Here is a 144179-nt window from a genome sequence, read left to right as displayed (position 1 = left end):
GAACCAGCTCCTTGAACTCCCTGCCTTTATCCTGCTCCTGCCAATGTGCAATTTTGTTGGCTGCCTTAGCATGAAATGTCTCTCTCGCCTCTGCTTCTGTCTCCACATCAGCAGGCGTATTCTTTTCACTATCATATGCAACCCCTGGTGCTGAGTGTCTCTCAAGCACTGCCCCCTCAAACTCCTCCCTAAACTTCCACTTGTATGACCTCATTTGCATCCTCCCTTCATGAGGGCAGTTATGGCCTTTACACCTCACCAAGGACCATAGGAAAGATGTGCAAATCATGCAGATTGAAGACCAATCCTTCCAAATCACCAATGACATAACCAGAAATTATTTCCTCAGAAAGTACCTTTTTTCCTTTTTAAAAAGCCACCAAATCCATAGAAAAAAAAAGGCATGGGCCAGCAGTGAGCACATGCAAACAGAAAACAAATGTAGAAACAGAAACAATAAAAAAGTGACAGAGGTATCAAAAAAAAAGTTCCAGCAAATTTCTAGAATCATAATTAACAAAAATATTAAAGAGGGTGAACGAAAAAAACCAGGGGCAAATCCCTCACCCTAGGTTCAAGATTCTTAAAAGTACCTCTGCAACTAACTTGCAGCTAACTTGCAGATTTTGAGGATAACTGAGGTCTGAAAATCCTCATGAACATTCACCCCAAAAGAAATATTCCTCATGAACATTGACACTCTCTAAGTTCAGTTGCTTCCATAAGATTATGATGATGCCTAAAGCCCATGCTTCCTATAACATTGGCTGTCAACCTGGGGGTCATTTGTGTTGCTTAACTATACCTGCAGGGAAGAGGGTTGTAGGGGATGCTACAACTGAGAAAGCCATGAGGCCAGAGGGGTTCTAATTCATATACTACTCTTCCCTTTGTCAAAGCTATAGGTATGTTCAGTTATCACCGTAAAATAAATCACAACATCATCAGGATGTTCTCTGTAACACTTTGAAGATCAACATATATGAATTTCCTGCAAAGGTTAAGAGTAAAATGTACCCCCACCCAATTTTTTTCTGCAGGGAACCAGTCACCCACTTCTGTTTCAAGAACTTCATTCAGTATAGGTGGTAAAATCATGAAAATAATTTTCTCCTTAACAGCCCTTGCATGCATTTAGAAAAATGGAACTCAAGGGTGAAAAGCTTGCAGTTCAAGGGTGAGAACAGAAATCAAGACCACAAATCAGACAAGCCCTAAATCAAATGTAGATTAGAGAAAGGAGACAGAGCTTCAGATAAAAACCCTAGACAAGCCCTAAATCATAAGCCTATCCCTAAATACCACTCATACCGTGACAGCAGCGATTGGAATCTTGTAGCAGGCAAATCTTCAGAGGCTAGAGAACTAGGTTAAGTTTGAGAAATTCAAGAACTCATAAACCTGGCCTCTAACGAGGCTGAAACTAGGATCGAGTGAGGTTCCTAACAACCTCATCAAAACCTGGCCTCTAACGAGGCTGCAACTGAGAGGACCTTGCGCTTGAAGATTAGAAGAAACCACCATCGAAGGGAAGAGATGAGAAGCTTCAGGCGATCCATGATGTGTTTGAAAATTGAGAGGCTTCAGGCATTAGTTTGGGGCCATCTGAGAAGGATCTTCAAGACGCAGCGATGGAGGAGCTCTATGGAAGATGACTTGCCCCTTCCCTAATGCAGACCTTGCGTTGGGCGGGAGATATATAGAGAGTGAGAGATAGTGAAATAGAGAAGGGAAGATACCGGAGCGGCATAGTGTGAGGGAGAAGAGAAGAGAGCGAGAGAGAATAGCTTCTTTCCTCCATGATTTCTGGGTCGATTCTGAAATGACGATTGACGAGTCGTAGTGGGAATGAAGCCAATGTGCAGGGTTTCAAGGGTGTTCAAGCCAGTGAAAAGTGATATAATGTGACATTTACCAATTTGTCCTCGTTATCCAGCCATTGGGAAACTTGTTCATGTACAAATTCGAAGCCACTTGGTCTTTTCAAAACTGCAGGGACATCCTTGGTCGTTTCTTCCAAACCCCAAACCTGCTGGGACCGCTAACGACGGTAGAGGTTCAAATTGAGCCGGGTTAGATCTAGTCCAAATTAATAAATCCGAATTTCTTTAGAGTATCATATTTGAAAGCTAGCTTAAGATTTTGCAATTTAAGATCTCTCTTGGACAAAATACTCCGATAATGGACCCGCATAAGATTTAAAATAGAAACTTTCATGAAATAATAACTAAATTAAATATTTTTTAATCATCTTAAAAATTATGAAAAGATTACTTATTCAGTCTAAAAACCTGGGCTTCACGTATCATGTTCATATTTAAGAAAATATAACGATGATTTCCTAGTGCAGTTGGTGAGCTATGGTGAACAAAAAGCCCACACTCACTAGGGGATCTCCTGGCTAATATTTACTTCCCCTCCCTACCTATCAACAAAAAATGTCTTGAAACTCAAGCCATTTCCTAAATCATTCAACCAACAACAACCATAACAACTAAACCTTTTCCCAAGTAAATCCTAAATCATTAAACTAATTTCATGGATGAGCTTTTTAGCCAAGAGATCATTAATCTCTTCTTTGCAAGTCTCAAGGAGAGTTTGATTCATTTGGGCTGGTCGTGCTATAGTTGGGATTTGAAGGTCTGAAAATCCAGAAGCATAAGGCAGGGAAACCATATGCTGCTTACGGTGCCAAAAGGCATCAGGAAAATCAGAACAAAGATTGGATTCAAATTTTGTCTTGATTTGATTAATTTGATGAATAGTTTTGGGATTTTTAAGATGGTTAGAGATTCTTTCATGGAGAAGCTCTGTTTTGAGAAAGTTTAATTGTTTAATTTTGTTAACGTTTTGGTTGTCAGAATTTTGGGCTTGTAAAAATGGGAAGACAATCTTTTGTCCTTGGAATTTTGTGGAAATCCCATCTTGGGTTATTTTAAAAGGTTTGATTTTTTCTAAAAAGGGCTGACCAAGGATTATGGTTTGGTCAAGGTCTTTTGCGAGGATGAAGGTTTGGGGAGGGCAGAGGCCTTGGTTACAGACATGGGTATTTGAAAGTTTGTATTGGACATTCAACCCAGATCCATTAGCCGTGTTAAGGCGTTGGGTGGTTCTTTCATAGAACTAGGTTGGAATAGCACCTTCGTTGATACAATTGGCATTTGCACCAGAATCAACTAAGGCAATGACCAAAAATTTGAATGAGGCATTAACAACTAAGGTTATACGAACATACCAATTTTGACAAGTTATGGTAGCCACAAAACCAGGGATTGTAGGGTTTGGTTCAATAAGTTCTTGATTTGCAAAAGGATTTATTAATGGTTCATTGTTTGAAGTTGAAGCTTGTTGGTTTTGTTGTCGGTTTAAGAAGGCTATTTGTTGTTTGATTTGTTTTATCTCATATTGTAAAGATGCAGTGGTAGTTTCAAGAGATTTGATTCGGCCAGAGTGGTCGGGAATCAGAGGTTTTGATATGTTGTCAAATTTTCGCATGATTTGTTGGAGATTGTATGATTGGGGAGAATTTTGAGTTGTAACATTATTTTTGAGATGTTCAAGACAGGCCTTCTTATGTTCTGGGTCTGTCAAACTATCAATATAATCAAAAATATTTGAGTTAGGTGATGCACGGAGCATCCGGACAGATTTGGGAACATAGTCTTCACAGCTAAGACCAATAATACAAGAATCACAAGCACAGGCTTGGAAATTCTCATTATTGGATGAACTAGAAGAAGTAAGTCTTTGTTTGAGGATTCCGCCTTATCCTATATCTAAGGCATTAGTCTCAATAATCTTGAAAGCCTCAGGGTTAGGAATAAATAGACAGGGAATCTCTTTGACTAATTTCTTGATAGTTTGGACAGCCGTGGTTTGGGCCATGGACCAGGGAGTCGGTTTCTTTTTAAGCCGAAGGTATAATGGTTCGGCAATTTTACTAATTTGAGGAAGAAAATCACGAACGTAATTTAGACTTCCTAGGAATCTTTGTAGTTGGGTTTTATCGAGAATTTGGTCAGGGAATTTTTCACCAAAAGTAATGGCACGATCAATAGGGGTGAGGGTACCCTTTTCGATCAAGTGGCCAAGAAACCTAACTTTGGTGAGGAAGAATTCCATTTTCCTTTTAGATAAAACAAGACCATTTGATTTTATAATTTGGTAAAACGTTCTTAAGTGTTTGAAGTGTTGTTCAACAGAATTTGAGAAAACCAGGACATCATCAATATAGACAATGGTAAATTGCCCATAGGAGTTAAAAATGTCATTCATGATCTTCTGAAATTCACTAGGGGCATTTTTGAGGCCAAATGGCATGACATTCCATTCATACAGGCTGAAGGGAGTTGTGAAGGCGGTTTTGTAACGATCTTTTTCTTGGATCTAGATCTGCCAGAAACCAGACTTCATATCGAATTTGGAGAAAATTTTTGCTTGATAAATTCTTTGTAGAAGGTCTTTTTGGTTTGGGATTGGATATCTGACCCATTGGAGGGCATCATTTAAGGGTTTGTAATTAACGACTAACCTAGGAGTACCTCTTTCTATTTCGGCAGCCTTATTGACGTAAAAGGCTGTACAACTCCAAGGAGAGGTACTGGGTCGGATGAGCTTTTTAGCCAAGAGATCATTAATCTCTTCTTTGCAAGTCTCAAGGAGAGTTTGATTCATTTGGGCCGGTCGAGCTTTAGTTGGGATTTGAAGGTCTGAAAATCTAGAAGCATAAGGCAGGGAAACCATATGCTGCTTACGGTGCCAAAAGGCATAAGGAAAATCAGAACAAAGATTGGATTCGAATTTTGTCTTGATTTGATTAATTTGATGAATAGTTTTGGGATTTTTAAGATGGTCAGAGATTCTTTCATGGAGAAGCTCTGTTTTGAGAAAGTTTAATTGTTTAATTTTGTTAACGTTTTGGTTGTCAGAATTTTGGGCTTGTAAAAATGGGAAGACAATCTTTTGTCGTTGGATGAACTAGAAGAAGTATGCTCAGAAGCTTGAATTTGATTAAGTTTGTAATTCTCATCTTCAGAAGAGGATGAAGAAGTTCTTTGAAAAAGGGCAAGGATTTGTGTTTTATCTTGCTCGGATATTTGTAAAGAATTAACTTTGTTTGAGACTCTACAAAATTTGGCGATATGGCGAGGTTTGCCACATCGAAAACATCCTTGAGAGGATTTGTCAGGTTTTAGATCTTTGAAATTTTTAGGTGCCTTGAAAGGCTTTCTGTATTTGTTATACTTGGGTTTTGGAGGAGTTTTATGATAAAATTCAGGGGTTGTGAATGGTCTATGTGACACATATTTTTTGGATTTGTGAAAATTTTTATAGTATTTGCGAGAAGACTTATGTTTGTGTTTCGTTGGAGGTCTAAGGGGAGGAAAACCAAACTGTTCGCAGAATCCTCCTAATTCTCGTTTGTAAAATTTGTTTTCCTTATGGATTTGCTTCTTTAATCTAATATCAGTACAAAGGGCAAGGCCTTCTTCATGGATTAGACTAATGATTTGTCCATAGGACATTTGATCATAGGGAATGATCCCATCATTTTCTTTTCTAAGGCGTTGTTTGATTTTTTCAGAAAACAAAGTTGGTAATCCTGTAAGGAATTTTTCTTTCCAACAGGGAAGGTTTGCTTCAGGTCTGGTTAAGACTTTGGTTAAGAAGGTATCTTTGTACCATTTGAAATCATGTAATTTCTCACATCGAAGATTTGACAATTGTTCAGCTGTTCTATCTTTGAGACGAGAAGCATTTCCTAAAAAGAAATTAGCAATGCTGAAAATAAGGGTATTTACAGCATCCTCAATAGGAATACCTTCACCATCAAGAAGGGGGGTTCCTTCGGGTGTTATTTGGATAGCCATTAAAATTTCAGTTTTTTGTACATCGGTCAGGACATAATCCCACCAACCTTTGAGTTGGCCAGAAAAGCCGGAAACAAGTAAGGTAGCTACAGCACTATCAGGTGTATTTTTGATACGATGTGCGTTGCTAACCATAGTCATTTCTTGGAGTTTGTTCATGAGATTATGTTCAGACAGACCATCTCTGTTCCATTCATAGATGATACCACTTTGGTAGGAAGCCTGAGGAGCAGTTCCTCTAGCTTCAATTTGAAGGTCAGGGAAGACTGGGTGTTGGTTTGAATTTTGACCAATTTGATTAATTTGGGGGAAGTCTACTTCTTCAGAACTCGAGGAAGAGTCCGAAGAACATCCTATAATGGTGCGAACACCTCTGTTGTTGGATTCAGCCGAAGGTTCAGCTGAAGGTTGATTTTGAATAGGTGTTTGCGGATCATTTGTTTCTAAATATGCTTCAGCAGCATTTAGAATGGTAAGGCGTTGATTAATTTGGTCTAGGACGAAGGATTTGTTTAGAGTGAGTTGTTGTTTTTGGGGAATATTATAAGGTTTGAATAAAGGAAGAGAAGTTGGAACCGGAGCCGGTGTCATAGATGAAGAGGCTATCGGTTTAGGTTGGACAAGGTTTTCAACTCTGGACAGTTGATTACCTATGGTTTGAAGACTTAAGTTTGCAAAGTTTAATTGTTCAATTTGTCTTCTGTTAGGATCATCTTTTTCTGCAACTTTAAATGGAGAAGCAGTTATTTCATTATTTTTGTAATTGTGTTTGATGCTTTCCACTGGAGGATGGATTGCAGTTGTAGTTGGACCAGCGTAAAGGGTCCAGGATTTGTGAGAAGTTGTTTGAGTACATACCTGGTTATGCCAGGGATAATAGATATTGTTATCCTGGGCATAAATATCAAAATATGTAAAGAAGAAAACATTTGTTTTAAGGTTTGTCATAAAATTGTACCAGTTTGTTCGGATTTGAGCTTGTTGTTCTAAATTAAAGGTTGTTAAAAACCATTCACGTTTTTGTTTGTTTTTGAGTGACTCAAAATCGTTTCGAAGTAATGGTTTGTCTATTTGATAATTTGTTTCTATTTGAATCATGTGAACTCCGGGATTCTTTGGATCACTAAGAGGTGGTTCAACCTCAGATTGAGTGGGAGACCGCTGGTCAGGGGCCTCAGAAGGGGCTGTTTCTGGAACGGTAGAAGTAGTTTCATAGGTTCTATAGATAATATTTTGACTGGATTGGACACCAACAAGATTTGAGACAGGGGGAGGTGTCCTATTTTGGTTAATCCATTTACCTATGTCGGAAGAAGTCTATGCATCAGAGCATGACCTTCTTGAACTTTGGTAAACAGGAGGGGGAGTTTGTCGATTGAATCGGATGGAAACGAGTCCGTCTAAATCTTGGGAAATAGAACGGATACTAGTATTAGAAACTTGAGGGGGAATTGCGGTCGTTTGCAGCTGCCATTCCTCAGGGAAAGTAATATCTTCCCAACGACAAAGTTTTGGATAAACAATTTGACCCTGAATACAATCAGTTTCAAGGTAAAGTGTTTGGCCTTTTGAAGATGTCCGTTTTGCACGGGGTTGGACAGATTTCATAGCTTTGTATTTTATGCGATGGATAATGGAAATAGGGATGGTTCCATGCATAAGTTTGTATCCATGAGTTTTGAGGTTAAGTTTGAGTGAATGTAAAATATTTGGGTCCTCAAGGGCTATGGACATATTTGGGTAGACATTGAAATGGACAGGTCCATAACAAAGGCTAGTTTCAATGGCTCCTAGAAGGGAATCATTGAACTCAAGGAATCTTTGGTCACGAAGGGCTAACAACATGGAAGTGTTGAGTCCTTCCCTGTGAAGAGGTTTGATGGCCACTTGGACTAATCCAATATGGATATAATTATATTTGTGATCTTTGTATAATTCTTGTAAGGTGTTTGGATCAAAAAGTTGAATTTCTTGTGTTTGAGGGGTGAAATTGATGGTTTGTTCTACGGTTTTGACTGTTTCGAGGCCGAACCAGTCTCGATCATAGATGTCATTTCTTGAAATTTTGGGCATATCCCAGCTTTGAAGTCGTCGGTCTATTCTTGTGGTTTGTTCATCATAATTGAGCACATTAGAACTTGTGCTCGCCTCACTTGCCGATCTCATCGACATGGAGCGGGGTAGACGATTCATAATTTGAGATGTCTTAAACTAGGGGTAACCACCTAGATATAAGTTTTAAGATGGTATTTCCAACATAACTTGGGCACAATCGTGGTCTTACACTCTTCTGCCACTCCTCCCAAGAGTCCAAAGGCATATACCGCGTCGAAAAAACTTAAGAAATAAAATGATTACACAAAAGAAAAGAAATTTGCAAAGAAATAAACCGAATCCACCACCACTGTGGCTCTGATACCAGATTATAGGATCGAGATATACCAAAATCCAGGGAAATAGTGATCTCCTGGTTCTGTATTGGTTTGGCCTCGAAACAGTCAAAACCGTAGAACAAACCATCAATTTCACCCCTCAAACACAAGAAATTCAACTTTTTGATCCAAACACTTTACAAGAATTATACAAAGATCACAAATATAATTATGTCCATATTGGATTAGTCCAAGTGGCCATCAAACCTCTTCACAGGGAAGGACTCAACACTTCCATGTTGTTAGCCCTTCGTGACCAAAGATTCCTTGAGTTCAATGATTCCCTTCTAGGAGCCATTGAAACTAGCCTTTGTTATGGACCTGTCCATTTCAATGTCTACCCAAATATGTCCATAGCCCTTGAGGACCCAAATATTTTACATTCACTCAAACTTAACCTCAAAACTCATGGATACAAACTTATGCATGGAACCATCCCTATTTCCATTATCCATCGCATAAAATACAAAGCTATGAAATCTATCCAACCCCGTGCAAAACGGACATCTTCAAAAAGCCAAACACTTTACCTTGAAACTGATTGTATTCAGGGTCAAATTGTTTATCCAAAACTTTGTCGTTGGGAAGATATTACTTTCCTTGAGGAATGGCAGCTACAAACGACTGCAATTTTCCCTCAAGTTTCTAATACTAGTATCCGTTCTATTTCCCAAGATTTAGACGGACTAGTTTCTATCTGATTCAATCGACAAACTCCCCCTCCTGTTTACCAAAGTTTAAGAAGGTCATACTCTGATGCATCGACTTCTTCCAACATAGGTATCAGAGCCACGGTGGTGGTGGTAAACTCCTCTCTTTCATTGGCCGCCTTACATTGATTTACTGGGTTGACTGGATTTACTCTGGTCATCTAAAACACAACCCCATCTGGACGGCCCCTTCCATTCCGGATGCCCCCTGGATCTGGAGGAAGATCTTTGAGCATAGACCAGTTGCCCTCTCTGCCATCGCCCACTCCATTGGCAATGGTCTTTCCACCTCCCTTTGGAAGGATCCCTGGCACCCTCCGGGTATCCTTTCTCACCTCCTTACCCCTAGAGTTATCTACTCCTCTGGTCTCTCTTCTACAACACGGTCTTCTCTATTCTTTCCCCCTCAGGCTGGTCTCCCCCCTCCTCCTCCCACCCCTTGCTGACCTTTGAGCCTCTCTCCCTCCACACGCCCTGGCGATAGAGGTAGAGTTGATGTCTGCATTTGGCTCCCCTCCTCTAATGGGATCTTCTCCTCCACCTCAGCTTGGTCACACATTAGACTACCTTCCCCAGTTGCTCCTTGGCACAAGATAGTCTGGTTTAAGGGTCACATTCCCCGTCACAGCTTCACCCTTTAGAGATGTCTTACCAACTGTCTCCCCACTCAATCCTTCCTTATCCATCGATGTATCTCAGCCAACCCTGCTTATTGTGTCTGTCCCTCGGGGGTTGAAGACATCCCCCATCTCTTCTTCTCCTGCCCCTTCTCTGCCAGGGTTTGGAAATTAGTACTCTCAAAATGCTGGCCGAATTCTAGACCAATCCTTCCCTTCGATAGAGAATGTATCTAGATCGATAGGCCTTTCCCTGGCCCTTCCATTTGTGACACGATAGTTAAACTGGATTTTTGTACTACCATCAACCACCTTTGGATGGAGCGTAACATTCATAGATTGTCGTCCAAATCTAGGACTCCAGACAAGATTTGGAAAGCTATCTACTTTGATGTTACCTCCAAAGTCCAGAGCCTCTTTAGCCCGCTCTCCTGGCCTATTCCCATATCCCCAAAAAATTCCCACATCTCCTCTTAGAACCTGCAGGTTGACCTAATCCATCATGTTTGACTCTCCCCCGCCCTCTTAGCCCCTTTTGTCTCTTTTGAGCTTTTGTGTTTTCGCTCTTTGTTTTGGTTGTTCCCCCTTGGGGCTTGCCTTTCCCTGTTGGCTTAGACTTCTCCTCCCCCCCCTTTTTCCCCCCTGTATATTCTTCTCCTCCTGGTAAAGAACTATTTATTCATCAAAAAAAAAAAAAGTGTAGACAGTTAAGTTACCCTCTTTTAAGTACTTCTTTCCTCGTTTTATTCTTTTTATCCTTTATTTTATTAATTGAGTTCCATTTGTGCCCCCTCCTATATTTTTTTATTCTCATTTGTCCTCAATATCAAAACCCCTTCGAGTCTATCCCCAATAAATAAATCCCAATACCCTATGTGTCCTTTCTCCTTTGATTTACTATGTACCACCTTGAATATTGAGTTTAATTGCAGTTTTTCAATTCCTTCATTATAATTGAGTTTCGCCAGAACCAGCATAAGGCCCCCACACCAATCCCAAAGCCAATCTACAACAGCATGAGGTAATGAAAGTCTAGACACTTTCATTCTAGAGCAAGTTCGTGATCGGTGTGGAAGGCGACCATGGCAAAGGCGGCTATTAGTTCATTTTCCTTAAAAGGAAGAAATCTACTCCCAGATTGCAGACAACATTCTTTCAAATGATCTAGAACCTATCGGATCTGACACAAATGCCACAAGGTAATTTTCGGCCCAAAGAACCCAATTTAGAGTTTTGGTCCCTAGATCACATCAATTTGGGGTTGCATTTTTTTAAAATTCGTACTTCCATAGAGTGATGGTTGTTATTGATGTTATTGGAAAATATTTACCTATATTTGTTTAAATCTTGCCGATCCAGTATTTTCTTTGTTATTAGTTCATTTTCCTTAAAAGGAAGAAATCTACTCCCAGATTGCAGACAACATTCTTTCAAAAGATCTAGAACCTGTTGGATCTGACACAAATGCCATAACCCTTCGGTCATTTTCGGCCCATAGAACCCAATTTAGAGTTTTGGTTCCTAGATCACATCAGTTTGGGTTGCAATTTTTTAAAATTCATACTTCCATAGAGTGATGATAGTTGTTATTGATGTTATTGGAAAATATTTACCTATATTTGTTTAAATCTTGCCGATCCTATATTTTCTTTGTTATCATGCAGTGAATTGAGTCTGGGGGAATGTTACACCCATGCCCTAATCCGGTCTAATTTGAACTATTGTGATAGGCCTTGGATCGGAGATGGAAAGTACGATCGGATTTTGGCTCGCAACTGTGCATTGCCGAAGCGGTAGAGATGACCCCACATGTTTATTCATCGCATGCCTATATAACTGGAGGGGATTCATACCTTCCGATCCCAGGCGGTAAATGACCCGACTCCCCACACTTGAATTCCGACATGCATCGAAATTGCCAAATAGCCTTGAGCATGTCCGAGGGCAACCACCAGTGCGAGATCAGCCTTGGGACAGCAAGCTATCTTGACCACTGGAAACAAGCCATCGGAAGCAGCCTAGGCCTGGATCTGGTGCCTATTTCTAGTGGATTGACAGGTTGCTGTCGGGGTTTCGATGCCCGTGGTTCCCGCCACTCACATCGTAAATGGTTCCGGATGATCCCAAATCATCCTCCACACCTTCCTCATGACGTGACCACTTTATAGATCTAAATGGTTGGGTCCTCGTGCCTCAAAAGTTATTTTAACCCGATTGGTCCAAAAGGGTCCAACCTAAATAGACCCTAAGGTCCACTTAAGTTATAAGTTGGGAAATGAGGAAATGATTCCTCATTTCCCTTGTGCTCAACATAGGAGAGGAGAGAAAGAAGAGAGGAAGGAAGAAGAAGAGGAAGAAGGAGAAGGTTGGAGGCTTACCTTGGTGCTGGCTACCGCCTTGTTGCCGGCATTATTGCCGAAGGTAAGTATAACCTCCCATACCACTCTCTCTTCATTTTGACCCAGACAAAGCTAGGTATGGATGGAATCTTGGTGTACAAACCATGTTAAGGTCGTAGAATGCATGTTCTACCCTCTCAGTGTTATTACAGAGCTCGAACCAAGCCTGGTGAGCTCCGGCAACATGTATTGCCAAAAGACCAACTAGGGTTTCGATCGTTCGATCGACGTATCTCCCAAACGGCTTAGTGGAATTGAATTTTCTTGGCTTAGAATGATGCTAGGAACATCTTATACAAACTCCATGGAACAAATCCCAACAATCGGGCTCGAGCCAAAAAACCCCAAAATGGGTGGACTGCCCTGAACCACCACCAGAAACAACCCACCGGATCCACTGGGTCTGTTTCTGGTGGCATATTCCCGGTGGAGATGTGAGCCTTACATGCTCTCTGTCACCTCCACTAGAAACAGGACTGATATTTTCGATGGAAATGCCTTGTTTCTGGTGGGTGTTTATGATGACAGTACTGTCACTTAGGAACAGTGTCTGTACCCTTTGGGGGTGACCTGTGTGGGTCCCTCCCAGTATCCCCGATGCGTACTGATGTACAATTCCCTTGTGTCTAGGACAATGATGCGCATGTGCCCCGAAGCAGGAATTGATTTGATCGATCCGTGGTCGTACTTGAACCCTAACACACCTGATCGTAAACCAGATGAGAGATGGACTGTATTTATTTTTATAAAATTGCTCACATGCTTAGAATTATATGATTAATTGCAAGTGCTCAAATGCGATGATGATATGTTATATTTGTCATTTACGATTATAATATGAATTGTATGGAGATGTATGATGAGATACGGTGTGGCCGAGGTGGTACCGGTAAGGATTAAAGTATCGGTATCGGCCGTCGTATCTGTCGGCCAAAATTAAGATACGTATTGGAGGGTATCATATCATATCGGAGATACGCTAAGATACGCTAAAGATACACACATAAATGGATAGGAAACATTTTTTTTAAATACTTTTACATAAAGAATTTGTTAAAGAAAGCTATTCATAACATGTATTATGCATAAACACTAAATTGAGGATATCGTACTAAGAATTCAAGGTTTGTAGTTGTCCCATAAATGTAAAATCCTTGTTCCCAACATTGATATCCATTTTAGTTAGAGAGAAATATGACTGGCAGCAACTTTAGAACAAAAACCCCTCAAAAAATCGTGTTTTCTAAAAAATTACCCATCTTGGCCATTATATGACTGTAGCACACTGTATCGGTACATACTGATACTGATACATACCAATCGATACATACCGATACTGATATGTACCGATCGATACATACCGACACATACTGACACTTACTGATATATACCGAACGTACATTTCACCTATATTTTATGTTTTTCATAGATTCGTATCGATGCATATCGTATCTTATCGATGTGTATCGACGGTGTATTAATGCATATTGGTATGTGTCGCAAGATATATATCGATACGAAAGGATTTTAAAAATTTCATGTATCGTATCGGTGTGTATCGTATCGGTATCAGACACTTTAAACTATGCGTACCAGTACCATAATCGTCGTGTGTTTGGTTGTGTAAGATGGAATCCGGCGTGGCCGAGGTGGTATCGGTGCCGTGATTGCCTTATGTATATTGCAATCATGCATTGATTATGTGCATTAGAGTTAATTGTAGTGGTGGGTTACACTTTGTGGCCAAGGTCTTGCGGGCATCGTGTACCCCCCGGGACTACATTTAGAAATGGATAAGCTTCATAGCCGATGATTTGTACCGGTGTCGCATAATCCATACTTAACTGTGATATAAATGCTAGATTAGGTAAACGGTCTCAGGTTACACTTTGGGGCCAAGGTCTCGTTGGTATCATGTATTCGGGACTGCATTTGGAGAAGGATTACAATTTGTGGCCGAGGTCTTGCCGGTATCGTGTAACTGTATCACTATGAAGGCATGTAGAATATATGTGGTTAGGTATCACTCCCTATGCTATGAACTCTTACCGGAATGCAACACCCACGGTACGATGTGGTTGTAACTGGAGGTGAGAACCTGTCCTTCGTGGCCGATGATGTACCGGTGTCGTGACTGCCAGGAGGGGGTTATCAATGATTTGCTGGGTGACTCATGGACGCATACAGGGACCGGCAGGCTTCTATTCATGGCTAAGATTTGTATCCTTGCGTAATCGATGTCGGTTCCAAGACGAAGGATACAACCTAATGCGCTGTAGTAGCATTTACCAGATTTAGTTTGTGTTGTTAGGTGGATAATATATAAATGAACTGCATCATGAGCATCATGGATTATGTGTTTAATTTTCATAATCATACATCATAAATTATTACTGCTATTGTCTTACTTGGAGGTGCTTGACCCCCATCCCTCACTGAGTGAGTTGGAAGGCTCACCCCACGCATACACCCCTTTTTAGATGATGCAAGTACCATGGTGCCAATGGCAGGTGACCCAATATCTTCTAGGTCAGAGTATGGTGTGAACGACTGGTGGATGCCAGAAGCAGAGGAGCACGATCACGACTGTGCTCGCGACCACTGTGCTTACGCCGCACCGTGAGATTGTACATCATATTTTGATACTTTTGGGTATAACTGTGGATTGTGTATATTCTTTCTAAGATTATATTATATGTCATAGATGATTGAAACAGAATAACTAGGTTATTGTTATTATATTATCATTAGACGTTTCCCCATTTTATTTATAATTCCGCTACTATACTCTGATTCCGCTGCTTATTTTGGTTTGTGATGTGAGATTATGAAAATGTCAAAGTACTGTTATCAGAGATCCTAGTAGATTGGTAAGACAGGTACGTGTCTTACTCACACCGTCAGTATTCCTAATGGTAAATTGGGTCTACAGAGAATGGAGTGTGACAGCTATGGTATCAGAGCGCGATGCTCTGCCTTAACTCATAATCTCAGCCAAACCATAACTTGGGAAAATATAATGGTAAATTGGGTCTACAGGGAATGGGGTGTGACAGTTATGGTATCAGAGCACGATGCTTTACCTTAACTCACAATCTTAGTCAAACCATTACTTGGGGAAGTTAGGGTTAAATAAAAATCTCAAGACAACAATTTTAGAAATTGCACAATTAGGAGACAGGCATAGGTGTTAAAGGCGTTCCATTATAATAGATAATTTGAATACACAGCTTACACTTTCATAAGAAAAATAAATTATTGAAAGCAAAAAATCCTAACTAGCCTAAGTCTAAGAAATTAAACAGCAGAAACAAATGACAAAATGTAAAATTTCAACTAAACCTAAAACATCAAACTCAAATAAAACATGGAAAGGGAAATCCAAAAAACTACAATGGCAAACATTCCACTACTCTTGCTGCTCTTGCCATTGCTGCTGTTGGTTCTATCCCTGGCCCTGAGCCTGGTTCGGACCATGTGTTCCTGGTGGAGGCACCATAATACCAAGATGGAAGACTATCGCCTGCATTTGTGTCGCTAGGGAGGCCACTCTATTGTCCATAAGACAATAGGTCCTGTTTATGTTGTTGAGGCCACTCAACTCCTCATCAGAGATGCGGTGGTGTCTAGGCAGGCCATAACATCATTGAGACCGTAAGGCCTCGCACCCCTAGTTCCCCGAGAAGTAGAAGCAGCCATAGAACCCATAGTCTAGGGATCAGGTGGTGGAGCCCCACCAACCCCAGCAGCTTCTCCTCCTGCACCACCCACACCTCCACCAACATCACCGACATCGACAACGACATTATCGGCACCACCACCCTCTACCTCTGTAGGATGCTGACCCTCTCCTGGGATAGGAGTTACCTCCCTTAGATCTATAGTCATCTTCCTCAGAGAATCTTGGTTCAAGTCTGTGACCTCTTCACCCAAGCATGTCTCTCCCTCCAAGTCCACCCCAAAGTGACAGAAGATGTCAGTGAATATTCTTCCATAGCATAGGCTTCCCACTCGACAATCCACTCCTTCGAACCAAAGCACTATGGTCCACATAAGGAGGTAAGGAAGATGTAACTGCGCCCCCATGTACACACAGTAGGTCATGTAGGCTTGCAGTGCGGATACCTCATCATAATGTCCCCAAGTGTGGAGGACATTCAACTGAATCACATGACAAACAACCTTTGGAGTAGCAAAATAGTTGACTGAACGGTTCCAACCCTTGGCTTGCTTAGTCAGCATGTTGTCGATCTCCTGAAAGGTATCGGGACTCTGGAATTCATATGCTAGAGTCCGAAGCGGGCAATACACTAGGTCACCGGCATTGCTAACCATCAGAATATTGGCCAACTGCCCCATGTCAAAGGAGATCTCCACGCCCTTCACATAGGAGGTGATCTGCATCTCTTCGGTACCCCGGTTCACGCATTGCAAGTTGGAGTAGAACAACCTGACCAGTGTGGGGTAGTAGTACTTATTGGGTTTTAAGATACGATACCACCCAACCTCGTCAAACCGTTAATGGAGACGGAATGCATGAAAGTCATTGGTCCTCACATAGACTCCCGGGTCCACATTGCAGCGCTTGAAGAGTTCCCAACGGTCTCACTCAGCCACAGAGCAGAACATGATGGGGTTGAACTGAGCGGCGGCGTCTTGCTCCTCTTGTTCAACAGCACGTTGGGTACGTACACGGCATCCAAACATTGTTGCAATGTGATTCCTAAGTATTTAGGATGAAAAACCAGATTCAATGGCTGAAGGAACATACCTTTGGTGCGAATGTGGGGCCGATTGATCATGAAATAGCTAGAGGAAGGTAGGGAATGGATAGCAAAATCCTTTTTGGCCATTTCCACACCTTTCCCACAAGTGAAAATAGCGTTTTGTACAAAGGAACCAAGACCCGAGCCTATTCATAGCCAATTTGGTGCCACTAGAAACACTGCGCATGCTTCCGGTGCATGTTTCCGGTGAAGGGAAAATTTAGATTTTTGCTCTCTATTTTGCCAGCAGAAATACCACTGAAATTTTTGATGGATAAAACCATATTTCCGATGATATGCCCCATGTTTTCAGATGACTCTTTTAGAAAATAATTCATTTTATTTTTGTTGTATACATGTTGGACCCACTATGCATACATGTGTTCCAATTACATGCAACCTTGTTTATGCATGTTCACTAATCGGATTCCTTCAAAGGAGTTATGTCACATCATAACACCCGATCTTGATCCCAATCACTCCTGTCACCTCCCACTTCCTCTACACGGAATTACGGTAGACCTTGCAATGTGCCTCCGGCTCCGCCTATACTTACAGCCCAGAATGTGGCATCCATCATGAATAACATGATGTGGGAAGTTGAAGAAAGGCAAAACCAATTTATGGCCGGGATCGATAATAGGATCCAAGCGGGAATGGAAGCCTGTAATACACCGCCCTCACCTCCTACTCCACCAGCACCCATTCCAATACCCGCTGGTTCGGCCACCCTTCAAACATCTAGTGGGGCACAAGTGCATGGCAGGTGCAAGACCCGATGCCAGATCAAACTCAAGCCCATGTAGAGGGTTGGACAAACTTGATGAAAATGATGGAGAAGTTTCAACGGCTTAAGCCCCCATGCTTCTCAAAGGTGGGCCAAGACCCGTTGTATCCCTCAAGATTGATTAGTGGAATGGAGAAAGTTTTTAGACGGATGGGTTGCACTGATGACCAGAAAATTGTGCGGGCTATCAGTTACAGAATGAAGCGAATGATTGGTGGAGTGCCACTGAGCCTATTCTGAGAGCTAGTAACCTGAACCCCACTTGGGCAGACTTCAAAGGGCCTTCTTTGAGAATTATTTTTCGGAAAGCTTCTGAGATAGGACAGAGTGAGTTCTCTCAGTTCGTTTAAGGTTCCTGGTCTATGCTCGAGTATCAGCAACGCTTCGCAGAGCTATTCCATTTCGCTCCTGAGCATCTCAAAGGTGATAGAGCTAAAGCAAAGAAGTTTGAGAAAGGGTTGAGGCTAGGTATTGGGTCAACCATTGTGGGGCTAAAACTACAGACCTATGCTGAGGTGGTCCAAGTGGCTAAATCTATTGAAGATCGGCATAGAGACAACTTCATGGCCCAGCAAGGGACTAGAAAGAGGCCAATGGGATCTACTGATTCTAGGGGAGGTAGAAAACCTTTCCAAGTGCCCTACATCAACCCAACTTCAATGCAATTTAGAAGGCCAGATGCTAGTCAGACTTCCCAACCCTCCCGATCTAGTGCTATATCTCAGTATTCAGGATCGAGCCCGAGATGCTTTCATTGTGATCAGCCAGGCCACATGACAAGGACATGCTCCCATCGAAGGCCAAGTGATCCACCCAACATTATACCACCTAGGCCCCAACAGACGTATTCAGCCCCTAGACCAGCGCAACGCTACGGGCCAAAGACCACAGGGCAGAGTATTTGGTATGACTGCAGAAGATGCTGAAGCTGCGCCCAGTGTAGTGACAGGTACATTATTGATATCATTATTACCTACACATGTGTTATTTGACTCAAGAGCCTCGTATTCGTTCGTGTCACCAGCTTTTGTGAAGAAGATGAGCATTCCACCCAAGGGACTGACTCAATGCTTGGCGATGAGCACCCCTACAGGAAGTGTAGTGGGTTTGAACTATGCTTATAAGCCCTGCCCATTGACCATAACTGATCACGAAGTGAATGCTCACTTGATCGAGTTGGATATGATCGACTTCGACGTAATTTTAGGAATGCATTGGTTGTCCGCATACAAAGCCAGTGTGCTATGTGCAGAGAAGGCTATCATTTTCAGACCTCATGATGATAATGAGTTTGTGTTCCAAAGGGATAAGCCCAAGAAACCCAAGAAAGTTATCACATCCGCACTCTAGATGGAGAAGCTACTAGATAAGGGACGTCAAGGCTACTTAGCATCTGTGATGGATACTGAGATAGAGATTAGGCCATTGACCGAGCTAGATGTGGTGAGGGAATTTCCCAATGTATTCCAGATGACTTGACAGGTTTGCCCCTGGACCGAGAGACAGAATTTGCTATAGACTTACTCCTCGATTCGGCACCAGTGTCAAAAGCCCCTTACCACATGGCCCCCACAGAGTTGAAGGAATTGCAGGTGCAACTTCAAGACCTTCTGAAGAAGGGATTCATTAGACCTAGTGTGTTTCCATGGGGAGCACCAGTGTTGTTCGTCAAGAAGAAAGACGGAAGTATAAGATTGTATCGATTACCGGGAGCTTAATAAGCTAACCATCAAGAACCGGTATCCTTTGCCAAGGTGTTCTCCAAGATCGACCTTAGATCGAGCTACCACCAGCTCAGGATCTCGGATAGTGATGTCAGTAAGACAGCCTTTAGATCAAGGTATGGACATTATGAATTCTTGGTAATGTCATTTGGGTTGACTAATGCACCAGCTGCATTTATGGATTTGATGAACCGGGCATTGATGATATTTTGGTCTACTCCAAGAGTGCAGAGGAACACGCCGATCACCTGAGGTTAGTACTGCAACGGCTGAGGGAGAAGCAACACTTTGCCAAATTTAACAAGTGCGAGTTTTAGCTGTCACAGGTGGCATTCCTAGGCCACATTGTTTCAGACAAGGGTATAGAGGTTGACCCAGGCAAGGTGAAGGCAGTTCTAGAATGGGAGACTCCCAAGAGTATAGTAGGCATACATTTTCTGGGATTGGCCGGATACTATAGGAGGTTTATCAAGAACTTCTATCACATTGCTACTCCGATGACCCGACCCAAACGAAAGAATGTAAAATTTGAGTGGTCTGATGCTTGTGAGAGGAGCTTCAAGGAGCTAAGGCAAAGGTTGGAATCAACTCCAGTCTTGACTATTCTGACTGGTACAGGTGGTATAGTTGTGTATAGTGATCCCTCCAAGCTGGGATTAGGTTGTGTATTGATGCAGCACGGGATAGTCATTGCTTATGCATCCTCTTAGTTGAAGGATTATGAGAAGAACTACCCCACCCATGATTTGGAATTGGCATCTGCGATTTTTGCACTGAAAATCTGGAGACACTACCTGTATGGTGAGAAGAGTAAGATCTTCAGTGACTATAAGAGCTTCAAGTACTTCTTCACCAAAAAAGAGCTCAACATGAGACAGAGGCATTGATTAGAGCTAATGAAGGATTATGATTGTACTATCCACTATTACCCAGAAAAGGCCAATGTGGTAACTGTTGCACATAGTCGGAAATCTTAGTCACTGACTCTTGCATCACTGACCACCAATGAGTATCTCCTTGAGAAGGCCAGGAAACTAGACTTGGAACTATTAGTAGAGGGTGTCACTTCGTCACTATTGGCATTGGTGGTGCAACCTAGTCTGGTGGATAGGATCATTGCAGCTCAGGTTGCTGATGCAGAATTACAGAAGCTGATAGCAGAATGCCAGGAAGGAACCCAAAAGGACTTAGATTTCTCTGTTGTTGAAAGTGGAATTCTCAAGTTCAAAGGGAGGTTGTGTGTTCCCAATAATAGTGATTTGAGAGACAATTTTGAGAGAGGCACATAGCTCTCCATACTCCATTCACCCCGGCAACACTAAAATGTACAAGGACCTCAAAGGTTCTTACTGGTGGAGAGGAATGAAGAATGATGTGGCCACGCATGTGTCTAGATGCCTCACATGCCAGCAAGTCAAGGCTGAGAGACAAAGGCCTCATGGGTTATTATAGTCCCTACCTATTCCGGAGTGAAAATGGGAGAATATTACTATGGACTTCGTCACAGGCCTACCCCGTACACAGAAGGGTATGGATGCCATTTGGGTAGTTGTGGACCGCTTGACCAAGGTAGCTCACTTTATCCCAATCAAGATCACATTTTCTATGGACAAGTTGGCCAAGTTGTATGTTGATAACATCATCTGGTTGCATGGTGTAACAGTTAGTATCATCTTTGATCAAGATCCCAAGTTCACTTCCAAGTTTTGGACATGTGTGTAGAAGGCTATGGGCACACAGTTGGCTTTCAGCACTGCCTTTCACCCTCTGACTGATGGTCAATCGGAGAGGACTATTAAGACATTAGAGGATCCACTCTGAGCATGTGCCTTGGATATGAGTTATAGTTGGGATGAGCACATTTTCCTTATCGAGTTCTCCTACAACAACAGTCATCAGGCCACCGTCGGAATGTCCCCATTTGGCACAGTATGGCAGAGAGTGCCAAACTCCACTCTATTGGGATGAGGTTGGTGAGAGGCATATTTTGGGTCCAGACTTGATACAGGCTAGTGAGAAGGTGAATGTGATCAGAGAAAGGACCAAGGCAGCTCAGTCTAGGCAGAAATGCTATTCGGATGTTAGGAGGAAACATCTAGAGTTTGGTGTTGGAGACAAGGTGTTCTTGTGGATCTCCCTAGTTAAAGGGGTGATGTTGCTCGACAAGAAGGGAAAGCTTAGTCCAAGGTTTATGGGACCGTATGACGTACAAGAGAGGATCGGACTGGTAGCATACCGGATAGCTTTACCGCCAGAGTTAGAAGGTACCCATGATGTCTTCCACGTTTCTATGTTAAGGAAGTACATTCCTGACCCCACTCACGTCTTGACTACATACCCCGTGAGTTGGATGAGGATTTTTCCTAGGTGGAGTATCCGGAGAAGATTGTTGATTGGAAGGACTATGTTCTTCGTAACCGCACTGTTTCCTTTGTCAAAGTGAAATGGATGAACCACCCCGAACTGGTGGAGCAGGAGAGGCATATATGGCAAAAGGATCCTGAGGAATGAAGCTTGGAACTGTTACTGGAAGCGGTTGTTGTTGCCTTTGTCGAGATGAGGCAAAAGAAGGAGTCTGTGGTTGCTGGATTTATTGAAGTTGAGCTTCAAGATATCGGAGATGCTTTTCTTTTTGTCCAATAAGGGCAAAAGCTATAGTAGTATCAGCAACACTAGAGGCAATTCCAGTAAGTTCAGTATGGACCTGATCAATTTCTCGGCGGAGAGACTGTAGAAGATCATGATGGGTCAAAGTGCCATAAGTTTGTTGAGTTTGGGCCAATATTCTCTCAAGATATTGGTTCAGAACGATGGTATTTTCTGCCTGCCAATTCAAAGCTGCTTCAGCAGGAGAAATTGCTTCAGATTGACCCGTAGCATGAATTGAAGGTTTGACTTTCCAAATTTGTCGAATGCCATGAACATCTGGACCAGAATCATGGAGTCCTGGAAAAGATTTAAGAGGGGAGGAAGAAGAAGAACCTGGAGTGTACATACAACAGGGAGGAATAATAAGAGGGGGTAAATATGGTTTTGGAGGAGATTTGCAAGTAGAGGGAGGTGTGGATGGAACCTTGGTATCCCCGTACTTGACAAAAAAAAGGTAGTTGGAGTCATCACTGAGGGGACCAACAGAGGAATCACCTGCCTCATATCGTTCTTGTAAATATTGTTGAGAAGACTTTCATCTAGAAGAACGGCGAGGAGGAGGGAAGTCATCTTCAGAGTCTTGTAGACAATCATCATAGTCACAGAGGTCAAAGTATTTATGACCAGTAACGGGATCTTAGAAGAAATAGATTGGGTCTCCCTTGGAATCAAAAGATTTGATAGGAATTTTTTCTTGAATCATACCAAAAGAGGTTGGAAACGGAGAAGGACAAGTTTGACGGGTTGGAGGAGGAAACCGAATTTCTACCTCACCATTAGGATGGGTGACATATTCTAGATCTGTAGACTGGACTGGCTCTAGAGGGGTCTGTGGTTGAGAAGCTGACACTTGTTGTTCATAAGCTGTAACCCAAGAAGAGGGAAGGAGACGAAGGAGTTCGTCTTTGGAAATCTATCGCAGAACATAGGTACAGCAAGGGACTTGGTTAGAGTCTATAGTTATGAACAAAGCATCTTCAGAATGGCCTGTGAGAAGATCAAATGCATGGTTTTGCAAACGATAAGCAAATGACTTGATCGATCGATGGCCCAAGGTGAGGGATGGACTGTGTTTATTTTTATTAAATTTCTCTATATGTTTAATTGCAAGTGCTCATATGCGATGATGATATGTTACATTTGTCATTTACGATTATAATATGAATTGTATGGAGATGTATGATGGGACTCGGTGTGGTCGAGGTGGTACCGGTACCGTGATCGCTATGTGTTTGGTTGTGTAAGACAAAATCCAACGTGGTCGAGGTGGTACCAGTGCCGTGATTGCTGTATGTATGTTGCATTCATGCTTTGATTATGTGCATTAGAGTTAGTTGTAGTCGCGGGTTACACTTTGTGGCCAAGGTCTCACTGGCATCGTGTACCCTGGGACTACATTTGGAAATGGATAAGCTTCATGGCCGATGATTTGTACCGAAGTCACGTAGTCCATACTTAACTGTGATATGCATGCTAGATTAAGTAAACAGTCTCGGGTTACACTTTGTGCCCAAGGTCTCGTTGGTATCATGTACCCGGGACTGTATTTGGAGAAGGATTACACTTTGTGGCCGAGGTCTTGCCGGTATCGTATAATTCATACTAACTGTATCACTATGAAGGCATATAGAATATATGTGGATAGGTATCACTCCCTATGCCACGAACCCTTGCCAATGGGGGTTGAGGTGTTGGATAACCCATTGTGGCACGTTCGATGTGCCTTTACGGAATGCACACCCACGGTACGATGTGACTGTAATCGGAGGCGGGAACCTGTCCGACGTGGCCGATGATGTACCGGTGCCATGACTGCGAGGAGGGGTTTATCAAGGGTTTGCTGGATGACTCATGGACGCATACGAGGACTGGCAGACTTTTATTCATCGCTAGGGTTTGTATCCTTGCGTAGTCGATGCCGGTTCCGAGACGAAGGATACAACCTAATGCGCCGTAATAGCATTTACCAGACATAGTTTGCATTGTTAAGTGGATACTATATAAATGAACTGCATCATGAGCATCATGGACTATGTGTTTTATTTCTGTAATCATGCATCATAAATTATTATTGCTATTGTCTTACTTGGATGTGCTTGACCCCACCCCTCACTGAGCGAGTTGGAAAGCTCACCCCACGCATACACCCTTTTTTAGATGATGATGAAGGTACTGTGGTGCCAATGGCGGGTGACCCAGTATCTTCTGGGTCAGAGTATGGTGTGAGCGACTGGTGGATGCCAGAAGCGGAGGAGCACGATCAGGACTGTGCTTGCGACCACTGTGCTTACGCCGCACCGTGAGATTGTACATCATATTTTGATACTTTTGGGTATAACTGTGGATTGTATATTCTTTTTGAGATTATATTATATGTCATGGATGATTGTAACATAATAACTCGGTTATAGCTATTATATTATCATTAGATGTTTCCCCCATCTTATTTATAATTCCACTACTACACTCTGATTCCGCTGCTTATGTTGGTTTGTGATGTGAGATTGTGAAAATGTTAAGGTGCTGTGATCAGAGATCCGGGTAGATTGGTAAGATAGGTAGGTGTCTTACTCACACCGCCGGTATTCCTAATGATAAATTGGGTCTACAGGGAATGGGGTGTGACAAGAGTAGTCTTTTTATTTTATTCCCTTCATTGCACTAAGACATCTACTCTTAGAACCTTCATTGTAAAGATATCTACTCTTAGAAGTATTCCTACTTAAGAGTACATAACCTGCTAACTAAATATTATTAATAAAAATAGTAGCCTATGATAGAACACAAGGTGAATCTATCGTGGCTCAGAAATTGCTCCCTCTATCTCTCTTCCTCTCTTCTCTCTTCTATTTGCAGCTACTGGTTTCAGATCCTGATTTGTTTCAATAATATTATGAAATGAAAGAGTGAGGACTAATATGATAATATATCCATATAGATTAGCCAAAGAGAACTACATACCATGGTACTTTTCATTATATGACCCATGAGGTCAAAACTGAATCCATCATCCTGTTAAGATAGCATTCATCAAACAAACTCTAGAACATATGTCACATTATGAGTACAAAAAGGGGTGGAATTGCGAGCATCTAACAAAGGCATTAAAAGAAAAACAAACTTGTAGGGAATATGCAACTATCTAATCTAGTGATCCTCTTCTAAGACTTTTTCGATACAAGAAATTAAGAAAAAAATTTTGCTAAACTAGGATTTAACAACTTGTAGGGAATTTGCTAAACAAGTAGATAGATATCATGGACCTAACAGGTTCAAAAATCTAGCACAAGAACTCACACCAGAAAAAGAAAAGACTATCAAACCCGCAAAGTGAATATTGCAAAAAATAAACCAAAACTGACCCACATTCTAGACCACATTATGCAGTAAATTTTAAGATCTGGATGGTAAGATTTTGAATTTATACTAAACCGTGCACAATCCAATATGGCCAACTGAAGCAGTACAGCCAAGGTAGCTTATAAGTACGGAAAATTAGATTTCAGATTTTAGCTTAAGGAAAAGATATTAATGTGGGAATAAGAAGGACTGAAATTTTTGTATGAAACCAAGGGAATTGCATCTATTCATTCTGATTTCAAACAGAATTCAGATTCATGATGAAATCCGAAAATAGCAATAGGTCAGGGCAATTACTATTAAGTATTAAGATCAAATTTTAGATCCGTGATAGGACTAAAGAGGAATGAGTTCTTAATGGAAGAATGTGGTTCGATTGGACACACTAGCACAAGAAATTTTCATGAAATTTTTAGAAGTGGCAATATGCATGGACATGGGAAAAATCACAGAGTAAATGGGCTAATTATGGGAAAATATATTAGGAATAGTTCTAGGAAATTTTCTACCGTCCTAGTGGTTCAAGCTATCAGAAAGAATAGGCAAACAGGTCAAGAAATATAGGGATGAATAATACTAAAGATGAAACAGAATCTTGATATCATTAAAGAAGATATGAAGAGATAAGAGAGGAAAGAAAAATACTAGATAAGCAAGGAGGAGGAGAAAAAATTACCTACGTTTCCATGCAAGATGTTTACTTACATCACCAGATTGATTCAGTTGATTTCTTTCCTCTCCTCTACTGTTGGGAGAATGGTCCCACATCGATTACCCTTGAGGCCTTTTGTCCCCTCATATACCTGTGAGTCCCTCCACCTAATCGCTCAAGTTTTTTAGAAGGATATTTACAAGATGAGAAAATGATTCAATAAACAGAAAATATAACAAGACGGTTTAAAACTTTATGTCAGTTGCTAAGTCAGATAATCCTCAATTGGGATTGGGACCAAGTACACAGTGCTATAAAACCCAATGCTACCATAGAATATTCACAATGTGAATTGAAAGCGATATGTTAATGTCTCGAATTATCTGTGCATCTCCCAAATGTTCTTCTAACCATTCGAACATTTCCATTGTCATAGTTGCTACTACTACCATATGTTCTCAACCCCAAGGGGGTAGCTGAGTTGGCAATGGACCTTCGCCTCAGGAAGCATGTGGTTTTGAGCTTCAACTCTTCTTACCTCCTTGGAACCATTCACACTGGCTGTTTAGTGCTCCTCACTGCTTTCAGTGAAAGTTGAATGGTTCTCAATCAACCCCGGTTTCACCTGGTCCATGCGGTTGTGGGGTCAGTATGGCCCGAAGGCCTTGATAACCGTCCTTAGCAAAAAAATAAATAAAGATACTATCATATGTTCATGTATTCTTTCGCGTCTACTTCAGCCATGGTTGAAAGGATCACTTAAAGGACCATGATACAAATAAGACAAAAGTTGTATTGATGGGCATTATTTCGTACTGAAAAATATCATGTCAAAGCACATCAATTCCTCAGCAAATAGAACCAATAACTCGTGGCTCATGTCAAAGCACATCAGTACCTCGGCAAATAGAACCAATAACTCATGGCTATCTAAGTATCCCATTGCATGATACCATATCAGCTTTTTTACCTACCAGCAAGAAGCAAAAAAAAAAAAAAAAAAAAAGATTTTGTCACACTTACACAAATAAAAAAAGAAACACACTACACAGGCTCTTCCACTCCCCTCCCTCAATTATACCACCTTACAAAACTCTGATTCCTAGTCCAACACAATCAACAAAGAACCAAGATATAAGGTTAATGGTAGAAATCCAGAAGCTTGAAGCCCAACATAACGAATTTGTAACATTTTAAGGGAACAAAATAAAACAAAGACCAACAACAATTAGCAATTACAACCACCAAAATTGGAGGCTACTACAAAAGCACCCACAGCCTAAACAAACAGGTAGCGGCATCCACCACATGAAATTCCAATTGAAACAGAAAAAAGAAACACCTCACCCCCTTAAAACCTCATGAAAGCAGTCATAATTTAATAAAGCAAGAACAATTTGAAAAACCATAATTCAACTTAACAACTCTTTTTTGAAGACGGGTGCCCTCTTTTCTCTCCAAAGTCTGTTGTAGATAGCCAAGAGTAATAAACTTACAAGGTCATCCACAAGAGTTGAATGTAGCAAATGTCCCACCCACTAATAAGATCTATTAGCTTTCTTCGAAATCTCAAGAATCACCACATAAGGCAAGGATGGATGACCATAACCCAAGGATTATAACCAATTCATCAGTACAAGAACATAAAATGGGTAACCACTTTTCAATATTAAAAATGTTTTCAATTTAATCAACCTTCTGTGAATTCAACCAAAATTTGTTTCATAACCCACATGGCACATCAACACATGTGTCAAGCAGAACAGAACAAAAACATTTAATCTACACAAATATGTTAACCTCACAGATACTGAGTCTCAGTCAAATCACATCTAAAAAAAATAATTTTTTCCCATTTTAATTCCCCCTATTTTATGAGTTTGCCGATGGCCACAATTCCATGTAATGTATTCAGATAGGACAGTTAGTAACCTACAAGGTCGTTTCAATGAGGTTAACAGAACCTTAAAGCTACTCCCTGGTATGGTTCTAAAACTCGGATTGGATAGGTCAATATTAGCTTTGATTGGATCGGTTTTTGCCTTGACCAATCCCTAATCCTGAGTCTTGACCAATTGGATCCTGATACATAGGTACTGCCCCACAGTAAAATGTAATAAAATTTATTTCAAATCATGGGTAAATCTGTCCAACACTCCGATCCTAGCCTGATTGGTGTCAATGTTGATTGATCTCGAGACTGATCCGAGATTTAGAAACTTGTACATAGGACAGTTCAACAAACGATTAACCAAAAAAAAAAGAGTGAGATTGTCATGTTAAAGTATAATGATATTATATAATAAATGTAAGACTCCACCACTTTTGGATGTAAGGAAAATGGAACCTATGAAAATGCTACAATACTGGTTGCCAAATTATTTATCCTGCATCTATCCTCCACATAAATTTTCATTGGCGTTTGCATAAATCAATAAGGTTGGATAGAATCTTATTGGCTAGAACTTCATACAAGACAAAGATATAAGTATAGCTAGATATGTTGTTAAAGGTGTTAGAAGGCTGTCGTGAGAAGAGAAGGAGGAGTCTTGTGGATTGTGTAGGCTCATCCCTTGGTGTTTTCCTAGTCTAATTATGAGAGTCCTAGTTCAGCTAGGACTGATTATTCAGTCAGTTGTCTATTATGTTTTGCTGTTTATAGTCTTACTAGGACTGATGTCGTACTTGTAATAGACTGATTGAACTACTAAGTTTTATTATCATGAGCTAACACGTAATTAACCTCGAAAAATCAGAGTCCTATTTTATATTGGAAGAATTATAGGCAGTTAGTGTTTCCATAGTATTTTAAATGAACAATAAACACAAAGATATCCAAATGAGAAACAGACATAAAAAAACAAACTGATGAAATCTGAGGGCAAAGGTGAAATGCAAGCATGCTCAGGCAGACATGTTTACTTCGGTGAACAATCAAATGTCTTAATAAAATGGATAAGCATTTAATGAATTAACTTTGAGTTATAGCATTACTCAGCTAAAACACAACCAACACTCTAATGATACTCATTGTTTCTGTGGGGCATGAAGCATATCCAACAGGTATACGGTTATGCATTAAAACTTCAAATTTCGTCACCTGACAAAAAATAAATATGGGAAATCAGTTTCATGGGAATAGGAAGCTTGTAACAATCATAATGAAACCATGAAAGCTACATCCAAAATAAAAATTGACTGGTTCATGAAACAAATTAAAATAGAAATTTCTCAAATATCCTCTTTATTTTCTTCACCAGGTGAGTAACTTTAAGGACAAGGAAAGGCTAGAACTACCTTTCTTTAGCAAATGAAAACCTTATATTCAGTTTTCTTATAAGACTCCAAGTAAAAAAAAAAAAATTTAAAAAGAGCAACCCAGTGCAGTCGGCTCCCGCTATTGCTGATAAATTTCAAGGACAAAATGATAACAAAAGAGATAATAATAAGAACAAGAAGGAAAAATAACATCATTAATACATGAAACTTCAAGATCAACATTGTCACTATTACAAAGGTTTTCATTCCCATGAGTTTGCATCAGGCAATGATCATGGGCATCAATGCAGTGCCACATGTTCACCACCATGAATTTGTCCGTCCCTATGATTTTCCGGACTTGAATGCACTCCAAAGCTTCACATTATGGATTTTTTTCGTGATGCAGACGACGAGCAATTCACCCCCATTCGTGAGTTTTTATCATTCTATAAAACTCATGGATGAGTTTTCTCAACATTAGGGAAGTTGATGCAGAATCGAGGCTGAACCAGGGTGACACTTTGGGAAATCTCAACCGAGATGAACCAGGCTCAATTGGATTTTTGGATTCATTAGGATCTTCAGGATTTTATTTTATTTGGGGATTATTTGCAATCTTTTAATTTGGTAGTTAATAGTCAATCAGGGAATTAACAATTTGAGTTTTATTCTGTTTCTAATTTCATTAGTTAGAACTTATGAAATAATTAGCAGTTGCTAATTTAATTTATATTTTAATTAGGCAAGTTTGAATTTTCAGTTTCTTATATAAAGGCATGTAACCGATGGGTATTAGTATGGTAAAAAAAAATATATCTTTTGATTTGATTTTCTTTTGTTTTAAAAACAATTTCTTTTGAAATTAGTTAGCTTCCAATTTTAGAGTAGTTTCTTTTTAAGAAGTTTCCATTAATTGTTTTGATTTTTCCTTTAATTAGTCATGTAAGACCATAAGAAATTTCAGTTTTAGTTTTTGAAGATTTTTGAATGAATTGAAAGATTTTTGGGTGTGACCCATGGTACTAATTTCCTCTTTCTCCCCCTATGAAATTCTTTTTCTCTCTTCCCTTTCTTATCTTCTTCCTCTTCCAATCCTATTCCCTATTCCCCTACTATATATTTTCCATACCTGAAATAGCAATAGGTTGTGTATCAAAGGCTTGCAACTACCGCTGGTTTCACTACCAGAAGCAAGTGACTCGACCTGCAGTTAAGTTTGAGATTTGTTGCTGCTGGTTCAGCTCCATAGGTATGGGCGATATTTATTCTTGAATTTTAGAGTCGATTGAGTCTGATTGCAAGAGCTGCCCTTGAGTTCCACTGGTTTCTGGTTCTCACGACAAGGACGAGAAGATGGAAGAGTCGTGGGCTGTTTGGGGCTTTAAATCCCCGGTTTGACTATATTGCCCTTCACTTACTTATTATTCTTTTCTTGTCCTGATTTTATTAGTAATTTCAAAATACCCCTCCCCTTTTATTTTCTATTCCAGTTTGATCCTATTAATTATTTTCCACTCTTTTAAGTGCTTGAGTGTTCTTGAATTTATAAGATTTCCCCCCAACCATTAAATTGAGATATTTTGTCATTCTTGTGGGCCTTAAGCGATCCGATTTCAATCTTTGGAACCCGGATCCACATCAAAAAGGAGAATTACCTGGGTCTAAGGGAACAAGATCAGGCTCGAGAGGAGACAACTGGCATGGTAGGGTAGATGCTAGATATGTAGTGGGTTGAATCTGCTATTTGCGACTATAAACACGTATCTCTGGCCGAGGTGAAATAGGAGTATCACTTCTTCCCCTGAAGAGGTGTCGCACTGTAGTATGACGCAGACTCGTGAAAGGCAACATCCATAGTCATAAACCAACGTCGAGTGAGATGATGAAAACACCGATAGCCTTTCTGAGTAGGAGCATACCTCAGAAAAATTCATCGGAGACCACGAGGATCAAACTTTCCACTAGGATGATGATCACGAGGATAACAAACACTAATGAATATCTTAGGAGGAAAAGGAATTTTAGAGAGACCTTAGAGAAGATCTAGAAAGGAGCAGAAGGAATGGATCTGAGAAGTCATTCGGTTGACAAAGAAAGGCAGCAGTGAGAATCGCTTCAATCTATTATTGAGGAGGAACATACATCTCAAACATAAGAAAGCGTGCTACCTCACAAAGGTGGAAATTCTTCCACTCAGCAACCTCATTTTGAGTCGGAATATCCACACAACTAGTCTGAAGGATCATCCCATAATCAGAAAGGTAAAAGCCTAAAAGACCCTTTGAAGTATTCACGACCATTGTCGCTTCGAAGGATCTTATTGATAGCACCGAATTGAGTCTGAACCATACGGGGAAACTGCTGAAAGTAATAGAAGGTCTCACGCTTAGTTCACATCATATAAACCCAAGTAGTCCGAGAATGACAATCAATAAAAAAGAAAAACCACCGATAACCATTAACAGACACATAGCGGGGTAGACCCCAAATATCAAAATGTATCAATAAAAAAAGAGTGGAACTTTTATTTTTAAAAATAGAATTAGTAATGTGAGTTTGTTTGGCCGATACACATTTCTAAAAAAAAAATTGACTCGAATTACAATTTTTAAAAGAAAAAAAAAACCCTAGCTAAAGTTCCCAAAGGGGGATGTCCCCACCGACGATGCCACTGTAGTTCACTCAAAGATGGGAGATGACGTAGAAGATGTCTGAAGATCCTAACTTGAGACTAATGCCGAGTCATCATCAAGTAGATACAAACCACCACGTACCCTACTAGAGCCAATCATTGCCCCTGTCACCAGATCCTAAAAAACACAATGAGACAAGAAAAATGTGACTTTGCAATTAAGACTACTAATAGACAAAAGGTTAACGGGAAAAGAAGGAACATGCAATACTGCAAAAAGGGATAGAGAAAGGGTACAACTAACAGAGCCTTTTCCCAGAATAGTGGAATAAATCTTGTTAGCCAAGTTGACCTTATCATTACCGGGGCAGGTAGTGTACTGTGAGAAAAGAGGTAAGCGGCCTGTCATACACTCATATGATCAGAAGCCCTAGAGTTTATCATCCAAGTGGTAGAAAGGATAGACATAATATGGCCACAAAGGAGATACCTGACCCAGAAGGTGAGGAATGAGCAGAGCTCGCAGTGGCTGGTACAGGAGATTCTGGACATGTCAAAAGGCACCAGAGGGCCAAAAGCTTATCAGATGATACGAGGCTACTGAGGTGCTAGGACCAGAGTCAAGGCTCTCAGTATAGTTGGCCTACCCAGGAGTACCGGCATGACCATTCCCTCGCCCTTTGCCAGATGTATCAGCAGGACGGCCATGAAGCTTCCAACAATGCTCCTTGGTGTGACGCTCCTTCCCACAGTAATCGCACTTCATTGGAGTCCTGGTAGAGGAGCCACTAAACTGTGGGGCTGCACTAAGGGACTGAGTGCCAAAGATAAGTGCAGATCTCTTAGTAGGAGTGGCAACAAGATGAGGAAGCATAGTGGTACGTTGGTTGTCCTCAAGATGGATCACAACATAGGATTGATTTAAGGTATGAATGGGAACACGGCTCGAAACCTGGGACCACAACTGATTAAACTCCACATTCAGACCTGCCAGAAAGTCATAGACCCGGATCTTGTCCTCTCTTCTAAAAATTGGTGACATTAAAGGGGTGGAAGGAGTATACTCTTCATTGAAGTCCAGCTCAGTCTATAGTGTCTACAACTCATAGTAGTACTGTGACAGAGTGAGCCTTCTCTGCCTCAGATTAAGAACATTCTGGCAAAGCTCAAAGACATGAGCACCATTCCCAGCCTAGGAATAAATATCCTAAATAAACTTCCAGATCTTCGCAGCAGAGTCAAGGAGGAGATAGCCACGTGAAAGTGTGTCAACATAAAGTTGACATGGCCATAACCAAAGAGTTGACACGGCCATAACCAAAGAGTTGACACACTCCCACTTGTCAATCTCAAGACCGTTGGTTGGACGCTTCGAGGTTCAAGTGAGGTACCTGTAATAGCCATTGGACTTGATGGAGATAACAGATCGAGCATGACCACATAAGGTAGTTTGTTCCATCAGTACATAGAGCCGTGGTGTCTTTTCCAGTAGAAACAGACAAGCTGGTAGACATGATTGCCACTCAAAAGGGCTATGCAAATAGAGGAGACGCTAACTGGAGGTAGAGAAAGCACAAAAAAACTAGAATGCTAGAAAACCTAAAAATCGATAGAGGGTAAAAACCCTGAGAAATCGATTTTGGGGATAGCTTTAGACATAGACTTCAAACGGAAAAAGTGGTTGGTACATACCACTATAAGGATAAGGAGCATCAATCGCAACAAACATCAAGACGATCGGAGCATTAAGCATGGAAAAAGCATCATGGCAATGAAAAAAAAAACGATTTCAGGGGGAAAACCCTAAAAATTGATGGAAAAATAGTCTGGGTCTCTCAGATTATTGTAGAAGAGAGTTTGAGAGCCCAAGGGAAGGATAGATGGAGGCTAAAAACTCTCTTAGTGGTTTAAGAAGCTCCCACCACGAGAGAAAAGAAGATGAAGAGAGATGGAGGGAGGTGCTAATGGAAGGAGGCGTTGGCAAAGAGAGAAACAAGAAAGAGAGACAGATGGAGAAGAGGAGAGCCCTTAGAGTTTCAGAACCTCTGGCTCTGATACCATGTTGGATGGGGTAATGACTAGTGTCTAATATGACACCAGCCCTCTTTATTTATAATTACAGAGAGACATTTCTAGAATATTACAAGGAGCATTAAACCAATTAGGGACTAAGGACCCATTTGGAATCTAATGCTTCCCCTAAAACCCATTATTACAACATAGGTGACAGGTCTAATATGAGATAAATAGATGTGTCACCCAACTAGTCTTTGGTATCAACCTCTATCCATTGGTTCAATATCCTTGATTCTCAAGTGACCATTAGCCTCAAAAGGAGTATCTGTTGGCTTGCACCCTAACATTCCAGTCTCAGAGAGGAGATCAAGAGTATACCTTCACTGGGAGAGGAACACACCTCTAGTAGAACAAGCCAGCTCAATTCCAAAGAAATATCTCATCTTACCCGGATCTTTAATTTCAAATTCTTTACCTAGATAAGTCCTTAACCTTGCTATTTCAGCCTCATCACTTCTAGTATTGACTATGTCATCAACATGTACAATAGCAATGGTAATCTAATCACCAACTCTCTTGATAAATAGTGTGTGATCAGCATTACTCTGCTTGTATCCAACTGAGACCATAGCCTTATAAAAGCGACCAAACCATACTCTGGAAGATTGCTTCATCCCATTCAAAGTTTTCCTCAGTTTGCATACCTTCCCCTGTCTTTTTGCTGGAATAACCTAGAGGAATGTCCACATACACTTCTTCCTCAAGTTCCTGTGGAGGAAAGCATTTTTTACATCAAGTTGTTGCAAATCCTACCCCAAATTAACAACACATGAGATGATCACTCTAACGGTGTTCATCTTGGCACTCGTGCAAACATCACTTGGTAGTCAATTCTATAGGTCTAAGCAAAACCTCTGGCTACCAATCTAGCTTTGTACCTGTCCACAGTTCCATCTACCTTTTGTTCGACTGTAAACACCCATTTGCATTCCACTAGTTTCTTATGAGGTGGAAGAGATCTCAACTCCCACATGTTATTCTTTCTATGAGCCCTCATCTCTTCATCCATTAAACTTTTCCACTATGATTTTGCAAAAGATTATTGCCAGTTTTGCGGAATAGAAACAAAGGACAAGGAGGACAAGAAAGCTTGATAGGAGGGATATAGGGAGTAGTCATAACATTGGAAATAGACGTTGAGTACAAGTCCTACTTCCTTTACGGACAACAATAAGGATATTAAGAGAAGGATCAATGACATCAGAAGGAAAGAGATTAACTGATGGTATGTTTAGACTCTGGTGGAGAGGACGATTAGCAAGGTAGAGTGGTGGTGGTTTCTTTCTTCTTTGACGAGAGTACACCCAACCCCTCTGTGTAGATTTCGGCTTCCCTAAACAAAACTCTTTGGAAATCCCTTTTCAACAACAATTTCCTCCTCTGCTGGAGTGAAAGGAATACCAACATCAAATAAGGCAATCAATGTCACATCTTCACCAGCATTGCCAGTAGTACCAAACTCCCCCTGAAGAGGTGCTAGAGTAGGATAGTAGGCCTCCGTCTCGTGGAAGACTACATCCATTGTGACAAACACACACCAAGTGGGAGGTTGATAACACTAGTAACCCTTCTACGTGGGAGGGTAATTAAGAAATCTACACCGGAGACCCAGTGGATCGAGCTTGCCATGTGGGTGGTGATTATGAGCAAAGAAAACACAGCCAAAAACTTTGGGAGGGACCACAAAGGAGGTAGACCCAGTAAGGACCTCAATGGGATAGCGAGAATCCAATACACGGGATGGCATCCTATTGGTAAGGTAGGTAGCAGTAAGGACAACATCACTCCAGTATTATGGTGGGACATGCATCTCAAACATCATAGACCGAGCAACCTCCAATAAGTGTCTTTCTTCCGTTCAACAGCTCCTATTTGAGGTGGGGTATCCGCACAGCTGGTTTGATGAAAAATTCTACTGGCAACCGAGTAATACTGAAAGGAACCTTCCCTATACTCCATGCCAATATCAATACCCAATACCTTTACCTTGGCAGCATACTGAGTATGAACCAATTTGTGAAACACCTGGAAGCAAGTAAAGATCTCATTCTTATGGTGCAATAAATAAATCCACGCAAGGCAGGTATGGCAGTTAATGAAGGTAACAAAACAATGATATCCATAGATAGAAACACGACAAGCAGGGCCCCCAGACATTAGAATATATCAACGAAAAAGGAACAGTGCATCTATTATCGGAAGTAGAATAAACATTTTGAGTTCTCTTGGAAAAAATATAAGCATCACAAAAGAACTGAGTCAGATTACATTTCTTAAACAAAGTAGGGAAAATCCTAGTTAAAGTCCCCAAGGGGGATGTCTTAAACGACAATGCCACCCATATTACTCTAACAAAGCCATAATGGATCCATGTGATGACCCTGTGTAGAGTGAACTGCGGGAGATGCACCATCGAGTAGGTATAGACTACCACTGACTTTACCACTGCTAATCGTTGCCCCCCTCACTAAGTCCTAAAAAAGACAATAAGTAGGGGAAAAAATAACTTTGCAGTTCAAGTCCCTAATGATACTACTAATAGACAATAAGGTAGTAGCAAGATTGGGAACATGAAACACGGAAGAAATCGGCAATGAAAGGGTATAATTCTATCCCTGAAACAAATGAGAGGGAACCATTAGTGGCCCTAACTTTAGTTTTACCTGAAGAGGGACTATATGTGGAAAAATAACTAAGAGAACCTGTTATGTGATCTGTTGCACCAGAGTGAATAATCTAGGGATGAGACACAATAGTTGCACAATAACCACCAAATGAGATAGCTGAGTGGGCAGAGTGGGACTTTGATGTAACCGGCAAGAATGCAACAAGTCAACAACAACAATGGAAGATGAGGGTTCCATCCTAGTCATCATGGGACGTAGACGAGTCATCTCATCTAGAGAAAAAGTACCTAGTCACGCCCTAGTCACGCCTATGGGAATTAACAGGACATCCATGGAGTTTCCAGCAGGTCTACTTGGTGTTTCCTTAACACAATAGTCATAACAGAGTGGTTCCCGCACAGCAAAAGGATGATCAACGGGTTTGGTGGTACCACCATGAGACTGGGTGCCCCAACCCTAAGCAGAGTATAGGGCAAGCACACAGCGGAAGTAGAGGGAAGCATAACACCACGCCTAATGTCCTCAGACTGGACCAATGCATAAGCCTGCTCCAGAGACGGAAATGGATCATAATTAACAATATGTGCCAGAATCTGATCAAACTCCGGATTCAAACCAACCGAGAAATCATGCACCCATCATGTCTTCCCTCCTTTTGAAACAAGGATCATTCGTGGGATAGGTAGGATGATAGGTCTCATAATAATCTATTCTTGCCACAAACCACGCAACTCAATGTAGTACTGGGTAAGGGTGAGCTCCTTCTGGGTGGTACACCGCAGTTTTCGTCGTGTCTTAAAGCACTGAGCATTGTCCCAACATGGGAATATGTCTCCTTCGCAGCCTCCCATATCTTACAGCAATATCCAACAATAAATATCTACGAGCAAGAGAAGGAACCATTATGTCAAGCAAGAACAACATAATTAAATGGTTGGAAGATTCCCATTTGTCATAAGAGGAACCAGCAGTGGTAGGATAGACGGTTTTATTTATGAGAAACCCGGAGAAGCCACAGGAACTGACATCAAGTAGTTACTTCCATTTATCATGATGGAGCTTGCAGGGAAGGTAGGATAGTCACTATGGGAACCACGACTCCCTCCGTCCAAAATAATTGACGTGGTTGAATCTTCCGTAGTGGCCATAGCTTCTGATCTTAAGAGAAAAAAAGAAAAAAGCTTGGGCAAATCAATCTCAAGTAACAAAGAGCATACAAGAGCTTAAAGTTTTAGGGATCTAGAAAAACATCACAAATCAAACATGAAGAGGAAAAAAAAGATCCCTCGATGGGAAAAACTCACCACCGAGGGTAAAGCTAGATGCTGCCCAAAACAAAAGAAAGAGAGGCGAAAAAGAAAGAGGTGAGAAGAAACAGAGGTGAGAGGAAAAAGGGGGAAAAAAGTGAGAGATGCGAGTGAGAGAGGGAAGGAGGTGTGAGAGAAAATCGAGAGGAAAAAGGGAAGGAGATAGGCTTAGGTCATGGGGCGATGGAGAAGATAAGGGAAGCGATAACGGTCGTAGCTGATTTAGGGTTTTGGGAAAATCCCAATGGGGATCTCAAGCTCTAATACCATGATGAAGTTGGGAAGAGTGACTTACATCATACTAGACACTAGCCCTCTTCTATTTATAATAAAATGGATGAGTACAATTATAGTTCTGCCCTTATACCCATAAAACCATATTACAACAGTAACTGTATACTGAACAAAGTGACAATCTACCTCAATATGTTTAGCTGTTTTATGAAAAACAGGATTACTAGCAGGACAAATTACAGATGGCAACTTAATGTCGCAAAACATTTCCATATGTTTACTAATAGGAAAGCCAATTTCACCCATAAATGTCTTCAACCACATAAATTCCATAGATGTGTGAGTTATTGCTAAAAATTGTGTCCGCACTAGATTTAGCAATTGTACTGTACTTAACAGCAACAACTGATGCAGATACGCACCCGTGGACCGATCCATACCCATCTGCATATCCAAACAGAGATGAACCCAATCCTATTTGAGTCTTAGATCTAGTAGGATTTTAGAAGTCCAATTTATTTGGAAGAATAGTATATTTACTTTATTTTATTTTGTGTATTTTAGGAAGTTGAATACGTAGGAGTTAGAGTCAGTTTAGAGCTTGTTTCCTTTTATGAATTGCTTCCTAGTTTAGGTTAGCTTCTATTTTCTAATTTTGTCTTTTATTTTCCCTATATATTGGTTGTAGCCAATGGACAAAATCAGAGATTGAATGATGAATGGAGCTTGAATGTTTGAGAGCCTGAGGGTTGTGTGTTTGATTCTTCTCCCCCCCCCTTCTTGTGTGATTTCTCCCCTCTCCTACAACTCTAAGACCCATCTCAGGGATTTCTTCCCTTCCCCTACCGGCCCTCCATCAACTTGGTATCCGAGTCGAAGGATCCCATCCTTCCTCCTCGCAATTCTCTTCTTCCCTCTGCTCACTTTCGTCCCTCAGTTTGCCCAGTTCTACTGAGGGGGGGGGGAAAGCCCTTCATTGAACCCCTCCCACAGCAACCCTCTTCCCCTTCCATCTCCCACAAAAACCCACCATTGATCCCTTCCTTTTAGGGGGAAAAAAACCTGCAGCCCTTCACTGAAACCACGACCCAACATACCCCACTACCCTCCTTTGTCGGTTGACACCCCCTTTGCTACTGTAGAGCTCCTCCAACGAAGGAAAAAAAAAAAAAGAGAGAAAGGAGAGAGGTTGGATCAGAACAGAATGAAAAGGAGAAGGAGCGAGAGACATATAACAAAAGAAAAGGGAAGAGGAATCATACCTGGTTCGACCCTCTTGCTACATATCACTTCTTCAGCTGAAGTTGCAGCCCGCTATTGGTTCCATTCTCGGTAGAAGGTTGCAAACACCATCGCCTCCTACCTGGTTCACACCCGATCTCTTCCTACAACCATTGGAATCGACCTCCTTGAAGCCGACTACCACCATCGAATCTCCTAGTCTTCTATCGTACCCTTGGAGTCTCGCTTTTACTGGAATCCCATGGTCTCTCCATCGACAAACTCCATGATCTGCTGATTCCAACTACAAGAGGAAGAAAGCCATCTCTTTTTTGTTGGTAGATGAGCCCCAAGCACTCTCCTATTCCTTCTTCCATTAATCTCTTGTGATTTTCCAGCAATACCCCTCCCTTCCCATATTATTCTTCGTTGTCCCATCTTCTTAACTCACTTCCAAGTTTACCCTTACCATATCAATCCCCTTCATGCCTTGTGTTTCTATTTGAATTTCTAATATTACAATTGTGCAATTCACTAAAGAACTTCTATTTATTTACCATTCTGCCACACTCTTCTTGCTATGAATATCCAACCATAGTGATTAAAAAATAAAAAATAAATAAAAAAAGAAGAAGCAAACCTGGCCGATGGATCAAGATCTTTTATTGGATATCTGTCAACAAATGCAACTGGTATGAGAGAAGCTTGAGGAGACTCAACAACATTGCCAAGAGATTCAACATTAATGTAGGGACCTTAAAGACTAAACATTGATCACATCTGATTGTATGCACTCTACCATCAACGACTTGATCTCAACCATTGAGCAACATGTGAAAGAGTAAGAAGATGAGTCACTAATGATGGAAGACGAGATAGAGCCATTGGAAGTTGAAAAATCAACTTGTGGAAGAATTTACATCAGTTAATTCTGTGACCCAATCGATTTTATTTTTCCAAGTCATTGCTTCACCAATGAACTTCATGTCATAGATTTCATAGCATTCGATCGTGGTTTCGATGGTGACTTCATACATATAATGATGGATGTCGATCGATTGGTGTTGATTCCCTCGTTCTACAAAACTCATGGACAAGTTTTTCTCAACACCGAGGGAATTGATGCAGATACAAACCCGTGGTCTGATCCATACCCATCTGGGTATCCAGACAGAGATGAACTGGATCTTATTTAAGTCTTAGATCTAGTAGGATTTTAGAAGTCTAATTTATTTGGGAGAATAGTATATTTACTTTATTTTATTTTGTTTATTTTAGGAAGTTGAGTACGTAGGAGTTAGAGTCGGTTTAGAGCTTGTTTCCTTTTATGAATTGCTTCCTAATTTAGGCTAGCTTCTATTTCAGTTGCTTTCTAATTTTGTCTTTTATTTTCCCTATATATCGGTTATAGCCGATGGACAAAATCATAGATTGAATGATGAATTGAGTTTAAATGTTTAAAAGCCTAAGGGTTGTGTGTGATTCTCCCCCCTTGTGCGATTTCTCCCTCTCCCTGCAACTCTGAGACCCATCTCAGGGATTTCTTCCCTTCCCCCGCGGGCCCTCCATCAGCAACACCAGCTCAATCAGCATTTGAATAACCAACAATCTCAAGAAGATTGTGTCATCTATAACCAGACACTTTCCTAGAGCACTCTTCAAATAACTCAATATAAGACAAACAGCCTCCCAAAGAACCTCCTTCGATGTCTTGATAAACTGCCTAACAAGGCTTTCTGCAATACTATAAAAGAAATATCAGGATGAGTGACAGTTATATAAATCAATGTCCCAACAAGAAACCTATATACCTTTGTTTATTTACAAAACCAGCACTGCTTTCACCATCAAAGTTAGCATTAGCATCCACAGTCGAATCAACTAGTTTTGCACCCAACAGCCTTGCCTCTGGGAGAATATCAGGAACGTATTTCTGTTTGGATAAATAATACCAATTTTTCTGCTTGAACTTCCAATGCTTAGAAAATATCCTAGCTGTCTCAAACCCTTGGCGTGGAAGAGTTCCTCAAATGTGATAATAATCTATTCATCCCATAAACATCATCACATGAAAAACCAATGTCATTCACATATACAATCAGCACAACACCACAATTAGCCCATCATCGAACAAACACTGCATGGCCAGAGTGATAGAGGTAGAATCCACAAATAAGAACCACCAAGCACATGGAGACTACTTCAGTCCATAAATGGCTTCTATTAAACAATACATCTAAACTACTATACTCTCTTTAAGCAACATACTCAAAAGGTTGCTCCATATACACCTCTTCCTTCAAATCAACACACAAAAAGGCATTTTTCACACCTAATGAATACAAATGTCAATCCAAATTAACAAGAACAGATATCAAAACACAAACAGAAGTAAATGGGCCACTGGAAAAAGGTCTCAAAATGCCCACAAGTACGTGTTAGAATGTGTATTAGGGGTACATTAGGAACTGTTTTATCTTAAGTTGTCCTTACATGTAATTTCTTATTTTCCTTATTTCTCTTTCACCTCCCTAAGGGAGGAATATGTAATTCCCTAAACTAATATTTAAATGTCATATGGGTGAAATTAGCAAACAACTCATTCACGATTTTGTCTTCACTGTATATCTCTTTTTCTCTCATCTTCTCTCCTTCTTCCTTCCTCTCTTCCATCTTCTTTCCTCATCTTAAACCCTAACATCCTTTATTTCTAACTTGGTATCAGATCCTACAAAGGTTTGAGAGTCGACTTCTTCTTCTTGCTCCATTCTTTAAGTCTCTCATGGAACCCTAAAAGAAAGAAGGGTCCATTAAAGGCTATAACATGTAAAAGAGTATCCAAGAAAGCTCAATGAAGCTGTGAAAACCAGTTGAAGACATTTGAAGAGAGATTTGAAGGCAGCAAACACGGTTTGGAGCTCACACGGAGAGAAGTCCAAAACTGGATCACCGACCCTCCCTGGTTCTACTCCTGTTTTCTCTCTCATCCCTGCTGAGTTGGGAGATTGGACTGGCTCAAAGGAATCACCCAGGGGTCCCCTTTTTGACCCCCCAAGCCTTGCTTCCGATCATTGGGTGCTGTTGGAGCAGTAAACCATTTTCCACCTGCTGCTAGGTATCGCCAGATTATGTTTTTTTCAGAATATAAGGTCTGAAATGGATAGTAGATTATGTATTGGTTGTGTTTGCTAGAAGTTCCCACTCCTATAATGCTTGTGTGTGGTTGTTGGATGAAGCTCCATGGTTGAAATGGTGTTTTATTGGCTTTACATCAAGTCTATGTGGCTTACTGGCTTCCTTTTTTGTTGAGTTCTGAGAAGAAGTTTTTCTCTCTTTGGGGCTGGTGTTCCCCCTTATCTTGGATTTTTTTTTAAGGGCATTCTTGCATTATGTCTGATCTCACTGAACCTCTGGAAGCTACATCAGGTGGGTCAAGTAGTACCAACCCCAGTTCGATTGTCTTCGACAATCCTAACACCCAAATTTCCCTTGTGAAGTTGGATAGCATCAACTACTTGGATTGGTCACATTCTGTGAAGCTATCCCTGCGGAGTAGAGGGAAGCTAGGATATATTACTGGGGCTATCAAGGCTCCCGTTGTCACAGACCCAGGATACCAGAAATGGGAAACTGCAAACTCTACTGTTATAACTTGGCTTCTTTTCTCCATGAAACCTGAGATAGGTAGGAGATTTATAATGAAATTGCCAAGGATATTTGAGATAGTGTCTCTAGAACCTATGACAGGGTAGGTGACTCAGTGAAGGTTTACCACCTTCTGCAGCAGGCACTCTCCATGAAGCAAGGGACTAAGTCTGTTTTTGAATCTATAATACTGTTGTAGGACTCTGGGAGGAGCATGACCATTATCGAGATCTTCATTTGACCAATCCTGATGATGAAGCCAAGGTTTATAGACCTCTTGAAAAAGAGCGTGTTCTGATACTTTTAGGAGGGCTGAATTCAGAATATGAGCAGATCCGGATACGGATTTTGGGCTGGTCACCCCTACCTACACTTGATGAGGTGTGTAGCTACCTTCTGAGTGAGGAAACCAAGAGAAGTGCCATGGCTTCTACACCTTCACTTGAGAGCTCGGCTCTTTTCTCCACTACTCACAGAGACTGTCGTGGAGGCGGCCGAGGTCAAGGGCCCTCCCGTGGAGATGATAGGGATAGACGACAATGTGATCATTATGGAAAACCTGACCACACTCGAGAGAAGTGTTGGGTCCTTCATGGTCATCCTAGTGTACGTGGGGGATCTACTGGCACACGCGGTGGCCGCAGAGGTGGGGCTACTGCCCATGCTACTATGGCAGAGACTGATACTAGAGGTCCCATACAGACAGATACCAGAGCCTTCTCTAAGGATGATATTGCAGTGCTTCGCCGGTTCATGTCTCAGCTTGATAGCTCGTCTACTTCACAAGATGCCTCAGCATCTACTATGTATATCACCACCTCGGCACCTTCCACCACTCCGTCGTGGTTCATCGACTCTGGTGCCACTGACCGCATGACTGGTACGTCACATTATTATGATTCCTACTCCATTTACTCTGGCAAGGATAAGGTCCGGGTTGCTGATGAGACCTTCTCCTCTATCTCTGGTAAAGGACGTATTCCTCTTACCCCTTCCATTTCACTTACTTCTGTTCTTCATATCCCAAACTTTACTTCAAACCTATTGTCTGTGAGCACTTTAACTAAAACCTTGAATTGTTGTATCACATTTTTTCCTTCTCATTTTCTTTTTCAGGATTTGGGGACGAAGAGGATTATTGGCAGTGGATGTGAGGGCGGCCTACACCGTCTTGAGCCGCAATTATCTCTTTTGACTACACCACAGTCCTACGCATGTGGCCTTCGTGATACTAGCTCTATCGACTCTGTGGTGCTTTGGCATCAGCGTTTGGGACACCCATCTTTTGTTATGAGGAAACAGTTACCTTATTTGTTTACATCTTTTTCTTCCACTCATGTATTTCATTGTGAACCGTACTTTTGCTAAACATTGTCGCTCATCTTATCCTTATTATGGTAATAGATCTGTTATTCCATTTCATATTGTGCATTTTGATGTTTGGGGACCTAGTCCTACTACCTCCTTGTTTGGCCACCATTATTTTGTTTCTTTTGTGGATGATTTTTCTCTTTGTACTTGGACCATGCTTATGAAACATAAGAGTGATGTTTATGATGCCTTCAAAAACTTCTATCAAATGGTCCACACCCCAGTTTGAAACTAGGATCAAAATTGTCCGATCTGATAAAGGGGAGGAGTACATGTATGGTGGTCTACAAGACTTCTTTACTGACAATGGTATTATCCATCAGCTTGCTTGCGTTGATACACCCCAACAAAATGGGGTAGCCGAGAGGAAAAAATCGTCATTTGTTAGAAGTTGGTCAAAGTCTTTTATTTGGTATGCATGTTCCTGAAACTTTTTGGTCTAAAGCCGTTCTTGCTACGGCTTTCCTCATCAATCGCATGCCTACCAAAATTCTTGGGTCTCAAAACCCAATTGCACTCTTATCTCCTTAGTCTTCTGCTTTCACTCTCCCACCAAAGACCTGTTATTGTGTACACAAGAAAGACAAAGAAGACCTGCCAAGAGTCCTCCTTTTCTCCACATCCTAAGCTTCCTCTTCCACAGTCAGATAACATCTCCTCCCCTCATTTGGAGTTGGATCTTCCTATTGCTGTTCGTAAGGGTAAGAGAGCTTGTACTAATCCTATAGCCCAATTTGTTTCTTATGATGCTCTCTCTCCTACAGATGTTGCTTTTACAGCCGTTCTTTCTTCTGCTTCCATCCCCAGAACTGTTACTGAAGCTATATCAGACCCTAGGTGGAAACAAGCCATGTCAGAGGAAATGATGGCTCTTGAGAAGAATTGTACCTGGAAACTGGTTGACCTTCCCAGGGGGGAGAATCCCAGTTAGATGCAGATGAGTCTATACGGTTAAGTACCGATTAGATGGTGCTATTGAGAGGTACAAGACAAGATTGGTGGCCAAAGGGTACAGTCAAGTGTATGGAATTGACTATCAGGAGACCTTTGCTCTTGTGGCCAAACATAACTTTATAAGAGTTCTCTTATCTATGGCAGCAAACAGAGATTGGCCCCTATATCAGTTAGATGTGAAGAATGCCTTCCTCCATGGAAATTTAGAGGAAGAAGTGTATATGCAGCCTCCTCCTGGCTTCAAGTTTCCAGTAGCAGATGGGAAGGTGTGTATCCTAAAGAAAGCACTTGATGGTCTAAAACAATCACCAAAGGCTTGGTTTGAGAGGTTCAGACAGGCTATTCTGAAAAATGGATACTCCCAGAGTTAAGCAGATCACACATTATTTACCCGGAGAGGTAAGGGCACCATCACAGCACTGATTGTATATGTTGATGATATTGTGGTAACTGGAGATGATAATGAGATAACTAGGCTGAAAGCTTATTTGGCTAAACAGTTTGAGATCAAGGATCTAGGACACTTGAAATATTTCTTGGGTATTGAAGTGTCAAGGTCTATGAAGGGAATCAATGTATGCTAGAGAAAATTTGTTCTAGACCTGTTGAAGGAAACAGGAATGCTGGGTTGTAAACCAGCAAGTTCTCCTATTGAGCAGAATCATAAGCTAGGAGAGGATTGTGGGCCTTCCCTTGTTGATGCAGGGAAATACCAGAGGCTAGTGGGGAAACTGATTTATTTGTCTCTGACTCGCCCAGACATTTCTTATGCAGTGGGAGTTGTGAGCCAATTTATGCATGCACCCAAGAGTGGGCACTTGGACGTGTACCGTATCCTCAGATACTTAAAATCCTCTCCAGGAAAAGGACTTTTGTATGCCAAGAACAATCACTTGAGGATTGAAGGCTATTCCGATGTGGATTGGGCTGGATCCATTTCTGACAGGAGATCTACATCTGGTTATTGCACATTCGTGGGTGGCAACTTGGTCACATGGAGAAGTAAAAAATAGCCAGTTGTAGCCAGATCCAATGCAGAGGCCGAGTACAGAGCAATGGCTCATGCTGTTTGTGAGCTCACTTGGTTGCGTCGGTTGGTTCTCGAGTTCGGGTATGACACTGAAGGACCTATGAGACTACTGTGACATCAAAGCAGCAATAAGCATTGCTCAACAACCAATACAACATGATAGAACAAAGCACATTCAAGTAGACCGGCATTTCATCAAGGAGAAGATGGTCCGGTAATATTTGCACACCCTTTGTGAGGACAGGTGATCAATTGGTGGATATCTTCACCAAATGACTCATTCCTCACCAGTTCAGTACTCTCTTATGCAAGCTGGGAATGCATGATATTTATTCTCCAGCTTGAGGAGTGTTAGAATATGTGTATTAGGGGTACATTAAGAACTGTTTTATCTTAAGTTGTCCTTACATGTAATTTCTTATTTTCCTTATTTCTCTTTCACCTCCTTAAGGGAGGAATATGTAATTCCCTAAACTAATATTTGAATGTCATAATTCACGATTTTGTCTTCACCGTATCTCTCTTTTTTGAGCAAACAGCTCATTCACGATTTTGTCTTCATCGTATCTCTCTTTTTCTCTAATCTTCTTTCCTACTTCTCTTCCATCTTCTCTCCTCATCTTAAACCCTAACATCCTTCATTTCTAACTGTACGAGTATACCCACTTGATAGTACCACCCGAATGACTAATAATAGTGAAAAACCATCTACACTTCACCAGTTCTTTCCACTCTGATAAGGAGGTAAGCTCCCAATGATGGGATTTCTAAGCACCTAAGGGGTCTAGGATTTAGAAATTTTCACATAAAACCAGAATCTCAGGGATGGGAATGGTAAACCAGCAAAAAGAAAACCAGATAATGCAGTTTAAACAGGTCAGGTCATGCAGAAACTAAGGCCAGTGATCCAGTTCAATACAACAAAATGCCCAGCCTTATACTAATTTAATGGGGTCAGCTACAGGATCTGTGCAATGCAAAGAATAGAAAACTGAGGTCCAAACATGAAAAGAAATGAAGAAAAAAAGAAAATAGGAAATGATACAGATAAATGACACAGAGGTGTAAATAAGAGGAAAGAGACACAGCCCCGCAAGATATGAAAAACTCAGCTAAATGATTCAGTTTAATATGAGGAACAAAACTGTGACATAGGATTTAAATCCAATGGCCATATTTCAAGTAATGCAGGTTCCTTCAGAAAGTAGGAAACTCAAAACTCATGCAGAAACACAATTCAATAGCAGGGTTTTCAATGGTTCAAAACAGATTAGAATAAAAATCTGATTTAATGAACAATTTAGTATTATGAATCCATAAGAGTAGCAGAAATCAGAACCAGGTAAGTCTTTCCAGAAATTTAGATTTTAACAAGTTGAATGCAAATAGGATTCCTGAAATTTCTGACAAAAGGAGGGTTTTGTGAGCAAGTCTTAAGCTAGACTAACATCCAGAATTCAGACTAGAAGAACTAAGGATTAACTAAGCAAAAATTAACTAGCAGAATAGTGTTTAATGAAATTAAAACAGAAACTAAAATAAGGGAGAGCAGGGTCTAGAATAATACTGACCTCATTATTGATGGAGAAGATACGGAGAGAGTAGAGACAAAGGAGAGAAATAGATAACCAGGAATCCACCAGAACCCTTGCTAAATCCACAGCAGGAAACTCCAAGAATCCACTGAGCCACACATGTATCCACAGATGCATGAGGTCTGAATTCCAAAGATTCAAACCGCTTCAAGCTTTCTTTAATCCATTAATTATGGGGTATGCTGTTAGGCATTTACATATTTATAAAACTGACAAAAAAAATTCCAGACAATCTAAAGGCCCTCCCATCACCAGCTTTGGGAGAATCCTAATCTGACAAAACACTTAAGTAATAAATAAAATAAGACTCAAACTGAATAATCGTGGGGTAGGCTGTTAGGCCTTTAAATATTTATAAAACTGACAAAATACAAGTCCAGCCAATCTAAAGGTCTTCCCATCACCAACTTTGGGAGAGTCCTAATCTGACCAAATACTTAAATAACAAATAAATTAAGAACCAAACTGAATAGGGAACCTCCTGCCAGTCACAGGCTGTGATTAGGTGTCCTAAACAGATGAAAAACTAAACAAAATATCCAAACAAAGGCTGGACTTACAGAATTTTAAAGCCTAACTGAAACAATTTATTTAATAACCAAAAAAAAAAAAAAAAAAAAAAAACAAAAGGAATCAGACTGGACCCCATGATTGGGTGAACCATAACTGGATTATAGAACAAGATTTGAGAAAGGAACTGATTGAAATCAAGAATTGGAGGACCAAAAGGGGATCTGACCTTCATTCAGCAGCAAGCCACCTTCTTCTATTCCTGCCGGCAACTGAATACTGCACCAGTTCTCCCCAGCTTGAGAAACCTCAAACATAAGTTATGCAGCAATGAGAAGGTAATAGCATTTGAATAGAAACGTTTAACAGTCTCAAACAAAATTCTGAATGTGTATTGAATGAATGTGTATTGAACAATAGGAATAAAATTCGCAACCCCGGGAGCTCTCTCTTCAAAGTACTGAGGTGGAAGCAGAAATCACATCACTTCAACATCAAGAATAGTGTTTGTAAGGGTCACAGCCTCATATGGAACATCCTTGTAGTCCTCCAAAACCATGTCATCATTCTGTTCAACCATTGCTTCAACGTATTCTATACCAGCTTCTTTGATTACTTCATAGTTGTCCTCCTCTTTGGTTTAAGCCAATGGAACCTAGCATAGAACATTAACTCGGGGAAAAAAAGGGCTTCCTCTTCCTCAACATCATCTGGCAGCTCTCGTTCATCATCCATAGGCAAACCACCATATTCTTCATAGGTGTAATCACTGTCAACAATAGTATCTGATGTATCGATCTTCCTCTTGTCAGGACAACTCTTGGTAGTGTGCCCCACCTTGTGACTGTAGTAAACACTCAATATCATTATCGCTGCCCATATGTGCCCTTCCCTCATCCTTACCGAAGTCCAGAGGTCTTCCTGCAATAATACCAGCTGTAGATCTCTTGCTGTACTCCCCGGCTTGAGAAGCAAACTTCCTAGAGGAAAGCTTCAAGTTCTCTTCTGCCCCTAGAGCCTTCTTAGAAGCAATCCAGCAAACCATTCAAATTATGGATGTTGAACTCCCTCTTGATTTCAAGATTTAGACTTGACTTGAATTGTTAGACTAACTGATTGTCATCCTCACCAATTCTTGTATGTAAGAGAAGCGCATCAAACTGTTCCATGTAGTCTACAATTGAAAGAAATTCCTTGCATAGGTACTAAGATGGTCATGTAGTCGTAGCCTTGAACATAGGGGGAAGATACTTGGACCTTCAACTCTTCTTTCATCTCTTCCTAGGAGGTAGGTTCTGTGCCTCAAACTCACAGCCTCTGTTCATATGTCCTCCACCATTACTTTGCTGGTCCCACTAACTTGGCTCACGCTATCTAAAATCTCCTAGCCTCTGACAAGCCATACCAATGAAAGCAAGTCATCCAAAGAAGTATGTCAATCATAGAATAGTTGATAATCGAGTTTCCTGTTGCACTCTTTAAGTTCTAGCTTAACCTTATGGGATTCATTAGTCCTACCCATGGGTTCTACTAGAGAAGCCTCATGTGTAGTGAGTCTATAAGTTTAATTTCTGAATTAGTTTAGTTTCAATAAGTTTCTTTTCTCTGTTTTTTCTTGGACATCAAGCTATTAGGTGGAAGCTTCTAGGAGATTCAGTGATTTGTTTCCTTTTATTTTATTTCCATTTTCATTTTTAAGTTTTGTGTCCTTTTCATGTCCTTATTGACCAAGTATCTAATTTTCAGTTTTAAGAAAGTTAGGGCCCGTTTGATAACGTTTCAAGAAACGGAGCAAAAAGCATTTGATAAAACTGTTTCGTTTCACTTATTTTTAGAAATAGAAATAGAAATTTTTACTTATTTATGGTTCAAGAAACGACCCAGGCAAACAAGTCTTGTTTCGCCGTTTCTGGAAACGACTTGTGGCAATTCTTTCACTGGTTACCATCGACTTCTAAAAACATGACTTATCAAACACCTTCAATTCCGTCTCTGTTTCTAGAAACGGAAATTTATGTTTCTGCCGTTTCTTGAAACAGAAACGGCAGAAACGTTATCAAATGGGCCCTTAGTTGTTTAGAAGATTCCTTCCATTTCCTTTTTTATTTTCTTCTTTAGCAAGGAAAAAACATTTTTTAGGCCATCGGTTGGAAGGACTGACAAGTAGATTAATGAAAAAAGGGAGTTATGCCATAACTATGAGATGCAGTGAGTTTGGGTAAGAGGCCCGGGAGGGAGTGACAGACTCAATCCAAATCTATCCTTTCTTCTATCTTTTCTATTTCCTACTTTTCTTCTTTTATTTCCAATCAATTCCAGTTAGTGTTCTGTTCTGAAATTTATTGGTCGTGTTAAAGCTCCTACCTAGGATTGGATCACTTGTGATTCATTTTTGAAATACCAACGGATCGGAATCCAAACCACGTGGCGTTTTTGTAGCCTCTGATCTGGTATCTCCTTCAATTTGCACTCAAGCCCCTCCACGTTTAGACTTGAACTTCCAACCCAGGCGACTATTCTTATTTATGGAAAAACACCTCAGGGCTGATCCAACTCACCAACAGCAACCTTCATGGACCATTCTCTGAGGCATTGTTCCATACAGATGTCGTGCCTTTTGCGCCTTGGTCATTTCTGCACAAAGCAACCAATCAAGGGTGTTAAGCCTTTAAGCACCATGGCCTTCCTAGCCCCGCACGCCACTGGATTATGCTCCCTATGCATTGTGCCACTCCTGCCATGCCATGCCGAGCGTGGTCCACAACCATGTGCATGTGCTGCCAAAAGACCATGTTGCCGTGTCTTTGTGCCAAGCTATGCTAGGCCCCATAGTTTTCAAGGCGTCGCCTAGGCAATGACTAGGCGTCCAGGCGGTTTGCCTGGGGCCTAGGCGACAGTCACCTTATTGCACTGCATGCCTCCTTGTGTTTTGGCACTTATTTATGCCAAATATCATTTAAGTCAATGTTTACATTTACGTAAGATTTTATTCATAAATAACCAAATACCCCCTATTTGAATCCAATAAAAATAGATTAAAAATCAAATTCCAAAAAGATAAAAAGTCAACCCCCCAGTCCAAGAAGAAAAACTGGATTTTCGTTATAAGGGCGATTTTCAACTTTTAAATGCTGGAGTTTTTCTCAATTATGAAAATTTTATAAATTATATTATGTTAAAACATTACTAAAAACCAAAAGTCCAATAAAATAATTTTTTGTTTTGATATCCATAAAATTATTTTCATTCAGGCGATTTTAATAGCATTCGCGCGCTTAAAAATAAGTTTGACCAAAGCATAACTTTGTCATTATAACTCAGATTTAAGTAATCTTAGACTTGTTGGAAAGCTAGTTTTATATTATAACTGAGACAAAAGTCTCATGTAAAAATAATATCATTTGACCAGTCAAACTTATTATAAACATAGTTTTTAAGGCGCTGTTAAAGCGTCACCTTACCAACGCCTTGGCGTTGATGCAATCTAGAGATGGTAAAGCAGTGCTCCGCCTTATGTGAAGTGGCGCCTTATGGGTTTTTTTTTTTTTTTTTTTTATACACATTTTAAAATTACTTGATGAAAATTCCAAATATAAATTTTTATTGGTAGGTGTATGGTTTTGTTAACACTTGAGATGTATGGTATCAACTTTTCTCCACCAAAAATAATCAAAACAAACAAAACAAATACACGATTCACAAAGAGGGTTTGGATTTTGTCAAGGGTTTTAAGAAAGGGCTTTGAGAATGAATCAAGGAACGAGGAAGAACCACTGATCCAGGCTTCATTCTTCTTTGACATAAGTAGAAATATAGTGGATGACCTTAGGGCTTAGGCACTCATTTTGGCATCATAGAGGTAAGTATAATAAATACTTGTATTTTTTATGTCTTCTTTTCTTTATATTTATAATTTTTGTTTCATAATTTTGTATTTATATTATATGTTAATATGTTATGATGATTGATGATTGATGATTGATGAAGATGAACTTAGTTTATTCATTTTATTGATTTGTTTTCTTGATGAATATCTTACATTGGTATGAATTATGAACATTTAATATTTATTTAACATATGAGTAATATGATTCAACTAGGATTTGAGCCAAATGGATTGGTTTTATAAAAAAATTACACAGGAATGCTTTAGTCGATAAAGTGACGCTTTATGCCCGCTTTATCGCTAAGGCACTCCGAAAGACCCTCAAACGCCTCCGTCGCCTTACCGCCTTAAAAACTATGATTATAGAACCAGAGCATTTCTCTAAATTTTAATTTTTAATAACTTAATATGACTTAATGTTAATTTTTTATGATTTAATATGACTAAAAGTTGATTTTTAATGACTTGATATTTTGCTTAATCTTGATTTTTTATGATACAAGCAAGGATTAAAGTATCGGTATCGGTCGACCAAAATTAAGATACGTATCGGAGGGTATCGTATCGTATAGGAGATACACTAAGATATGCTAAAGATACGCAAATAAATGGATATGAAACACCTTTTTAAACACTTTTGCATAAAAAAATTTGTTAAAAAAAGCTATTGATAGCATGTATTATGCATAAACACTAAATTGAGGGTATCGCACTAAGAATTCACGGTTTGTAGTTGTTCCATAAATGTAAAATCATTGTTCTCAACCTTGATTTCCACTTTAATTAGAGATAAATATGGTTGACAGCAATTTTAGAACAAAAAATCGTGTTTTCTGAAAAAATATCCATTTTGGTCATTATATGACCGTAGCGCACTGTATCGGTACATGTCGATACTCACCGATACGTACTGATACTCATCGATACATACCGATCAATACATACAAATACTCACCGATACGAACTGATACATACCGATACATACCAAAACGTATATTTCACCTCGATTCTATATTTTTCATAGAGTATCAGTACGTATTGATAGTGTATTGGTGCATATCGGTATGTATCATAGGATATATATCGATACGAAAGGATTTTAAAAATTCCATGTATCGTATCGATGTGTATCGTATCGGTTAGCTAAATTTAAGATACGTATCGGAGGGTATCATATCGGTATCGGAGATACTTTAAACCATGGATACAAGGTATATATAGCTTACCAAATAATGTTAGAAAATAGGAAAAATAAAAAATAACAATTGGTCGCCTTGTTCGCCTCAAGGCGTGCGCCTTCTTGCCTAAGTGCTTAGACAACCCTCCACCGCCTTGGTTCACCTTGACGCCGTGACAACTATGCTAGGCCTTGAGCCTCTTTTGCCAAGGTGCCTTGAGTTCCATGGGTTGCATGCTAGCTGATGGTGCCTTGAGCCTCTCTTGGCTGCTCTGTGGTCGATACCCTTGTGCCCTTGCATGCCTTGTGATGCAGATACAATTGCACTTACATGGTTGGACCAGCATGACCGGCTTTGGAAGCCATGAGACAAGAAAAACCGGTCCAGCCCAGGGTTTTGGTCCAACAAGCATTGGAAATAAAATTAGTAGTTTACTTGTCTTTTATTTCATGCTTTTTATTTTCCTGATTTGAACGTAGGAGCTAGAATTTCTTTCCTTTTGCATTAGTTTCCTTCTATGGTTGTTTCCTAGTTAGGTTAGTTTTTATTTAAGTTTTATGTTTCTATTTTCCCTATACATAAGGCTGTAAGCGACGGACAAGTTAGAGTGAATTAATTTTGAATGAGAATTGGTTACAATTTGTGCATTGTGAGAGCATGTGTTTCCCCTTTCCCCCCTGCTACTTTGATCCTCCCTTTATTCCCTAAGGCCCTCCATCACCTTGTGTTGCAAACTTTGTGGTGATGCCGAGGTTAATGCCCATGCCTTGCATGGTGCTGAGACCCTTGATATGGCACAGCCCTGTGCAGGCTGTGCAAGGCCCCATGGCCTTGTCTGCTTGATCCTGTTGCAGCCACAACCACCCATGCTGTTGTGGGGCTACTGTGACTACATGGCCAGCCCTTGCTGGCTGGTAGTATTATACAGTGGCCCTTGCTGGTGAGCTGGACCGTGACATGGTGCCTTGTCACTCAATGACATCATTATCCCATGTGGCATCATCATGCCACTACAGCATCATCTCAGACATGTCATCCACATTTATGGCCATGCATATCATGCATATCATGCTGATTAACTCGTTCATTTTGGCTTGGCGAGACAAGAGCACATGCAATATATAAAATGTACAATATTTTGGTTGAGATCTTGGTGAATATATGCTGATTAACTCATTCATTTTGGCTTGGCGAGACAAGAGCACATGCAATATATAAAATGTACAATATTTTGGTTGAGATCTTGGTGAATATATTAGTGTCGACTCGACTCAAGACTAAGTCACATGGGGTATATACATGATTTCGACCCTCAACTCGACCCAATTCAACATAACTCGACATTTCTCACCTATCTCATCCTGTTGTGAAGAAAAAGTGAACTTTTGGCTGGTTTTCTTGCCAAATCTCTCCTCTACAATGTAGATTAACAACTTCAACACTTGTACATTGGAAACTATCACTTTATCATCAACCTTTGGAGATCATTTTCTTCTCAAGAACAGTTTTAGGTAAAAAAACTTCTCAAAACCATTTTTCATAGAATCATGGTCAATAGTTGTTTGTTTTTATTGTGAAATAGCCTAAGATGAAGGGTCCAAAGACTACCTACTATTTTGGGTTTGATTGAAAAAAAAAAAAAACTCAGGTTTCCACTATGTTTAGAAGGCCTAAAATAGGGTAAATGACAAGTTTCAAGGGCTAAAAAGCCCATATGACCACCAATACCAACCACCCAGATGACCAGGAAAAAATACCATATCTTGGCGACATCTCGGCTAGATCCCACCACAACTTAGTATTTTTACGCAGCGAAACCTGGGAGGCTAGGACGAGATCGAGATCTTATACATTGCCTCATATCATGTGCTTCATTACTATGCCCATGCATGCACTATCCATCCAAACATGACATCTTGCATCATGTCATTATTTGTAGCTTCACTGGTGACACATAGGCTGCCAACTAGACCTCTACCATGTGTCAAAATATAAACCACCTCAATAGTTGTGTCCCACCCATCATGCTGATTGGTCTTAGAAACCTTAGAATCATATAATGCTGATCCTGACTACCATGTCACCGCTCAACCACTACTGCCACCTCTATGGTTCAAGGTTCCCATCAATACCGTCAAAATTTCCCATGTTTCCATGGTATCCCATGGTTCCGATACCAATTACCATGTGACTTTTAAAAGTCACTGGTTTCGACCAGTTTCGACCAAATTTCCCACATTTCAACCAAAATGTGGGAATTTTCCTCAAAATGTCGGAATTTTCGATTGGACCAATGAGTCAACCTTTATAAAACCTTCTTAAATGAGAAACCAAGCCTTCTCATTTCAAAATTTCGACCCTCTCCCGCTATTTCTTATCTATGAAGTGGGAAACTTGGGAAAACACTTAAGATTTTGCCTTTGTGCCATCAAATTTTCATTCTAAGCTTGGATCTTGCACATTCATAGCAAATCTACCTAAGGAAGGGAGCTTGGACCAAAAAGGTAAATCCCATCTCCCCAATCCTTGTGTGCCATCCTTCGAGAGCACCAGTTCATTTGGATATGCTAGGGGATATAGACAGTAGGGTGGACCTTCTAATTCATTTGGACAGGAGGGTAGTTCAAGGGGTGGGTCATCTTTTGTTAACAATATCTTTGGATATCCATCTCAACCTTGTATGCCACATCCACATCCTATCACTATGATCTATGACTGAGCCACTCCCTAGGCTGGCATACCTAGCTAATGTTCATGATGCATCTTATAGATGGGCAATAACGGACTACCAAAACAATTGGGCTCAAAACATGTCATTGGATTCGTATTGGTGCATTCAAAGGAGCAGCTATGACATGTGCAGAGGTAGCTCGTGGACTGGAACCGCCTAGACAGTCTACTTGGAATTGGTTGAGTGTTGAGTTTTGACTATCGAAATTTGAGACTTCAGAGATAACTCACATTATGTAATATTATTTATTTTGGATCATTGACATACATTATCAAACTTTGGCCAACACCACAAGTATGACTTTAGGTGTTTTCCATGAAACTAATTATGTGAATGGGCTAGAAATGTCTAAAATAGGAAGTACACAAAAAATTAGGCATAAAAAACACATGTTGGGGGTCGAAAGCAAAGTTTCCACCAAACCGGGAAAATTTCTTTGGTTTCCTCGAAATTTTCCAGGTTTCGACCGAAATTTCGGTCTCCCCAAGGGTTGAAACCCGATATTTTGAACCTTGGCCACCTCACTAAGAACCTTTGCCAAGTCACTCTGAGCACTCCCAACACCACCAAGTCAATGTCCTCTCTGTACTGCCCTCTGTGCAACTGTCAAGCTGTACATAACACTGCCACTGCTCTATGTCAGTGTGTTGACCAACAATGACAACACTAGTTGCATGATGCCCTCAACTGCCATTGGACCAACATAAGAGTTTCTATTTTAGATTCCTTTCTATTTCCATTGTAATTGTTTCTATTTATTTAATTTCTTGCGCCAAGCTATTCCCTACGCATATGGGAGTTTCTTTTCCTTGCAATGCTTCATTGCTTATTATTATAAAGAAGTAGAGCTACCAGTACCACAGCTGAGATTTTAGCCATTTGATAAAGTTTTTTCCCATGAGTGAATGTGTTGTGAATCAATCACAACCAAGATGGTGAAGCCTTGGAGGGAGGGTGTTGAAGCCCAAGACCCCCTAGGTTTTTTTTGGGAAAAACCGTAGGCCCTACTTGGTTTAAAGTATCTCCGATACCAATACGATACCCTCCGATACGTATCTTAAATTTAGCCGACTGATACGATACACACTGATACGATACATTGAATTTTTAAAATCCTTTCGTATCGATATATATCCTACAATACATACCGATATGCACCGATACACACTGATACGATACGATACGCACTGATGCTCTATGAAAAATATAAAATCGAGGTGAAATGTACGTATCGGTGAGTATCGGTATGTATCGATCGGTATGTATCGTAGTATCTATACGTATCGGTGAGTATCAGTATGTATCGGTGAGTATCGATACGTATCGGTGAGTATCGATACGTATCGGTGAGTATTGGTATGTACCGATACAGTGCACTACGGTCATATAATGGCCAAGATGGGTAATTTTTCAGAAAAACACGATTTTTTGATAGGTTTTTGTTCCAGAGTTGCTGCCAGCCATATTTCTCTCAAACTAAAGTGGAAATCAAGGTTGGGACCAAGGATTTTACATTTATGAGACAACTACAAACCTTGAATTCTTAGTGCGATACCCTCAATTTATTATTTATGCATAATACATGTTATCAATAGCTTTTTTTAACAAATTTTTTATGCAAAAGTGTTTTCTATTCATTTATGTAGGTATCTATAGCGTATCTCGATACGATACGATACCCTCCGATACGTATCTTAATTTTGGTTGACCGATACGGCGACCGATACCGATACTTTAATCCTTGGGCCGCCCCTACATGGTGAAACCTATTGGTCATATATTCTTCTTCCTTCCTTCCTTTCTTATACTGCTTTTTTATCATTTTTCCGGACAGGTAAACCTTTCCCATCCTCTTGGACTTTCTCCCTTTCATTTAGAGTTTCAATGATTGTGCTAACATATCGATTTGACCATTAAAGTTTCTGCAGGATTCCAAGCACAGAAGTCATCCACTGTTTCTATGATTCCTGTTTCTTTTTTTCTGTTTTGTAGTTCTTTTGATAGATCATGATTCCTAGGATTGTGCTAGATTTCTATCTTTTCTATCTATTCCCAACTGTTCTAACAATAAATTGTCAGCATTACATACTGATTTGCAGGTCTGATTTTACTGTTCTGCTGCGTTTGTAATTTCTGGCTGCTGGGAATGAAATTGTTATTCTAGTCAATTCAGCCCTTGGATTGACCCCTTCTTTTAATATTACTTCTTCCCTGTTAGTACTATATGTGACCATAATTTGAGGATCATTGGACACAGATTTGGAGTCATTTCTGTTTTCTATAGTTACTAAATACTGTTGTTCCTTGGGTTTCTATTTTCTGCTTACTTCGTTATAGTAGATCCAACCATTGGAGGGATTAACTGTTACACCCACACCCAAAAAGCCAGACTAATTTTAAATTTTGACCCTAGGTGACGCACCACCGATGTTATCCACAGGTGATTTATGGTGGGCCACGTCCTACTGCTTGGAAGAAAGAGACGACCCTTCGTGTCAGTGCAGATTATGTAAATCGACTTGGAGGAATTTCAGAATCTTGGACTAGTACATACCTTACAAGTAACAATACAACATCATCCACAAATCACTGATGAAGCCATTACTTATCTGAATAAAAGCATCAGAAGAAGGCAGAACTGACTCTGCAGGGTTCACCAGTGACATCCACCGGTGGTACTGTATTGTCCAGAATACATAATTTGATTGCGGGGCCCAGGTCCTCACACTCTTGTACTCCGAACAAGGATTAAAGTATTGGGGTATCGGTCGCCGTACCGGTCGGCCAAAATTAAGATACGTATCGGAGGGTAGCTTATCATATCGAAGATATGCTAAGATACGATACGCTGAAGGTACACACATAAATGGATAGAAAACACTTTTTCCAGAGGGATCAACTGGTGGACAAAATCTCAGGACCCTGGCCTATTGTTTCATCCTTCGGTGGCACCTACTAGAGGGATACGATCCACCGGTGCCATCCACCGATGGCACTGGCTGAACCCATATTCCAAGAATTATTTAGGGACCTTTTTGGATTTAAGTTTGACCTCACCTATAGATTAATTAACAACTTATGTTCACCCCATTGACTAGGAGAAATCATGATTCATGGTGAGGCTACGCAGTAAAGGGAGTTTAGTCGTTTTACCTACTTTTATAGGAAAGATGAGTGGGTGTCTGATTTAATTAATGGAGTGTTTTCTCTTATTTTAACTTGTGTATGAATATGATATGCTTGATTTATTTATGTTTTATTAATCAATTGCAATAGTTTATATTGAGATGGAATAAGATGATGTGTATGAGAGATGGTGCATTATGTGGATGTTGAGTGAGGAGATGATATGTATCAGAGTTGGTGTACTAGGTGAGATGTTGGGTGAGGAACATAGTGTGGCCGAAAGAGGATTCCGATACCGTGTTCCCACATTCCCTTACGTGTTGATATGTGGATAACATGTAGATGCATGCGGTCAGAAATAATTGACCTAGTGCTACGACCCCTTGCCAACAAGGGGTAAGGTGTTGGATAACACATTGTAGTAGGTCCGATGAACCTTTCTAGATACCACATCCGCGGTACGATGTGATTCTTGTAGGAGGAGGATAGAGCCCGGGTGACCAACGTGTGAGTTCTGGGGCCATGACGCTAGGAAGGGGTTATTAGGGGTTTGCTGGGGAGACCAAAGGATGCATTCCGGGTCCGGCATGCTTTCAACCGCGACTATGGTTTGTATCGCTGGGTGACCGATGGCTCATTCCGGGACCAGGGATATTACCTAATGTGTTGCAGTAGCACTTATACCATTTTAGACTTAGTTTTATTGTTTAGGTTATCTAATTAAAATGAATTCATGCACCGCATCATATTATCTATGATTGAATTATGCATTGTATCATTATTGATTGTGTATGCTTACATGCTCCCCACACCTCACTGGGCTTAGTGAATGTCATCCCATGTTATTGTTTCCTTTTAGATGTTGATACAGGAAGCTTGGTGGCGACTACTTTTGAGACGTCCACACCGGTAGTCAATGACTCGTGGCAAAGTTCGAGGAGCATGTCCTTGACTGCACATGTGATGATTGTGCGTACGGAGCACCTTTATGAGGATGATGTGGTCCTTAGGATTTTTTTTTTGGATATTTTGTGTATTTTATAATATAATCACTTAAAACTGATGTATATATATGTAAATGGAATTACATATTCTGAAATCATCTAGTGAATATATGATATTATTAGAATTACCAATTTACAGATTTACATGTACAATTATATTTTCATTCCGTTGAACCTGATTTTAGTGAATCTTGTAATTAATTGTGAACATCAAAGTACTGCATTGAGATCCTGGATGGGTCGGTCAGGACATCGGTATGTTTCCTAGTCATATGCCAGTGCCTTAATGACGGTGGGGTGTGCCATTAACTATCCTAGTAAGGGGTTTCATCGATCTAAATATCAGCCCCAATCTATCCGTTGGATTATGATTTATTTGAATTTTTCTATTCGCCATATTGCATACTTACTTGGATTATTGTTTTTTTGTCCTGTGTGTGTTGTGTTTTCTTAATCCTATCTGGTCTAGCCTAGAACACATTCGAGAGGTTAAAATAAGAATTAAAGAGGATTAAAAGAGGAGGGAAGAATATAATTGGAAAGAAGTTATGAATTAATTAACCAAACAAGGTTTTCTTCTTCCTTGTGTCAGGCAGAACCAGCAGAGAACTAGTTGGATTAAGGAGGACCATCTCCCTCGCAAGACCTCGGATCGACCTAAATCTGGGATAGAGAGTCACAATTCACTGTCCTCTCAGGAAGAAAAAGAAATGAAGGAAAGAGATATATTCCCAATCATGGGTGACAGTAGTGCCACAAGTCGCAGGCTGCCTCCCACACATGGTTCGGTAGTCTCTTCTTTCTCTCGCTTCTTCTCTTTGTCTTCTCTTGGTTTGATTACTTGGATTCTGGTTTGTAAGAATGGAGAACTGCAGCCACCAGTAGGCCACATAACATACCACACTCATAAGGTAAAACTCAAAGCTCTTGTTCATTCAATTCCCAAAATCCCATCGTGGGTTACATCCAGATATATAAAGAAAAAAGAAAAATGCTAAATAAACTAAGATTGAACATAGAGTTCCAGGATAATTTGGACTCTCACTCCTATGTAATCTACTAAAAGTAGGAAAAAAGAAGAATCTAAATTGCAAAATAAATAATAAACTACTACTCGCCCTTATAAGACCAAAAATCTGGGTTGGGCTGATCTCGTATGGGGTTGGGCTTCCAAACCTGGTCGTATCAGTCCAACCACTCTAGAGCCACTGCATCAACCATCCTCCCCATGCCCCCCCACACAATTTTTTTTTTTAAATCCTCCTTTGAATGCAAAGATGAATTCAGGTTGCTCACTTGCCCTGAACTAGCAACAAGAGACTGCTCACTGATGCAGTTCCAACAAGGGTTTACACAAGGAGAACTAAGACCAAGGTCAACCCAAGTGGCTGACTGGGTCGACCCAGATCTGGTCCAAGTCAGCCCATGGTTTGGGTTGCTGATGGGGTTACTAATTAGTTATTTAGTTTCTATTTTGAAGTCCTAAATTAGTTTCTAATTTCAATTCATTGTTAGTTTCTAATTTCTATCTAGACTAGTTTCTATTTTCATTAGATTCTAATTTCTAGTTTTTAGTAACTTCTTGTAATCAATTTTTAGTAACTCTGAGTTACTATTACTTGTAAACCCTCCCAATCATTATAAATAAAGATGATGGCTCTTTTAATGAGCCACTATTTGAATTTAAAAAAAAAAACTCTCGTTGTTGCCGCTGGGTATCAATGGTGGTTCCTTGTGTTTGATCAAGGCCTAGGGGTTGGTGTTTGATCCAATCGACACTCTGCGATGAGAAGTCTGAGTGGGTTGTTGTTATTTCTGGTCTTTTTTATTGGTTCTCTTCTTCAGCGGAACACGTAAGTAATCTGAACTTTTTCGACAAAAATTTCTGGGTTAAATTCTCTATTTTCTATTCTGTCGGCCTAGTCTATTTTGGAGTTCTGGCCACCTGATGGCTTTGAGATTTTGGTCGATTGTTAGGACCATTAAGAAGAGGACTCAATCCTATTTTGAGGCAGATCAGACCTCCAGCTCAGTTGCTGTGTAGTAATCTGCAGTCCTGGCCAATATTGATTCTGCCCAAAATTTCTTGTCTGATTTCTGATGCCTGTTGAAGTTGGTTGTTGCTTATATCTTCTCGATGGATTAGACCTTCTAATTAGTATTTAGACTTGTTACTTGTTCCTTAAACATCTGCTGCTGAAGTTTCTGAAGTATTAGGATCGATGGTCAGATTTCAGAATCTGCTGTCCAGAATTGAGTTCTGATTTGATTTGTCTATTCTAGTGATGTTTTGATTTTGATCGTACTTTATCCATACTCTATTTCTGTTATTGGATATCCTATTTGTTGGTGCAAACTCTGCCCTTCGAAATTCCAGATTCTGAATTTGGTAATTCTGGGTTTTAAGGACTGTTGGCTGACTAGTACTGGACTGTTGTTGTTGTCTACTGTTGGGTGAATTTTGGTTGTTCTTTGGTTTATAATTTCCTGCAGTTTTGGGACTGGTTTGGTTGTCAAATCTATCCCTACATTACTCACATGGCTAGGTTTTGCACTAATAACCTAGCGGGACCCTACCTCCAAATACATCCTACCTTTCTATTAAAACCTCTTGCATACTACATAGCTAGTCATGGGCTCACGACCGCCAGGAAGAACAGTGGATGTTTATGCCATCATATGCAATTTCAACTTTTCTTTGAATATCTTCTACCTCCCTTGCCTTGGATTCTTGTGGACACTTGCACACATCTTCTCAGGGAGCATTAATTTTCCTACTTACAAATCTCTGTTTTCAAAATTTTTTGCACAAGTACGTGACTCAAAGCCAAGTTACCACAAGAGAAGACTCACAGCCAATGCCACTCACAACAGCAAGCAATTTGAATGTACCTTAGATCAATACACCCAAATGCAAAATGTATAGTTACATAATCTTAACTGTCTTAATGACCAGCCGAAGAAAAACTGGCAAACTTACCGAAAATGTTGGTTCTAATTAAGACACATCTCAAAGCCTACTTCCCCTGAATCTCAGGTGCCTCTGTGTTGAAGAGGCCTCCCTTAGTTTGAGACATCCTCTCCCTTTCCATGTGACAAAACATGGTGCTCGACAAGAGATACATTTTACACCACCAGTCTAGAAAAACTTTTGTTAAATAGTAAAAATAGAGAGTTGGAACGAATAAGCTATAGCATATATGTCAAATAATATTGCACAAAGCAATAGCATTTAATCATAATTATCATAACGTAGTACTAAATTCTTTGAATTTAAACTCTTAAGTGCTCTGACTATGGCAATGAGTGCCCCATATGATGAAGCAGAAAACAATTCCAGACAAATTGGTAGAAGCACCAAATGATAAAAATAGATAGAAAACCAGTGTATTCTGAGCTCTAACAATTAAATTAATTAACCAATAACACCATAGAATAGGAGAAATACATATTTCAATAAATATCCAAATATAAGCACTGGATAAATGGATTGATTCTGGATTGCTAAATTGGAGACATTTTCATGTGAAGTTTCACATTTAGTAGGTACAATGCTTATTGGACAATTTCAATCCTAAACTCAGTAACATTAAGGGGTGAAGCTCCATTATGGAAGATGCATGCTAGCAATGATAGTAGCTATGTGTAAAAGTTCTCGGTGAATATGAGTGTGTAATTAAGACTGTTAAGAGTTTGTTTAGTAAATGGATACTGGTCCATATATAATTGTTTCATTTTTCCTCCTCTCCAATGATGGCCTCTGGCAAAAAAAAAAAAAAAAAAAGGTGTACGCAATGCATGAGGCTCCCGCAACTGTGGGGTCTAGAGAGGTTCATAATGTACACAGCCTTACCCCTGCTTCATGGAGAGGCTGTTTCCTAACTCAAACCTATGACCACTAGATCGCAATGGAGCAACTTTAACGTTGTGTCGAGGCCCACCCTCTAACACATGTACCTAATTCTCTCATAAAGGAAAAACCGTTGGGTACAGTGAATTATGGAGCCAACAAGTGGGGGTGTCTATGTTCATATGATTGATCTTTTAATCCAACTTGAAAGGTACATTGCGAATATTTATGGAATTCCATCACGTTAAATCTTTCAAAAGATTTCCATCTGCCTGATACTTGCAACAAATTTCTTAGTTATGATAGATTCACAAGACCAAGGAAATCGACATTTTGAAGTTTGGTTCATCTGGAAAGATGAATTCAACTCCACCTTTTCTTCAATTTTTGCCTACAAATTCAGACCGAATGAGTCACCCAGCAATGCACATGAGATAGAAAAATCACTTTTGCTATAATATGAGGTAGACTTCAAATTTTAGAATAAATCTACCTTAGCAATCAATGTGACATTTCACATCACACGTTGATTTAGGAACATAAAGAGGGACCCTAATGCAGGAGTAGATTACAAGAAGCTAACTCCCACAAGTATACCCCAAACAATACAAAAGTGCACCTCACAGGGTAGAGATTTATGACCCATAGAACTTAACAACCCCATGGGTGGAATTCCAAAACTTAACAACCTCCATGGGTGGAATTACAATCAAAGATACTTAAGAAACAAAACTAGAAATAACCCCCATAAGGATGAAAGCAACCCACAGAGAAATAGTCCCAAAATTATCAACCAAAAACCAACTATTAGGGAGACAATAACCCTGCGGCTAAGATATAAGAGATTACCTGTGGCTGGCTCTATAGGTTCCAGATGGGGCTGAAACCAGGGTCGATTGTAGGTCTTATAGGTAGGAATAAAGCCTCCAAAATTGGTTCACTTCTGACGGCTGGATTGGAAGTTATTCAAGTTCTTGATTTCTAATGTTGGAGAGAGGAAGTGGTAAAAGAACTTCAAGAACAGCAGTAGCTGGCTTCGAATGTCTCTCAAGTGTAGATCGATTGAGCCTCTGCTGGTGTAGAACAGACCAGGACACTGCTGGACAGAACCGACCTCTTTCTTGGGAAGATTCTTGAATGCGATGGAGGCTGAGTCAGGTCTTCTTGATCTGGCTGATTGGTATTCTAGAGGGAAAACTCTTGCTGGTCGATCCTTGTTTTATTAGGGCTGATCAGGTCTGACTTATTTGGCTACGGTTGTAAGAACAGCAAACAGAAAGTAAGGAAAGAACTGGAAATATAAAAATAAGAGGGAACTAAGATAATGTGGGAGAGGGGGTGGCTATCTCAGCCTGGGCTTCTCACCCACAGCTATCTCAGCCGCTCTAAGCATTTAGTTGCAAACTTTCTTTTATCCAAATTTAAGAATTAAAGGTACATATGCCTCTCTATTTATAGAGGGGAAGTTTACAATCATACTAAGACTAGGAGCTAGTTTCCAAAGAGGACTAGACACTCCTACTACAACTAGGAATTGAAATTAGAACTAGGACTAGACCTTCTAACTCCAACATGGAGTAGGTCACTTAAACTAATAGTCCATAAAGGGCTTACAATCGATGGGTCCACTGGGGACTTACAATCGATGGGCCTAATGGGCCTTTATTGACTTAAAACAACTTAAATAAAAGCACCTAATATAAATCCCGTTTTCCTACTTTCTACCCATATTTTAGACCCATTAAAGTGGCCCATTACAAATAAAACCCATGGGATCAAAGGCCCAACACATACATAACCCAACCCATGGCTTATTTGCAATATAATAAGTCCATTAAGTGACTTATCTACATCAGACCCGAAGCAAATATTATTTTTCCGGACATTGATCAATGCATTCCACAGGTCGTCGTTTAGCCAGAAAGTGAAACAGGAGAAACCATTTTTCCAGATTAAACATTCCAATTTCCCTTTTAGTCATCAAAATTGTTTGTGGAGTATCAATAAACATATAGGCCCATTACCAAACTTACAACGCCTAAACATAATCCTCTTGCATTGTAGGTGGCTCAAGGGGTTGGTCTGCTGATATATGTCAGTGTCATGTATGCCACACATTGGAAGGTTCTCTTTACAAATAATACAGATGCATCTTCACAAATATTTGTAAAGCAATCCATCTATAAAGATAGGTCCAGAAAGTTTCTCAACACTGGCATAAATATCTGCTACATGGAAAATTAGATAGAGCTAAAATTTTGAGGACAGGTGGACCCGAAGATCCCCTGCTCACATATCACTATATCAGCTGAAACACAGTTGGCAAAGTGAAAAATAAGGTTTTGAAAATCCAGTGGAAAATAAAACTTCTCCACAAAATAAGGTTTTGAAAATCCAGTGGAAAATACTACTTCTTTAAAGAAAAATGGGTGGCCTAAAACAGAAAGGACTATGCCAATATATGGGAGGGTATATGGTTGAATCCAAGTCTGATATTTGACATGTGGCCATTCAGAACCATTTTCTTGGTCAAGATATCCATATCACCCTTCCACATGGCAAAACACGATCAATCTAGAGATATTCTAGTATTGCCAAACTAGAAAAACTCCTGCCCAGCTATAATTTTAGAACTATTAGGCACAATTTAGTTCATGATCATAACAATATAGCTTTACCAAAAGCAAAAGAGAGATCATAACAATATAGGCAAAAGCTTTAAAGCACAGCACTAAAGGAAAGGAACCTAATCAATGGTCCACCTAGTTGTGCAACGTGGAAGGTGAAGTAGAAATTCCAACCATTGGGAATTTAGGAATCGTTCTAGCATCAACCATATGTCAAATTCCAGACTCAAATTCAATGATATACCCTACAATATATTGGCATTCTCCCTAGCATTTTCAACCAAATTTCAATCATATTTCAGAAGTTCTATTTTTCCACTAGATTTTTAGAAGCTTTATTTTGCACTTGATCAGCATTGCTTCGACTGAAACTTGACATGTAATCAAGGGACCTTGGTGTCTACCAGTTCACAAATTTTGGCCCATCCAACCTGCACCTGGATATTTGAGCAATCCAGGAAGGCCTTGCTAGGTGGGCTGTCCAAGGAACCTTCCTGTCCCGTTATCCCATATAACAGAAAGTTCAAACCAAGAAAGACCATATACCTGGGCTTCTGCACGAAGATCAGTGTATGGAACAACGCCAGTGAGGAACTCACTGCAAAAGATTGGAGTCAAAAGTTATTCATAAACAAGACAGAAGTTAGATTTAACTATCCTCCAGTAAGTAAAGCATAAAATTCTAGAACATAAAGATATCTCTTCAGTTATAACTTATAACACATAGGTGAGAGAATCAAGATATCACTGATAGATCCAATCCAATAAAATGGTTGCCTCATGTTAATCGAAGAAAGGAAGTCTTCAAAACATTGACTCAAATCCATTGCTAAATTCTACTCAAAGCCTCAAAAGAAATATCTTCAATAGGGGAAAAAAGAATAGGAATACCGCTTGGATTTCGGGTCCTTTTTTTATTATTATTCCGAGGGCCTGGCCTTCAATACCTAGCGCGGAGTCCTCGTTTTTTTTTTTGTTCCAATGAATCAATATTCAACTGATTTGATTTGATTTGATTTATCAACAAAACCATACATGAGACTTCAGCTTCATACGGCTCCTCAAAGGCCACAAATAAATCTAAGGTTCACTTTGGCATTATCTCGATATCTTAGTACAGTAAATGAAGAAAGAGAGTGTTGAATTAGACCAATAGAATTCCGTCTGCTATAATACAAAAAGTGCTTTGATATATTTCATCTATTCCATGACCAGAACAGGGGGGATATACATTACACTACGATTTTGAATCAGAAGAGAGAGTTCAAGAAATGGAAAATCTATACACACTATCAATAACCCAAGGTTTTAAGTATCCTACCGTATCCACCGATACGTAGCTTATAACACAATGATACAATACAACACTGATAAATACCTAAAGCAAATATTACCTGATATGGTTGATACATATCAATATGCTCGATAAATCTCTTATAAACTATAGAACATGATCCAAGACCGTAAAATACTTGTCGAGAGCTATTGTAAGGCATTCTAATCATGTTTTTATTTTTTTGGCAAAATCAACTTGATTCCTTACTTCTACTAGAAAAAGCGACTCTAGTAGGTCATAGTTCAAAAACTCACCGAAATTTTCCTAGTTTTGGCATATCCAACACGGAACATGAGGCAAACCCATCAACATTGTTTTGCTGAAATTTCGCTCATTTCAGTCCAAAAAATGCACCACTTTGTCAAAATTTTGATCATTTTTTTCTCATTTTTGCCATTAGCCCTCCCCCCCCCCCCAAAAAAAAAAAACCCAAGCTATAACATAAAAAATTACATTGTTTCAGCAAAATTTCAGTATTACAGAGTTCCAGATTGACCAAAACGGCGAAACAAAACGAGTTTTTGAACTTTGGGTAGTGTTGATTTCATCTTCATTTGGGATTAAACAAACTTGCAATCAAGGATCAAATCCAGATTTGCATAAGAATAGTTATTTATCAAAAACTTTGAATTTTTTGCTCAACTATTGATTTTTAGTGTCATCTGTTGCAATTGATCATTAGATTAGTGAAAAGAACAATCTAAATATTACATCAAACTAGATTTCTTTTTCCAATAATGTGTGCATCTAAACCCCTATATCTTCCCCAAATCGAAAATAACATTTGGCGCAACGGTTAAGTTGCACTATTGCAACATGTTGGTCACAGTTTCAAAACTCGGAAACAGCCACTTCTGCGAAGCAGCGGATAAGGCTGCATACATTTGCACCTCCCAATCCCTGCAATAGCGGGGGCCTCGTGCACTGGATTGTTTAGAAAAAAAAGGTTAATGTATGAAACATCATTCTTTATACATAACCAATTGACCTAATTATACGTAGAGAATGTCATTTAATTATTGATTCTAGTTGAATATACATGATTGACTTGACTACACATTGTGATTTTCTATGATTGTAGGGTTTCAAGGGATGAGCGTGTATTCAATGCTAAATGGACGAAGATGATTCAATCTAGGAGCAAGGGCAAAAGGAGTAAGAGAAAAACGCTACACTAATGGCATAAAGGGTATTACACCCATGGTTTAAAGTATCTCCGATACGATACGATACGATATCCCTCCGATACGTATCTAAAATTTAGTCGACCGATACTGATACTTTAATCCTTGATCTTTAGCATACCTCAGCGTATCTCCGATACGATATAATACAATACGATACGATACGATATGATATGTATCTTAAATTTAGCCGACCGATACGACGGCCGATACCGACACTTTAAAATCCTTATTTACACCTTGGAAGAAGATTTGCACAGAATGAAAGAAAGAAAGGAGGAGCCATCTCTCCCCTAAAATATCTCTCTTTTCTCACGTTCTCTTTTTCTTTCCTATTTTCTCTCTGTCCTAATTGCTCCCAAACAGCCAAACAGGCTCTCCACGATTCTCTCTTACACACTTTTCCCTAAAATTTCTCCCATGAAAACTCTCCTTGTCCAAAATAAAATAGGATTTTATATCTCGCTCTCTTGTCTCTCCCACGGTTTCTTCTCTCCCTCATCTCACGCCTCTCCTTTTCTCTCTTTTTGATCCCTAGAATCTCTCCCCTATACCGATCTCTCTCTCACTCACGCAATCTCTCCCTAAATTTTCTCTAATGGCTCTCTCTCTCTCTCTCTCTTGCACCCTCCTTAGTTAAGGAGGGCTTCTGCATCGTTTTGGGGGAGAATCCCTTTTGGTCACACGGTTCTGCTATGCTTTTTTGCTTCTCCTTCCAACGATTTCTCTTGGACAGCATTCTGCAGAGAAGACCAGCCACGTTATTTGCCACACCAATCATCTCTCCAACCGCTACCTCCATCAACATTGCACCACCATTCACCTGCAAATTTTGTTCCATGGAATATCTTCGTCATCTCAACTATGTCAAGTTGAATAGCACCATGAGTAGCTAAGCTTTCTTTTGTCTTTAGGTGTAGATGAAGCATTGATTCTTTTTAATTAATTCCTGGTTTGGTACACTTGATTGCTTGATGTTAAGACTTTTGTTTTGTTGAATGGAATTTTATTGTTAAATCTAGTTTAGGGAATTTGTCTTTGTGATTCATATTCTCTATTCAAGCAATGGATTTTCCTGGAATTGTGATTGTACCAATGATAGTCTATCTAACTGAACTAAGCATGATAAGCGTTTGCAAAAGACGATAGTGAACGGCAAGATAGGCTATAACTAGGAAGAATTGCAATTATCACTGTGTGGTATCATTAGGCTTATAGCTGTAATGAACCGAAGTGTGCACCAGTAATTAATTGATAATGATTAATGTGGATTTGAAACCTAAAGACAATCTTCTCTCATCATTTTCTTCTCCATCAATCGATTTTATTTGTTCAATAGTTGGTAGTCTATTTTCAATTACATTCTAGATAGTTGTTTTCGAAATCACTTTGCATCATCTTAAGTAACTAAGCCTTCTAGTTCCCCGTGGATTCAATCCCTTCTTACTAGTTACCACTATTCTAGCAGTAATTTAGGGTTTAATTTTGATACGATAATGATTCGATCAGAATTTACTTGTCACCTTGTACTTTGTTCTCCTTTTTATACATGATATATTTTATATGTTACTTATTTATAATGTTTATATCGCAAAACTATATTTTGCATGTATTTTAAGCATTTCCGTATGTTCCTTAACCATTTCCATACGCATTTTTAGTGTATCTAGTGTCTCTCTTATAAGACATGATAAGTCTTATAAAATCACCCTTCCAATACAATACCTGATACCGATACTTTAAACGTTGTCAATAGCCAAGCCGGATCTGGTGTATCATAATTCATAAGGGATTTTCCTTTTCTATTGATTCCTACATATTGGATCCAAAAAATAAAAAATAAAAATCTTGAATGAGGTATTCAACTCTAGGGATGGATCGAAAAAGAAATTGTTATAGGTTCTACCTCCTATTTTTTACGAAAAGAATGAATCTTCTATCCAAGGTTCAGGAAAAATCGTCCTAGATCTCATACAGGTATTATTTAGAAGGTCCAGACATTTCTGAAAATAAATTTAATAAAATTAGAGGAACAATATCATAAGCCTCTAAGATACCTGCTGTTTCACCATAGGCCCTGCTGCCCTAGACATTGGATCATATAGGATAGGAAATTAACTCAAGAAATATTTTACAAGAGGTAACCCTTTTCCTCCTTTCCTTGCAAGAAAACAGCCAAATTTGGCAGAGGCATAGAGTTTTCTCTAAGTCTCTAATATATAAACCCTGCTACTATGTAAACACTATTAAAAATGTCAAGTTAATTCATGAATCCATGAGCTATTGCTTAGAGTAATGGTAGAAGGTTTGAGCCGCCAAGGCAAATGCCCAGGTTCAAGTCTTGAGAGTGGCCACTATGCGCAAAAAATACTGAAGGTTAGGACCGACTCCAAACTCACCCTCCTGAGACCCCGATAGGCAGGATCAGCAGTGGATATGGCCCTTTAGTTAAATCATATGGTATTCCAATAGAGGTTTGGAAGACCTCAGGAATTAGTAGAATAACTTGGCTAATGAAGTTGCTAAATAAAATTATGAGTAGAATAAAACTGTAAGATAAATGAAAGAGAGGCACTGTGGTACCGATTTATAAAAATGAAGTTGATATTCAGAGCCATAATAACTATAGTGGAATAAAACTTATGATCCATACTATAAAATTATAGGAGTGTAATTGAAACCCGCTTGAGAAAAGAAACTAATACTTTGGATAACAAATTTGGCACTACACTAAGAAGATCAACAACGGAAACTATGGAATATGTCACAAGTTCGAAACTTGGAAATAACCTCTCCAGTGGTGCAATTGCTAAGTTGCACTATTGTAACATGTTGATCGCACAAAGTGATAATATAACATACTTATCAAGGCGACAACGCGATCCAAGGTGGTGGAGGGGTGCCTAAGCATTTAGGCGACCGAGGCGCCCAAGTGTTATTTATTATTTTCCCTCCTTTTAACATTATTTAGAATGCTACATATACCCTATATCATCAAAAATCAACATTAAGGCCACAAGAAGTCATAAAAAATAACATTTAGAGAAATGCTCTTGTTCTCTAATAAGTTTGACTAGTCAAAAGATTTTATTTTTACATGAAAATTTTTGTAATATGAGAGCACAAAATCAGCTTTCCAACAAATCTAAGCCGTAAACTCGTAATGACAACAGTAATGTTCCGGTTAACTTTACTTTAAAATTCGTGAATGCTATTAAAATCGCCTAAATGGAAATAACTTTATGGACATCAAAACAAAAGAGTATTTTACTGCACCTATGAGTTTTAACAATGTTTTACCATGATATTATAAAAAAAATAAAAATAAAATAAAAAATAATAAAAACAAAAAAACAAAAAACAAAACAAAAAATTTGTTAAAACTCAAAGGTGCGGTAAAATACTCTTTTGTTTTGATGTCCATAAAATTATTTCCATTCAAGTGATTTTAATAGCATTCACGAATTTTAAAGTAAGTTTAATCCGAACATTACTGTTGTCAACTTGTCATTACGAGTTTACGACTTAGATTTAACTAATCTTAGATTTGTTAGAAAGCTGATTTTGTGCTCTCATATTAGAAAAAGTTTCATGTAAAAATAAAATTTTGTGCTAATTTTGTGCCCATATTACTGTTGATAAGATTTATGAAATTTGATAACATCGACTCATTTTTATTTTTTTTTATGACCGTCCCCCCGAGCCCCAGTGGCCCCCCTCCGGTGGGGTCCCTGAACCATGTACCGATCTCTCCCCCTCTCCCCCCTCCCCCTCTCCAACCTCCCTTGGAAGTCCTTTCCCCTTCTCCCCTTGCTCCTGACGACTCCACTCCTAAGCCCTGGAATGTTGTAGTTGCTTCATCCTCTCCTTCTTCTCCTTCTCTCTCACCTCCGGTGGGACACCTCCACTTCATCCCTCCCTCTGTTATTGATAACAAACCAGTTGGTATTTGCCCCTCCGGTGCTCTAGATTCTGAAATCTCCAAATAGACAAACTGCCTTATCGGACATTTCTTGGGGAGCCGGCCTCCCTTCCACATCGTTAAGAACTCCCTATCCAAACAATGGCGCATCAAAGGTCGTCTTTCCACCTACATGTTGGAGAATGGATTGTTCGTGTTCAACTTCTCGGACACCTCTGATAAAAGAACTGCTCTTGAAGCTGGTCCTTGGCAAGTAGGAAGAAAACCAATTTTCCTCAGACAATGGGATAAATTCTCCTCCCTTAGCAAGATTGATCTCAAAACCATCCCAGTCTGGGTTGCCCTCAGACAATGGGATAAATTCTCCTCCCTTAGCAAGATTGATCTCAAAACCATCCCAGTCTGGGTTGCCCTTCCGGCGCTGCCTCTCCATTTCTGGTGTGCCAAGGGGCTAAGTATTGTTGGATCAACTATCGAGAAGCCGTTATTCTCGGATTTAAGGACCAAGGTGATGGACCGCATCTTGTTTACCCGCATCTGCGTCGAAATCTCTGCCGACCAGCCGCAGCCGACCTCTGTTGCCATCTATGAAGATGAACACTTCTTCAACCAAGCTGTACACTACGAATGGCTTCCCCCCATTGTTCTCTTTGCAAAACTTTTGGCCATCAAACCTCTCACTGCTCAGCCAAGCCCTCTGACGACACTGGTCCCGGAGCTTTGCCCCTGGTCTAAACGCTGAAAGAGGGCGCTTCGTTTCTCCGATGAATGCTCACCTCTAGCGCGCCCAACAAGGTCTTCGACAACGGAATCGTAAAAAAAAGCCGAATGAAGCTTCTGCAAGCCTCTGAGGGCGCTGGTCCCGAGAATGGTCAATCTGATCTTGATTCACTGGACATCCACCTTCAAACTACCGGACAAAACCGACCTTCTCATATCCACCGATTCTAACGACGATGGCGACTGCTCCTCTGAAGCTGATCAGGCTATTTTGTCCTTGGAGAACTCTATTTCTAGAGCACCTACCTCGTTCACCACCAACCCCTATGCTACCTCCTTAAAGCTTTCTGCTACGACCCTATCCCCCTCCATCTCACCTTCTCTCCCTTCTCATCATGCTCCCCCCTTCTTCCTCTCCCCTCTCTTCATTTTAGGGGACCCACGTTGGCTGGAGTTTGTAACTCCCTCTCCCTTAACAACTTATCCAAACCTTAAAATCCTAAGCCCTCTCTGGCCCAGCCCATTTCTTTATTACCTGGCCCCCACTTCTCTAGCCCATCAACCTTCCATCCTTACCCACGATAGGCCCATCCTCACTGACCACCTCACTTGTCCGCTACCTAACTCTGACCCGAACCCTTATCCAACACCATGTTCTCCTTCATCCATTCCCAACAACATTCCCCTTGCCACCCTCCCTCCTTCGATGACGGTCACCACTGGCTCCACTCCTCACCATGATATGTTGGCAGCTCTATGCCGCATAGCGCTCCCTCCGACATTAACGATACCCCCTGTTGCTGTTCCCATCGGGCATCCATCAACCGACACCACCTCAAGCTCCCCTCCGCTTGGGGCTTTGATCCAGCCACGTCTGCAAACGCCTCTGAAGGCGTCAGCTCAGACTCATCCATCTCCCTTGTGCAAGACCCCCAGCCTCCATTGACGGCCCAACTAGCCATGCCTTCTGTTCCATCCTCAAAGCTCGTCTCAGACACTGCCCCTCAACCCAATGCCTCTAAAGGCATCAGCATCCCTCTTCCTCTCCCCACGACTTGCTGCCCCCCTGGGCACATCTCTGTGTTCTCCACAAATCTGGCGACAGATGATGCTACTGCCACGACTACTCCACAAGGCGTCAACCCTGGTCTGCACTCCTCCGAATCCTCTTGGTTAGATAGGCTACTACTTCAGTGAGATTCCCATCGGAAACGATAATCCCGTCGGAAATGGTAATCCCGCTTCCCCTTTTAGTTGATCCCCCCCAATTTATCCCCCACCTTATGTTTGTCTAACCTTGCATCCCGTCCCCCCAGTCTATTTCCGATTCCCTTATTCTCCCCCGCCCTGCCTCCTCTTCGGTGCATCCTACTCCCCCCCACCCACTCCTTCCCAAAAAAATCCAAACCTGTTCCATCCAGTTCCATCATAAGCCTAAATCCTCACGCAAGGCCTCGACCATTCATCAACCCCCCATCCAGTTCCATCATAAGCCCAAATCCAAAGCCAAATCCAAGGCCTCGATTTCTTCCCCTAATCACCTTCCCAGCTCTTCCGAGCTTTTGATCCCTCCCCTGCCTCTCTCCAAATGATCCCTTGGACCATCTGGAATGTCAGAGGTCTGAATTCCTCTGCCAAACAAGCTGCAATTCGCTCCCGCCTCAAAGCATCCAAATCCATTCTTTGTTGTCTTCTGGAAACCAGAGTCCTGGAGCCAAATGCTTCTAGAATCGCTGCCCTGATTGCTCCCTCTTGGTCCATCCTTTCCAACTATAACCACAGCTCCAATGGGCGCATCTGGATCCTCTGGAACCCCTCCTAATCCATGTCTCCCCCATCGCCTCTTCATCCCAATCCATCCACTTTTCCTTCTCCTCCTCCGCTGGCACCACTTCTTTCTTCTCAATTATCTATGCCCTCAACCGATATTCCGAAAGGGTTGCCCTCTGGGCAGATATCCGATCATTCGCCCACATTGCGGACCAAGCCCCTTGGGGCATTAGTGGTGACTTTAATGTGGTTCGGGCTGCTCATAAGAAATCCGGTGGCACCACCATTGATCCTTCTTTTGTCGACCCCTTATAAGTGTATTGATGACATAAACATAAATGACCTAAGATGGTTTGGCCCTAAGTTCACCTAGCACAGCAGGCGTTCTGGCTCCGCCTGTGTGGCCTGCAAGCTCGATAGGATTCTTGTCAATGAAAATTGGCTTAGTTCCTTCCCCTGCTCCCATGTTTGCTTTGACCTTCCCGGTATTTCAGATCACTCTCCCATCTCTCTCTTTGTCTTGCCCAGCATTTCTTTCGGCCCCAAACCATTTAAATTCTTTGACATGTGGACCCTCTATGATGATTTCCTTCCCATTGTCAGAGAATCCTGGGCGACCCCAATTCCTATCTCTTCATCTCCACTCATTGCTTTTGCCAAAAAGCTTAAATTTGTCAAAGCTGCTCTTAAAGTCTGGAACTCATCCACCTTTGGGAACATTTCTGAAAGAGTTAAGGACTGTCAAGGGAAGCTCAATCACATCCAAACTATGATTCAGCAGGACCTCCTTAATACCTCCCTTGCCAAGGAAGAAAAGCTGGTAGCCTCCAAGCTGTCCTCTCTTTTTGTTCAAGAAGGAAGCTTTCTTCGTCAAAAATCTAGGATCAACTGATTTGCGGATATCGACGCGCTGTAAGCGATAGGACTTGTCATCAATGCTCAATATTAGAGTAGAGGGATTCGCCTAGGAGCATAAAATTCAAGTTGCTAGTGTTAATCTGTATGGTTTAGTTCGAAAAGCAGGCCGCTATTATGTGATATAATAGACTCGACCCCAACTCTAGTCAGTGGAGAAGCAGTTTGTTAATACGGCTTCAGCTAGGGGACTCTAACTCCGCCTACTTCCATCGTTCTCTCAAAGCCAAGAACAATTCCAATTCCATTCCCAACCTCAGCTCCTCCTCTGGTCTGGACCTTACCACCCCTTCTGAGATTAAAGCTGAAGTTCTCCCCTACTTTGACAATCTCTTCCATCTGTCCTTCCCCTCGCCCACTTCTCCCTCCCTCCCCCCTAACCTCCTCAACAAGTTTGTCCCCACAAACCTGATCCCCTCCTTCACTTCCATCCCATCTGACGAAGAGATTCTGGCTGCAATCCTCTCCCACAAATCTAACAAAGCCCCTAGCCCTGATGGATTTAGCATGGGATTCTTTTCCTCTTGTTGGCACATCATTCAAGATGATCTCATCTTTGCCATCAGAAGCTTCTTCCTCAATCCCAGCCAAATCTCGGGGATAAATCATACTTTTCTCTGTCTCATTCCCAAGAAAGAGGGTGCAAATACAATGGGTGACTTCAGACCTATCTCCCTTTGTAATCTCCTCTACAAATTCATTACTAAAATCATGGCTAACCGGATCCAGAAGGTAATAGATTCTCTTGTCAGCCCTAACCAATCCACCTTTATTGCGGGTAGAAGCATCGCTGGCAACATCATCCTTTGTCATGAAATCGTTAGAGGCTTCGTCCGTAAATCTCACTCTTCTTCGGCCCTCCTCAAGATTGATATTCACAAGGCCTTCGATTCCATTCGTTGGGACTTCATTTCTAAAGTTCTCCATATGTCTTTCCCTCCTTCTTTTGCCAATTGGATTCACTCCTGAATTTCCACCCCTTGTTTCTCCGTCCTTGTCAATGGCAGCCCTGCTAGATATTTCTCGTCTGAAGTGGGTATCAGACAAGGATGCCCTCTTTCCCCCTTCCTCTTCTCTCTTGCCCTTGAAATCCTCTCTCGATCCATCCAATCATCTACTGATCTCCATCTTATCTCCCCTATGCCTAAGTGCAAGGCTCTCATGCTCACTCACCTCGCCTTTGCAGATGATCTTATGATCTTCTCCAAAACTGACCCTCAATCCATCTCTTCCATCATGCCCTCCCTCCATCTTGTTGAATCCCTTTCAAGCCTCTGCATCAACCTCCTCAAGTCTAACATTTTCCTCTCGGGTCTCTGAAGCTCGAAGTTCTCATCTTCTTGCCATCTCAGGTTTCACCCTTGGCACTCTCCCGATTAAATACCTGGGCCTTCCCCTCATCTCCTCTAGGCTCTCTGCTCATCACTGCTCCCCCATCCTTGACTCGCTTCAGCTTTGGAAAGGCAAGCTTCTTTCCTACGCTGGTCGCCTTGTCCTCATCAAATCTGTTCTCCAATCATTATACCTCTATTCGACTGGAATCTTCTCCATCCCCGCTTCCACAGCTAAGTCCATTGATTCCCTCCTCTGCTCCTTCCTCTGGAAAGGAACAAAATCCACCAAATTTCTCCACCCCATCAGCTGGTCCAAAGTCTACTCCCTAAGGAGGAAGGAGGGTTAGGCATTAGATCCATTGCCGATACCAACTCTGTTGGTATTCTCAAGCTCATTTGGAAAATTGCTTCCAAACACCATAGCATCTGGGTCTCATGGATATACTCCTCTCTTCTGAAAACTCTCTGTGGACTGTCTCCCCATCCCCAGATGCCTCCCGTATCTGGCACACTATCCTCAAAGCCAGACCCATTCTCTCAGAGGTCTCTCTTACGCAATAAGTGATGGATCCTCCACCTCCCTTTGGTTTGACCCTTGGCACCCTTTCGGGATCATTGCCGACCTCATCTCCCCGAGATCCATCTACTCCTCTGGCCTTCCTAGATCCGCAAGGGTCTTTTCTATCCTACCCCCCACTGGCTGGTCCCCTCCCCGCACCCCCTCCTCTCGCCAACCTTTGGTCAGTCCTCCTATCCCTCCTGGCCATCGTGGCAAGAGTGATAGAGTCCTTTGGACCCTGTCTCCCACAGGCTCTTTCACATCGACCTCCGCTTGGGAATTTATTTGTATCAAGTCCCCAATTGTTCCTTGGCATAAATCTGCATGGTTCAAAGGCCACATTCCCCGCCATAGCTTCACTGTTTGGAGCGCCCTCTCCAACTGTCTTCCCACCCAATCTTTCCTCATCCATAGGCACATCCAGACTTATCCCTCATGCTGCCTCTATTAGAATAGCACTGAAGATGTTAACCACCTCTTCTTCTCCTGCCCCTTCTCCTCCTCTATCTGGAAGAAATCCCTTAAAACCATCTGGCCCTCCAACAGAACCATCCTTCCTTTATCCAGGGAATGGCAATGGGTTGATATGACATTCAGCGGGTCTACCATTTGCGATACTATTGGGAAGCTCACTTTCGCGGCGGCTATAAACCACATTTGGATGGAGCGCAACCTCCGGAGATGGACTTCCAACTCCCGTTCCTTCAATAAGATTTGGAAGACCATCTCCTTCGAGGTCAGCTCTAGGATTGGCATCATCAGGCTCAAAACCGTTCGTAATACCCCAAGGAACAGACTCATTGTTGTCTCCTAGGGCCTTCCCCCCACCATTATCTCCCCCATCCCCCATGTTGTTTCCCCTCCCCCCCCCCTTTTTCTTTGGGTTGCTTCCTTTTGTTCTTAGGCCCCTAGGCCTCTTTGCCCCCGCTTTTGGGCCTTAGGGTTTTCTCTCCCCCACCCCTCTTTTTTTTTCCCTTCTTGTATATTCTCTCTCTTGGTAATGAATTATTTATTCATCAAAAAAAAAAAAAGATTTATGAAACTTTCAAAATTGAAAAAACAAAAAAGAAACCCCAAAGCATTTGAAAGCTGAAAATCGCTCCAACAACAAAAAATCTAGTTTTTGTTTTTGGACTGGGGGTTGACTTTTTATCCTTTCTGAATTTGAATTTTAAACTATTTTTATTGGATTCAAATAGAGGGTATTTATTTATTTATGAATAATATCTTAAATAAAAGAAATAACAAATATAAAAGCATTTACTTTGACATAAATAACTATTGCACCTTGCAGTCAGGCAACAGTCGCCCAAACCCCAACTAGGCCGTCTAGATGCCTAGGGGACGCCTTGACAACTATGAATTTTAGGTACCTAGGTTAAATTATAAATAAAGGAGAAATAGAGGATATTACACAAAGAATTGAAGCAGTGTGGATGAAGTAAAGAAGTTTGTCCAGAGTGTTGTGTGACCAGCGTATTTCTTTAAATCTTAAAGGAAGATTTTATAGAACACTTATACAACCAGCAATGATGGATAGAGTTGAATGTCGGGCAATGAAGGAACAAAATATAAATAAATTAGTGTAAGTGAAATGAGGATGTCAAGATAGATGAGTTGTAAAACTAAAAAAGAATAAATACAAAATGAACAAATTAGAGTTGATTTAGGAGTAGCCCAATCTATGGATAAATTAAGAAAAAATCGTTCGAGGTGGTATGGACATATGCAATGGAGGCTTTTGAATGCTATAGAAGAAAAATGACTAGCAGAAATGGTGAGGAAAGACATGCATAGCTTAGGACTAATAATAAGTATGGCTTTGAATAGAGTTACTTGGAGAACGAATAACCATGTAGCCCACCCCATTCAGTTAGGAAAGGCAGAGTTGAGATGAATTGAGCTTCTTAGAACTTAAAACTACCGCATATAACAAGAGTGAAAACTTGTTCATGTATAGTCAAATTAATAAAAGTTGGGATTTGGGTTATACGTAAATCTTGATCAACTATTTAAACCACTCAATCAATTGGGATACAAGATCAAGACACCACATTTTATTTTAGATCTCTATCAACATAGATGAAGTGTCGTACAAAGTTTTCTTACCATAGCACTGGTACCTAGATGAGAGCTATCCTAGTTTTCTTGTGATCACAAACCATTCCATTACTAAGGACTTTTAGAACTAGCAATGATAAAAATTAAATAATGTTAACAGCCAACTAGCGTGGAATGCTTGAGTGATCTAACTGATCACTTAGATCACACAAGCCCTTTATTTATAATAAGAAAAAAAGAGTCATAATAGAACAAGAAATTATACCCCAATTACAACTAACCCCCATCCAGCCGCCCCACTCTAAATAAGGTCGGTGGAAGGGGGAAAATACCTAAGTGCCCTTGCGGCACACTTAAACATATATTTAAACACTCCCCCTCAAGTTGGTGCATAGATATCACACATGCCCAACTTGACGAAATAAGGATGAAACACCTTCCTGACTAACCCTCTAGTGAACACATCAGCTGACTGATCACTAGACTTCACAAAGGGAATACAAATCAAACCAACATCCCACTTCTCTTTTTTATAAAGTGTCTGTCAATCACCACATGTTTGGTACAGTCATGTTGTATTAGATTATGAGCAATACTGATAGCAGCCTTGCTATCACAGTAGAGCATCATAGAAAGATAAACAGGTACACCAATATCATCTAATAGCTTGCATAACCACAACTCACAAATCCCCTGTGCTATAGCACGAAACTCTACTTTAGCACTGGACCTAGCCACAACATTTTGCTTCTTGCTGCTCCAGGTGACAAGATTCCCACCCACAAACCTGAGATGGACTTTTTGTCAGGTGAACCAACACAATCATCATTTGTATAGGCTTCAACTCTGAAATGATCACGAGGAGACAAAAGGAACCCTTTTCCTGGCGCTGACTTCAAGTACCTCAAGATATGTGTAATTGCCTCCAAGTGGGAAGAATAGGGACCATGCATAAACTGACTTACCAAGTTAACAGCCATAACAATATCAGGCCGTGTATCAGCTTTCCAACCAATTGTTGATAATAGCCTTTGTCCACTGGTTCACCCTCCTTTTTCTTGAGCCAAGTATTAGCTTCCATGGGAATATCAAAAGATGACAACCCAACAATCCAGTTTCAGATAACAAATCAAGAATGTACTTCCTCTAAGAAAGAAAGATGCCTTTAGAAGGCCGAACAACTTCAATCCCAAGAAAGTACCTTAGTTTTTCAAGATCTTTTATCACAAAATCTTGACCAAAAAAGCTCTTGAGACAATCGATCTCAACACTATCATTTTCTGTTACCACAATGTCATCCACATAGACAATAAGCATAGTAACTTTTTCACCAAACCTCTTAATAAACAATGTGTGGTCAGCATTGCTCTGCCTGAAACCCACAAAGACCATTGCCTTGTGAAACCTTCCAAACCATGCGTGTGGTGACTGTTTTAACCCATAAAGAGCACACTTTAACTTGCAGACCTTGCCCTCAATTCCATTACCGGAGAATCCTAGTGGAATATCCATGTACACTTCCTTATCGAGCTCTCTATAAAGGAAAGCATTCTTAACATCAGGTTATTGGAGATCCCATCCTAGTTTTACAGCACATAGGAGTAAAACTCGCACAGAAGTCAACTTAGCAACCGGTGCAAACGTCTCCTGGTAGTCGATTCCATATGTCTGAGTGAACCCTTTAACCACCAGCCTAACTTGTACCTGTCCACTAAGCCATCCAATTTTTGCTTTACCACGAACACCCATTTACACCCGACTAGTCTCTTTCCATGAGGGAAGAGACACAAGTTCCCATGTATCATTCTTTTTTAGGGCTCCCATTTCTTCCACCATTACTGCCTTTCATTTTTTATCTGCAAATGCTTCCAGCCAATTATGGGGAACACAAACAGAAGAAAGAGAGGACACAAATGCACAATAGGAGGGAGAAAGGGAATCATAAGAGACATGAGATATGGGGTGTTGAGTGCAAGTCCTAACACCTTTCCTAATAGTAGTAGGTTGGTCAGAAGGAGTTGTACTTGATGACGTGTTAGGCTCAGTAGGCTCTGGATCTAGAGCTAGAAAAGGGATGTGTTAAAGTGTTGCAGTAGTGGTGGTGGTCTGAAGTTGCTTGTTTCTGGTGTGGCCCCTACAATACACCTGAAGAGTGGAATAATCGATCTGCCTATGAAATTCTCCAATAATACTCTGGATAGGAGTCATCTCCCCCTAAGCTAGAACAGTGCTCTCTCTGTCTCCTCCTGAGCTGGAACATCAATTTCTGTCCCCTCACTCTCTTCAAAGGAGGATGGTGGATACACTAGCTAAGCAAGTAGATTTGGTAGATCTGAAGTCACCTCTTCACTATCAATACCTGATTCCCCTTGAAGAGGTGGCAAGTAGTAACCAACAGACTCATGAAACACAATATCCATAGTGACTATAGTACGCCAAGGAGGACGATGGTAACATTTATATCCTTTCTGTGTAGAGGAATGACCTAGAAAGATACACTTGATGCTACGAGTTTCCAATTTCCCTGGTGAATGGTGATCCCGAGCATAGCAAGCACACCCAAATATTTTGGGAGGAACCAAGAAAGATGAATCCCCATCTAGAACATCAAAAGGAGTCTGGAAATCAAGGACTCAAGTTATCATGTGGTTGATCAAGTATGCAGTAGCAAGGACAGCATCACTCTAGTACTAAGATGGGACCTGCCTAGAAAACATCATTGCACGGGAAATGTCTAGTAAATGTCGGTTCTTACGTTCAGCCACTCCATTCTGAGTTGGAGAACCAATGGAGCTAGTTTGATGTAGAATCCCACAATAAACAAGGTACTTTTGAAACTGGCCACCCATGTACTCCGTTCCATTATCACTTTAAAGATTTTTCAAAGTATCGTTGAATTGTGTCTGAATCATCTTATGGAAGCATTGGAAACAACTGAACACTTCACTCTTGTGTTGCATCATATACACCCATGTTGTGAGTAACAATCAATAAAAGAAAGAAAAAAAGTCATCCCTCCAGGACCAAACCCTCTCCGACAGTTCCCCTCGTTAGAACCACCCCTGACTGTAACTTCCTCTCCTCCCTCCCCTCTCCCATCACCTCCAGCCACCTCTGGCCCCTACACCTTTCCCTCCGCCTCCCTCTTCCACCCCCAAGCCATAGAACCTTGTAACCTCTACCTCCTCTTCTTCCTCCCCCTCCATTCCTTCCCCTGCTAGACACTCCCTCCACTTCATCCCTCCCTCGATCATCAACAACCTACCTGTCAGCATCTGCCCCTCTGGGACCCTCGAGTCAGAAATTGTTAAATAGAAAAACTGTCTTATAGGACATTTTCTGGCTAGTCGGCCTCCTCTCCATGTTGTCAAGGCTTCCCTCTCCAAACAATGGCGTATCAAGAGTAGACTCTCCACACTTATGCTAGACAATGGCCTCTTTGTGTTTGACTTCTCCAACGTCTCCGACAAGACTACCGCCCTCAAGGGCTGCCCTTGGCAAGTAGGCCGCAAGCCCATCTTCGTTCAGCAATGGGATAAATTCACCTCTCAACAAGGTGACTTCAGATCCATCCCGATATGGATCACCCTCCCATCGCTACTTTTACACTTTTGGTGCCTTAGGCCTCAATATCGTGGGATCTATTATTGGCAAGCCTCTCTTTTCGGATTTTCGAACTAAGACAATGGACAGAATATCCTATGCTCGAATCTGTGTCAAAATCACTGCCGAATGCATCCCGCCGACCTTAGTTTCTATTTATGAAGATGGGGAAGACTACTTCACTCAAGCGGTTAGATATGAGTGGCTCCCGCCCCACTGCACTTCATGCAAGACCTTCGGGCACCAAACCTCTTCCTGTATGGCCAAGGAGTCATCGCCAAACGCTGCAAAATCCCCCCTTGTTAAGCATGCTTCTCTGATAGAGGAAACTCCAAGAGATCACTCCGCTTCTCCGAACCAAGATCATCCCTCTAAAACTCACAAAAGACTCTGACGCCAGAATCACAGCCATATGGCTCAAACGAAAGCCTCCGAAGGCTCTGATCCCATCATACGGCTAGCATCCCTTGCTCCAGTGGTATACTCCTTTGAACCACTAAAAACGCCGTAAGCCCCCCTACGAACATTCCTTCCATTCTTTCTGCCCCTTCTGTCGCCCCTGTTAAACCTGCTCTCCCTCCCTCTTTGCTCTCCTCCGACGTTTTAACCTCTTATTCTCTCCCCTTTAATGGCCCTACCTTATCTTCTGTCGAAGCATCTCTTCACCTCAGCTCTAACCATTCCTCCCTGGGGCCCCTTTTGAACCACTTTACCTTTATCGGCCTGGGCCTCAACCAAGCCCATGTCTACCCATCCAACCCCACTTTTGTTTTAAACCCTTTGCCACATCCTAAGCCCACTTCTGCCTCTGAAGCCCAGCTTCCCTCCCTGGGCCCTGGGCCTTTACCAAACATCTCCAGTCCCATCGACCCAACTTCGACGATTGTATCCATCTCGATACATGTCCACTCGCCCGCCCATCGCACCCGTCCACACCCTCCCTCCCTTGCCCAACACCTGCTCTTTCTCCCCAAACCTTCAACCTTCACCCTTCACCCATAACCATTGGCCGCCACCACCCACCTCCCTAATTCTTTGGGCACCACCTCTTGTCGGCCTTTGCTTGCTCCCCCATCCCCCTCCTTATCCCTCTGCCCCTTAGCCCCTCCTGCAGGTCTTTCGCTTGCCCCTGGTTGCTTGCACCATCACGCCTGCAATTCTAGCTCGACTACGACCATCTCTAGAATCTCAACCATGTCTGCAACCGCCTTCAAAGGCATCAACATTAGCTCGCCTTCCACTAATCCTCCTGCTCCCTTACTAGTCTCATCTGCAATCAATGGCATCCATCCGGTCTCCCTCGCCGTGTCTACTTTCGCCTCTGAAGGCGCCAACTCCAGTTCGTCTTCCTCCCCCCTTTTGAGACCTCTCTGATTGTCCTCAATCTACTGCTATTGGCACCCTGCCAATCACTCATGGTCTCTCCAAGGCCCCTGAAGCCGATGTCCATGTTACTACCTTTGAAGGCGTCAGCACCACCTCCTCTCCCTTTGCAAACAAGAATGGCTCGTCCTTAATTCGACTAGAGAACCCCTGCGTCTCTGAAGCGGCCTTCTCCCTAGGCCCCTGTCTGGTTTGAAGGACCCCAAGATTAAAAACTAATAGCATGCTGACGCCTGAGCACTCGGATCCTCCCCAGCCTGCTGATGAGTGCTCCGCTGACCTCCCAAGTGGCAACCTCACCACCCCTATGTCCCTGCCTCCAATTCCCACTAGCACTGCCACCACTTGCCCTCCACCGCTGGGTATACCTTCCCTTCCTCTACCCCCCAAAGAAAGATCAAGCCCATCAGATCCTGCACTTTATCCAAAGCGACTAGGAAACCCCAGCATAACCACCAACCCTCCCCCATTAGAGAATATCACCGCAGAACTAAAATCAAGCCCAAGACCAAAACCTCATGTTCATCTTCCAAATCCTGTCCCAGCTCTACTGAGCTTTTAATTCCCCACTCCCCTGTTTAAATGATCCCGTGGACCATTTGGAACGTCAGAGGCCTCAATTTCTCTGCAAAGCAAGTTGTGATTTGCTACTACCTCAAAATCATCTAAAGCCATCTTATGCTGCCTACTTAAAACCAAAATCCTCCATCCAAATGCCACCCGCATTGCTGCTTCGCTAGCCCACTCTTAATCCTTCTACTCTAACTACGACCATTCTCCTAATGGTCATATTTGGATTCTCTGGAACCCTCTCATCCTACAAGTTACTCCAATTGCCTCCTCTCCCCAAGTCATTCACTTTTCCTTCTCCTCTCCTGCTGGATCACCTCCCTCGTTCTTCTCAGTGGTCTATACTCTCAATCGATCTTCTGAAAGGCTCTCCCTTAGGGGTGACATCCGTTCCTTTGCCCCTACTGCCTCCTCTACCCCTTGGGGCATTGGGGGTGACTTCAATGTGGTCCGTGCAGCCAATGAAAAATCTGGACGGGCCCCTATTGATCCATCTTCTATTGATCCTTTCAACGACTACATCGATGACATAAACATGAGTGACCTTAGACGGTCTGGATCTATACTCACCTGGCATAATCATCGCTCTGGCACAGATCGGGTTGCATGCAAACTTAATAGGGTGCTGGTCAATGAGACCCCCCTGGCTCGATCAATTTCCCTCCTCATACTAGCTTCGATCTCCCAGGCATCTCTGATCACTCCCCTATCTCCCTTTATGTCCAGCCCAACATCTCTTTTGGTCCCAAGCCCTTCAAGTTCTTCGACATATGGACCCTCCATGAGGACTTCATTCCCATTGTCCGAGACTCCTGGGCCACCCCAGTTCCTATCTCTTCTTCCCTTCTCATTGCCACTGCCAAAAATCTCAAAAATGTCCAAGCTGCCCTTAAAGCTTATAACTCCTCCACATTCGGGAATATCTCTAGAAGGTCAAGGATTGTCAAGGAAGGCTTGACTGCATCCAAGCCATGCTCCAACTTGACATCCTCAATGTTAAGCTAGCTGAGAAAGAGAAGTTAACTGCCTCTGAGTTAACTTCCCTTCTCTCCCAGGAGGAAAGCTTCCTCTGCCTGAAATCCAAAATCAAATGTCTCGAGCTTAGGGATTCCAACTCTGCTTACTTTCACCGCTCTCTAAAAGCCCGCAACAATTCCAACTCCATCCCTAAGCTTCTCTCCTCCTCCGAGTTGACCTCTCCTCCCCCGCTGAGATTAAGTCTGATACGGTCTCCTATTTTGTTAACCTCTTCCACCTCCCCCGCCTTCCCCCTCTCCCCCAATCCCCCCAACCTCTTAAACAAATTTGTCCCTAACCATCTCCTTCCTTCCCTCCTTACCATCCCTTCTAATGATGAGATTCTAGCTACCATCCTCTCCTATAAGTCCAACAAAGCCCCAGGTCCTAATGGCTTTAGTATGGGGTTCTTCTCCTCCTGTTGGCACATTATCGGTGATGACCTCATCTTTGCCATCAGAAGCTTCTTCCTCAACCCTAACCAAATTTTCAGCATCAACCACTCCTTCCTTTGCCTCATTCCCAAAAAAGAGGGTGCTATTTCTCTAGCTGATTTTCTTCCCATCTCCCTTTGTAACCTCCTCTACAAATTCATAGCCAAAATCCTGGTTAATTGGATTCAGAAGGTTATTGACTCCTTTGTCAGTCCCAACTAATCCGCCTTCATTACAGGCAGAAGGAATGCTAACAATATCATCTTTTGTCATAAAATCGTCAAAGGATTCGACAGCAAGTCCCACTCCCTTGCGAGCCCTCCATGAAGCCTTTGACTCTATCCGCTGGGACTTCATTTCCAAAATTCTTCTCCAGATGTCTTTCCCTCCATCTTTCATTCATTGGATTCACTCCTGCATCTCCACTCTAAATTCTCTATTTTCATCAATGGGAGCCCTGTTGATTACTTCTCTTCTTCTGTTGGCATCAAGCAAGGGTGCCCTCTCTCCCCCTTTCTCTTCTCTCTTGCCCTTGGGGTCCTATTCCATTCTATCCAATGCTCTATTGACCTCCACCTCATCTCCCCCATCCCTAAACACAAAGCCTCATGCTCACCCATCTAGCCTTCGCCGATGACCTCATGATCTTTTCCAAAGCTGACCCCAAATCCATCTCCAGTATCATGTCCTCTCTCCACCTTTTTTAATCTCTCTGGTCTCCGCATCAACCTCCTTAAATCCAACATCTTTCTCTCAGGTGTGTCAGACTCCCACTGTGACCACCTCTCAGCCATCTCTGGCTTTCCCCTGGGCTCCCTCCCGGTCAAGTACTTGGGGCTCCCCCTCATCTCCACCAGACTCTCTGCTCACCATTGTTCTTCCATTCTTGACTCAATCAGGAAAAAACTCCAGCTATGGAAAGGAAAACTCTTTTCTTACACTGGTCCGCCTTGTCCTGATCAAGTCTGTCCTCCAATCTATGTACCTTTTTTGGTCTGGCATTTTCACCATCCCCTCCACTGCCAAAGCCATTGACTCCCTTTTCCGCTCCTTCCTCTAGGAAGGCCATAGTTGTCACAGCGCCAAGGCGAACCAAGGCGATGGAGGGTTGTCTAAGCGCTTAGGCGAGAAGGCACACGCCTTGAGGCGAACAAGGCGACCAATTGTTATTTTTTATTTTTCCTATTTTCTAACATTATTTAGTAAGCTATATATACCTTGTATCATAAAAAATCAAGATTAAGCAACATCAAGTCATTAAAAATCAACATTTATCCATATTAAATCATAAAAAATTAACATTAAGTCATATTAAGTTATAAAAAATCAAAATTTAGAGAAATGCTCTGGGTCTATAATAAGTTTGACTGGTCAAATGATATTATTTTTATATGAGACTTTTTGTATCAGTTATAATATAAAACCAGCTTTCCAACAAGTCTAAGATTACTTAAATCTGAGTTATAATGACAAAGTTATGCTCCAATCAAACTTATTTTTAAGTGCACGAATGCTGGTAAAATCGCCTGAATGAAAATAATTTTATGGATATCAAAACAAAAAATTATTTTACCGGACTTTTGGTTTTTAGCAATGTTTTAACATGATAGAATTTATAAAATTTTCATAATTGAGAAAAACTCCAGCATTTAAAAGTTGAAAATCGCCCCTATAACCAAAATCCAATTTTTCTTCTTGGACTGGGGGGTTGACATTTTATCCTTTTGGAATTTGATTTTTAAACTATTTTTATTGGATTCAAATAGGAGGTATTTGCTTATTTATAAATAATATCTTATGTAAATGAGCATTTACTTAAATGATATTTGGCATAAATAAGGGCCAAAACACAAGGCGGCATGCAGTGCAATAAGGCGACTGTCGCCTAGGCCCCAGGCAAACCGCCTGGACGCCTAGTCGTCGCCTAGGTGACGCCTTGACAACTATGGGGAAGGCGTTGAAACCTCTAAATTCCTCCACCCAATCAGCTAGTCTAAAGTCTGCTCCCCTAAGGGTAAAGGGGGCTTGGTCTAGAACTATAACTAACACCAACCCTGTCGGCATCCTGAAGCTCATCTGGAAGATTGTCTCCAATCATCGCAGTATTTGGGTCTCTTGGATCTACTCCTCCCCCTCTTAAAAATGATTCCCTTTGGTTTGCGGCACCCTCCTTGGGTGGCTCCTCTATCTGGCGCTCTATCCTCTCATTTAGGCCAGCTGCCCTTAATGGCCTCTCCTATGTTATTGGCAGCGGCTCTTCTACCTACCTTTCGCTTGATCCCTGGCACCCTTCTAGCATTCTTGCCAATCTGGTCCCCCTAGAGCTATAGTTGGGGTTTCCTAGATCTTCTAAGGTGTCTTCCATCCTTTTTTTTTTTTCACAATGACTGGTCCCCCCAGCTCCTCCCCCCTCTCTAATCTCTGGTCTGCCCTTCCGCTCATCCACCCTGGCATCGTGGAAGGGATGACAATATCATTTGAATGCCCTCCACTACGAGCTCCTTCACTTCTGCCTCTGCTTGGGATTTTATTCGTACCAAAACTCTGCTCGTTCCTTGGCGCAAAACCGTCTGGTTCAAAGGCCATATCCCTCAAAACAACTTTATTGTCTAATGCACTCTCTCCAATTGCCTTCCTACCCAATCATTCCTCATTCATCAACACATCCAGGTTCCCCCGTCCTGCTGTCTGTGTTGGAATGGTTCTAAAGATGCTAACCACCTCTTCTTCTCTTACTCCTTCTCCTCTTCTATTTAGAAGAAGGCCCTCAGATCCATTTGGCCATCCAACAGAACCCCCCTCTCTTTGTCTAAAGAGTGGATCTGGATGACATGACTTTTGGCAGCTCTACCATTTGTGACACTATAGGGAAACTCACCTTTGCAGCAACGATCACACATATCTAGATGGAATGCAATCTCTGAAGATGGACTTCCAACTCCCGCTCTTTTGACCAGATTTGGAAAGCCATCTTTTTTTTATGTCAGCTCTAAGATTGGCTCCATCCAGTGCAGCCCGGTTCGTCACACCCCAAGGAACATGCTCATTATTGTTTCCTGGGGCATCCCCTCCTCCATTATCTCCCCCTATAATTGATGTCCCCTCATTTTTGTAGTCCCCCTTTACCTGGCCCCCTAGTCTTTGTGCTTGCCAGGGCTTTGTGCTCCATTTGGTTGCTCCCCCTTGTTTTTCTTTCCTTTTTGTATATTCATCCTCTTGGTAATGAATTATTTATTCATCCAAAAAAAACAATGAAAGACACAAACCATCGTTTGCTAGAAATAAATGTTCGGCGAGACAGACCACAAATATTAGAGTGAACCAAATGGAAAATTGAAGAACTTTTATTTAATGGAAAATAACTGGAAGGAGTTTGTTTAGCCAAAGTATAAGCTTCACAAAAAAAAAAAATCATCCCTATTATATTGCTTAACTAATTGAGAAAATAACAGAGATAATGTCCCAAGTGGAGGGTGTCCTTGACGACAATGCCATTGTTGCAAATCAGAAGGAACATAGTGTTATTGGTGAGTAGTAGAAACCACAATTGTAGGGAGACAACCATCATCAAGAAATTAGAGACCACCCTAGACCTTACTATATCCAATCGTCTTCTGCTATCCTGAAAAAATGCAGCGGGAATGAAAAAATGTTACTTTACAGTTTAAGTCCCTAGTAACGCTACTAATAAATAGCAGGTTAGTAGTAAAATTTGGGATGTGTAATACTGAATTTAATGTGAGAGAAGAACATTCAATAAAACCCATTCCAGATACAAAAGATAGGATGCCATTTGCGACCCAAACTTTCTCTCTACCTGAGGTGGGTAAATACTGGTGAAAAAAGGTTGGAAGAACCAGTCATATGATTAATGGCACCAGAGTCAATGATCCAAGGACTAGAGACTACCAATGCACAGTGACCACCAAACAAGATACTTGAATGGGCAACGTTGGAACTTAAAGAGACTGAATTGGCAAGAGCTGATGAATTGGAAGTCTTGAGCATACGCCTAAAAGCCTGGAGCTCCTTCTGGGAGAGACCAATATCAGTTGTAGATGGTTTGTCCATAGTTTCAGCCTGGTTAGCCTTGTTCTTGGATTGACCAAAAGCATGCTTAGCTTCAAAATCAGTTGGTTTCCTATGAAGATTCCAACATATTGCTTTGGTATGCTATGGTTTGTTGCAGTGTTCACATTTTACCACCTCCTTAGTAGTGTCACTAGTACGGGTTGTTACCTTAGAAGTAGTGGAATCAATCTGTTGGGCTAATTTTTTAGCAATGGCAAGATGAAGCATAGAGTAACGATGACACTACTCCGTATGAACCAGGGCAGAGGACTATTCCAGAGTAGGGAGGGAGATCTGCTCAATATCTGGACACGAATCTGATCATACTCAACGTTCAAGCCAACTAAGAAATCATAAACCCTGATTTTGTCCACACACTTTGTATAGGGAGCAATGTCCTCAGCACTTAGAGGGTGATAGTCTGAAAAGTGATCAAGCTCAAACCACAGAGCGTGAAGTTCAGCATAGTATTTGGACACAGATAGATCCTACTTAGTAGTGTTACGAACCGTTTTGCGAAGATCAAATACCCAGACATCATTGCCTACCTGTCCGTAGGTTTCCTTGGCAGCAGTTTTTAACAAAAAAACCCTCTAGAAATAGACTAATAAATAGAATTAATTAGGAAAGACATTATCAAAGAGTCATTAGTAATCCATTTGTCCTGGGCAGTAGCTTCTATAGAGGATTTCTTTGATTTGCCTCTAATATGTCCAATAAGACCTCTGCCAGCAATGGTAAGATAGGTAGATCTGGACCAAATGAGGTAATTAGTTCCCTCTCAATTTCACAAAGCTAGTGCCGAAGGAAAAATTATTCATTGTGACCTAGCCCATCAGATGTTGAGATTGCAGTAGTTACTCTAGACATGATGGCACTAAGGAAAAATCGACAATGAGCAGGAGAAATACCAAAAATCCAAAATCAACCGACAAAAAGAGCCCAGGCTTCGATCAAATTGTCCTATAGGGGCAATGCGGCACTCCTCCAAATATTGTCTAATTCTGATGAACTGGAAGATGAAAAATTAGGGTTTTGGGAGAAAACCCTAAATTTTCAAGAAGATGAGGATCAAACACACAACCTTAGCAGATGATGCCACAGGGCTAGTCGATCTGTAGGGGTGATGAAGGGCTTTTCCAAATATCACCAGATTCTAAGGGAGGGAACCCAAAAATCGATGGGATTAGGGTTTTGGAGAAAACCTTGAAATCACAAATGGGTATAGTCTTCAATCCTGTAAGCAATGACAGATACTTCTCCAAGGAGCAGTACTTGATCCTCAAGAGGAGGTTTGATCTTAACCGAAGAAAGATTCAAACCCTAAAGGAAAATAAAGAATCGCAGGGTAGGGAAATAGTACTCCAATTGCTCACTCCCAAAGTATTAAGATTTAAAACAAGGTAATGTGTATGACAGCAACTACATTCATATGAATCATCTCATTAGTGCTGTCCTATGGGGAATTAGGGAGACAAAGGAAGAGAAGACGGCGGAGGTTGAGAAGGGAGGGAAGCTTACGATTTGGGAAGACAAGAAAGGGAAGGCTGAAAAAACTTAGATCAGAAAAGTGGCTCTGCTACCATATTAACAACCAAATTATGGTGGAATACTTGAATGATCTAACTGATCACACAAGTCCTTTATTTATAATAAGCAAAAGAAAGTCATAAAAGAACTACAAGTTATACCCCAATTACAACTAACCCCCATCCAGCTGCCCCACTCCAAAATAAGGTCGGTGGAAGAGGAAAAAATACCCTAGTGCCCTTGCGGCACACTTAAATATATATTCTAACAAATAGATTCTCTACAATAAGGTTTGATCCACCCAATTCATTTCCAAAAGAATATACAAAACAGAATTTTTTTTTTTTTCTGTAGGGGTAGATTTACATGTTCGTAAAACAAGGGGAAAAGAAGCAAATTGACAATGTAATGCGTGCATATGGAATTATACTTTGTTTACTCATGCTTAGAATTGAGAAACTAAGCAGTTACTATAACAAAAATCCTCTGCTAGTTCAAATTCTCACTTGATTGATACTCCAAAGCTGTAGACATCCGATTTTGCAGTGTGTATTTCCTTCTTTAGTATTTCAGGTGCCATATATATAAGTGTTCCTACCATATTCTTCTTGTGGAACCCACCAGTCGGCTTTCCAGATGATCTCCAGTTTTCAATAGATATTTGTTTAAGATCTTTCTTGTATTCTGCCAAACCAAAATCTGCTAGATATGGACAAAGATTTCTGTCAAGCTGCATCACAAGTTTTGGTATTATTAATCTATTTTGAAACTAAAGATTAAACTACTACTTGTCGAGGAAACTGACCAGAAAGACAACATAAGATACTCACAAGAATATTTGCTGGTTTCACATCCCTGTGCACAATCCCAAGATCATGCAGATATTGCAGAGCCTTTGCTGGGTAGGGGGAGGGGATGAAAGAAGTGAGAAACCTTTCCAAAATTTTGTACTAAAAGATGTAAAATAGAACTAAAACAGTCAAGCGCAAGACAACTGCATTGATTATGTACAAAACAGACCCCTAAAGGGTTCGCATGGTTTTAATCACAGGCAGCCCCGACTGAGGCTTATTTTGGCCATCGATTCAGGCCATACTCATGGTCTCATGCCCACATTTGGGCCCATGTGTAGGTCTTATTCAAGCTCTGGCGAAGCCTAAATTACTGCCCAAGATAATTATCTACAGCCTATCAAAGAAGTCCCAACTCTTGCCATAGCGTGGAGATTGTGCTGAGGATTTGGTTACCTGTGGTAGAGGGCTTGTAGAGTCCCTTAGACAGCTGGCAAGTGAAGAGGAATAGGATCTTATTTAGTTAGTGCATATTTACTTTCCATATTACTTACTTTCTATTTTCTTGTAATAGCTAGTCAAGAATAGTTTCTCATTTCAGATTTAGAAAGTAGGAATGACTTTATTTGATTGTATTTAGGAGCTTCTATTTCCCCAAATGAGGTTTTACTTGTACAAGTTTATTTTATTATAAATAAAAGGATGGGGGATGACCCCCACATGTTTTGAGTTAAAAAAAAAGAAGAAGCTTATTGCTTTGGTTGAGGGAATCAGTTTACTGAGAGCCAGTGCTCTGTGAGAGAGTTATGGCGAGAGGCCATGGGTGAGAGGCCCCTCCTATCTTACCTTCTTCTCTTCTCCACTTGATCTCCACTCTTCCCCTGTTCTGACTTCTATTTCTGGCCATCCGAGGCCACAGGTTATGCTTCTGTTTATCCGCTGAAACCTACATGGAAATCCTCTAAACTGCTGCTGTTATTGCTGCTAAGAGAAGGTTCTTCATCACCTGCTGTTTGGGCTTTTGGAGCATCTAATCACAACACCAGAAGCAACACTCTCAACCAGGAGCTTGACCTCTTCTGAGGTATGGTTTGGACGATAGCAGAAATCACCCTATTTGTGCCCTAATTCAAGAATTGAAAGATCTCAGGAACCAATCATCAGTTTGATTTGATTTTCTGAAGACTAAGTCTCCCCTACAAGAACTCCACTCTACACTGTTTTGGTGCACATCTATTGGCTGGGTTTGTCTATCTATTCTAGTTACTAAATCTGAGTTTAGTTCTACCAAAAAACAAATCTGAGTTTAGTTTCTATTTTTGTGACTGTAATATCTCAGCACCTACCCTTTGGTTGGCTCTGAGAATTTAGGACTTAATCACCCCTTTAAGATCAAAACTCGATGGGAACATGGATCCCATCCTATATGCATAGTTTAAAGTATCAGTGTGTGTCATATTGGGCGATAAGTATTGATATCGGTCAGTATCAATACGATACATGACGTTTTTAATTTTTTTTTTTTTGGTATTGACATGTAGTGTACGGTACGCTATGTACTGATACAATTCGATACGTAAAGATACACGAACATTTAAAAATCCAATTGTATTGGTACATATCGTACAGTATCCAGCCGTATCGGACGATACAATACAGCTCGATACGCTCAACAAGTCAAAGGTGGGACCGCCGTTATTTAGGAAAAATCATCTGTACTTCCTAGAGTAGATTGAGATCAGGCTTCACCAATAACTGGCAAGTGCACAACATCATCCTAGTCACTTATGTTCTTGAAGAACCTCACAGCAATAACTTTGAACTACCCCAACACTCTTCATGGGACTCATGGAATCTAGAACAGACTATTGCTACATGTAAGAAACCTTCCTTTATAACAATTTGAATTGAATGAACTTGTCTCTCAATATGTTCTTCATTTTAATGTTTATGGATACATGTTATATATTGCTTATTTATACTTTATTTTTTTATACAAAAGTGTATTTCCATTCATATCTTGACCATTTATGTGTGTATCTTTAGCGTATCTAGCCTATCTCCGATGCGATACGGGCCGATACATCTTTGTAAATGACCTGATGATATGGTGACCAATACCAATACTTTAATCCTTGCCTAAATGTGCAAGTGTTGATTCTGATCTGGATAATTCTCTGACTTTTAAAACCTATTTCAGACCTGCTGTAGCAATGTTACAGCTGCTGATTGTTGATCTATTGGGCAGGGGTGGTTTATTACATGTGTTGAATATTGTAGGGTGTTGTGGGAGTTGTTCTAACCTATTGATAAATGCTGTTGAGTTCATATATATGAGTTAGGAACATAGTTGTTAAGGCGTCGGTCGTCCAAGTCGTCGCCGACCTCTCCTTTGGGGTTTTCCTAGTCCATTAGGGCTGTCCTAGTCCTATTAGGACTGATTAGTTAGGGTTAGTTTCTTATTCTGATTTTTTATTTCCCATTTCTAGGACTTATAATAGTGTTAGTCTATTTAATGAGCAAGGGAGGGCAGCCCAATCTAATCGATTGGGACTTCCTTTTACCCAAATCACAGATCTCTCTCTCTCTCTCTCTCTCTCTCTCTCTTCTTCTATTTTCTTTACAATATTAATGCAGAACTGGGGTATTAAAAAACAAAACCCTGTTCGGTTCGCTTCATGGGCCCACCCAAATAAGAGAACTCAATAATCAAGGCAGTGGCAGTATTGTAAATAAACAGAAGTTACAAAGAAAGTGGCAGAGTTGTAAATATCCAGATTACTAATGAGCTACTTGGGAGACGGAACCTAAAGGGAATTAATAGTTATTTGGTGGGGATAAACTAGGAAACAAAATATGAATTTGGGATATGAGAGAATTAGAGACAAAGAGAAAGGCATAACAGGAAATCGGGCATAAAGACAAATAAATAGCACACACAATGCTTCTTCAACCTTGAGTCAGATCCAGAAACCAGGCAGAGTCTATTGGATTCAAGGAGGAAGAACTCCCTGGTAAGAGCTCAGAACGATCTGAAATTTGGGAGGATGAGTCGCAACTCACAGCCCTACGAAAACCATCGCATAATCTCCTTAGACAACAAGCAAACAAGAAGTTCCAGAGGTCTGAAACTGAGCTCTACGGTGAGGTTCAGTTCCAACCTGCAACTGAAATTCTATCCTTTGATGAAAGGGATTTCTGGAACCAGGTTTGGGGGGTTTGGATCTCTTAGGGAACCTTCTCACAAAGTTTCAGCTCCAACAGATCAAAGGTGAGGGAGATCGATCCCTGGTTTGGTGCTGCAACTGTCACCCAGAAATAGCACTCAACCAACAAGAGAGAGAATGAAGAGAAGGAGAAGAAGAAGAAGAAGGAAAAAGAGAAGAAATTCGAGGAAGGGAAAGGAGAAAAGCACTCACAGTAGTCATGTTTCACCCAAAATACTCTTCACTTTCAATCAATTCTTCCATTCAAAAAACTGATCTCCATAATTGTTTTACCGTAGTTTAAAGAAGAATTCCTTAAATAAAATTGGAAAGCAATTAAAAGATAGAACTAATCTAAAATAGAAACTAACTAATTGCAAAGGAAATCCTACGTATCTGCTTCTAAAGCAAAAAAAATCAAATATACTAATTTGCTTCCCTAATTATCAATTACCAACCCTGGCCAAACCAGAATATCGGTTTGGGTTGGTTGTGTCTTGGCTTAGGCCTCCATAGTGGGTCAATCCAGTCCAGCCAAGCCAAGGCATCTGCATTAAATATGCATTGTCATTAAAACCTGAAATCAGAACTGTGTTTAGGTCATTTGCAATCCTATCTGGGGTTAGGGAGATTGTCACCTACCCATACATTAGAAAGTGATCCTAAAACAAACTTATGTGTACATCAAGTGGCAAGGAGACAAAGTTCGCATTCATACTACAAGTATAATTCTGATCAGCAAACTTAAAAGAATCTGAAAGTTATTAGATCTTCAGATACTAAGTTAGCCTTACCAACAACAATGACAACAACCAAGCCTTTCTCCAACTAAATGGGATCGGCTACATGGATCCACGACGGCAAATAAAGCAAAAAAAAAAAGGGAAAATAAAGAGAAAGTAAACATAACGCAACACTTCCAGGACATCTTACATAAATTCAATCAGCAACATGGATCTTCGCCCTCCAAACAGCTCTGTTAGAAGTCATACTAGGATCCAGGCCTAGCTAGAAGCATGTCTTTCCTTACCAACTCTTCAATGGTCATTTTAGGCCCGCCCCTCCCTCTTATCCCAACTAAATGGGGTCGGCTAAAAAAGAAAAGTAGACATAACAAGGAAAGAACATAACACGAATAATTAGTCTCACCAAATGGGGTTGGCTACATGCATTCTTGCCCTCCAATCAGATCTATTTAAGGTCATACTTGGGATAAGACCTAAACTATGCATGTCTTTTCTCACTACTTCTCCTATGGTCATTTTTACCCTGCCCCTAGCTCTTCCAATTCCTTTAATCTGAATAATATCACTCCACCTTACTAGCGTATCCCCAGATGTTCGTTGAGCATGGCCATACCACATCAAAAAAAAAATTTCAAAGCTTATCATGAATCAGGGCAACTCCCAAATCGACTATAATATGTTCATTCCTTACTTTATCCTTCCTAGTTTTGTCGCACATCCATCTCAACATCTTCATCTCTGCAACTCATAACTTATCTATATGACACTTTTTAACCACCCAGCATTCCACCCTCGTACATTATAGCCAGTCATACAACTATCCTATAAAACTTTCCTTTAAGCTTTAAAGAAATACGTCAGTCACACAACACTATAGATGCACCTCTCTACTTCATTCATCTCATTTTAATCTTCTATGAAATATCATCCTCTATATCACCTTCTTTACTTATAATTGACCCAAATACCTAAAATGATCACTTTGTGGTATCTCTCGCTTCTCAGTTTTCACCATTTTATTATCCATCGTAATGTGACTAAATTTACATATCATATATTCCGTCTTCATTCTACTTATCTTAAAACCTTTTGATTCCAAGATTGATCTTAATAGCTCCAACTTCGCGTTAATCCCAACTTTTATCTCATCTACCAAGACAATATCATCAGCAAAGAGTATACACCACGGAACCTCATCTTAAATTTTCCTAATTAAATCATTTATAATAAGTGCAAACAATTAAGGGCTTAAAGTTGATCCTTGATGTAGCCCAATTGTAACTGGGAAATCACTTCCTTGCCCTCCCATGTTTCTCACACTAGTCATTGTGTCCTTATACAACAACAACTCAACCTTCCCAACCAAATGGGGTCGGCTACATGGATCTGATCAAAGACAACAAAAGAAAAGTAGACATAAAAGGGAAATAACACAACAACAATCAGCAAACTCATCTAAATGGGATCATACTTGGGATCATACCAAAACTATGCATGTCTTTGCTCACTATTTCTCCTATGATCATTGTAGGCTTGCCCCTAGCTCTTTTAGCCCCTTCAATCCGAATCAGGTCTCCTCCTTACTGGTGCATCCCCAAGCCTCCGTTAAACATGGCCATACCACCATCCTAGTTTTGCTGAACATCCATCTCAGCATCCTTACCTCGGCTACTCATAGCTTATCGATATAACATTTCTTGTAACAACAACTGCCAGACGACTGTGCTGGAGAATTATACAGTGAAGTGAAGAGTAACTCTTACCTAATTGAAGGCTGATCTTAAGAACTTGATAGATTCCAGGGCTCCATTCTTCTAAATGTAATTTCTCAGCAAGATTCCTGGACTCGTAGAACTGGAAGAAGAACATGTAATCGGGCGGCCTTGCATTGGCTGCGACCAGTTTAGCTATCCCCGGATGATCTAGCTTGCTTAATCATCATTTTGCAAAGGAAAAAAAAAATTGTAATATTATTTTCAACCCAGAAACCATAATAATCAAAATCGTTGATTTCATCAGACATTTAATCTAAAAATAAAAAATAAAAGATAAAAAAGAGATGGTAACGAACCATAATAACTGCAATTCTTTGTGGAATTTGTCAAGGTCTTCTGATGTAGACAATATGGGCTTCTTCACTGCCACTTTGGTTCCATGGAGAGTTGCTTCATACACAACGCTTTCCGAACCTTGAAAAAAAAAGGAAGAGAAAATGATGAGGCTGAGATCGTTTTATTACCCTTTTTATGTGTCATTAAAAAGGTAATTGTAGAAGGAACCTCTAGCGATCGGAGAGACGAGAGTATATGACGATGGAGGGAGATGTAAGGGGATGGAATCACTTCTACAGCAACCCCTTATGCAGGTATTAGGCTCCACTATCTTCACCGCCGCCATACCCCTCTCTCTCTCTCTCTCTCTCTCTCTATCTGCGACAGAGTGCGCAATGGAGGAAGATTCACAGACGTTTATAAATGACACAGATAGTGATATCCAAATGGATGTTATAAATGCGAAACCCAATTCAGTGGAGCCAGCTGAATTGGTGATTCGTTCCATTCTTCGAACTTAATTTTTTGGGAGAGTGTCCGACAGCGTGCCCCTACATTAACACAGATTTATGGAAACACACATAGACCGATAGACGCATCAATAGGGATTGAAAGGATTTATCTAATACTGATGTGTTTTTCGTTTTTTTTTTTTTTTTTCCTGTTTTTTATGAGAAAAGAACAAATTTTATTAACTAAACCAAACCCAAAAAAGGATGAGAGTCATTTTTGTGTTTTGACTAAAATTGATTTTCAGTTATTTTTATTTTGAACTTTAATCAGCACATACTTAAAGTCTCAAATATGGAGGGGAATAGTATTCATTTACTTTGTAATTAGAAATCCAAGCCCCTTACCCTCTATTTTTCAGTCCAAAGTGAAAAAAAAATAGGCATATAAGGAAGATGGATAAAGGGAACATCTCCTCACCTATTTATTCAAAAACTTATTTTGCACATAAATATACCAAATTGTTTCTCACAAAAAACCAATTTTCTCAAGTAGTTACCAAATCTTTTTTATGTTTTGACAAAAAATGGTTTTCATTAATTATTTTTGTTATATAAGTAAAGGGTTGAGGTTTCCTGGTCGGTCACCCCATATGGGAATCTTTTGAGGGGTACTTCCTGGACTGTTGGATCTAAATTTCAGTATGATGAAGTGTTGATTTGGAATAAGTGGTATTTATACTTTTAAGAAACCCTCTTTTTGGTAGAAGAGTTTAAAAAACAAGATACGTATTGGTATTTGATAGAGAAACGAAAGAGGGAAGGAAGAGTTTGCAACTGCAACACTCCACCCACCGATCTTGCCGAAGAACGATCAAGCATCAAACTTCCCTTTGCTTGGACAGGTAATTTTTATTTGCAGCTTCATTTTTTTCCCTATTGATTATAAAGATTCATTGCTCGAAAAGTCTGAGAGAGGGAGAGAGACGGTTTTTTATCTGTGACGACTTGGGGATCTTGCGGTAGCTGATAATCATGAACAAAAGGAGGAGGAGAAACATGGAGGATTGCTGAGGTTCAGAACTGGGAGTGGGAGTCATTATGGAGGTTCTAAGTTTAGAAGGGGCCGGTTGCTTGTCGATGGAAGAAGGAGCACTAATGGTGGTCTAATGTGGCAATGGGATTCTCATTCAAGAAGCTAAAGCTAAAACCAATCGTGGTTCGCGAATTCATGCCTGACAGCCTTGTTCCTCTCAGGCTTTCTGATTTAGCCTGATCCTATGAGAAAGAGGGGAAAGGCAAATGCTCCATGTTCCATCCATGGCAATTGGCATTTGAACTGGTTGGTTGTCATTTCCTTCGTCATGATTAGGAAAGAATGGAGGCGGAGCAGAAAAAGAAAGTTCCTAATCTGTAGGGTAGGGTAGGGTTTCCAACTTCAGGTGTATTGGAACATGCCCAATTTTTTTCTCCTTCATGGTTTGATTTGGTTGATTTCGTTTCTTTATTGGTGTCTTTGTTTCAATTTCTATGCTCTTCTGATGATCCAAAAGTACAGAGTATGCAAACAGATCGAGTGATGCATCTCGTCCTTCCCCAAGTTCAAAAAACAATTCTAATGCTTACTGTAGCAGTTGGATCAATTACAGGCCTTTCTTTTCCTCCTGAGCTGTTTAGCATCAATGACTTTTCTAGCCCTACAATTCAACCTTCCATAAATATTCTTGTGTTTCCTAACTTCTATCGAATTTTTCATTTGATAGAGAGATTTAAGTTTGAAGTTTAATAGTCTCATTTTTTAATCCTAAAATTTGGCAGTGTGGTGTGTGACGTGCACCCATATCATTTGGGACACGTCAAATGGGCAATGCTTACCATTCCATTATTTACACAAACTTTTTGATGACTTATCAGCTGCCTTGCTTGAGAGTATTTTTTGGTATTGGATGTGTATTGTAAGGTTTGAAAATGCTCCTTCCTTATCTGTTCTTAATGCTCCAAATTAATTCAACAAGTCCAGGTCTGTATTGTAATGATGTTTCTGTGATTAGAATGGGGTTTCCTAAATAATTCCATGGTTGTATATTGTATGGCCTCTTGTATGTAAGTTTGTAGGGCTTAATATGGGAGAAATGGATCCGAAGTTGTTTACGGCTTGGTCCTTAGTAACAGCACACATCATTAACTTTAGCTACCTTGTAACTGTTGATTAGTTCTTCTCCTATGTCATTGATGATTTTAAACACTGAAGTTCTGTCTGTAGGTTTTCTCAATTTTGATCATCCATGTCTGGAGCCGTCTTTATTGCTATTTTGGTCCTGCTCCTGCTTCTGCTTTAGATTCCCCAATTTGGCCAAGGAATTCTTTGCTTTCTTTTAGTAATTGAGATGAAATAACTGCCATTGTTGTGGCTTGCATTGCTAACCTGTTCCACTTGCCAAACACTGTCCACCTAGGATGTGGGTTCAACCACTTCTCTGACTAACATCATTTGCATCTTTATTACAATTCTGATTTGACCTAGGTGAATGGAATTCCATTTCTTTGATTGCTACCATGCCCAACTCGTGTTCAATATAGATGACCCAATAGTTGGTCAACCTATTGAGTGGACTTTTGAACTGAAGGTATGTCAATGTGGCTTCAATAGCCATGCAGTGAACAGAACAATATATAGTGGCTACAATGAACCAGAAAAATGTCTCATATCTGCAAACCTTGTCCCAGATCAAGCTGAAGAGTGGACTCATGTCTTGAGCTATTGTCTTCCGATTACCTAAGAGGTTTGTTGCAGATGGTACTTGTACATCTACTTTCCCAGACTGACTTCCTTTGTTTCTCGCTTCCGATACATCTGCTTTCAGGTGCTCAATATTCCAACCAAGATTAACTAGGGTACTCTTGAAATCATCACCCCTGTTGAGCATATCAAGAAGGGTGACAAGGTGGGATCTTCTGAGGCTGCTCTGCTTGCAAAAATTGGAATCAGGCCTTTTTCTTATGGTCTTGTTGTATTGTCTGTGTATGACAATGGCTCAGTCTTTAGACCAGAGGTCCATGATCTCACAGAGGATAACTTGATGGATAAATTTGCACTTGGTGTATCCATGATCACCTCTCTGTCATTGGCAATCACATATCCCACTCTGGCTGCTGCACCCCGTATGTTTATCAATGGGTACAAGAATGTTTTGGCTGTTGCACTTGCAACTGACTACTCCTTTATTCCAACATTATGTGGAGCCACATCTTTTATTTTATGTATATGAACCTTCTTCACTGTTATTTATGTGAGAAAGTTACTATGAAAATTTTTCAGCCTCGAATTTATCTTTTTATTGTTGTTTCAGGTCCAAAACCTTCGTACTATAAAAAGACAATAAGTAGAAAGGATGATTAAGGCTTATTCCTATTAAAATGCCTTGGAAGAGAAGCCTAATCAAGCCAGCCAATGTGGCCAGCTATTAGTTGGGATATGGACAACAAATTTCTAAAATCTTTACTTACTACTCTTCCATGGAAACAAGGCCTTAAAACTGGCACTTTTAAGTAAAACTTTATCCACCATTATTGCACCACTCCCCACCCCCTTATAGAAGAAGAAAGAAAGGTGGCCTCTGTGAAACCTAATTGCATTTCCCACCACTGGTGCATCCTCTACCATAGTTCCCCAAATATGCATGGTTGTTAACTTATCCATCTTGTTTGGTTGGTTTCATATTAATAATGAAGTTTATATATACTTCTGTAAACATTTTTCCTTTTCGTTAATCCTTGTGACCGTGGTTTAATCATATAATTATTTGTAGCTAACATGGAATTTGAGGCTTTGAAATCCTATGCAGGAAGTTTCATTATCAACTAATCCTCATGCAGTGGAATCTTCTATAGTAAATGAGGTAATTTACTTCCCTTTTTTCTTTTTTGGGTGTGATTTTCTTCTATTTAAGATTCAAAAACCTGCTAAGCATATCTTAAATATACAAGCAATAGTTTGGGCATTCAAATTTACCATCTTTTTGCTCCTAAAATTCTTTTACAGAATGATCAGAGTTTTCCTGAGTGTAGCATTGGATCTGAATGGAATGCAAAAGCATTGGTTGTAGCAGGAGGTAAGAACCATGTTAGTGCTTGAAGTTGAATGATAGTATATAATACATGGTCTTATAAAATTTGTTTCCTATAATTCGTCTTTTTATATGCCAATTGTACAATTGCAGCATGTAAAACAGAGAAGGATAACAAGAGTGTTGATGAAGTTAGCTCTAGAAGTGAGGATTACACAACAATTTTGGTTGTACCACAAGAAGGTGGGTAGCATGGGATCCTTAAGTTTTCGAAGAGATGGGGTTCCTTAAGTTGATCTACAACATATCATGTGGTTTCCTAAGATTAATATTTCTTACTTCCAATGACATTCTTTCCTCTATTTTTCAAAAAAATAATATATTGCTACATGCCTACATGTATCACAGAGAAACGGAATGATAGTACTGATGAAGTTAGCAACATCTATGTAACAAAAGGTAAAGGAATTTAACCCTGAAATTGATTTGTAGCACATAAAATGCAACTTTGTGAGACTAAAGTTTTCCCCCTTTCCCCCCTTTCCCTTGTGAAAAGAGCTAATTACATACTTCAACTTCATGACAGGTCTCTAAAGCCCTTTAAAGATGTAACCACTATTAATGATGCATGGATATGCATAAGGGTTTTTCTTATGCAAGAACCACAATAGAGCTAGATAGAGACCTGCAATCAGTCAATAGCGATCCAATAGGCCACACTTATTCAAACTATTACTACTAATTATACTTTATAGAGGGTGAGTGTAGGAGAGTTCGAATCCTTAGACTTATGATAGACAAGGGTTTTAGCTTCCGTAACCATATATGTCCTTCATAAGTGGCCCATTTTGTCAAACACTTGGTCTCCCTCTTTGCATAAGAAGAATTCTCATGGATCTGATTTGATTATATTTGCCCCATTTCTCTTTTTTTCAGGTCTCTTAAAATCCCCAAGGAACCTTGATTTTTTGTCCCTACCTGCATCTATTTTTACCATGTACATATTTTACAGTATTGTGAGACTTATTTAGATTCTCCTGATCATGTGGACTATAATTGGTAGAATTTGATATTGACTACATGTGATGTTACTTCTTTAATTGGGAGGCATTCATTTACTCGTTTTATATGGCTTTTAATTATGACATGCTTGTATATTTGCAGTGTTTTAGGGGACAAACAAATGACACATGATGATGAAATATCAGATACTATTGTCGATGGACTTATAGTAGAGAATATTATACCATATAGGGAGTTAGGTGAGTTTTCCCTTAAAACACATTTGATATGACAAAGGATATAAAATAATATTGTATTTAATTGTGTATTTTGTCTTGTAGAGGATGTGTATGCTAGGGAAGGTCCCACGGATTTGGAGGAAGTCATTCGATTAGATGTAGAAGCTATTGAAAATGAATTAAATAGCAGTGGTGTGGTAGTCGATGATAAAAATGGGGGGACCAATGAAGCTATAGAAGATGGTCTTTTTGCGCATAAACCAAGTGAGCATGTTGATGGGGGTGAAAGTTTTCTTGTTGATGATTCAACAAAGCACTTTGACAACCCCGTAGAGTACACAGAGGAACAATGCATTGGGAAGTATTTTACCAATGAAAATGATGCATATGAATTTTACAACAATTATGCTCGGAAGATGGGATTTAGTGTTCGAAAATCTAAAGTGGAAAGGTCAAGAAAAAGGAAAGAAGGAATGAATGAAGAGAGGGATGTCTTGTCTCGCATGTATGTTTGTAGTAGGGAAGGTTTTAAGGACTGCAATGATAAAAGGCAAGAAGGAAAAGAAGTCAACCGTCGAGCTGATAGTAGAATTGGTTGTCCTGCTCGTCTATGGGTAAAATCAATTGAAGGGGGCTTGATTGTTGACCAATTCATTTCAGGTCATAACCATAACCTCGTGGCACCCGATGAAACTTATCGGCTTCGATCACATCAATGGCTCTCAGACTTGGTTGTACAGATTGCGACCACTTTAGATGATTGTGGTATAGGACCGGCAACTATTTATGAGGTTGTGAAAACTATGTCAGGTGGAGCCTCCAAGGTGGGTTTGCCAGAGTTGGCATTTAAGAACTTTATGAAGAGGAAAAATCAGAAATTTCTTGGGGTGGACTTACAAAGATTGTTGGAATACTTGCACCACACGAAACTATGTGATCCTGAATTCTTTTGCAAAATAGCCAAAACAGAGGATGGTACAGTGCGAGGTATCTTTTGGGTTGATGGACAGGCAAGAGCTGCATATCGTGTATTTGGTGATGTCCTGGTATTTGATACAACATATAAGAAGAATCAATATCACTTCCCATTTGGTCCTTTTGTCGGAGTAAATCATCATGGTCAGACTACTTTGTTTGGATGTGGGTTGATAGCAGATGAGACAATTGAGTCGTTTATTTGGTTATTCTCTACGTGGTTGAAAGCAATGGATAATCGACCACCTGTGGCAATTATTACAGACCAATGTCCATCACTTTTGAGGGCCATTCCACATGTGTTTCCAAATGCAAAGCATAGGTACTGTTCATGGCATGTGCAAAAACATTTTATGGAACACCTGAGCAATTTGTATGGGACAAGTCCATCATTTAAAAAGGATTTTGGGAGATGTATATATGGTAGTCAGACAGAAGATGAATTTGAGACAAGCTGGCAAGAGTTATTAATAGCTTATAATCTCGTTGAACATGAGTGGTTGAAGAAAATGTACGAGCAGCGGGTTCATTGGGTACCGTTATATCTTAAAGGTACTTTCTTTGCTGGCATGTCATCCACACAACGCAGCGAGGGGATGAATTATTACTTTCGTGGTTACTTTAAGCAATCAATCCCATTGCACAAGTTTGCACGACAATATGAAAAGGCTGTACAAAGACGTAGGGAGAGGGAAGCTAGTAGTGATTTCTCCAGTCTCAACAAAAAACTTCCACTGTTAATTGGTAATCCTTTGGAGATACATGCATCTAAAGTTTATACGAGGAAGATTTTTGAAATCTTGAAGAAGCAATGGTCTGCAGCACTGATATTGACAGCCACAGAAGAAGTACATGGTCAAAAGAAAAAGTATTTGGTCGGTCCCTTTGACATTCCTGACGAGCATAAGTGTGAAGTTTGGGATGACATTGATGCAGGTGTTGTAACTTGTAGCTGTAAATTGTTTGAGTTTATGGGTTTATTATGCAAACACATCTTGAGAGTCTTCCATAAGACAGACCGCAAGGAGATTCCTTCCCAGTACATCTTAAAAAGATGGACCATGGATGCAAGGAATGATTTGACGAATAAGATAGACAGATTAAGTGATGAAGCTTCTGTATCAGTAACAACTGCATGGGCTTTTCAAGATGCCTTGAGGAATTTGATAGCCACAGTTAGTGGTTCACAGGCAGCATGTGAATCTGCTACGACTGCGTTGAGGATTGTGAATCAAAGAATCTTACGAGAATTGGGTGCATCAGACTTACAAACTCCTGTTGTTGATCCTCAACCCTCTACTAATGTTACACATGACCCCCATTGCAATATCCATATTCCTTTGGATGTGATCACAAGGGGTCGGCCTAATTTAGGTCGTGCTAAACATCCAATGGAGATAACAACTGGAAGGAAGAATAGATGTAGCAATCGTGGCCAGTTAGGGCATAACAAGGCAACTTGTAAGGTATGTTTTCAAGAGGTCCATTCATTGCATATATTAATTTAAAAAAATGTTTAGTGCAATATTGATAATGTGGGACCATGTCTTATATTTTTCAGGTAGTAGTGGCGCCGGAAAATGATTTGGACACCACCAACAATGAAGAACGGTTTTAGTTAGAGATTTTTGGATCAACAGTATTTGATCTCATGTGTGGGTGTCTCTATTTGAGTTATATGTGTGGCTGTTTATGTTTTTTCTTTTGTAAGGATAGGTGATGTTAACAATTTCCATCCATTTGAACTTTCACGTTTCTGTAGTATTTGAAATGAGTTTATGTAGGTCTTTAGAAATTTACTAGGACTGAAAAACCAAAGATTTACTTCCACATTTTAGTTTGCCATAGGAAATTATGCAATTTCATTGTGATGGTTGAATGATATATGGGCATTCTGCTTTGCATGACTCTGTAGTGCTGCCCTTGGTGAAACTTATTTTATTAATGGTTGAATATGCTATTCTCTCTTTGGTTTAAATTTAAGTAGTGGTATCTATTAATGAATGTAATGATATATTTGAAGGAATCCTTCCATAAGGACATTAAAATGTTATTTTTGTTCAAAGTAGTAGACCTAATAGATTTAGTTTGAAAATAAGGGAAGACCAAAGGAAACCCTAAATGCTCAAATTATAAGTATTTGGTTTCATGTTCTTCGTTTTAGAAAAAGTTGACTGATGATTACTTTTACGAGAGCGCAGAGAAGATTTCCTTCGAGGGTATGGCTCTTCCTTCTACTCCATTATACGTTCATCGTGTGTTACTCTTGTGTTTGAATTTGATTTTCTGAGTTGGTTGGGAAAGTTCGGGCCCGTTTGATTTTGTTTCCAGAAACAGTTTTTCCGTTTTCTGTACTCAGAAACAGAAAAACATCATATTTTCTATTTGATTTTTTGGTTCTGTTTCACCTATCTATAAAATAAAAATTGAAATTTATATATATTTTTGTTCCTAGAAACAGGAATGAAGAAATACCTATCAGTTGTTTTTCTGTTTCTTAAAACAAAAAGTGACGGAGAAAAATCGTGAAATAGTCCCGAGTCCCGACGCCCTACCCTCTCTATCTCCTTGTAGCCCTCCACAAGCTACAACTCTCTCGCGAAGCTCGACGACCGTCTCTGCTCTCTCGCGAAGCTCGACGTTCTCTACTCTATTGCGAAGCTCAACGTTCTCTGCTCTCTTGCGAAGCTCGAAGTTCTCTTCTCTCGCAAATCTCAGCGTCTCTCTGTCTCGTCAAGAAACGGTCTCACTGCAACTCTCCTTACAGCAACAAGTTCGATCGTCAAGCTCAGGTATCATTTCGAGCACTAATTCACAGATCTGATTTCATCTCTGTAATGGAATGGAACCTGGATTGGATGCGGTTAGGGATTTGCATTGCAATTATGTTTTGAACTTTTGTGTCTGAAAAATGATGGGAGAACTAGTCCCCGATCCCCCCTGGTTGTTTTTATTCATGAGAAGCGATCAATTTTTTTTTCTTTACATTTGTAGGTGTTTGTACTTTGTAGCTCTGGTTTCTGAATTTTGTCTTGGTTTACTTTTGAGAACCTCTTTGAACCACCTGTGGCCTCCTATTTTGAAATTCAATCGGGTGCTCCCTTTTTCCTAATCGGGTGTTCCCTTGTTCCAAATTTGACTGAGGTTAAGTTGATATGGCAACGTACGTAATGGCTGTTTTCTTTTTTATTTTTGTCATATTGTTAAATATACATTGGTGGATTTATAGGGCTCTAAAGGGATTTCTTGGGAACTTTGTGAATCTGTTATAATTGGCATGCTTGTATTCTCAGCCCTTGAATATTATAAGAGAGAGAGAGAGAGAGAGAGAGAGAGATCCTCAATGAGCATAGACATAACACAGTGCTGAATTATGTAAATCTGTTATATGCTTTCTATTTCACTTTGGTTTCTTTGTCATTTTCTTTGTGCTTTTGTATTCTGTAAAGTCATATTCCATTAGCAATGTTTAGAAAAATGTACTGTTACGATGTTAAAATTTTTAATTGAATGCAGTACTAATGTATAATATGGGAGGGAACCTTTGGATAAATGTCATTATGTTTCCTGACTAGTTCTCTGTTAGCTCTGTGAAAGTTTTTTAAGGGTATGCATTGGCTTGAGGATTTTTGCAGATGTAAATCCTTGTTTTCATGTGATAGCTATAGATATAGAAGAGTGTGGTTTCACTCAATATCATGTGAAGCCTGTCATGGGATATAAATCTAATGCAAATTATGAGATTGAATAATTTGTCAGAAGCTGAATCATTTATCAATGTGGTTTTGGCTGCTTAGATTCAAAGGTTGTCTGCATTGCAGTCCAACCTAATAGTGCCTTGCACAACCAAATATGGCACCTTGCATTAGAATAAGGAATTGAATTGCCACCCTCTATGGTAGCCGGTATAAACCAGTTTTCACTGATGAATTAATTGATGATCATTTTTTTCATCTTGGTTCAATCAGCTATACAGAGAGGGGGAGTTTGAACTGGTGATGCCCAATTAGATTAGGTTGGATGAACTAGTGAGTTTTTTTTTCTTACTGTATTAAGACAGCCATGCTCTTAAATCTGAAGCTGGAATTTTATAAAACAGCTTTTAGACCAACCATGTGTTTTGGAGTTGAATGTTGCAATTCCAAGGAACGACACAGAAATATAATTGATATGCTGCCTGATGAGATGTCAAGATGGATGAGTAGCACAACTTTTGGGAACAGAATGGGGAAGATAAATATGAACTAGTGTAGCAATTGTCGGAAAAAAATGTGAGAAAATATAAGTAAGATGGTTTAGTCATTTGTAAGGATAATTTTTTATAGCAATTGCAGGAAAAAAATCTGATAATTAGCCTGTTCTTACTTCATCTGTATTTTGTGCTAACTCTTGGAACCAAGCTTGAAGTAATTGTCGCAAAAATGGCTCTGCAACTCAAAGACCAGAACACTCTAATCACAGGAGCCCCTTTGGTGCAACCTAATGACAAACTTTTCTAGTTCAGTCAACCTAGATTTGTATTGACTCTTCTTCATTTTACCCTGTTCATGGCAAGTCCCTTTCTGGTCCATGGAAGAACTATTGTTGATCAAGTAGTGGCTCCAAAACCTTAATTTTACACCATACCAATAGTTATGTTACTTTTATCGCTCACTCCGGAGAAAATCTACGAGCCAATGGATCCTGTCATTTGTTCAAGTTCGAGGGACATTTTCACCTATTTTTGGTGAAACTTCCATTTCAGATGATCCTCCTACATATCTCCGTTGAAGGCTTGCTTCTGTAATCTATGCAGTATGATAAATCTGTTTTTGGCTGCTTGTGTTTTATGGCTGATATATATAATCCAGGCATTTATTTTTGGGTATCTTTATTATGATGATTGGTTGTTCTGGTATTCTTAAAGGTCTTCAGAAATTTGCTTTCAGAATAAATGTTCAGAAAAATCCTTTACCATGAATTCCCCTGGACAGACATTGGCTGATAAAGAGCATGTCAATTTACAGTCTCATCATAGTGGGTTATTTCTGTTTGATTGTTGATTGAATTTTCATTGGCAGGCTGCAAAAGAAGAGATTAGCAACAAAGATAAAAAGAAGGGAGGGCAACCTAGAGAAGGGATTGCATACTTGGTCCAGGATTAACAATTTATGAAAACCGGGAGCCTATGTATGAAGGCGAGATGGTTCTTGCCGAGCAAGCTGACCAAGGTGCCGGAGATGGAAGTGATTTGCAACCCAGGGATGAAATCACTCAGCAGAAAGGTAAGCAGTTGCTGGATGTAAAGTAGGATTATGTTAGCATATCTTTCATTGCTTGATTTTATGACTCATTCTTTTCTATGTTCCTGCATTTAGGGTAAGCAGTTGCTTGATATTAAGGAGGATTCTGTGAGCACTTCTTTCATTGCTTGATTTTATGACTAATTCTTTTCTATGTTCCTGCATTTAGGGGAACTTATCAAGAATTTTCTGGGGAACAATGCGAGCCAACTAACCATATATGGGTATGTGAGGGACTTTTAGAAGTTTTCTTTTTCTCAGTCTGGGAGCTTCCTTTTTTGCTATGTGGATGTTATAAGGAGATTCTTTTGTTATCTTGGCTTGGGCAGCCTCTTTTGCCTCCAGGAAGGTCTGAAGGAACGGGAGCTTTGTGTTTTCTTCCGCAATAATCACTTCAGCACCATGTTCAAGGTCAGTACCAACATGTCTTTCTTTGCATTTGCTTCAATTTACTTTTGCTGCCCCTCGACAACCAGTTACTGAGCTAAGGAAAGAACAAAATACTACATAATCCTGTCAACAAGGACTCATTGTACAAGGTGAAAATTTAATTTTTCGTGTAGATTGGGTTACCCTCTCAATTTGTCTTTCTCCTACTGTTTTTGATATTCTATTTTCTCCTTGATGAACAACCGATTGAATGCAAGTTAAGGAAGTTCAATCCATTGGTGATCCCCAAGTCTCTTCAAGCGGCTCTCCCATTTGCTTCAAAGCCTAAGGACAGATATAGTAGGAAGCGTCCGCTTCTTGAAAGCCGACGGGCTGTGGTTATGGAGCCACATGAGCGCAAAGTCCATGCTCTTGTCCAACATCTTCAGCTGATCAGAAATGAAAAGGTACATGCTTCTGGACCCAGTTCAACCTTCACTATTCTGCATGATTTTGACCAGTCGCAGATTTTATGAAGTGTCTAGACATTTTCATCTCCTCAACATGGCCTTCTCCCATGGATATAAACCACATAGAGGCCCAACTTCTTTTGGGGCATGGGATGGGCTTCTTTCTTTGTCGGTGAGCTTTCTTAGTTTGATCCTCTGTGATTAAGATGTCCGTGTAGTTTTTTTTTATGATCTGGGCTGGGCCAATGATCTGTATGAGTGGGAGTGGTTGCCCTCCAATCAAACTGTTTAGACTATTTTTTTTGGGGGGGGGTGAAATGGTATGCCCTACCTTTCAGTTTCAAGTGTCTTATATGCTGTTTTTCTGTTAATATGCCTGCTTAGCCTTATTTTTTTGCAGCTGGTTGGTCCCACTGAGGCTCACCCTGTGTTTCCTTTGAACCTCTCTAGAATATACAATTTATTGACCAATGTTGTAAATATTATACAATCACAAATGTCTGCCCATTTATTTTTGGACTTCAAAGTTCCTGTCTGAATTCGTTGATTTATGCCTTTTATGTAGATGAAAAAGCGAAAGCTGAAGGAAGAGGAAAAGAGGAACAAACACATGAAGCAGAGAAGGCGAAAAATGAGGAGCTATCTAGGAAACAGCAAAGAGAAGAACGACGAGGAAGGTATCGGTAATTTAATCAAGAATTTCAAGGGGAAATTAAGGTTTCATTTTTTGTCAGATTACCTCATTCAGCCCGTGGAGGAGCAACAACACTGGAGTTCGTTGTCCGTCACTAACAAGTGTTACGAGTTAGATTGGTTGATGTTGGTTGATGCAGTGAAACTGCCTTGATATTCCCTTGGTGTGATGTTTTTTGTTCCCAGCCAGTGTTGCCCTGTGACATTGATCAGGGGCATACATGTTGATATCCAGAGAAAATATTTGTTCTTTTTGGTAGAAGAGAAAATATTTATTCTAAAGATTTGTTCCCAGGGAACACCAAGTCCGGAGGATAAATAATGAAGCAATCATATGTGTATTAATAGTTGAGGCTTTTCCTATATTATCAACGACGGTTGTTACAATGGGTGATTTAATTTTTGTGGGCCCTTGATCTTGTAATATGAAACCTGTGAATGATGAAAGTTAATCCATTATCTGCAGTGAAATATGTGGAAACATTATTTTCCATTCAGTCAACCTGTAGCTTGCTCAGGTTATGGGATCTCGGTTTCTTTGCTTTGGTAAATCCCAACTGTTCACACAGATCAGCCCGTAACGTCTTCGTTTTTTTTTTTTTTTTTTTTTTGGCCCTTATCATCTTTGGATGTCATTTTACCCTCTTTTCATTAAAAAAAAAAGGATTTTTTTCTTATGTTTTTTTTCCTCCTGATCTATCTGGTATCGATCAGGATTGACTTGTATTGGTATCGGTTAAAGTTGTCAATGGTTTGGTTTCGGTTTAGTCCAAGTACATGTAGAAATCAAATCGAGAATTTGAACAAATTTTAGAAACAAATAATTATTTGATTTGATTTGATTTCGGTTTTTATTTACATTTTCGTAAAACTCTTATTTATTAGGATTATGATTCACCAAGCTTTTATCAACCCTTAAAAGAAATAGAATTTTGTTATCCCAAAAAAAGAAAATATATATCATCTACATTGATTGAAATAGTATAGAGGAATAGATTTTTATGGTTCTTTCTTCGATTTGAAAATATGTAATTGAGTTTGGTTCAATGATTTTAGTCATGAAACTGAAATTGAATTTAAGTAAGAAAAGAGTCTTACATAAAAAGACATCGTAGCGACATCGTTTCACTCCTTCGGCATCAAAGGTGAAAACAACAAAACAAAGCATTACATAAAAAGACCTAAAAAAAAAGGCATTACATGACCATATTCAAGCAAGGTAGAAGAAGAGAACTAGATAAAACAACTAAAAACAGAGTTTGGTGTGCCAAAATCTGCAGAGACCAAAAAAAGAGAGGATTGTTGTGACATGCTCACTCCTCATGTTCATCACCACTCACTTCACCTCCTCCACTTCCACCACAACCATCATTGTACAAAATAGGATGGAATATAAGTGCACCATCCACTTCTTCATCATCAATATCTGAAAGGTTGATGTAAATGGGAGATTTAGGGGGTGATTTTGGGTCTACCACATATATTGGCTTAAGTGAAGAACTCCCCCTTTCAATGCGGTCCGGAGTTGGAGCTTCGGTGGGAGTGACCGGATCAACCACTTGTTCAATAGTCTCATTCATCTTCCCTAGTCGATCCAACCTCTTATTGAACTTCTCAATCTTGGACTGCATCTTCTCCTTGCCCATTCTTGAATGAAGAGGCCTCATCTTCGACTTCTCTTCATGGTGAGGAGAGGCTTTTGGGTGAGAGACATCCTCTTCATGACTAGGGGAAGCTTTTGGGTGAAATGATTTTTTTTTCTTTAGAGGTGATTCTTCCTCACACTTAGAAGAGGACTTCTTCTTAGGAACCTTCTCAATCATAGAAGTGGAAGACATTTCTCTAGTGCTATTTTCAATTGGAATTCTTAAGGGGCTTTGAATCAACAAGACTAAGTAATACATATATATAAGAGATGAGTGATAACTTAGAAGAGGACTTCTTCTTAGGAACCTCCTCACTCAAGTCATAAATGAGACTATACATGAGAGTGACTAGTCCTTGGCAATATGGGAGTGTTAGTATGTACAACTAATAAGCAAGGCCTCACTCAAGTCATAAATGGTAGTGTCCATGAGAGTGGGTGTCCTTGGCAATATGGGCTCTCCACCCATTAATTGGTTGTTGGTTGACATGTTGCCATTGGGTTGGTCATTCAAGATTCTAAGGGATTTTAACAAAAACAAAATAGGATACTAAGGGAGTGTTACTATGTACAACTAATAAGCAAATCTTCACTCAAGTCATAAATGGTAGTATACATGAAAGTGACTAGTCATTGGCAATATGGGCTCTAAAACACATTCATTGATTGTTGGTTGATATGTTGTCATTGGGTTGGTCATTCTTTATTTATGCAAGGAGTGTTAGTATGTACAACTAATAAGCAAGGCCTCATTCAAGTCATAAATGCTAGTGTACATGAGAGTGGGTGTCCTTGGCAATATGGGCTCTCCACTCATTCATTGATTGTTGGTTGACATGTTGCCATTGGGTTGGTCATTCAAGATTCTAAGGGGGTTTTACCTAAAAAAAAAAAGGATTCTAAGGGAGTGTTAGTATGTACAACTAATAAAAAAATCCTCACCTAAGTCATAGAAGCTAGTATACATGAGAGTGACTAGTCCTTGGAAATATGGGCTCTCCACCCACTCTATTGTTGGTGACAAGTTTTTGCATCATGTACAACTACTTGAGTATTGCAAAGGCTAGTTTATTAACTTCCCATGGTAGGATAGGTAACCAAGGAGGGAAAAAGGGAGAGAAATGGAGTGTGTGTGTGTGTGTGTGTGTGTGAGAGAGAGAGAGAGAGAGAGAGTAGTTTATTGTACAACCCATGTTCCAAGGATATCCCATATGGTGGTTATAGTTTACTGGACAAAATTCCAAGGCTAACCATGTTTAAATGGTTATTTGTACAATTAGGGGCATGAAAGGGAAATGAGAATTGGGTTGGACTCCAAATTGACACTGTTAAAAGTAGGATCCTCGCATCCCTTAGTAGTGTTTGAGTAGATGTCTTTCTAGTAGAAATGTCATTATTCTGGGTAATCATGTTTGGTAGTACATGGGATGCAGCACCAGTATGGATGCCAAACACATGGGGAATATGTGGGAACAAGTGAAATGCATTGAAGAAGATCAATAAACATTTAGAAATGGTGTTTAGCCATAAATTTGATGTTCTGGTGTGTTCATCTTACTGCTTTCAGATATTTTCTGGATAAGGTCTTGTGTTCAAATCCTACAAGTGAGAAGGCTTTAGAATTAATTTCCACAAGCCGATGATAGTTTATTAGGTAGTCTACTTGCATTTATCACTTGTGAGTACTTAATATGATCATATGATTTTCCACCGTATCATCTGCAGTTCATTTTTTACTCTCTGAATTTTTCTCGACTGTAACTCAACTCCACTCAACTAGGCTTTATCCCACTAACCATATGATCCCAGCTACACAAGTCCTATTTTACCTTTCAACTCTATTTAGGGGCATACTTGTGAAAAAATAATAATAATAGGCAAGTGATGATCCTGATCACATTATCACACCAATTTTCGTCATTGACCTTGTCTGAGCTGTGCTGCATCAAATGGCGTGCTATTATCTATTTTGATGAGGATGTGAAATATTCAGTCCCCCAATCTACTTCATTGGTGCTTTGGCAAAGGGACCAAATTTTGCCACTGCCGTAACTTTACCGCAACAAATTTAATGGAGTCAAGTGAATGGCTTTCATCCTTGTTAGTGTTGGAAACTTAGTGTAACCCAGCATTTTATTCCATAGTTACTCCTTGAATTCACTTTTGAGTCACCTGGGTCCTGGACACGATCGCATTAACCATGATTTTTTGCCATTCATAAATTGTTGATGCCAACACTCCTTACTCATTATTCATAATATATTCATGTCACTTGTAGCGCCAACAGTTTTCATTTCCTATCTCATAGCCAAATTTAAGGGAATTTCAGTAAAATGTCGCATAGGAACAGGATAATCATACATAGTTCAACTCCTAATGACAAACTCCTACACCTCTTTCAAGAAAGGGCAATGGAGAGATGATTTTGGTGAGGTGTCAGATTCAAATTCCTTCAAAACAGGACCCTTAAGAAGTCCGGAAAGCAATTCCGCGGCATCATAAATGAACTCCAGCTTCTCAATTTGCATGAATTCGTCAACCTAAAGCCACATACCACCCATGATACGCATAAATCAGATCTCCACCCTATGGCACAATTTAGCTAAAACAAACAATTTTAGTGAGGTTTTCAAAGGTAAAACAAAATAAGGAGAAGGGATGTACCTCAACGATGCTTACTCCATACAATTCAACTCTCTCCCCAGTTGGAGCATGGCCTTTGAAAGGACCCTCCATATAACCCCAATGTCTGAACTTATAGGCAACCACCGGAGGACCTGAAAACACCTGAAGGAATTCCAAGGCAAATCCACGAGGAAATGCTGTTCCGAATGCGTGATGGGATGACTCAGATGTCTCAGTAGATGGATCAAAAGCACGTAATCGGTCTGGTAAGGAGCTTTGCAAGAACGCGTTGTTGCCTCCAACCTTTGCAACCTCCTCAAGGGATATGGCTCTCCCTCCTGCAATTGGCCACCCATTAATTGTTTACAAATCCATCCATTAGTAAAAAGCTGTGTCAACAAATAATCTCCACCTAATTGAAACTTGAAACCAAAGTTAGAGTGGGTTGGTTAATTGTTGACGCTTGCAATTTTTGGCAATCTAAAGTGGGCTGATTGATGTATGCTTTCTTCCTTTTCTGCATTTAATAAAACAATTGAAACAAACCATCTAGCTTGCTTCCATTTGACACCCACACACACACACTTCTCATAAGTTGTTTTTACTACAACTCTGGCTTGCTCTTTTGAACTCAAGATTTGAACATGGAAGAGAGTGAAGAGGGGTGAGGGAATACAAGGTTTTGATATGATGACACTAAATTGATGATCAGAAATGGATTACCATTACCAGTAGCTAGACCCAGTTGCCAACCCAGACAAGAAATAAAAATTTGATTTTGGAAAGAAAACAGAGAAGAGCCCAACAGGTCTAGGTTTTCCTCTGTTCTATTTCTAATTTCATAAGCACCAACCCAGACAAGAAATAATGATTTGAATTTGGAAAGAAAACAGAGAAGGGCCCAACAGGTCTAGGTTTTCCCCTGTTCTGTTTCTATTTTCTCTGAGTAACAGGTATTTAAAAGCTGCAAATAAATTAGTTTGCATTTCTAACATAGAAAGAGCTTGTGTCTGAGCAGAGCTGTCAAGGTAAAACAAAACCTTGCCCAAGGTGTTACCAACCCCAACCCAATCTAAAGGCGCAATACAATCTCCCAACTCAAGATCTACCTAACCAACAAAAAGCCTAAGAGCCAAAACTGTTCTTGGACATTGGTGGGTTGTTTTGATGACTGATTTACTTCTTCTGACTCACAGGTCATTGACACTGCATGCAACACATGTTGCAGATTACTCTGCAGTTCACCACACAGTTGTTCCTCACCCAAGTAATAGGGTATTAAACTCAGATTTTCTATGGTGCCTCGACTGGGAATGGGTGTTTTTTCAAGTGATTGTTTGGGTAAGCATTCATTGGCATGGCAGTGGGTATAACCCAACTCTATTTTGTAATTTGATCCAAGAATTTCAGGGTATCCAAAATGAGCTAGAGAATCCAGAATGAGATAATTCTAGGATATTGCACAGCCTGCTCCAGCAAACTGATGAGTTGCTCCAGAAACACATTTTTCTTGACCTTTGATTAACATTATTAAAAACCAAAAGGACAATCACTTTTTTAGTTGAACAATAAAGTAACTGATTTCAAGTGAAGATGCTCACTTGAACGTCATCTTGCACCCTTTCCATGGGCACTTCAGTGGGCAGTCATCCATATGCACACGCCTGTGCTGCACCAGGTACTTGGTTATGGCCGGTCATCCATAACCAAACTCACTTGGATGTAATAGTAGCAACATATGCACTCCTCCGATAACGTCAATTTGCTTTTCCACTTCCACAGCATGCTCAAGACAAAATATATGCATTCTAGAAGAATCACCATCAGATCCATGTATGACTGGCACACTCTTGTTCTCATATGGTATCTCAGAATTAGCAATCTTTGCTGATTTAGAAAAATTGGCAACTGGAGAAAAATTTGAGGAATTGAATGCAGTACCACATTCTGACCTCTCCATCTTCAAATCAGTAAAATGGACTTCAGAAGATCTGACCAACCTACCAGATTTCACCATTGGATCTTCACATTTACCATCTAAATTTCTTGATTCCATAGACAACAAATTCGCCGGCTCACTTAAAAAGGAAGAATGAAAAGGCTGTTGCTTTCTGTCACTGAAATTGGTATTTGAGGGCCCAGGCACACTCTCAGATGCACCTACTCGGACAGAAATTTCATTCCCAATACTTTGTGTCAATGAACGTTGAGAAATATTACCAGCTAACTTATCACGATTGTTTGGTTCAAGTACAGGCAAACCAGAATTATCACACAATGTATTTTTAGATGAGAAACTTCCATGTGCAGATCTAGACTTGATGGTTCTCCAAACAGAGGAGGGTGAAATATGAAGAGAGTCAGACATGGCCCTACAGACCAAACAGGGGAGGGAAGCTTGATGGTTCTCGAAACCCTTTCAGCTAGATCAACGGGTTGGTCTCAGTAAGAGAGTCTGAAATTAAAGGGTAGGTCAAACAGAATATAGTGTTGGAAGAAGGAAGAAAGGAGGGTTAGAAATGTCGTCAGTTGGAGTTGGACAATGGTTAAGAGAACGAAAGTTGAAGAGAACCGATGGACTAGGACCCAATAGATGAATTGAGAGGTTTATGTTTGAGAGTAAAGCTTGAGAAGCTGCAGAACGCCATGAAAAGAGTTTCAACATCTGCTTAATACAGCTAGCCGGAGAAGCGCATTTGCACGTAACCAAAAAAAAACCCCCGAGAAGAGATCTGGAAATGAGGCGTTAGGGTTGACGAGATGGGAAGGGAGGAGAGAGTAGAGATGACGGAGTTGGTTGAGGAGAGTCGATGAGGCGGGGTTTGGATTTGGATACCCAGCCCCTTTTCTGCCCGGTAAACCTTTTCTGCCTCCTACCTATTCTGATTCTCTCATTTTTTATCATCTATACTCTCTGTAGTGGGTAGGAAATTTTACCATTCCCGCCTAAAGAGGCCTGTACAAAATCCATTCCCGACTAAGAGGCATGTACAATCAGATCTGGCTCCTCTTCTTAGGGCCCATTGCCCAGGTCAGCCCATGAAAAAAATTTCACCGCTGCTTGGGTTGCAGTCAAGTAGCTGTTGTAGGGGTGTCAATTAGTCGGCCGGGTCGATCTCGATTAGACCTAATCGGCCTTGACCACTTGAAAGCCTTGTACCGTGAACACCCATTTAAGTAAACGAGCCTAGCTTTGGGGGACATGGTACAGTTTATAATTGGGTCGATCGGTGTCGGCCTTTAATCGAGCTTCCTTAAATGGGCCTTAATCGGGCTTTAACTAAGCTATGGACCTATTTAAACCTACAAGAGCTCTAAACGGGCTTTTAAACGTGTCTACCCTAAAATTCTATTCTTAAGTGGGTTGAGATTATGGTTGTTCTTTTTGAAAAGAAAAGATGAGATTATGACCATTACAACTTATAAAATAAAGCTTAATTAAATCAAATCACACTACAAAGCAAAAGGTAAGAAAACTTAATTAGTTTCTTACTAGTAGTGGCACAATAAAAATTTTATGTAGTATTAAAGGGGTCGGGCTACAACGAGTCGGTTCAAGTCGGACATATAAATGTGTCGATCTAGGTCGGGCCATAAACGTGTCGGGCTCGATCGGGCCTACCGGTACGGGCTTAGAATTGACATCCCTAAGCTGTTGATAACAGCCAAGGAAATGGAATCCTAGGGGCAGATTTGAAAATACCCATCTATGATGAATTTTTCCACTCCTACCCATGAGATTCTATTCCCTTGGCTGGTACTAGGGGTTGCAGCTACTTGGCTACAACCTAGGTAGTAGCCAAGTTTTGTTCCCAACCCATAGCTACCTGGGCGAGCGCCACATGTCAAGGTAATGATCCAACGGTTTGAGAAAGGCGTTGACAATGGCTCAGAGAACAAGGGGCCAAGAACTGTTGGATCATGGCCTCACCACATGGCACTCGCCCAAGTAGCTATGGGCGCTAAGGAGAGGAGCCGAATCCTGCATCATAAGAGGTGTCAATTTCAAACCAGTTTTGGTTTAATTTCACTAGTTTCAATGTGAGACTGAGTGAAATCAAAACATGAACCAATAAGGGTGCATCGGTTTTGATTGGGTTTTGGTTTGAAGGTTTTGTTTACTTATCAGTTTACTATCGGTTTGATTATTTGATTGGGTCTATATTTTGGTTTTCATTTTACCATGTAAATATAGTCAAAAGTAAAGGTAAGGGGAAAAAAAATATAATAAATATGATATGAGATTATGGTTGATGTGGCCAAGCCAAATAGTTAAATTATGAATGAAGGCCCATAATTATTCAATTTGAACATTAAATCGCTATAACTTTATACAAAAAATAATCATAGTAGAAGGTGACCCAAATCTTCAATAAGGAAGATAAATGATATGAGATTATGGTTGTTTTTTAATAAAGGGGGTCGAGCGGGCTAGGTCGGGCTACAATGAGTCTGTTTAGGCCAGACCTATAGTCAGTCGGTTCAGTTGGGCACCCTACGGGCTAGCTACCTGCACCGTGAACATCCGTTTAATAAACATGTGAGCTTGAGCCTGACATATTTTTCAATTGGGTTGGTCTAGGTCGGGCTATAAATGTGTCGGGCCGTAAACCCTTACACTTATATGTCCAATACATAACCATTATACCCTATAGTCTATACCCCCAATACCATAGCCCATACTTTCTCTTTTTACCCCATACCTTTTTACCTTTCATGTTTACTAATTAAGGGAACACCTCCCATGCCCACTTCTACAACTCTACATCCCCTGCTGTACCACTACCCCAACTGCCCAAATATGTATGGAAAGTTGACTCCCCTCGAAGATATTCATTTGTAAGACCCAACACCCCAATTGCATGCCCAAGTATGTTTGAAAAATTGACATGAAAGGAATAAATGTCAATCAGTTTCTCGATCACGATGACAGAAGGGACAATTATCAGGTAAAAAAAAGAGACAATTGAGGTTACTTTTAGTGTGAACACCATTCATTAACAATTTCCATAGAAAATATTTGGATTTAAGATGACCTTTTGCTTTCCACAAATATGACCACATCAAGGATTTACAACTCATTTATTAGGATGCTCTACCTGAAAGGGATGAGGTCTAACTCCTTAATTGTTGTAGAAGGCAGGGTTGCTTGGCTATTCCACCTTACACTCCATTCAGCTATCAAAAACTCACAAAACAATTAGGTCCAAATATGGCACCATTGGGTTACGGTGTGCCCATGATTATTGTTTCCATTCAACACCCAATACTTAAATGTATTGTTTCCCTCGCTTCTGAGCTCCTGTGCTTTTCTGTTTCCTATAGAGATTCACAATGGTGTGAACAAGCCAGTGGTTAAGGAATTCAATGGTTTCCTCAAAAGTGGCATGTGGCAATTGGAAGCAGTACTCTGTGAATACCACATTGGAATCAAGAGTAAAGGCAGAATAGTCGACAGTGAGACATGGAATTGATGTATAAGCATATATGGTAATTTTTAACTTAGTTTGTATCTCAGCTTTGATTCATTCCAATGGGCATAAGTAATCAAGCCCAAAGTTGTTACATAAATAAAATTCCAATGATTGGAAATCCAACTTTAAATACTGTTTTTATTTTCAGTTGCTACTTTACTTTAGTTAGCTAGGGAAGGGTTCAGGAATTCAAGGTTGAAAAGAGTTTCCACTAGGTGATTGTGACACAAACATTCAAGTCTCAAAGGAATAATCTCAGAAGCATTTTTCTTTTACCTTAAGAGACAACAAGAATGTTCTAAATGTAAGAGGGTCCAAAATTTCTTGAGTAAACAATCTGAATTCTGCAGTGTACAAATTTGTATTCTTTTGATCTATCATTGGGTCCCTGATGTAGTTGGGCGTTGAGTTTAGGGATATCTTTTGATTTTATTCCTTTATTTCTTTCCTTTTTAGAGTTAGAACTTAGTTTGGTAGTATTCTTATTTGAGTGAGAATTTGTTTCTATTTTTAGATTAGATGCAATGTTTGTTTCAGCTTCAAAATAGGAAGTACGTTTACTTTAATATTTAAATATCAGCTTGTACCTAACGATTTAATTGGATTTTTTTATAATTGAAACTCTGAATGAAGCTTTGGCTTGATACCATGATTGCTTTTCCCCTTCTCTCTTCTCTTTTCTCTACCTCTTTTTATTTTCTTTTCAGGTTTATTTTTCTCCGTCCCTATTTCTGGGCGGTAGTTGCAGCCCGATTCAGATTGATTAATTTCCCCCACGGTCTGATCTGTTAAGACTCAGACTTTGGCCATAGGTTTATTCCCCTTGGGAGAAATAACTCCTCAAGCCCCAGCTCCAAAGCCCTCCTCCAACCTGAGATCCAAGCCAAGTTTCAGGCTTGAACTGGAGGATATCACCAAGCCTTGTTTCACAAATTTATTAGTTAATTTCGGTGTTTGTTGCATTGGTTTAATAGGTTAGTGGGTATGGAATGGTTTCCTGAGACTTCAGCTCAAATCGATCTTGCATGAGGGAGTACTGTTGCTCAAACTCATCTTCTCTTCTGGTTCCATCGCCTATAGTCCCTTCCCAAGGTTGAATATGACCCATGTTTCTCTCCTTATTCTAGTTAGTTAATGCCTTTACCCCCACTATTCAGATTGTCCTTCCTTTTCTCAGTATTTACACCTTGTCATTGAGTTTTGTCCATTCTAATATTACCCCTCAACCTCATACGTGACTTCCTCCCTTTGTCGAAACTCAGTTTTATATTTTTTGTCTGTCTTTTGTGTTGAAGTCTTTCTTTTGTTTTTATTCTCATATCGTTGCCCATCCTTTCTCTTATTATCTACTTTCTGCCCTTATTTTTTATCACTTCCTAATTTATCAATGCTTAATAAATCTAATCCCTATTACATCCTTCTCCATTAGCTACCAAGTAACACCATAAAATATTGGATTATTTAAAGAGTGACATTACTTTAGCAACTTCGGTTTATTTACAAGAATTTGCCATTATTGTTTGACATTTGATGATTGCACTATTGGTTGGGCCACTGAGCAATTCGATTCTAGTTGTGAAATCCAGATCCGCATCAGTCCCCCCAATCTCTTTAAAAAGAAAACAAAAGAAAAAGGTTAGCTAATAGGAGAGAGAAATAAAAAAAATATGCAAGAGGGCAGAGCCCAAGAACCTCAAAAGAGGAAAGAAATGGATCTTTGATTAGTTGGGAACAAGTTAGGAACTACGAATCATGATCCTATATACTACTTCCATAAATTCTGACATAAGTTATCCTGTCGATAAAACAATGTGCATATTTCAACTAGCATGCAAATAGGGAGAAATTCCAATCAATGTATCTAGGTAGGCAGAAACACCACAGAAAGCATATGGAGGATGTCCAAATGTAGTGAATCAACCTAAAATAGCTTTGGTAGGATAGATGCAGTGATTATGGCTATCAAACTCATCAAGATTTAGAGCCACCATCCTCGCATAACATTGTTGCCCTTCAAACCTAATACCAACGGTTCCAATAGCAAAGAACAGAGGCTCCTCAATGAACGACCTCTATCATCGGATCCTCATCACATCAATCCTACTGGAGGAAATCAATTGTAATGCCTTAACTAGATTCCATTTAGAATCAAAATAACAAGAAAATGATGAAGAGGAAGACTCACATTTTCATCGAGCTTTCTCACTGATCACTAACCAGAGCAGCCCAAATAAGAAAAGGGGAATCGAATACCTTTTTTTTTGTAATAGAGAAGCTTAATTCACTTGACAGGGCTATGAATCAATTCCAAATGAAAATTTTTCCATGACAGTTAAACACATTGCGATGAGGAAGCCCTGAAAGCAGAACAATCAACTTTAAAATCCCAGTGAGTGCAAACTTCATAGGAACATGAGAGAAAATTTTCTGTTGTAAAATTTCTCTTTTCAAGCACGTGATTATCTTTTCAGATTCAGATTTCAATAGGTAAGAAAAGCAAGAAATAAAAACTCTAGTACTTGCACTGATGGCTATTTAACGATCAAACCAACCAGGCCTAATATATTTTCTATAGCTTATATGTGTTATATCAACTGTTATTATCTGTCTTAGGATGAGTCCAAAATCAAGTTGCTGAATAAACATCCAAGCCATATAAGGGTTTTGATGCAGATTAATAATCAAAATAGGTTTGTTTTATTAGGAATAAGCCTAGGGTTGGGTTGGGCCTTCAGTCCATGTGGTTTGGAGTGTATTAGGCTACTTTTATAGGTCTAAAAGAGGGGCTCTAAGATTGAGTAGGGGATTACTAGTTAGTTTCCTTTTTAGTTAGGCTGTGATGGGGTTCACTAGTTTCATTATTTAGTTTCTAATTTCAGTCCATTATTAGTTTCTAATTACAGACTATATTTAGTTTCCTTTTTCGTTAGTTTACAATTTCAGTTTTTAGTAACTACATGTTAGTAGTTTTAGTAGCTCAGATTTAGTAACTTCTAAGTTGCTATTATAAATAAAGGAAAGGGCCCTCTCATTGCCCACGATTTTCATAACTAAAAAAATATACTGCTGCGTTTTCTCCTCCGGAGTGTTTCTTTGTGTTTGATCAAAGAAGAAGGGTTTGGTGTCTGATCCAAGAGATTCCTTGCGACGTGAAGTTCAGGAGGGTTTCTACAAGTCTTCTTATCTTTTTTCAAGCTTTATTATCAAGGTTCTACTGCTGCCAAACAAACTAGGTATTTACTTTCTTAAATTCTGCCCAGAAATTCCTGCAGAACTCATAATCGACCTCTGCTATCTGTAGCAGTTTAAGTCCTTGTTTTGGCCCATAGTTCTGGTCGATCATTCCTCCCCACCTGGGCAAGGATCGACCCTGCTTTGGTCTGGTTCTGACCAGCCATATTGGAGTTAATAAAAATCTCCTTATTTTCGTCTTTTAGTAACCTGTGTTGTCTAGAACCTATGTCGATAGGTCTGATTTAATTCCTATGGTTTCTTTGACCTATGGTTCAGTGTTTACAGTTGATTTGAACCTATTTAAATTACTTATCAGTCCCTGTTATCAGCTATATTTATCTGTTCTAAGAACCTCTACTGATTTGAGGTCGATAGCCTTATCTTGTTTAGTCTGCTGTCTTCTATAGTCTGATTTTTTGTGCAAGTGTTTGTGGCTGGTTTATGGTTGTTCTTTGGTTTAAAAGTTCCTGCAGATTGAGACTTGGTTAGACCCCTATCCTAGTCTACATTAGGTTTGTCCATGCATTCAACAACTTGTGCTTTAGGATTGACCCTACTTCCTACAATCGTAAATATTTGGAGTAATCCTCACTTAACTAACCCTTTTCGAATAAAGAAAATCCAAGACCTAAAGTTCTCAGCCCCAAAGTCCCCCAAACGACAAAAGGGACTATGGTAATCATTGCAGAAAGTAAAGAAAGAAACAGAGTAATGCAAGGGAAGGAACAAAGTAATGCACCAACAGTATAATAAATTTGCAACCAAAGAAATAAACGATATCCAGTTATATAAACAAGCAGAATCTTGGATGAAAGTAAAAATAAAGAAGGAACACTGAGTACTATAGTAGATCCATCTCAGACTTGCAGCTTAAATATAAGGTTACTTATAAATTTGCAATGAAACCCACTAATATGGACTAAGCCTGAAAACATAGCAAGAGACCAGTCCAGAACAGGCGTAGCCAATGCACGATTTTCCCGCCACTATGGTGTTTGTGGAGGGTAATAATGTATGCAGTCCTACAAAACAGAAATGGGTACAGTTTTTTATCTCATGACATTTACTTTAGTGCAAATTGATTAAAACAATAATTAGAATATCTTGATTAGTTGGGGTTTAGTCATCCCAAGGATAAAAAGACTCATACATAAACTACAAATTGATAAAAATAAAAAACCATAAATCAGAAACAAACTTTAAATCATAAACGAACTTAATTTAAAAGTGATAATGGATGAAGAGGATAATTTCAACAATGCCATATAGCTGGTCTCCAAGTAGTTGTAAAGATAGATGGAGTGGTTTAGTTGTGATCCTTAGTTTCATTTAGCTCATAACCAACTTGTCACATAGCTAACACAGGTGGTTCCACCCCTCATTGGCCAAATTTGAACACAAGAAATGCCTGAATTTTCCAAAAAGTAAGGGTAATAATCAGCATTCTAAGACAAATCTTTGGACAATGAGAGTTCCAACTCCTGCGATTTTAGCAAATATTCTTAAGAAATAAGATTGAAACCTAGCTGTAATCAGGAAGCTTATAAAGTTAGAAAATAAACATGCAGCTCTCACAAAAAAAACAAAAAACAAAACACACACACACACACACACTCATCAGCCAAGCTGATGATCTTGCCACTATGTGCCTTAGTCATCTCAAATTCATCATCATCCGTTAAAAGAAAAATAGAAGTTAGTGAATGCTTCCAATTTGTGAGAATCAAGGCCCAACCCTGTAGAACATGTAGAAGATATTCCAGACCTCAAACGGAGCCCCAATGCTGGTCGATCTTCCGTATCTAACTCTAGTTTCTGCCTATCAATTAATTCTGTCTGTATAAAGGAACTAGACTGGGTAGATGTACATCAAGTGAAGAAAAACTCTTTTCAGTCGACAGTTTAATTTCTCATCTTAATTAAGGAACAAAATAAGATAATGTCATTTTGGCTAAAATGCTACCTATGGCTAAAACATTACAGAAACCAGGTTCTTTACCAGCTGATGTAAATTATAGCTTTTATTGAATAGAAATATGTTAATAACAAAAATTGCAACCGAAGCACACAATTTTTAGTAAGCAAATGAATTCTAAACTGAAAAGGTGGAGGGGAGTAGGAAGAAAAGGCTCAAACCAGATAAATTATGCCTCTTGAAGCTCTGTTTTCACATTCTCAAGTGCACCAATATCGAACTTGTAAAAGGCAAGGTTGCTTAGCTATTCCACCTTGCACTCCATTCAGCCATCAAAACCTCACAAGACAATTAGGTCCAAATATCACACCATTGGGTTAAGTTGCCCATGATTCTTGTTTCCATTCAACACCCAATACTTAAATGTGTTGTTTCCCTCGCTTCTGAGCTCATGGGATTTTCTGTTGCCTATAGAGATTCTCAATGGTGTGAACAATCCAATGGTTTGGGAATTCAATGGTTTCCTCAAAAGTGGCATGTGGGCATGTGGCACTTGTAAGCAGTAGTCTGTGAATACCATCCTCTTCTTCTTAACTCTCTTAACTCTAATTTTTCTAATTCAATGCGCAAAATTTTTCTTATATTCCTTGAACAAAATGCTATTAACCATTTGGATGTCTAAAATCCTAATTGCTATAATTGGTGAAGTTATTGCACATGTGAAATACTTTACCATGAGCGCAATGTATATGTATAAGTGTATTACTACAGCATTCTTTATTTAAATGTTTTTCATTCAAGTTCATCCTGTATGGCTTATCTACTGAACAGAAGAACAGTGAAAGAGAGGAACAAGCGCTTACAAAAAAGGGCTTACCAGATTCTTGATTTAACAAAGGGCACATGGCGCAAGAAAGAGGCATTGAGATGCAGGGAATTCATTTCTGTAGTGAGAATATCCAAACTACAATCTGGCTGTGGATTTACTGCTACTCCATTAATGTTTTCAGGACACCAGAGTTCCAATTTGACAGCTCCCCTGCATCATCAACATCCACAATCAGATATATAGACCAAAAGCCAGAGTTTAGAAATCAATACTCCTTGAAAAAATACATAAACAAAATAAACACAATCTTTCACAGCATGAAGAGAACATCAAAGAAAAGAGAGAGAAACCAATAACATATAACTTACATGTTTCACCCGAGATGATACTGTCCGATCTTCAACCTACCATGACCGAAGCTTCACCAAGCAATAATGGAAAAGAGAATTTGAAATTTCACTGGTACACCGACGGAAATTAGTTTCATTCTTCCAGAAGTTCTCTTTTGAAGAAAAAAAAAACAGAGAGAGATAGAGGAACATTCACCTGTGATATTGAGGATGTGCGATCGATTTCCAAACCAGAGCAGTGGGGAAAAGATAGGGTTTGAGAGAGACGCACAGCCAAAATTGGAGAGGCTTTGGGTTTCTGGGATTTGGCGATCGAGTTCTTTGGCGCAACTTCTTACCTTTTTACCGTTACAACCTGATTCTACGCCTTAAACCAGATGTGCGATCGATTTCCACACCAGAGCAGTGGAGAAAAGATAGGGTTTGACAGAGACGAACAGCCAAAATTGAAGAGGCTTTTGGGTTTCTGGGATTTGACGATCGAGTTCTTTGCCACGACTCCAGCAAGAGAAACTGAAGGCAAGGCAAATGGAGTAGAAGGAGATGATACTGTCCGATCTTCAACCTACCATGACCGAAGCTTCACCAAGCAATAATGGAAAAGAGAATTTGAAATTTCACTATGGTACACCAACGGAAATTAGTTTCATTCTTCCAGAAGTTCTCTTTTGCAGAAAAAAAAAAAAAAAAAACAACAGAGAGAGGAACATTCACCTGCGATATTGAGGATGTGCGATCGATTTCCACACCAGAGCAGTGGAGAAAAGACAGGGTTTGAGAGAGACGAACAGCCAAAATTGAAGAGGTTTTTGGGTTTCTGGGATTTGGAGATCGAGTTCTTTGGCACGACTTCTTACCGTTACAGCCTGATTCTACGCCTTAACCCACAACGTTTGAAACTTTTGAATTTTGAATCACACTTGACCGCCTTTAGTAAACAGGGTCGGGACTCGGGATACCGATTTGATACATATCTCCCTGGTTCGGGCCGGATCGGCCTAAAAACTTGAAAAATCCCACTTTATATTTATAAAAAATAATTACATTTAAAAAACAAATGGTACTAAATATACAAAGTCAAAAAATGAAAAAAAAAATTCCAAAAATAATTATTTTAATGGAATACTGACCAATTTTTGTTTTTACTATAAATGTGTACATTATTCTTAAAAAAAAAAAATGAAAATATTGATATGATATTAATCAATATAATACTACAAAATTCATAAAATGTTTTATTAATAATTAAAATGAAAAATGAATAGAATTTTGGTGGAAAGTTTGGTCAAAATACAAGCAAAATTACAATAAAAATGTGGAAACTAGTTAAATATAGATAAAAAAAAAAATAAGAAGATATGTTAATAGACAACGAAATAAAAGCTATGGCATGAAGTTCCGAACTCACATACATTAGGTAATGTAACATAAAACGACTGGTTGTGGGTTCGACTCTTGGCATGCCCCACTATCGCCCATTAGTCCTGCGAAAGTGTTGCTTGCCATTTGGGGGCTTGTCCGGGGGGCTATGATCACTACCATGGAGCACCTTTTTTTGTTACAAAAAAAAAAAAAGTAATGTAACATAAAAAAGAAATAGACAAAATTGTGAAAAAAAAAAAGATTGATGCAATAATAATATAGAATATCATTTGTTTACTCGACAAATACAGAAATAATGATATCACAAATTACCCTTCACTCTTGTCATCATCAATAATCTCACTTTAACATCATGCGTCAACTTACAAGATTACTCACTTTTGGGTTTGCTCTTACCAAATTACTCTTGTCCTATTTCACTTCACAAAATTACACAATATTGGGTTTTAGTTTACAAAACTATCTAATATAGTTCTCTATCCTCATTTAAATGTTTTTTTGACATTTTTACCCCAATTTTTATTTTGTTTGTTTATTCCGTTGCTCGTATTCTTCCATATTTTTTTTCTTCAAATTGTCATCTTCTTCTACTATGAAAAAAATATTTTTTTCTTCTTCTTCTTCTATAATCGTTGCATTCCCTTTGGCCAACCCACCCCTGCATTCCTCCAGTGGACTTCGAATCATATCAAATTAGAAAAAATCCAAAATAACCCTTCCATTGGCATCATTAACAACGAAGATGACTTTCAATCTTCAAAGTTTATATATATATATATATATATATATACTAGAAAACTTGCATGTGCAAATGCACGTGTGGTTATTTGTTAAGTGGCAGATTAAAAGTACTTCTAACCCACAAGTTTTTAATATTTTTGCTTTTAGAAAGTACTCATAAGTTTTAACCCATAAATATTTTTTTCTTAATTTTACACAAAGATAACCTGGCGAAAAACGCGATTCGAAAAAAAAAATAGAGTGATATATGGAAGAAACTTTAGCGGAATTGCTTCCAACACTTATTTACATTTAAATAAAATACAATTTTTACTTAAATATTTACAGAAAGGCAAGTTTTTCAATGAATTTTCCAATGCAAGTTCCTTGACAAAATTTCCATCTGAGCTTGGTGGCAACATTTTAGTGGCCCGTGGCAAGACTATAGCTTTGGGAGCACTTGATGGAAAATTAATATCCAGAAGCTAGATTTGGACATTTTCCTTCTTTTAAACAGGTACTAATGTAGTCTAATTTTTATAATGAGAGGAATACACAAACAACTAACCAGCATACCAACTTCTGGTGCCTCAAAATGTTGTTATAAATTAAGAATCAACAAATCAATGATAAGGAGGAGGGAAAAAAAAAAAAAAAGATAAAAAATATTATTAAAAAAACTGAAAAAATTCCTTAATCACATACCCCAATTAAGAGGAACCATCACTATCACCTTATTGTCCACTCCCACCAATTAGAGCAAACGAGGGTCCATACAACCCATACATATATGAATAAAAGACATGTCCACAGGCAAAAGCTCTAGTTCTGGTTTCTGATATTCAAGATTCTTACATCGTTTTATAGATCTGAAATCATACTATATTCAACCAGAAAATAGAACCAAATTTTTATGAGAGAAAATGAATAGCAGCATGTCCCTCATTGCTGTAGTGCACATATAATTTGCATTAGGGACAATCATTCCCTAACATATCATATGATTTAATGTAAAAAAAAATTTCTCTAGTTAATTTCACCATACAAATAACATTACAAATTCAGATAAAGCTATAAGCATAGCAAGGGTTCTCGCTAAATCAATTCCAACATAAATACAAACACATTTATTCCTCAATTAAAAAGAGAGAGAGAGAGAGAGAGAGAAAGAGAAATAAAGTGTAGTTTGAAAAACTCACCTTGTGGACATGAAGTATCTGACATTAAGCCAAAAAGGGGAGAGACACAAGGCGAGGAATAAGACCGCAGTGGTGGGTATTGGGTTATGTAGAGATAGAGACCTTGGAAGATGCAATCGCTAGAGATAGTTGCAGCAAGGCATGCCACTGATGGTGTCATTTGGCAGGGTTCTCTAAGGAGCTATGGTTTAATAGAGAATAGTCCATTTAATTACACTAAATGCTAGAGCCTTTTCTACAAAAGAAAAAAAAAAAGGGCTAGAGCCATTCTTCCAAACCCTCTTCCAGCCCTTTAGTCTCTGCTAGATCAATTGCTATCTTTCCTCTCTGCTCTGGTCTCTGCTAAACCTTTCATTTTCTCAGTTTAGGACTCTCTCTTCTGCATTTAATATTTGAAAAGTTTTGGTAATTATGATTAAGGAAAACAAAAATGGATAGAAATAGATGAGATTGGTTTACAGTTATAATAATAATAAATTAAGGGACAAATAATATAGTTTCCATATAAAAAATAACAATAAAATATTAAATGAGGTGGCAAGTGGGATTAAGGCTTTCATAATTGTCCCTATTATTTTCCAATCCCCAAATAATGGTCCCATGATTTGATTCCTAATTATTAGAGATTTTTTTAAACCTCCCCTTTTACAAACTAATTATGGAGAGATTTACAAAATTAAATATGGTGAGAGAGAGAGAGAGAGAGAGAGAGAGAGAGAGATAATAATGAAGAGTAGGGAAGGAGGGAGATACGTGAGAGGATGAGTGAAAGATAAGTATGGAGAGTGGGGGGAGATACGTGAGAGGATGAGTGAGATTATTTTTTAAATAATTATGGAGAGATTTACAAAATTAAATATGGGGGAGAGAGAGAGAGAGAGAGAGAGAGAGAGAGATTTAAGGAGCAATAGCAAGAATGCCCACTTTTTTTTTTGCTCCCGTTTTTTTTTTTTTTTTTTTTCCTCCTCCATTTGGAGGGTTTTTTGGCCATTTGAATAGTTTTTTTTTTAGATGCCAAATAATTATGGAGAGATTTATAAAATTAAATATGGAGAGAGAGAGAGAGAGAGAGAGAGATTTAAGGGGAGGAGCAATAGCAATAATGCCCACATTTTTTTTTTCTCCTCCATTTGGAGGGGATTTAGAGACAGAGAGAGATCCATTCTCCAAGCTAATGATGTCAAACCTCCTCCTATGGCGATAATAGTCTCAAGCTTATGTACTTTTTCCTCTTCAATCTTAAAGCCTAGAATCAAACCCAATAGGAGCCGGGTGACGACTGAATCTTTGGATGGTCTGATCAAACTCCTCTCAGATGTGAACTTTACGGTACAAATTAATGAGAAAATACATGTTACCTGTTGAACCATAGATGTAGTTCCCCAACGCGAAATTAGCTCTTCCACACTCAAGCAATCCGAAGTACTTGCATGCAACACTTGTGTCAAGAATCACCACACAAACACTCTCTCACCTAGGGTTTTGAAAACCTTAATTCACAATCCTCATTCTAAAGTGATAAACAACTCTTGCTACGTTCTGGATTTTCAAGTATGATTTGAATGGGATGGTGGTGTGAATAGATTGAGTGGTAATGAGGCCATACATGGAGACGTCAAGACTAGATCTCGGGTGCACCGGTGAGATGTTAAACTAACCTTCCAGTAGTTTATGCAGTCCACCCTTTAGACTTTAGGTGGTGGTGGCAATGACTGCATTTGCATCAGTTTATTACATGATACAGTCGAAGAAATCGCTGGGGTTGAAGAAGAAGAAGAAAATAATATGGTTCGAAGAAGAAGATAAAAGAAGATGAGAGAGAGAGAGAGAGAAAATAAATGAAAAAAATAATCATGGGGGTAAAAATGTAGAAAACAATAAATAAATGAGGGTGGAGTACTATATTGGGCACATTTGTAAATTAAAATCCAATATTGCATAATCTTGTGAAGTGAAACAGGAAGTAGGTAATTTGGTAAGAGCAAACTCAAAAGTGAGTAATATTATAATTTTTTCTATACTTTATGGGGTAGGATTCCCTGGGATATAGCCACTTGTGCTAGATTTAGACATTCACACCCTACAGACAACTATGATGTATTAACAGACGATTTATATTAGTAATTTTAATCCTCTTTTCTCATAAAAAAAAATGTAGATCAACACTTGAAACGCAATAAAATGACATGAATTCAAGGAAAAACAATTTTTAACGTGATTGGAAAACTGGAGAAAAGAAGTCAGAGTGTCCTTTCTCACGGTAACCAAATAATAAAAAATGGGTTGGTAGTGGGCTGATGGCTTCATGCGTTGAGGGGGCGCAAGAAAGAGGCTTTCATCACAATAAGACCTCACATCAAAAAACTAATATTAGTGTACATCATTGAAATGCTATTTCATCTTCTACCAAAAAAAAAAAAAAATTTTGTTATTTCATCTTCTTTTGGTAGGATGTAATGGGATGGCTCATTCTGTTTCAAAATGGGCTTTGTCATACCCGTTTGAGGGTGTTTGGATCCCCCTCTCCCTAGTGATATTTTGAGAATTGCATCGGCATTTTCGCCCCCCTTTTCTTAATAGATTCCCATTTGTACAAAAAAAAAGGGTGAAATTTACATATATCTCCCCTAAGGTTTGATCTAACTACATCCACCCCCTCGTGTTTCAAAAATTACAAATAAACCCAACCTAGCTAACACCGTGAGAAAGGTGTTAGTTTTAAAATGGAAGAAAAACATAAATTCCCTTTTACATATGTGACTAAGGCCCTCTTTGGTATCATTTTTCGTTTTATTTTTTTTCACAAAAATAGTTTTGACTGCATTTGGTATCATTTATGGACATTCTTTCTATTTTAAAAAAATTGATAAAATACAAAAACCAAAAAGAGATCAAGAGTTATTTATGTGTTTTGGCGAAAAATGATTTTCAGTTATTTTTGTGTTTAACTTTAATGAACGCGTGCATAAAATCCCAATATGGAGGGATAAAGTAGTCGTTTGTTTTGTAATTAGAAATCCAAGCCCCCTGTCCCCTCTTTTTCAGTCCAAAATGGAGAAAAAGAGTTATAAGAAAGATAGATTAAGGGAATCTCTTCACCCATTTCTTCAAAAAACCTTTGACAATAGAGATACCAAACTATTTCTCACAAAAAATCATTTTTGTCAGGTAGTTACTAAACCATTTTTACATTTTGATAAAAAAATGGTTTTCATTAATCATTTTTGTTAAATAGGCAAAAATTAAAAAGAAAAATCATACCAAAGAGAGCCTAAAGTAACCAACACGAAATACCAATTTTCTCCTTTCCACTTCTTATATCAAAATCCCCAAATTCCCCAAACACTTTGAGTTTTGAAACCTACCTTGTTTGGCCCCGTATTTCCCAGCGAAGGAGACATTTGAGAGGGAGCCAGTTCCAGCAGTAGCATCGGCAATGGAAAAGAGGAGTAAGTGGCATAGCCTCTTTAAGCACGGCATTCCGATATTACTAGAACAAAATTTCTCTTTTACTACGGAAAATTTCCATCGCAAAAAAAAAATACCACAGTAATTGTACTATAGACGATGGCTAACATCCGTCGCAAGTCCGTCATTAAGATAGGTGTCATATCTGGTTACGACAGAATTATGGGGTGCATAGATTCAGGTTATTAACGACGGACTTATTATACCATAGCTTAAAATCAAACGACGATAATTTACCGTCGTATAAAATTGTTTATTGCTACGGACGTATATTTTTACAACGGCCGTTGAAAAAAGTTGCTATTTACTATGGAAATTTATTTCTGTCGTTAATAGTATACATTTAAAAAATATATATTTATATTTACCTAATAAATTCTTGTAATAATACATCCACAAAAAGAAAACAGAATATACAATTTATTTCTCAATATACAAAATACACCAAACTCTCAGGGCCTGTTCATTCGCTAGGATGAAAGCAAGAGACACAATGTCCTGAACCTACTTATGGCAAACACATATCATAGACATACTTCATAATTCATGGCCAGTTTATATTGCGAACCATTAGTAAATAATATGTACACAGTTCCATTTAGAAAATTTCAACGAAATGTTCTGCTTGATATTATAGCTAAAAGCTCTACAATCTTTCATCCTTCATGACCATATGCAAAAGGCTTCATTTTTCAACCGGCTGCATTAATTCCAGGGGATCTTTGAGTTAAAGTTTTCGCTGCCATTTCATGTTCTGCAGAAACATGAATGAGATACAGTGAGAAATGGATTCTGTGCAAATGAGATTCTGAATCTTTCTTTACCATGTTATATAAATATAGGCCAATACACTGTCCTTTGCCAATATAGCAGCATACTTAGCTGCATTAATTCAAAAAGAAACAGAAGATGGTCAAACTTGAGATCATTTTCACAAGTATAAAGAGTTTATCACCACCTTGATAAGGAAACCAGGATTCGACTCTCACCATGCCACTTCAGAAAATTAGAGGTATGGCAACTGATCTAGAAAGATCACTTACAGCTGATACTAAAATAAAAATTAAAAATTAAAAAGAACATGTGTCATGGGTTCAAGTAGTTGCTGATTTACATCTTAACTATCCCCTTCCCCCATCCATCCCACACCCCACAAAAAAAAAAAAAAAAAAAAAGATATTAAGTACAAGGAGCGCTTAGGAAACTCCACCTAGTAGAGTTGGAGGAGATTAGGAATGACGCCTATGATAGTGCTCGGATTTACAAGGTCAAAACCAAAGCCTTCCATGATAGAAAAATTCTTAGGAAATCTTTTCAAGTTGGCGACAAGGTTTTGTTATATAACTCAAGATTGCATTTGTTCCTAGGTATGTTGCGTTCCCGCTAGGATGGACCTTTTATTGTGCATAATGTTTTCTCTCATGGTGCTGCTGAGATTTTGAATCCAGGACCTAGTGAGGTGTTTAAAGTGAATGGACAACGTTTAAAGCCATACATTGAGCTACCATCTATGCCTGTGGAAGAGGTAATGGATCTCCATGAACCTCTATACTCTATGCCAGAATGATCATATTTGGTAACCCCTCTCCTTCATCCTTATTTTTTTTTTATTATTATTATTTTTCATGCATTGAGGACATTGCATCCTTTAAGTATGGGGGTGGGTGATAGTTCATAAGTTAAATCTTGACTTAGGCTTAGGTATAAGTTTGCATCCATTTTGAAAATTTTGTCAAATTCTTATTGTGAAAAGAAATTGAAAGAGGTGATTTTGGCACCTTGTGCTTTGAAGTCATAAAAGTCTTGTAATGAGGAAAAGAATTTGAATACTACCCGAGGTAAGCTTTAGCAAAAAAAAGAAAAAAAAAAAGCACTATCTCCAAAAGAGGGCTGACTGTATGTTTAATCTTAGTTACACGAGTCCTGGTTGGGAGTTAAGACTGGGACCGGGTAATCTTGCATGATTTACATTTTGCTCTTTAATCTAGTTTTGGCCTGTAGCCTTTTTGGCTCGAGTAAGTAAGCTTGAGGGGTGTTTTCAACCTAGTTCATTAAAGCTATCTGGTTTGAGAGTAATTGGCCTAAAATGCGTTAAATAAAAAATGGACCATAATGGAAAGCTTAAGAGGTCAAGACGCACGGATTGGAGTAAGTGGTTAAATAAAAAATGGAGCAAGTTGTTAAAAAGAAAAGTTTTGAGCTTACACTGCATCAATTTCTGATTCAGATATATGCGACCATAATGGTTTCCAATGCTACTTAGTAACTTGGGTATTTGGTGCAAGCCTTGTATGTCATTCAGGCCAACTGTAGTGGAGGAACAATTGAGTTCATTAACTAATGAAAAGAATGTACAATGGTAATATAAAGTGCCCAGGTTTATGTCTAACCCGAGCTAAGGTCTTTTGTAACCTAGAAGATGTTCTTGGTCAAATCTCTATGGAGTGGTGTTGGTGAGAAATAGAGTGAACACAATAAAGAAGCTCCTTAATTGGGAGGCATGATAGTTCCACAACTTGGAGTGAGATAATAAAGTTCAAAGTATGGGGGTCTATAAGAATCTCAATCTCAAAACTTAGTTATCATGCTTATTGTCAATTTTAGAATGGATGTATTCTTTGCCTATGCTTAGGAAAGGATCAACTAACATTTGAATTATGTGTGTATATTCCCTGCAAACACTCACGAGACACAACTCGTCCACTAGGGTAACCTAGGGGTTTAAAGGCTTGTTGTACATGCTAAGTGCAATCATGATTCCTATGAAAGTGAGTTAGGTTTTCGTTTTTTTTAGTTTAGTTTTTTTTTTTGGTTGCTCGAGGACTAGCAAAGATTAAGTATGGGGGTATTTGATGAGCATATTTATAAGTGAGTTTAGGCCTTTAATTCTTATGTTTTTAATTATCACACCCTTCCCCAAATATGGCTAAGGTATTCGTTATTGGATACCCAACCCAGTCAGCCTGACAATACCCAGGATCATAGATGTAGTACGATAACCAAACCCATTTCCCAAGTCACCTAATAAATCAGAGTACGCATATAAGATCCATAAAACAGAAATAAGTATGTTGACTAGACTATTGTGATATCAACTAATTTAATTAAAGTCATAAATCCATTCACAAGTAATATAAATATTCACAACCTTACATACAACACATTCTGCAATAATACACTCTATACACATTGCTTAAATCATCTGTCCAGCAAGTGTCCAACAATTACACCTGCATATCTAAACTGTGTTTGTCGTGCCAAAGCTCCAGTTCCATTATCTAAAAAGAAGATATCAATAGGGTTGAGCTACACAGCTCAGTGAGGGGTGAGCATGCAAGCACACATATATACATCATGAATGCCATCACAAGCTCACAATATCATACCACATTATCCATATGCAAAATCCACATGATTCATTTATTAGTCTATTTTCCATTCTAATTACTAAGTTTCAGTATCTATGGGTATAAGTGCTATAAGCAACGTAGGTGGCATTCCCTACCCTATACGTTAGACCTCAGGAATACAACCTCGTTGCAAGTAAGAGTTAGGCAGTCCCGGTTAGAGCCTCAGTCCTTCATGTGTCTGAAAACCATGGGTACAGTACGTCGTATCATGTTGTGCCCTCTTTGGATACAGTACGTCATACCCGGGTGTAGTAGTCCTGTACAACATACCACCGAGTGGGATTAGCCAATACCTCACCCCCTAGTGGCAAGGGGTTATAGCACTAGGGATGTGAGCCTAACCATATGCAGTCTACATGCATCCATAGCATCCATGCATACAACTGTGGCCATAGCTGTAAGACTGACCTCTGAGCCCATAGTACCGAACAGAACCCCGTCCACACCATGCCACAGATTGTCATTATTACACCCTTTTTCAAATACGTACATCTGTGATCCCAGCTATAAGACTGACCTCTGAGCCCACGATACTGGACAGAACCTCAGCCACACCGTGCCAAAGACTATCAATATTACATCCAACACCACACCGCTATCATAGTAGGCATCCACAAAACCACGATCACATCCATGTCGGTATAACATAATAGTCATCACATACCACATGAGGATGCAAAATTGAAAAGATAGAAACACTTCATCAAAGAAATCTAGCACTCACTCACCTGAAATTCCCAATTCTGGTGTCTTTCACTAAATTTCCGATCTCGCGAATCCTCACCAGGTATACATATCAGGTTCCTATTTATCAAGTTACATGTAAGTCAATTTACTGACATAGTTATTTGCAAATTATCATTCCTAGGTTCCATTTGGATTCCTGTATTCAGATCCAACTGCAACTGAATTCCTTCTTGTCCAATTTAGAGGGCATTCATCCAACCCACATAGTCATTAAGTTCATTCTTGGCTTATTGGGCTGGCCCTACAGGTATTTAATTTTTATTTATCCTCTTGGGCATGTAGGTGTTGCCTGGGCTCAAGGAAACACTTGAATGATGGGATAGGGGCAATACGGTCATTTCAACCTCATGCCTTCTATCATCTTTTCTACCAGTTTTCCTTCTCCCGTTAACTCATAAGCATGGCCACACAATGTACAAATAGTCATGAGCAAGTCAGAACACAGACACATAGACATAGGCCATTCACTAGCAATAATCCCTTAACAGCCCTATGCTATCAGGCCCTAACCAGCTGGCCAGGTTGCCTTGGGCTCTCTAGCTGGTTGCTTGGCAGAATAGGCTATTCTCAGCTTATCAGCCAAGCTCCTTGTTGTATCACTTTGCTCTGGCAATTCTAGTCTCAAATTGGCATCTTACCCATTTCAATTAAACTTTCTACATCTAACAAGCAATTTTACCAATTCAATTTGGGTCCCCAGACACTGTTTTAGGTAGCTTGGGTTTCACTTTACGCCAAATTCTTCCACCAGCATTTCGGCTTCTTGTTATGATAATCCCTCGACTAAATTAGACCTGTGTGGAGGTTAATTCCACCTTCAATTTCACTTAATTCCACTTAATTTTGGAAAAGCCTTATGAATTAGGGTTTCCAGAACAGTGAAACAGTAAATCGGGTCTCAATTAGGGTTCTTACTTTAGGGCTTTCATGGTGAAAGGTAATACCTAACTCCCACATGAAATTTCCTTAATTAATTGCATAATTAAACTACCCCTAACCCTGGACGAATCTTACCCTAGCTCAATCCACTGGGTCGGGTTGGAATTTATTATCTCTCTTGTTTTCTCGGGGGTATGTAGGCAACTCTATCATCAGCCATGCAACTCTGAATTCCAAGTCCCAACTGGAGCAACATCTTGGCAGCATCCTCTTACTGTGAATAGCACAAGGGAGTGCATGCATGGCAGCAATAGCACTCATAATAGCAGATGCAGCAACAGTAGAGGGCTACTGAACTCCTTTCTCTCTCTCCCTTCTTTTCCTTTCTTCTTTCTTTCTTTCATTCTTCCTTTCTTTCATTCTTCCTTTCCTTCTTCTTCTCTTTCTCTGTTTTTATTTATGCACAATAGCAAATATGAGTCACAGCTGACTCTCCCCCCCCCCACCCCCTTTTATAAGCTAAATAGGCAAAACCCCTTTTTTATAAAGGAAATTTTTCTACCCCTTTAATCTAAAATATCTTGTGATAGAAAATAGAGGTGAATATGAAACCACATGCATTAGGGCCATTAAATATATCTCTAATCATGGTAGAAATGGGTGGAATAACCCTACAAAGTAGTGGGGCCCACAAAGGAAAAATGCCAAATCTGGGCATGCTGCCAGTACAACTGGCTGGCTTGTTGGCAGGGGCCTATCCCACCGGTTAGCCCTTTCTGGCTTCCTTGATGTCCTGCCTTCACCCCATGATATCCTATCATGGGTGGGACCTTCCCAACACCTAAACTAAATCAATTCCCCTACCTGTCCATCACTTTCTCTCATCCACCCATTCTCATCATTATCTTTTAACTTCTGGCTATAATTCATTACCACCACCTGCAAGACTCAGGGAGTTCTGAATTTAGGATGTTACATTAATGCTTGAAATGGAACTAGTCGATGTGTTTGTTTGTATTTTTAGGTTTTAGTTGCATTCTTGTGGAAGAGGGAATAAGAAGCTAGGAGCTTAAAAGAAGAAGATCAAAGGAGAAATTGGAGTTGAAAATCACTCAATTTATTAAAGGGGGGCCAGAACAAGTTAAAGAAGAACCAGTGTTGAAGACCCGAAGTCCAAGTTTTATTTTCATACACGTAGTTGGCCAGACCATTGAGAAGAGAAGTGTAGGGGCATAATGATAATTTTAAAATTTGAGTTCTCTGCAATATATTGGATATTGGGCTTGTTTGATTCGCAATTTAAAATGATACATCTTTAATTCTTGGGTCGGATCAGTCCGAAGTCAGGATGAAAAAATATAGCCAAAAATTAATTTGGACTCAAGTTAGAATGTGAATTATTTTTTGGCTTTGAATTAATTCAAACAAATTAACTTATCCACGTCAGCCTCTTCTCCTCTTCTCACTTGCGTTACACTCTCTATCACTTCTCTTTGGGCCCGTTTGATAATGTTTTTGCCGTTTCTGTTTCAAGAAACGGCAGAAACATTAATTTCCATTTTTAGAAACAGAAACAGAATTGAAGGTGTTTGATATGTCATGTTTTTGGAAGTCGATAGTAACCAGCGAAAGAATGGCCATAAGTCATTTTCAGATTCACCTGGGTTGTTTCTTGAACCATAAATAAGTAGAAATTTCTATTTCTATTTCTGAAAACAAGTGAAACGAAACTGTTTTATCTAACGCTTTTTGTTCCGTTTCTGCCGTTTCTGGACACAGAAACAGCAGAAACACGTTTCTTGAAACGTTATCAAACGGGCCCTTAATTTCCCTCACCTTTCTCTAACTTTCTCTCATCCATCCCATCACACCCTCTCTTTGACCTATCACATCCAAACAATCATTATCACATGGGATTCCCATTCCTAAACCACTTCTCTCTTTTGAATCCTTTTCATAATGGGACTTTTTCTATTTTGATGGGAGTTGGACGTACCCCACCTCTTCTATAAAGAGAAAGCTTTGGATGGGCAAAATATACAATATGGGCAGAATATAGGCAGAAGCATTTTTTTTCATTGTAATTTCTTTTTCTTCTTTATTAAATCTCTTTAGTTTTTCTTCTTTAAATTGTAATATGCACTTAGAGTTAGGGATTGAAGATTGAAGTCAAAAATAGGATTAAAGTTTCATTTTTGCATTGGATTGTCAACTTCCTCTAACAGGAAAGTTTTTCTTCTTTTTAATTATTTTTTCGCAATTTATTTAATAACATTGTCATGTTCTTCATGGTTTTCATCTTATGATTTTTATTTCATGGCTAACTAGACACCCCATTTGGGAATATGATGAAACCATGAGAGAGGAAGAATTGATGATCAAAGTTTATTTAGTCTAAGCCATACATTAGATGCTTCTTTGAAGTCCATGTCATCCATTGGCTGGAACATATGCATTGTTGATGCGTATCTCTTGTGTCTCTTTACATGTTTTTATCATTACATGTTTAATGAACACTACTCATAGGACATGTTAGCATAGTCTGCCGCATCTCCTATAGACCTAGGCCATTATTTCATGCATTGATTTTATGTTTTGTTCATGATTTTAATCTAATTTTATGGTGGAATCTTATTCTCAAGTGGCATCTCTATTCTATTCATCCATATCATTCTTCTTCTTCTGTAAGTTCTAATTGTGTTGGTTAGGTTTCAATTTTAA

The 144179-nt window shown here is 39.8% G+C and overlaps 3 protein-coding genes and 2 long non-coding RNA genes across 19 annotated transcripts in view; 1 reads left to right on the top strand and 4 right to left on the bottom strand.

Annotated features, from left to right (window-relative positions):
* Positions 1-2638, bottom strand: part of LOC122068305 — a 2812-nt gene extending 174 nt beyond the window's left edge. The window contains exons 1-2 of the long non-coding RNA XR_006137065.1: positions 1312-2638; positions 1-307 (exon numbers count right to left, since the gene is read on the bottom strand). The exon at positions 1-307 is cut by the window's left edge and continues 174 nt beyond it. This is a non-coding gene — a long non-coding RNA (uncharacterized LOC122068305). The remainder of the gene's footprint in view (positions 308-1311) is intronic.
* Positions 2639-41190: 38552 nt separating this feature from the next.
* On the bottom strand, positions 41191-100626 carry LOC122068299 (protein kinase and PP2C-like domain-containing protein). 2 transcript variants are annotated; one of them, XM_042632174.1, is made up of 7 exons: positions 100263-100626; positions 100055-100172; positions 99747-99913; positions 94071-94138; positions 93747-93970; positions 67378-67429; positions 41191-41367 (listed from the first exon to the last, which is right to left on the bottom strand). In XM_042632174.1, exons 1-7 carry the CDS (start codon positions 100540-100542, stop codon positions 41206-41208), a joined length of 1071 nt encoding a protein of 356 aa, XP_042488108.1. In that variant the 5' UTR covers positions 100543-100626; the 3' UTR covers positions 41191-41205. The 2 variants fall into 2 exon arrangements, with proteins under 2 accessions (XP_042488108.1, XP_042488109.1); XM_042632175.1 differs by lacking the exon at positions 41191-41367 and adding an exon at positions 49699-49820 and having other exon boundaries at positions 100263-100622.
* Positions 100627-101286: 660 nt separating this feature from the next.
* Positions 101287-113991, top strand: LOC122068296 (ubiquitin carboxyl-terminal hydrolase MIY1-like). Of its 3 annotated transcripts, XM_042632170.1 has the most exons (11): positions 101287-101388; positions 104329-104382; positions 104526-104595; positions 104704-104793; positions 108931-108985; positions 109228-109558; positions 111827-112030; positions 112218-112272; positions 112378-112459; positions 112696-112884; positions 113453-113991. In XM_042632170.1, the coding sequence occupies exons 7-11, from the start codon at positions 111934-111936 to the stop codon at positions 113732-113734; spliced, it is 705 nt and encodes a 234-aa protein (XP_042488104.1). In that variant the 5' UTR covers positions 101287-101388; positions 104329-104382; positions 104526-104595; positions 104704-104793; positions 108931-108985; positions 109228-109558; positions 111827-111933; the 3' UTR covers positions 113735-113991. The 3 variants fall into 3 exon arrangements, with proteins under 3 accessions (XP_042488104.1, XP_042488106.1, XP_042488105.1); XM_042632172.1 differs by lacking the exons at positions 108931-108985; positions 109228-109558; XM_042632171.1 differs by lacking the exons at positions 101287-101388; positions 104329-104382; positions 104526-104595; positions 104704-104793 and having other exon boundaries at positions 109222-109558.
* A 3509-nt stretch (positions 113992-117500) lies between these two features.
* On the bottom strand, positions 117501-130557 carry LOC122068304 (pathogen-related protein-like). Of its 12 annotated transcripts, none has more exons than XM_042632185.1 (6): positions 130367-130555; positions 129849-130272; positions 129671-129761; positions 129351-129512; positions 117890-118188; positions 117501-117765 (listed from the first exon to the last, which is right to left on the bottom strand). In XM_042632185.1, the coding sequence occupies exons 4-6, from the start codon at positions 129394-129396 to the stop codon at positions 117613-117615; spliced, it is 498 nt and encodes a 165-aa protein (XP_042488119.1). In that variant the 5' UTR covers positions 129397-129512; positions 129671-129761; positions 129849-130272; positions 130367-130555; the 3' UTR covers positions 117501-117612. The 12 variants fall into 12 exon arrangements, 3 of the variants coding, with proteins under 3 accessions (XP_042488119.1, XP_042488118.1, XP_042488120.1); XM_042632184.1 differs by having other exon boundaries at positions 129849-130232; XM_042632186.1 differs by having other exon boundaries at positions 129849-130217.
* Positions 130558-136820: 6263 nt separating this feature from the next.
* Positions 136821-141937, bottom strand: LOC122068291. Its single transcript, XR_006137028.1, has 3 exons — positions 141594-141937; positions 140561-140636; positions 136821-137176 (listed from the first exon to the last, which is right to left on the bottom strand). It is a non-coding gene; the product is annotated as an uncharacterized LOC122068291 (long non-coding RNA).
* Between the last annotated feature and the right edge of the window lie 2242 nt (positions 141938-144179).

Source organism: Macadamia integrifolia, unplaced genomic scaffold (assembly GCF_013358625.1).
Source record: "Macadamia integrifolia cultivar HAES 741 unplaced genomic scaffold, SCU_Mint_v3 scaffold368, whole genome shotgun sequence".
NCBI classification, from domain to species: Eukaryota; Viridiplantae; Streptophyta; class Magnoliopsida; order Proteales; family Proteaceae; genus Macadamia; species Macadamia integrifolia.
The sequence above is the reverse complement of the archived record's forward strand: the minus strand, read 5'-3'. Positions and strand labels throughout refer to the sequence as shown.

Bases quoted from the DNA above. Each gene is read 5' to 3' on its own strand.
- LOC122068296 (XM_042632172.1), top strand. From the start codon at position 111,934: ATGTATGAAGGCGAGATGGTTCTTGCCGAGCAAGCTGACCAAGGTGCC. The intron at 112,273-112,377 runs GTATGTGAGGGA...TGGCTTGGGCAG, and splicing joins AGCCAACTAACCATATATGG to CCTCTTTTGCCTCCAGGAAG. The intron at 112,885-113,452 runs GTACATGCTTCT...CCTTTTATGTAG, and splicing joins AGCTGATCAGAAATGAAAAG to ATGAAAAAGCGAAAGCTGAA.
- LOC122068299 (XM_042632174.1), bottom strand. From the start codon at position 100,542: ATGGAACGAATCACCAATTCAGCTGGCTCCACTGAATTGGGTTTCGCA. The intron at 99,914-100,054 runs GTTCGTTACCAT...ATGATGATTAAG, and splicing joins AAAGAATTGCAGTTATTATG to CAAGCTAGATCATCCGGGGA. The intron at 41,368-67,377 runs GTATATGGTCTT...TGGGATGAATAG, and splicing joins ATCTTCGTGCAGAAGCCCAG to ATTATTATCACATTTGAGGA.
- LOC122068304 (XM_042632185.1), bottom strand. From the start codon at position 129,396: ATGCCTCTTTCTTGCGCCATGTGCCCTTTGTTAAATCAAGAATCTG. The intron at 118,189-129,350 runs GTAAGCCCTTTT...GGCCAATTGCAG, and splicing joins TTTGTTAAATCAAGAATCTG to GAGGGAGAGCCATATCCCTT. The intron at 117,766-117,889 runs GTACATCCCTTC...ATGTGGCTTTAG, and splicing joins ATGGAGTAAGCATCGTTGAG to GTTGACGAATTCATGCAAAT.